We start from the raw sequence: 121,912 nt of genomic DNA, 5'->3' as shown, positions 1-121,912 counted from the left end.
TAACATCTGGAAGCCATTCAAAAAAGATTAAACAAGAAACCTGCCAGGCACTATTAATAAAAAGGTGGGTTGGAGCAATAAATGTCAGCCGTGAAATGCCTAACAAAAATAGGCTTTCAGTCTGAAGATGATAATCTGTTGATCTATGCAAAAGATATTTCTACCTAAATGCATTTGTATGGCTCTTTTCAAGGTATTTCTCATGTGCCAGCAATTAGAAGCAAAGGCAATACATAGGGTTGGCCCAGTGTCTGGTATTCTACCGGATAGTCCGGTATTTGTGCGCTTTGTCCGGTAAAAAAAATCAGAGAATACCGGACATGTGCAATGTCCGGTAGTCTCTGATTTTTCTGGCTGCGCACCGAACAGAAGCTTGGCGTGGGCGGGTGGAGTGGCTGGAAGGCGGGACCACGATCGGCACTAGGAGCCTGTGATTGTGCAGAAGCCTGGCGGGGGCGGAGGGAGTGGCTGGGAGTCCCAGCCACTCCCTCCACCCCCGCCAGGCTTCTGCGCAATCACAGGCTCCCAGAACCATTGCGGCCCCGCCTCCCAGCCTGGGAGTCCCAGCCACTCGCCCCCGCCCTGGCTAGGTTTCTGAAATGCCCAGAGCAGCGATCGCGGCCCCGCCTCCCAGCTGGGACTCACAGGCTGGGAGACAGGGCTGCCATTGGTGCTGGGAGCCTTTGATTGCTCAGAAGCCTGGCGGGGGGAGTGGCTGGGATTCTGCCCCCGCAAGGCTTCTTCACAGTCACAGGCTCCCAGCGCTGATAGTGGCCCTGCCTCCCAGCCTGGGAGTCCCAGCTGGGAGGCGGGGGTGTTGCGATCGCCGCTTATCCCGCATTCCTTTTTTTTCTTTTTTCCTTGACCAAAAGATACCATGTGTCCAGTATTTTTTGGGAGACCATCTGGCAACCCTAAATACAGATGACATTGAAAAGGCCAAATTATTACTGTTTTCCTTAGATACACCTTTCAAATTTTGCTCTAAGTACAGCACACTTGCTTGCTGTGAAATTTGAAGAAAAAGAAAAAAATTGATTTCAAGAAGAAAGCAGAAATTTAAACGTGTATGAGTCTGGTATGCAGCTTACTCATATGATCAGCAGCTGTAGTTCCAACTCAAGTCAGAGGGAGAAACACTTTTAAAGTTATGTCACCTCACCCATTGCCTGCCTCTTGGATTTCTCTTTTGGGGGTTGTTCCTTGTCCTTTGACATGCCAATTTTAAATGACCCAGGAAATGAGGTGTCCAACAGGTCTCTTGGGAAGATTCTTCCATATTTAGTATCTCACTTTCATGATGACATTCCCCCAATTTCAAACTCTTTGTTGCGCCATAAACTATTCCTCTCACTCCTTCATGTTTGCACCCTTTGGTTACATAGTTATCCCCTACCTACAGTTACCTTTTAGCCCTGCTGTGCATACTTAGCTCTTAGTCTTTCTTCATAAATGAGGCCCTCAGATTGTGTAGCTAAAAATAATGGAGTAGGTCTGGCACATTATATCATCCAGCTGCTTTTCTGTATCTGATGTTTATCTAAAGCTGTGGTTTACTGAGCATTCCTTTTCTCTGTCCTGGGTTTTCCTCCTGCTCTCCCCCCTCCTCACCTCAGCTCTCTATAGTGGTCTCAGCTGTGTGAGCACAGGAAAATGAAATTGATTCCTTAGACTGTCTGATGTGCCTGAACAACATTTTTTTAAAAAGTAAAAGGTCAGATTATGTCTAGTCCTGTAAAGATCAGATTACGTCTCAGGGGAAAATGGAGGAGAGTATACAAAGAGTTGGCCTCTTTCTAAATTGCTTCTTGCTTCCATCATCACACAGAAACTGGACAACCACAACACAATCCTTGCTTTCCTTCCGTGGCTGCTTCAGGCTAGTGTGAACAGTGGCATTATTGGACACACAAGAGCAGAGCAGTGGCTCCTCTTCCCTTCATAGCCAGCTTGTGCCTAGCTGCCTGAATAACTCTTTGGTTTGGAAGTTCCTTTACACATGCTGTTGAATGCTGATGCTGATGCGTGAGGCTTAGGAACAACCAGGAATAGGGGGCGAGTGTGCTGAATAACTTTCTACAGTTTGCCTCCTTTTCCAGCATTACAATTTAAATGGAAAGAATAAGTATAACATTGGGCATTTATAAACAAAAAGTGAAGCAAGGCTTAATATTTGACTTGTTCCAGTTAATGGAGCCATCTAGTTACAGCAGGCCAAGCAAGGGATGTAAATAATTAGCAAACACTTAACAAAACATCCCTGTTAATATTGTGAGGGTTTTTTTACATCAGCAGTAACATGTATGATCTCTTGATTATAAAAGCTATGTGTGTGTGAGAGAGAGTGAGATAGATGCTTGGTTGGGAACTCTCCTTACACCAATCTCCACCTCACCCTTTATTATAGTCACAGGACAATATTTTAATATATTATACTAATAAATAAATGGCTAAAGAGTCTGTGGCCTTCTATTGGCTAGTCTACAGATTAGAGCAGTGTTTTTTAAACTTTTTAAGACCGAGGAACACCAAACAATTTTTTTTATGAAGAACACCAAGGATTTTTTTGTTGAGCAAAAAAAAGAAAAGGTCGGGGGGGGGGGGGGGGGAGTTATTGAGCCAAAAAAGGTCACCTGCATCTTTAAGGGTGGCCATTTTGAACTCTGTTCTCCACGGCACACCAGTGTGCCACAGAACACAGTTTAAGAAACACTGGATTAGAGTCTACTCTCACTGTCAGATAAAGGAATTAAGACTAGCTGAAGTGGAAGAGCTGCTTTTACACTTGGTCTTCAAGATTTAGTCTCCATTGTTGACCCCTGCTATTGGTTGTGACACTGAACAGACCCAGACATAGCAATAAATTCATGTTGTACTTTCTAACTGTTGATACTGCTATTCTCATCCTCCCCTCCCACTTCCTTGCTCATCATCACATGAGGATTATGGACTTCAATTATAAACGCCTAAAAGCAGAAATCTGTTAGCATGCTGTCTGTTAAATGCCACCCAGGCACCTGTGGTGCTACATATACGCTAATAATACACCATGTGATGCCATCCCTTTACTTTCTGTAGGTGGAATTTCAGCTGGCATCTCAAATGAAGGTTTCTCTGCTCTGACTTCTGGAGGGAGCTTTGCAGGCTGTCATCAAGTGGTTACAAACAATGATAAGTAATTGCAAAACTAGACATGTTTCTCATGTGTTCAAGAAAACCAGCCACGATCTAAGATGGGTTAAAGCCATGGAGTGATTGAGACCACAGTCTCCAAGTGATATAACTGTAATTATTGTTCTGCAGAGGAACTGCTGAGTCCCTGGGAAGTGATATGAACATTAATCAGATCTTCCACCTGCTTTTCAATGTCTTCAGCTCAGCTGCCTGTGCTTGAGGAAGGAGTGAGACGTGGAGCCCAGCCATTTCTTTTAATGTTCCTGGCTGGGCTCACTCCTTCTATGTGGTGGTGACAGGCCATGTCCAGGGGTCTCCAGGAAGCTTTCACACCATCAACCTTAACATGTAACCTCATACAATAACTGGATCCAGTGTGGTTAGGTCTTTGCATCTCTTAGCTTCAGTGAGACTCTGCATGAATACAGGAGTTCACCTTTAGGAGCAGGGCCCTAAAATGCTTTAAAGGGAAAGTGTGCAATTGGCTAGAAACTCTTCCACTTACCTTAGGCAATGTGTCTGGATCCCTGGGCCTATCTCACAGCATGTTATACCTAGTTGCACACATACATAGGAACAAGTCTATAGGAGATCTGGCTAAGTAAAAACTTCAAGATTTGGTTGGAAGAGCCTTTAGAATCAATCATGCATGGTATGATGCATGGACTGCAGATTGTAAGCAACAATTTTGAAACTTTTGGTTTCACTCAACTTTATTGGATGAGTTTTGCAACTATTCACAGCAGAACTCCATTGTACTTAGAGCTGGACAACTGTTTGATAACATGCTTGGCAATAATCTGATGATAAATAACAAAGAATCAGTAACAGTCCTTAATGTTTTCCCTAAACCATAGGAGGCAGCCTTTTCTCCCCTTGCAACATAAACTTCATCAACCTCATCTCCTGTTACAACCCATTCCACTACAACAAATGGTAAATGAATATAGAAACAAGCAACTTTTAAATAAAAGCCGGGGAGAAAAGGTACACAAATTGTCTGATGGACCTTTGTGTCTCCCTGAGTATTTTTCTTGCTACTATTTTCTGGTCTGTGAATGTGAAAGAAATACACTTGTTTGATCTTAAATGTCCATAAAGGAATACATTTTGCCTCCAAGTTTTAAAAGGAACCGGGGGGCAGAGATGTAAGGGAACCAGGCTGCATCCTTGGTGCTGCCACTTACAGTCCAGCCTTGGGCATCATTTAATCTCGCCCTACCTCCATTTCCCCACCTGTGGAGGCGATAGATTCCCTGCTGGAGGGGAGCAGATTGAGGGGCTCGATCAAAGGCGCCACTAAGCCTTATCACAGAAACAGCCCCCAAAGCCACCGCAAGAATTTCCTCCCAGCGCCTCTCTTGGTGGAGCAGCCGCGCCCTGCCGCCCAGCCTCCCTTGGCACGCTGCGGGGCCAGCGGGAACAAGGAGGAACCAAAGGGGACGGGCCAGCAGGCAGCGGCCTCCGCGTGACCCATCACACACACACACACGGGCTTGTGCTTTGCTCCGACAGGGCACCACTGCGCGCTCTGCGGGCAGAGCGGAGCCCGGCCCCGCGTAGCGCCTGCGGGCCGGAGCCATGGGCGGCAGGCAGGGCGCGCTGCGCACCGGGCTGGGCTGCACCCTGCTGCTGGCTCTCTTCCTGCTGGGCTTCCTGGGCGGTGAGTACGCAGCGCCCCGCGCGGCTGGGCAGGAACCCTCCGCCCGCAGGGCCGGCAGCTCCGGCTGGGGAGCAGGAGACAGACACCCGGTGGGGCCCCCAGTGCTCAGGCAGGCGTGGGACCGGGGAGTGACAGACCGTTTGCGCTGAGCCCCGTCGTCCCTCCACACGCACAGCGCCCCCTGCACACCGCTCCTCCACCAGCCCACACCCCCTGTGTGTGTGTGTGTGGGGGGGGAGCTTTTCACAAGAAACTTTTTTATACCCTACTCTATGGACTACTATTATTGAAAGATGCACAGTTTTCCATTGTGCACTTGACATCACTGTTGTGGATTGTCAGTTTAATTGCAGTCATTTCCCCGTCGTTGTGAGTTTTTTTGCTACACAGGAGCAACACCACAAACATTTACAAGAAGTAACTGTTTGACAGTGCATTACTTGAAAATACTTTTAACTTTCCTCCTTTCCCTCCTCCTCCTCTGAACACCCAATAACTATTGTGGGGCTGGCAAGAGATGATGGAATCCTAGGCTCTCATCCTGAACATGTGTATGCTTCACATTAATTACATGGGCAGTTTCTCTAGGTAGGGGTTAGTCTCTCTCACTACAGGTCTAAAATTACTAACAGAAGAATGTTGTTAAGTGATATTCTATATTGACCAGTGCGTGCTCTTATCAATACAGGAGAGACTTACCACTTCATCATGATAAAGTAACAATAAATACTTTACTTTCTAGATGCTTTTATATGTTTTAGGCCACAGTCCAGCAAACACTTAGGCATCTGTTAAAATGTAAGCATTTGAATAGTTCCACTGACTGTAATGGGATTACTTGTGTTTAAAGTTAAGCATATTCACAAGTACTTGAGCATTATAGGGCTTAGTAAATATCAGCCTTTAATGATATTTTTCAGGCTGGTTAATGAAACCCACTAAAAAAACAACTAGTTCAACAGATGCCTATCGAAATGTGAGACAGAAACTTGTGACTGAAATGAAAGCAGAAAACATCAAGCAGTTTCTTCGGTAAACTTTGCACTTTTTGGTTTTCAAATAATTATATCAACCACAAAAGCCATAAATTGTAACAGTAGCCCTAGAGCATTAGTTGGCTGTGTTATTACATCTTTTATGTTTTGGGATTACTTGGTTTGTGCACAGTATTGAAAAAAGAAACAGAACACATGATCTCATTACAATGTTTTTTCAAAGTTGATGTTTTAGAAATTATTATACACCGAAGTGTCCTTTCCTCAAATTAGATGGATGAAGCTTGTGAAGTAGAGAATATGATTTTATATATAAAAATCTCCATTTACACACGTAAAAGGTTTTTTTGTGATATACTTGCTAAATAAATGTATATTTTAAAGATATACATATATTTGAATGACTGCAAAGACAAAACTTATATACACCCAGAGTATTGAAAAATCTCTGGTTTGAACAATACCATTTTCTCATTAAAAATTCATGCTGTTAGTTATGTTGCTTTTATTAAGATCATCTATGCATTTCTGTAAGTTCTCTATTTTTTATACGAAAGCTTTTCCATTACTGGAACTCCAGCCAGTATAACATTTCCCTCTGCACCTTACATTACTTAAGTCCTACCATCAATAAAGAACACTGCTTTAGTCTCAGTCATATGCCCTGGAAAAAGAAAATGTTTTATGTGTTGCAGATGGATAGCTATTACTTGATAAATAATATAGCTAGTGATTCATTAATCTCTGTGTTTCGACATCCAGTGATTCAATTAGGACAAAGTAGAAAGCAATTCATCAGATAGGAATATATTAACCATGGAAAAATGAAATTTAACTTTCTATACAAGTACTCTGTATATAGGGGCTGGATGGTATCCCTTTAAATGGTGGGTGAGCCCTTTAGTGGCCTTCCATGTAGGGTTGCCAGATGGGTCAACAAAAATACAGGACACACTTGACATTACATCACAATCTACATTACGTCTTATTTAGAAAATACCGAACATTTATATTTTCTCAATTTGTTTCCAGAACAGAAAGCTCAAATACTGGACTGTCCGGTTCAAAATTGGACATCTGTCAGCCCTACTTCCATGTCTTTCGTGTTTCAAAAGCCAACAGGACACAGTACCCTTGTTGGAGCATATGTAACTAGGTCTTGCATATTGTGCATCATTAGTAAGCTGGATTATTTGGATCCCATGGTGCTGTGTGCTTCCTTCATGCTAAGTTTGTTATGTGAAGAGCAAAAGACACATCAGTAGCCTTTACATCTGTCAGGAATGTCACTGGAAATGAATACAATGGCTCTTGCACATATTTACTTTCAGATAATGTAATCGAACATATCCCAAAGGCCAATGTAAATCAACTTTGGTTAGTAACATATGTTAAGACTGTGAGGATGTAGCTCATGACAACTCATGACTATTTTGATTTCTAAACATGTATTTATTTTATACCTAAGTGCTTTTCCTTCTTACATGAATTAGAGCCCATTAAATACATAATTTAGACCTTGTCTTGTTGTTGCTCACAGTAAACTTGAAAGTTCAATTTCTAAGTGAGAAAGAAAGAAGGAGGAAGGGAGAGCATACAAAAGTCTTAGAAGTATACACCCAAAAAACAGTGTGGAATTTCTCTGTAATTATGCTGAAGTCTTTTGGGCACAGAGGATGATCAGTATCTAGTCTGCTTACTTTCATCATGCCAGAAAACCTTCTATACATTTTTGCTAAATCAAACTAAAAAGCAGGAATTGCATAAATGTTTATGTTAATTCACTATCCAAAGACTGTTTTAACTGTGTTGTAAATTAAATACAAAATTAAGGCTTCCACATTACACCCTCATTCCCTGAAGCTATTCAGTCAGCCTGCATCGGGTGGGAAAAGCAAAACTTCAGCATCAGAAAACCAGGAAATATGGAGGTAAAAGTAATAACTCCTATATCATATAACCTAAAAGATGCACGCATTTGATCACTGCTCTGGGGAGAGTGACACCACAAAAAAAAAAAAAACATGAAGTGAACTCTAATATACCTTTAAAAATCATTTTAATATATGACCAAAAGCATTAATATTATCTTCATCATTGTGTTCCCATTATGCCTCTGGTGTTTAAGCCAACTGCTTTTCTGGGTCCCTGGACTAGGTAGGGGGAGCCAGCTCCATGCTCCTGGAAAGGGTGTGGCCTTGGGTGTAAAGGCAAGGTTGGGGCAGCTAGCCCTCAGTGCTGCTCGAACCACAGCGCACCCCCTTCCAGCCCTCAGGGCTGCTGGGAATGCTCCATGCAGTTCAATTGAAGGACCCAGGGCTCTGGATGCCGCCACTTCCGCAGTAGCAGCAGCTGGGAGCCCTGGGCCCTTTTGAGTCGCTGCATCCTAGGGCAGTTGCTCTCTTTGCCTTGCCCTGTTGGCAGCCCTGTGTTTAGGACAGCAGCGAAGCTCCTCCACTCCAGTTTGTTTCTGGCAAATCTTTCAGTGGTTCCCACATGTGCTCCAGTTTATTCAGCTCAGTTTCCACAGCTGTTTGCCATGTTTTTTTGTCCAGCTTCATTTTTGCCTGCCTTCAGGTGTCCATCTTATTGCTACTTTGGTGGTGGAATCAGTTTCTGTCTGAAGCACTTGGCCAGTCCATCTCCAGGGTGCTCATATCCTCTTGGCTGCACAGTGTCAATCGATATTGGTTTGAGATTGTTCTGGGTCAAAAAGATAACAGAGGATTTTTCTGAGGCACGCTGTATGGGATGGAGATAGTTTGGGTATGTCATATTTTCTCATTTCCCAGCATTAACATAGAGCAACCATAATTGTATGGATATTGCATGGAGCCTTTGGGTGCTTATGTAGGTGCATTTCTATACCTTAACATATGGATTTCTTTTAACTTTGAAGTTTCTGGCATTATTTTGGGGGGGGAGGGGACAACCCTACATTACTGATATGTAACTTAATTTAATATATTTTGTTTAGAATATCGGTATCCCATATCCGTAAAGGTATATAAGCATCTAAACCCCTTGGATTTGAACAGGTGAGTACTAACAGGGAGTTTTGAGAGGGAGTTCTCCAGGTGAAGGAGAAGCAGATACAGAACTCTTGAGGGAAGTGTGTTTTGTTATTGGGGCTTTCTAACTGTGAGCAGAGCTTGTGTTTGTTTGGTGTGTGGTGGTGTGGTTTTTTTTTTCCCCTGTTTGAGTGAGGCTTCAGAGAGGGAGTTCTCCAGGTAGAGGAGAAGCAGATACAGGAGTCTTGAGGGAAGTGGGTGTTGTGTTTGGGGTTTTCTTGCTGTGTGCTGAGCTTGTGTTTGTGAGTGAGGGTCGGTGTGTGTTCTTTTTTGTTTTTTGTTTATTTATTTATTTATTTATTTTCCCCTGTGTTTGAGAGTGAGGCTTTTTTTTTCTTTTCCCCACCTCCCCTCTGCCCTCCTCCTCCCCTTGATGGAGTTTGTGCTATGATTGGCAGGTGGAAACTATTGGCTTCTAATTAAAGTTTGAATTCTAGAAGCCTCTGCTGATTGGCTGAGCCTTGGTAGGGGGAGGGGCTTTACAAGGCAGTGGGCAAGCGACCAATGAGCTTGCAAACAGGTAAGTGCTAACAGGGAGTTTTGAGAGGGAGTTTGGAAGGGGAGAGGGAAGGGGGCGAGGGTCTCTTGCCTTTCTTTTTAAATCCCTTTTCCAGGACAGCAGCGATGGTTGGTGATGGGTCTGCTGTTGTTACCTGCACAGCGTGTGCCATGTTTGTCTTCCTCCCGGAAGAAAGAACGGATTTCATCTGCACCAAGTGCAAGCTGGTTGACATTTTGGAAGAAAAAATTAGAGGAGGCCCAAGTGTCGACCCTACGCTTGATCAGAGAGGATGAAGACTTCCTCGATAGAAGGCAGCATTTAATCCTTCAAGCACGGCAGGCAGAAGAACCAGAGAGGGCAGTACGTGACCAAGAAGAGAACTGGCAGCATGTAACTTCTAGAAGGAGAGAAAGGCCAGCACGGGAATCCCCCGATGCTATAGAGGTAAGCAATCGCTTTCAAGCTTTCTCCGCAGGCTCTGTAGTGCTGAAAGCTCTGGAAGGGACCTCACAAGGAAGAAACCAGAAGGGAACACCATCTACTGGAAGGCATGGGATGCGTAGTCCTACAGATGGGGGTTCCACGGCCACCACCCCCAAAAGGAAACGACGGGTGGTGGTGGTCGGGGACTCCCTCCTAAGAGGGACTGAGCCATCCCTCTGCCGTCTGGACCTGGAATCTCGAGAGGTGTGCTGCTTACCAGGAGCTCGCATTCAGGATGTCACTGAGAGGCTTACCAAGCTGATCAAACCTTCGGATCGCTACCCCTTTCTGCTTCTCCATGTGGGAACTAATGATACGGCCAAGAATGATCTTGAGCGTGTTACTGCGGATTATGTAGCACTAGGAAGAAGGATCCAAGAATTTGGAGCGCAAGTTGTATTCTCCTCCATCCTCCCTGTTGAAGGGAAAGGACTGGGCAGGGATCGTCGAATTGAGGATGTAAATGTGTGGTTGCGCAGATGGTGTCGCAGAGAGGGCTTTGGTTTCTTCGACAATGGGACTCTGTTCCGGGCGCAAGGATTGCTAGGAAGAGATGGGATCCACCTAACGAAGAGAGGAAGGATCATCTTTGTGGGCAGGCTTGCAAACCTAGTGAGGAGGGCTTTAAACTAGGTTTCTCAGGAGACAGTGACCAAAACCCTGAGGGGAGTGGGAAAGTCGGATACCGGGAAGAAATGCAGAGAGGAAGGGGCAAGAAAGAAGGACCCATGTTTCGAATGGAGAAGATAGGACGATCAACTGGTTACCTGAAGTGTTTGTACACTAATGCGAGAAGCCTGGGCAACAAACAGGAAGAACTGGAGGCCCTGGCCCAGACCAAGAAATATGATTTAATTGGGATAACAGAGACTTGGTGGGATGACTCGCATGACTGGAGTGCTGTCATGGAAGGGTATAGACTGTTCAGGAACAACAGGCAGGAGAGAAAAGGAGGAGGAGTTGCACTGTATGTAAGCAAGCACTATGATTGCTCTGAACTCCAGTATAAAGGGGGAGAAAAACCTGTTGAGAGTCTATGGGTTAAGTTGAAAGGAGCAAACAACAGCATTGATATTGTGGATGGTGTTTGCTACAGGCCACCGAATCAGGTGGATGAGGTAGATGAGGCTTTCTTCGGACAACTGAGCGAAGCTTCCAGATCGCAGGCCCTGGTTCTCGTGGGGGACTTTAATCACCCTGCCATCTGCTGGGAAACCTATACGGCAGTACACAGGCAATCCAGGAAGTTTTTGGAGAATGTTGGGGATAACTTCTTGACACAGGTGCTGAAGAATCCGACCAGGGACCGTGCGCAGCTTGACCTTCTGCTCACAAACAGGGAGGAACTAATAGGGGAAGTGGAGGTGGGTGGCAACCAGGGAAGCAGTGATCATGAGATGGTAGATTTCAGGATCCTGACCAAAGGAAGAAAAGAGAGTAGTAAAATATACACCTTGGACTTCAAAAAAGCAGATTTTGACTCCCTCCGAGATCTGATGGGCAGAATCCCCTGGGATGCTAACATGAAGGGGAAAGGAGTCCAGGACAGCTGGCAGTATTTTAAAGAAGCCTTATTGAAGGCACAGTAAGAAACCATCCTGACGCGTAGCAAGAGAGGCAAACATGGTAGGAGACCGGACTGGCTTACAGGGGAAATCCTTGGTGAACTTAAGCACAAAAAGGAAGCTTACAAAGAGTGGAATCTTGGACAAATGACCAGGGAGGAGTTTAAAGGTATAGCTCGAGAATCCCGGAGGGTTATCAGGAAGGCGAAAGCGCAAATGGAATTGCGACTGGCTAAGTATGTGAAGGATAACAAGAAAGGTTTCTACAGGCATGTTAACAAGAAGGTGATCAGAGAGGGTGTGCAGCCCCTACTGGATGAAGGAGGTAACCTAGTGACAGATGATGTGGGGAAAGCTGAAGTACTCAATGCTTTATTTGCCTCTGTATTCACGGACAAGTTCGGCTCCTGGACTTCTGCGCCAAGTGACGCAAGATGGGATGAAAATGAACAGCCCGTGGTGGGTAAAGAACAGGTTAGGAACTATTTAGAAAAGCTAAACGTACACAAATCCATGGGTCCGGACTTAGTGCATCTGAGGGTACTGAGGGAGTTGGCAAATGTCATTGTGGAGCCTTTGGCCATTATCTTTGAAAAGTCGTTGAGATCGGGAGAAATCCCGGATGACTGGAAAAAGGCAAATGTAGTGCCCATCTTCAAAAAAGGGAAGAAGGATGATCCAGGGAACTATAGGCAGGTCAGTCTTACCTTGGTTCCTGGAAAAATCATGGAAGGGATCCTTAAGAAATCCATACTGAGGCACTTGGATGAGAGGAAAGTGATTAGGAATAGTCAGCATGGATTCACAAAGGGCAAGTCGTGCCTGACCAATCTGATTAGCTTCTATGATGAGGTAACTGGCTCTGTGGACATAGGGAAGTCAGTGGATGTTATATACCTTGACTTTAGCAAGGCTTTTGATACGGTCTCCCACAATATTCTTGCCAGCAAGTTAAGGGATTGTGGATTGGATAAATGGACAGTAAGATGGATAGAAAGATGGTTAGAAGGCCGGGCCCAGCGGGTAGTGATCAATGGCTCGATGTCAGGATGGCAGTCGGTTTCTAGCGGAATGCCCCAAGGTTAGGTTCTAGAACCGGTTTTGTTCAATATCTTTATTAATGATCTGGATGAGGGGATGGATTGCACCCTCAGCAAGTTTGCGGATGACACTAAGCTGGGGGGAGAGATAGATACGCTTAAGGGCAGAGATAGGGTACAGAATGACTTAGACAAATTGGAGGATTGGGCCACAAGAAATCTGATGAGGTTCAACAAGGACAAGTGTAGAGTCCTGCACTTGGGACGGAAGAATCCCAAGCATAGTTACAAGCTGGGGACCAACCGGTTAAGTAGTAGTTCTGCAGAAAAGGACCTGGGGGTTACAGTGGATGAGAAGCTAGATATGAGTCAACAGTGTGCCCTTGTAGCCAAGAAGGCTAATGGCATATTAGGTTGCATTAAGAGGAGCATTGCCAGCAGATCCAGAGATGTCATCATTCCCCTTTATTCAGCTTTGGTGAGGCTGCATCTGGAGTATTGTGTCCAGTTCTGGGCCCCCCACTACAAAAAGGATGTGGACGCATTGGAGAGGATCCAGCGGAGGGCAACCAAAATGATTAGGGGCTGGAGCATATGACTTATGAGGAGAGGCTGAGGGAGTTGGGTCTGTTTAGTCTGCAGAAGCGAAGAGTGAGGGGGGATTTGATAGCACCCTTCAACTTCCTGAAGGGAGGTTCCAAAGAGGATGGAGAGAGGCTGTTCTCAGTAGTGACAGATGGCAGAACAAGGAGCAATGATCTCAAGTTGTGGTGGGAGAGGTCCAGGTTGGATATTAGGAAAAACTATTTCACTAGGAGGGTGGTGAAGCACTGGAATGGGTTACCTAGGGAAGTAGTGGAGTCTCCATCCCTAGAGGTGTTTAAGTCTCAGCTTGACAAAGCCCTGGCCGGGTTTATTTAGTTGGAATTGGTCCTTCCTACAGCAGGGGGCTGGACTTGATGACCTTCTGAGTCTCTTCCAGTTCTATGATTCTATGATTTAGGTGCCTCAACTTCAGTTTTGTCTCCACAGTGATCCACAAAACTGCTCCCTAAACTTGTAGGCATCTAAATTTACTCTGTGCCTAAGTTTCTGCCTCTCAGCAAGCATGTTGCTCCTCCCTCCAGGCATTGAGCCAACTGGCTCCCACCTATGCCTTATAGCAGTTCAGAACACATGCATTCATCCACTTAAGTTGGAAGCAGAGCTCAATATAGTACATATGATTAATGTCTGCCTCCTAAATGAGACCTCATTCAAAATTTGGAAGGTGGCAGTGCAACCAATCTCATAATATTTATCACAATGGTTAGAGCACTCACCCAGAATATGGGAGACCCTGGTTAAAATCCCCCGTCTTTGTCAGAAGGGCAGAAAGGATTTCAGCAGGCAGTCTCCTCCTTAGGAAAGTGGCATAACACTTGTGGAAGTTACTCAGAAAGAAAAACTGAGCTGATTAATCTTAGGAAAGATTTCTGCACTTTACCCTACCTCAGGTTCTGATAACTGTCTTGTGCTGCTCAGTGTTTCATTTAAGAGACTTAACCATAGCAATTTACTCCTTGCATGTGTTGTGAAGATTATTGACTCTTCTGTCAATTGCTTTTCTGAACTCTGCTTACCCATGACTTTGTTTTGTTTTAGTTTATTCACAAAGCTCCCTCACCTGGCAGGAACAGAACAGAACCTTCACCTAGCTAAGCAAATTCAAGCCCAGTGGAAAGAATTTGGATTGGATTCAGCAGAGCTGGTTCATTATGATGTCCTCCTTTCTTACCCAAATGAAACTCAGCCCAACTATGTCTCAATTATTGATGATCAAGGGCATGAGGTGATCTTATTTTAATAACTATATGTTGAATAGCTGTTTAAAGAAACAGGGTCAGATAGTACCCACATATATACCTGTACATCTTTATTGTGTTTTATAATCTGAAGAAAACTCTCAACCTTAAAAAGGAAAGTCCGCTATTGGCCAGATCTCTTGGACTAATGACTAGAAATGATTTCTGCCAGGACAAATCAGTGGAGATTGCTTACATCCTGCAAACACATGAAAGTTGTCCACTGGCTTATTGCACCCTTTTTGTGTTGCTGTGCAACAAACCAAGCACAAGGCTGGTTTTGTGTGTGGTAAAGCCAACCCTACCCTAAGATCCAATGCCAATATTTCACTGCTTTTCACATACAATTTTGACACCTCCATATGATTAGGGTTTTTTTCTGGCTTCCCCTCTTAAAAGTGTCTAGTGCACCGAAGTAGATGTAATAACATATGAATGCATTACATGCCTGCCTTCTCTGCAGAATACAATAATATCATGGAGGAGCTACAATAATCTTGCAGAATTAAGAGTTTGGAAAATAATATGAAATATCAAATAACCATTCAAATGAAAGTGAAATCTTTGTTTATTCCATTTATATGTTAGAGAAGGGGAAGTAGCACTGCCATAATTAAGGTTGTCTAACACTTTCCATTCTAGGATCCTCTTTTCAGTCACTTAGGCCATTGCCACACTATAAACATTTAGACTGAAATTTTCCATGCTGGGTGTCTGCCTCATGCTGAATATTTTTTTAAAAATTTCTGCTGAACAAGTATATTGTTTTGCCCATGTTAAATTCTAGTGACCTTTTTTCTAAGAAGCTCTGAAACCCCTACATTTGGAAGAGGGGCTTTGGCAGAGATTGCTTTGTGTCAGGGATGTGCCTTTTGTTATCCCTGTGAAAAATATATCTAGATTTGCTCAAGTTATAAGCCTTTGAGGAATTGAGGTTTACACATGATCAGTAACTACTTGGTATATCTTCACAGTTAAAGTCCATGAAGACTTTGTATCCATGGAGCATGCTCCAGCCTAGGGCTGAGCAGGAGTTTACTGGACTTTGGGATGCTGCACGCTGGGCTTTGAGACTGAAAGTAGGGCAGCTGCCTCCCCTGTGCTCACAGAGCCCCCTCTGTTGACTTCCAAACTGGGGAAAAAAGAAAGCCACATGGATGGCATGGAGAGAGGACACGAGCCAGACCAGGGTGAGGACAGGGAGAGGAGATTGGGACAAGGAGCCTGTGGGGGTAGGGAAAACAGATCCTGGGAACTAAGGTTGGGGGCAGTTGAGGTGAATTGAGGAGTTGGAGGTAAGGAAGACTGGGACTGGCAGCAAGTGAAGTGGAAGGGAAGACAATTCAAACAAAGAACCATGCTGTGAGGGAAGCATTGGGCATGACCCTGGCATAATTAGTGATGGGAAAGGAACACTGGAGCGTAGGGACAGTGGGATAGAAACTCCAAGTGAGAAGATTAGAAGTGGCTGGCACAGGAATGGGGATTGAAATGAGAATCATGTGGAGTAGAAACTGGGACTGGCTAGATGAGGAAAATGGGACAGGGATAAGGAGCCTGGGTGAGGAAGAGGCAGGACTAAGACAGGTATAGGCTGGAGGGTGAAGGGGAGTAAGGGTGAAATTTGGAGTAAATGGTTAGGACAGTTTGTGGCCACTAGAGCACTATCCCCTCCAGTCTATGAAATTACACACACACAAGTTAGGATAAAAGAACATTATTAAGGTTTTAGAGTCAAGCACTGAAAAGACAGGAAATGCCAGAATTAAGATTGCCTGCGTATTGTTAATTCAGCCCCATTGTGCTCATGCTTTAATTGTATGTTCACATATTCTCTGGCATTTCCTACCTTTCGGGTACTTGACTTTTCAACCTTAGTGTGTGCACATGAAAATCCCACTATTCTGCTAAGTGGACAACCAGTCTCAAAGTAACATACCCTGAAAAATTCATGGACTAATTTTGTTTAAATACACAAATAAATAAATAAATAAACAGATGAATACATAAAATATTTACATAATAATGATCAGATCCAAATTAAACGCCTCATCCTTCCACGCTTATTAACACTGAGTAGTGCTTCAGTGTATGAATGAGAGTAGAATGGGCTTTAGATATATGGGAGTATTCTGAATAGTAACAAAAGTTCTTAACCTAATCAGAGAATAGATTAACTACTGAAATAATAGGAGGGAGCAATAATATAAGTGGAAGCCACCAGTAAATTACAAAAAGTCTCTATAAAAACAGACACAAACTAATTGTCATTCATTTTCAGCAATCTTTAGTTATTCCTCTGTTTGGATTCAGAGGAGTCATAAAACCTTATATTCACACCAATATCTATCTATCTATTTACTCTCATTCAGTTATGAAGTTCTAACTATGTATACCTTTATCACTTCATTACACATGATTTATTTTTTGCTATTTTCATCTAAAATGGTGTTCTGTTTTAATAACTAAATTTAGCGCACAAAATTTTGCCAAGACTTCACTGAACTTGCCCAGAGAGAGAATTTCCCATATAATTTTTATTAAAGTAACTGTTTATTCTTCTTGGCTCTTTTGGTAGATTTTCAATACATCATTGTTTGAGCCGCCTCCTCAGGGATATGAAAACATTACTGGTGTGCTGCCACCATATAATGCTTTTTCTGCACAAGGAGTACCAGAGGTAGGAAAATAATTCTTATGAATCCTGAGGGTTGAAACCATATTTTGGGAAAGAGTCACTGTCGATCTGTTGTTCTGACTTCTTAGCATATTTTTGCAGAGAGCTCAGTTAGGTAAGGTGAATACTGAAGTTCATTATGCTATAGCTTAACGAACAGCTACAGTTTGTGCTGAATACAATACAGTCTAGAAGTTACCCATTTAACAAAAAATGTTCTAAAATTATTCAAATCAGATATTACAATTTCTATTTAGAAAGATACTTCATTGTCTAGGTAAGGCTCATATTGTTCCTTCTACTGGGGAAACCTAGGACATAGGGTGGCAGGAAGTACTCTGAAATTTATCTGCTTTATTCATTAAGAATTCTCGTTTGTTTTAAATCTGAAGCACACGCATGCTATGAAAGGCCATACTTCCTAAAGTTAATGTGATTGATTCTTCTGTGGGGAATAATACCAGAAAACATTCAACACACATGTTGCCTCTCATGAGTGGACTAAAATAAGTAAAATAGGAAGTCTGTCTATTGAGTAGCAGCGTATTAGGAATAGCAATTTTTTCTGCACTCATGCCATAAACAGCTTGCGCGTGCTTTGCCAGAAGAACAATCGAGTACTGTAGTATTCAACATCAGATAATGAGGATGCTTCTAACCATGGGTTTATGTAAAGAATTGAAACAAGCCTTTCTATCAAATAATTTGGGAGAATTTTGCCATTCATTTTAGTGGGCACTGGATCAAGTGTGTAGAACTGTATATACTGTGTGTACTGTATAAGAGATGTTCAATAAATAAAGTTGTGTGATTTTAAAAACAGATAGTTTATAAGGCTAAAACAGAATAATTTCTAATTTCTGGCCTTCTTTTTTCCCCGGACAGGGAGATTTGATGTATGTGAACTATGGCCGTACCGAAGACTTTTTCAAGCTAGAGCGAGAGATGGGAATTAACTGTACTGGAAAGATTGTTATTGCCAGATATGGGAAAATCTTCAGAGGAAACAAAGTAAGTTGTAGGGTTGGGGTAGGATGGTAGGGTTCATTTCTCTTTCTTTCTTTCTCTCTCAAATCATAATTAGATCAGCAAATTAAAGGTCTGAGGCCACTTACATTGAACATTAAGCCCTCGCTACAGAAGCCCAAGAATGTCATAGCCAAATGCAAAAAATTTGACATTTCTCAAAAGCAAATAATTTTGCAGGTTAAAAATGCCATATTAGCTGGAGCCAATGGGATTATACTGTATTCAGACCCTGTTGACTACCCTGTTGTTCCTTCCAAAGAGAGATTTTTATTCCTTTATACCATGAAGTAAATGTTTTACTGTAAACTAGAACATGTGAGCCAATTCTGATCCAAGAATCAGGCCTGCAGTGTATGCTCATAATGTGTATTAACAATGACTTGAAAAACAGGAAAGTGAGACGGCTGGTTTGGAGTACTGAAATTGTGACTTGAGATGAATTCACTCTCAGAAGGTGCTTGCAAAAGATTAGTTTAAGAGGATTTATTAGCCCATACAACCAGTAAACATTACTGCCTCTTTCCATCCATAGATCTCAAAACATTTTCAAGGAGTAGGTATTGTCCCATTTTGACACCTGGAAAAACTGAGTCATGGAGGTTAAATGACTTGTCTAAGGTCATACAGCAAATTTAGCTGTGTTGACAATAGTACCTTGTTCTCCTGCCTCAGACTTATGCTCCATGCTTGAGATCATGCTGCATTTTGACATATGTTTCCCTTGAGTTAATAATTCCACATAAAAATTCTGAAGTGTCTCCTGATTGGTGATGTGTTGCAAAGCCCTAGAATATCATAGCCAAATACACACATTTTGACATTTCTTAAAAACAAATAATTTTGCAGGTTAAAAATGCCATATTAGCTGGTGCCAAAGGGATTATACTGTATTCAGACCCTGCTGACTACTGTGCCCCTGGAGTAGATCCTTATCCATCTGGCTGGAATCTTCCTGGAGGTGGAGCCCAGCGTGGAAATGTTTTAAATCTGAATGGGGCAGGGGATCCTCTCACACCAGGTTATCCAGCAAAAGGTGAGTGACAGATTTGTAGCTCTAAACATCGGACACTTTCTGAACTGGTGTTGAAAAGGATCTTGTCACTAGTGATTAAACTGTTGTTCATACTCATCAAAAAAGTCCTGCTGTTTAAGAGGATTTCCAACAAGAGTTTATTTTCCTAGGGTGGAACACGTTTTCATTCCAACTGGCCTTCCTCAAGTAAAAACATTTTCTGGCAAATATCTCTCTGCATATTATCCAGCATTTACAGTACTTATAAAACAGAATGTGCATAGACCACGCAGTAAAAATGAGTTTGGATTTACTGAGATTTGCAAGGAACTATGTTTCTCAAGAGGACCAACTGAAACTGGATTATACCGTACCATCAAAGAGGAGAAATAATCTTGCTTGGATGTATATTTCTTTGCGGATCATAAATGCCAAGCAGAAAAACATCAGTTTATGTTTATATGGATTGAAATTTCTACTTTAAAACTAGCAGTTGCTACTGGAGTCAGTAGAACTAATCCCTGATGTGTGATAAAATGGTAGGTGACTAGAGGTTATATATCAGGGATCAGTGTACGTTGATCCTAGATGTGACTGTTGGACTCTTTTTTTACAAAAACCATTTCAATTAAAAGACAAACTGATGAGGACAGGAAACCTGATATTCCAATATATTCTTGGTTTTTCAGAATATACCTTCAGGTCCAATATTGACGAAGGAGTAGGAATTCCCAAAATCCCAGTTCACCCCATTGGATATCATGATGCAGAAATACTATTACAGTAGGTAGAGATCAATCCTTTGTACTTGGGTTCAGTATTCATGTTCACACTGCAAAAAGTCTTTTCTGCATTGAAAGTTAGTAAATTGATGCCCTTTTTATTGCTTCTGCCTGTTACACACATACACACTCGAGTATACATATAAAAACATAAGAACATAAGAATGGCCATACTGGGTCAGAACAAAGGTCCATCTAGCTCAGTAGCCTGTCTGCCGACAGTGGCCAGCACCAGGTGCCACAGAGGGGGTGGACTGAAGATAATGATCAAGTGATTTGTCTCCTGCCATCCTTCTCCAGCCTCTGATAAACAGAGGCCGGGGACACCATTTCTATCCTCTGGCTAATAGCCTTTTATGGACCTAACCTCCATGAAATTATCTAGCTTCTCTTTAAACTCTGTTATAGTCCTAGCCTTCACAGCCTCCTCTGGCAAGGAGTTCCACAGGTAGACTACGTGCTGTGTGAAGAAGAATGTTCTTTTATTAGTTTTAAACGTGCTACCCATTAACTTCATTTGGTGTCTTCTAGTTCTTCTATTATGGGAACTAATAAATAACTTTTCTTTATTCACTCTCTCCACACCACTCATGATTTTATATACCTCTATCATATCCCCTCTAAGTCTCCTCTTTTCTAAACTAAAAAGCCCCAGTCACTTTAACCTCTCTTTATATGGGACCCGTTCCAAACCCCTAATCATTTTAGTTACCCTTTTCTGAACCCTTTCTAAGGCCAAAATATCTTTTTTGAGGTGACTGTAAACAGTATTCAAGATGTGGGCGTACCATAGTTTTATACAGGGGCAGTGAGATATTCTGTCTTATTTTCTTTCCCTTTCTTAATAATTCCTAACATCCTATTTGCCTTTTTGACCGCCGCTGCACACTGTGTGGAAGTTTTCAGAGAACTATCCACGATAACTCCAAGAGCTCTTTCCTGAATTGTCATAGCCAAATTAGTCCCCATCATACTGTACGTATAGTTGGGGTTATTTTTTCCAACGTGCATTACTTTACACTTATCCACATTAAATATGCTGCAGAAATACAAACAATTGTTCTCTGTAAGTCTTTTACTGAAAGACAAAATGGGGAACAATTTTATTCTGTAGATTTTCCCCAAAAGAGATACAAGACTAGAAGTTTATTTTATTAGTCTTTCTACTTAACTCTATCCTCATTTTAGTGTATGAATATCTCTAAGCATTTTTAAAGAATTTATGCTAATTCACAGGCCCTCTTAGCAAATAGTAAATAATTGCACATACAGTTTGTTCAACACAATCATCTAGAGCTTTGTAATCCTTCCTCATACTCATTTTCAAGTGTGTTACTTCTGTGGAGAGACTTCGACTCTTAGCCCATTGGCTAACTGTTTTTGTCTTGGTTTTATCTTAACAGCTTCCTGGGAGGACCTGCAGCACCAGACAGTAGCTGGAGGGGAAGCATCAATGTGTCTTACAACATTGGTCCTGGATTTGCAGGCAGCTATTCTACAAGGTTTGTTTGAACACTTTTAACTATTTATTGAACATTGCAAAACCAAGTAAAACCTTTCAGGATAGGAGTCTGAGGAATATTTCATCTTGGAGCTTAGCAGAGAAATTAACTTCCCTATGAAACGGCAGTATAGCTGGATGAGAATCTTTAAATCCTATGTCAAAACAATGGGCCTCCTGCATGACAATGAGAAGACTGCTATTGAACAGGCATATATACATAAAAGCCATGTATATCTCCCAACTCTGCTCTTACATTAAGTTTCAGTCAATATTTTCTTGACAGTTTCAAAATTTAACATTGGTCAAGAGTAACTAGCCTTTTTATTAACTTTTCCCCATGTCTAGAGAAAAGCAAATGTTTTAAAACCTTTCTCTTTCTTTTTCTTCAGTTCTTTTTCTAAAGACTAAGGTAGTGTTTTCTAAACTTTTTAAGACCGAGGAACACCAAACAGTATTTTTTTTTTATGAGGAACACCAAGGATTCCTTAAGCCAAGGATTCCAAAAGCCAAGATCCTTAAGATAGCTAGGCTCTTATCTCCCATAGAAATCTGTGGGAGTTAGATACCTAAAATCTTTTGAGGATCTGATCCAAAATGTGTTGAACACACTGGAGAGCAATAAACTGTATAATGAGAGGAAAACAATATTAAAATGGACAGAACATGTATTAGGTTGCTAATTACATTTCTTGATTACTTATTTATTCATAGGATTTTTGACACCCGTGACAGTATCCTTATAAATCAGTTATTGGAGAAGCTCCTATGGCTTCACCACGTTACAGGCTCAGGGCAATGAACCTGCAAGCTTTTGTGCACCAGAGTAAACTTTATGGATGGGAATAGTCCTATTGAGTCCAATGGGATTGTTACATGTTTAACTTTTTGCAGGCTCAAAGCCTTGGGTTTACCATCTCTTCTGGGCAACAGTCCATTAGTTGTGCTGAAGAAGATATTGGTTTTGACAGCTAGAGAGCTTTGCCACTGAGAAAATAACTTCCAATGAGACCTGGTTGGATTTTTGCCCAGGGCAGACAAATGTGTTTTTTGTTTCACAAAGAAAGAGAGGACTGGATATTCTTTGTCTTTTGCTGAGTTCCTAAATAGTGAATGATTTTTTTTTATGCTCTGGCGAAGCTTGATCACTTTGGGTATGTCTCCACAGCAAAGTTATTTCAAAATAACAGCCGTTATTTTGAAATAACTTTACTAGCGTCTACACAGCCAAACCGCTGTTTTGAAATTAATTCGAAATAGCAGAGCGCTTATTTCGAATTTGGTAAACCTCATTCCACGAGGAATAATGCCAAATTCAAAATAGCTAATTCAAAATAAGAGCTGTGTAGATGCTTATTTCGAAATAGGGGCCTTCCCAGGGTGCCCTGCTGGCCACTCTGGGCCAAACCAGGAAAACTCCTCTCCTTCCCCGCAGCCCTGGAGCCCTTAAAGGGGTAGACTCTGGCCATAGTGCCTGTGCCAGCTGCAAGCCTGCCCGCACTGAGCCAGCAGTTGCTGCCCCTGGCCCACCATGAGCCAGCAACTCACTGACACTCAAACCTCCACCCAGGAGCAGCCCGAGGCCAGCTGCGGCAGCTGACGCCCCAGGTGGAACACGCGATTAGCGCCCCTGCCTGCAGGGCCGTCAGTGGACTAATGTCATCATTGGGCGCCCCAGGCAGCGGCACCCTAGGCGGTGGCCGAGTCCGCCTATAGCCACAGGCCGCCCCTGCCTCCACCGCTCCCCAGGAGCAGTCTGCCAGCTCCCAGGGCCTGCCAGGAGCCATAAAAGGCAGGCGTCTTCCTGGTCCAGTGTGGAGATCATGAACCTCATTCAGGTTTGGGGGGAGGTCTCCAATGTCCATGATCTCCGCATTAGATGGAGGAACATGGCCGTCTACACACGGATGGGTAGCAGCCTGGCCACCAAAGGCCACATACGCACCCAGGAGCAGGTGCACATGAAAATTAAGGAGTGATGGCAGGCCCATGCCAGAGCTACAGGGGACAGCTCCCAAACAGGGGCTGACCCAGACCCCTACCCCTATTATGATGCCCTGGACCGCATCCTGGGGCATCAGACAGTCTGTGCCCCCAAGGTGCTCATCGACCCTGGGGCAGAAGGTCCTGACCAGGGCATGGAGGAGGCGGAGGAGGAGGAGGAGGAGGAGGAGGATGGCCGGGAGTTGCAGGAGCCTGGAGGAAGCGTGGCACTCACCCAGGACCCCCGAGGCATCACAGCAGCCATGTCACCGGTGTTGTCCGAGGCTGGAGAGGCCTTGACATGTGAGTACCATCACTGTTCCCTTATGCGGGGCGGGGCGGGGGAGGCGGAGAGGGAGACCAGGGACCACGCGTGTGAGCCTTGCTGACAACGGAGCATGCAGCAACCTGTGCATGTGCCATGCCACTCTGGGCACATGGCCCCGGCTAGCTGCCATACAGGGGCCCTGGCCTGTTACCCACATGTGTGTATGTATGAAGGCACATGACATGCTCCTGACCCCGGGGAGGGACACTGCATGTTGCCCTCTCTCCACAATCCCCCTCCAACGCAGAAGCAGGGCACATCTCCCCTCCCCCACACCCATACCCACACTATATACAGCATAGGGGCAAGGGTGCGGTCCCGGGCCAGCACACACTCCCAGGGATAGCAGGACATGCCAAACATGGCCTGTGTGCAAGCAAATCTGCTTTAATGGTGCGGAGACCTGCCGTCCTTGCCTTGCAGAGGGGGGTTGGGCTTCACCCATTGTGTCCCTAGGGAGAACTGACCACTTCTCTTATTTCTCCACAGCCGCAGCAGCTGCGAGTGCAGGGCGCACCACCCGCAAAGGACATCCTCCTGCACCTGGGCCAGCTGGGTGACCCGGAACCAGAAGGAGTACCATCGGCAGTACCTAGGGATCCTGCAAAGGCAGGTACGCATCCTGGAGCACTGGGTGCATGAAGACCTGCAGCTGTGGTGGGAGAGCTTGCAGGAGCTGCTTTCTCAGGGCCGTGCCATCTACGACCACCTGCAGACCCTGGTGCAGAGATTGCTGCTTCCTGCCACTCCAGCCCCAGATGCAGCCCCAGCTATTGCTCCTCCTTCCCCTCCCGCCTCTTCCTCCCCTCCTTCCCACCCACCTCACCCTCTGTACCCACTCCCCCCGGGGATGCTGAGGCCCCCACACCCACAGTGCTGGGAGAGAGGTGGACCAGCAAGACCCCCAACCCTGAGATTCTCCTCTCCCTTCCTCCCCTTGCCTCCCCCTCCCAGGTTTATCCCTCCCCTCTCCCACCCTCATCCCCCCCCTCCCCCCCCCCCGTTATGTTCAATAAAAAGAGAGTTTGTTTTTGGCAACACACAAGTTTTTATTTTACATCAGGAAGGGGGGTTAGGGAGGGGAAAGTGGAAGGACGTGAGGATGGAATAAGGCACACGGCCCCAGTAGAGCATGCCAGGGAGACTTCACTCCTCCTCTGTCTGGAAGCTCTTCTGCAGGGCCTCCTGGATATTGACAGCCCCCCGATGGGCCTCCTGGCTGGCAGCCATATGGGGCTGCGCCTACAGGCCAGCCAAGTGGCCTCTGCCATCCAGCCTGGCAGGAAAGCCTCCCCCTTCCTTTCACACAAATTGTGTAGCACACAGCATGCTGCCACCATGTGCAGAATATTCCTCTTGGAGAGGTCCAGGCGGGTGAGTGGCATCTAAATCAGGCCTTCAGCCAGCCAAAGGCACCCTCCACCATGATGTGGGCCCTGCTGAACCTGGCATTAAAGACCTGCTGGGAGGGGTTGAGGTGTCCCGTGTAGGGCTTCATGAGCCAGGGTTGTAGTGGGTAGGCCACATCCCTCACCAGGTACACAGGAATGTCCATGTCCCCGACCCTGATGCGGTGGTCGGGGAAGAAAGTCCCGGCATGCAGCCTCTGGCACACGGAGGAATTGCGGTACACCCGCATGTCGTGTGCTTTGCTGGACCAGCCCACGTTAATGTCCCTCTTCAAAGGAAGTGGCCCCGGTGGTTAGACACAGCTTGCAGGATGACTGAGAAGTATCCCTTCCGGTTTATGTACAGGGAGGCCTGGTGGTCTGGAGCACGGATGGGGATGTGCTTCCCATCGATTGCCGCCCTGCAGTTGGGGAAGCCCAGGGCGCCAAAGCCCTCGATGACCACGTCCACTTCAGTGAGGTGGATGACTCTGTGGAGCAGCACTCTACTGATGATCTTGACCACCTGCAGAGGGACACACAAAATCGAAAGTCACTGGGGTGCCATGGTGGCTGAGAGTGCTCCTTCCCCACCACTGCCCCACATCCCTCCCCCCAGGAGCAACCCCTTCTGCAATCCTGGCCACCGCGGGCAATCCATAGTGCGGCTGGGACAGAACAAACCCTCCCGGGGAGGGGACTTGCACCACCTCCCCCCCTTTTCCCTGGGGCAGCCCATCCCTTCCTTGCCCCCCCCCCCCCCCAGCACAGTGGATAGAGACTGCCATACCTGCATGAGTTCTGCTCCGATGATGGATCTCCCCACGCCGAACTAGTTCCCCATGGATCGATAGCTGTCTGGCATGGAGAGCTTCCAGAGGGCGATGGCCACATGCTTCTGGAGGAGAATGGCGGGCCTCATGCGTGTGTCCCATCGCTTCAGAGCAGGGGTGAGCCACTCGCAGAGCTCCAGGAAGGTGTCCTTCTTCATCCTGAAGTTCTGGGTCCATTGTTGGTCTCCCCAGCGCTCAACGACAATGTGGTCCCACCAGTCACTGCTGGTGTCCAGGAGCCAGATGCGGCGGGGCACTCTGACATCCAGGCGCTGCTGCTGCTGCTCCTCATCCCCCAGGAGGGTCCAGAAGAGGGCCTGCAGGTTGGGCTGCAGCAGATGCTGCGAGGCAGATTCCAGCAATTGCTGTCAGGCTTGCTGCGAAATATCCAAAATGAGCACCAGAGTGCCCAGGGGCAGTTCTGGCTCCATGGTGCCAAGTGCTGTGGTGTCCTGAGTCAGGGCAACCAAAGCAGACAGAGAAAAAAATGCTTTGCTCTACCTCAGCGAGGGAGGCAAGCAAGCAGGGAAAGCTGAGAACCGGCTGTCCAGGGGGGTCCCTTTAAGCACAAGCCTCAGATTGCCTCTGGCAGCAGCCACACAAAGTAACTGCTGAACTGATGCCCTGCTGGAACTGGTTTCAGCTGCCCTTAAATGCGATTCAGCATCCAATCACTGTGGACTTGCTATTTCGAAATAGAAAAACGCTATTTCGAAATGCATTTTGTGTATAGACGTATTAAATATTTCTAAATAATATATTCCGAAATAACACTGTAATGTAGACATACCCTCTGATCTGCTGTCTTTATGTTCTTGGAGAATTAAAAACAGTTTATTCCTATGTTTTCACTGTTCAGTTGTTTCATGCAATTTAAATGACCATTTCTCCAATTACCATTTAATCAGACTTACTTATCATTTTTCTATAAAGAAAAGCATCATGTTCTTATGAGATTTTTAAAAACACATTTCCATAATTAAATATTGTCCTATAATTTGGGGTCAATATTTAATATACTTTCATAGAATCATAGAATCATAGAATAATAGGACTGGAAGGGACCTCAAGAGGTCATCGAGTCCAGCCCCCCGCCCTCAAGGCAGGATCAAGCTCCGTCTACACCATCCCTGACAGATGTCTATCTAACCTGTTCTTAAATATCTCCAGAGAGGGAGATTCCACCACCTCCCTTGGCAATTTATTCCAATATTTGACCACCCTGACAGTTAGGAATTTTTTCCTAATGTCCAATCTAAACCTCCCCTGCTGCACTTTAAGCCCATTACTCCTTGTCCTGTCCTCAGAAACCAAGAGGAACTTTCATTTACTATTTTTCTTTTTATTGTGATCTGTGGGTCTGTTGTTAATCTATCCTGTCTTAAAAGTGTTGAAAGGAAATATTATTGGCATGACTCTCTTTGAAAGTATTGTGACAAATTTCATAAATAACTTTGAAAGTCAACGAATTTGTGTGTTTGGTGGAATTTTTCTTTATCATCCTTCAGTTTCAAATAAATATAAGGAAATGACTGCAGCCCAATAAGATGTATAATCATGCTTAGCACATTGGCCATGTAGATGTAATTTCATTCATAGATTGCAAAACAGTTTATTTCAGAAATAAAGTTTCATTATTCCTGTTATATGATGGGGAAGTTGAAATGTCAGATGAGGTCACGTATCAAGCCAGTAGCAGTGCTGGGAATTGGTTGCCCTGTGTTGTTGGATTATAATATTAAAGTAAAATTGTATATATGGATTGTGTTCTCACCTTTTTATTTTAAGTTTCATTCACAGTTTTCTTGATACTTTGACATTGGTAATTAGCAGGGCTCGCCAAGCCGTGGTGAGTCCCGCTCGCCAACCATGCTGTCCGGCGATCTGCGCATGCGCAGATCGTTCTGCGCATGAGCAGATTGCCCGAACCCAGCTCTTCCGGGTTGCAATCTGTTTGCCACGGGCGAGTAGATTTCATAGTTTGTTGAGCCCTGGTAATTAGTCATTTTAATTAACTTTTAAATATTTTGCCATCAAGAGCATTGTTTCACATTTTTTTCTTATGTTGGCCTTATTCATTCCTGTCTGCAAAAACTACATTTATATTGGGGAAGTAAAGAGGGGATTGAAATGCAATTCATCCCCTCTACATGGAGGTAAGCTACAACATCTTAACCCAGGCCTGGGCAAAATATGGCCCGCGAACTGAATGCAGCTTACCAAGCCACCAGATCCGGCCCGCAGATGCTGCAGGGAGCCTCAAGCAGGCTCCCTGCTTGCCTTGCCCCACCCGCATGCCACTCAGAAACGCAGCTGTGGGTTTTTTTTTTAAACTGTGAGTCTGGAGGGAAGGGGAAAGCTTTAGGAACTGCTCCCACCCCCAGCACTATCCCATTGGGCAGTTTCTGGCCAGAGACTGGCCAATGGAACCTGCCTGTTTCAATAACAGGCAGCCATGAAGCACAAGGGGCTCCAGAGCACATGGCTGCTGTCTGTATCGGGGCAGGGCAGGCAGGGAGGCTGATTCAGGAACTTCTGCTGGCTGGTAAGTCTCCTGGCAAAGCCTACCTCTGGCACCTGAGTCCCTTCCTTCCCCAACCCTCTGCCCCCTACTCAACATACCCAAATCCTCTGACCCTCTTCTGCACCCATATCCCCTCCCAGATCCAGCACCCCAATCACCTGCCCCAGAACACAGTCCCCTCCTGTCCTAGCTCACAACCCAAATCCCTGCACTACCCCCTCCTGTACCCCAATTCCCTGCCCTAAGTCACAGGCCAACCCCCTCTACCTCAGTCCAGTGCCCCAGGTCACAACTGCCCCCTTCACCTAAACTGCCTTTCTTACGCCAAGCTCCCTTTTGCACCAAACCTCCATCCCAGATCCCGCACCTCCTCCATTAATATCATGGAAGAGTGAGGCTATCGACCACTTTCCAAATTTTTGGAGTGGCCCCTCATCAAAAATTATTGCCCACCCCTGACTTAATTCTTTGGTGGGTGCTAAGCCAGCCTCATTTTATTATGATATTTAAATAGCTATTATAGCAAGTGCAAGGGCTTCTTCTAATTGTGTTTGTAAAATGTGTTTAAAATTGGTTCATCTAGCACTGCTCCTACCCTAGTAAAAACCTCCTCAAGTCATGGATATCAACTTCATTTCACTTTTGTTTCAGAAAGGTCAGAATGCATGTCCACACAAACAGCAAAATAACACGAATTTACAATGTCATTGGCACTATCCATGGAGCCGTGGAGCCAGGTGATTTTTTTTCATTTGGTGAAGTTGTTCTTAAATAGCATGAGGTTTAATGTTTCTGAGAGAATCAGAACTGGAAAAGGCTTATTAGGTCATTTTGTCCTTGCCATCACAGTGTTCCTCCAAGAGAACTGTAAGTGGTATATAGATGAGAATGCTACAATAAACTCACTGGGACAGCCTTGCGTAGGACATCTCATTTTCTGTAGGACTTCTATCATATCATCTGTACAATCTTACACCAGCATGTTCTAACACACCACAAAGTATAATGGACTAGTGATAAGCTAGACAAAGTTGAGGATGTTGTGGGATTCAGAACTTGGAAATACAGGATCTGAATCAAGGTCTACATCCTCATTTGTCAGTTGCTTGTATCTTTATAGGGGCTTAAATGGAAACCCTGGATACAAACTTTGGGATATTTGGTATTTGACTATGTATCCTGATTTGAATTCTGCACCTAGGTTACATCTCAATAACACAGAATCTAAAATTGCTAAAATTATGATTGATCAGACAGTTAGATGTGGGTAGTTTTATTCTAACCGTATTTCCAAGATAAGGAATGAAAAGATTATTAAAACAAATCTACATAGGAACAAAGGTTATAAACTGGAAAACAAATAAAAAATATTTGTGTCAGATTGTAAACTGCAACACAATCAGTAGGGAATTATAGCATGGGCTTTTAAAAACCATTGTACAGTAAAACTCCGATAGTCCGGCATCCAGCTGTTCGGCACTCCCAATACTCCGGCATCAACATGCCAAGTGCTCCTGACCAGATGATTAAAAAGCCTGCCACTCAGCACACTTGCTGGCTGTAACCAGAGGGAGCAGATGGGGAGTTGGATCTTGTTAAAGTATGGAGAAGAGCGTTTTGCTTCAGTGAAGGGGAAAGGGGAGGGGAGAGGGAGGAGGATCAGGTTACAGCACAGAGGAGACCCGAAGAGGAAAGGGGAGCAGAGAGGGAGGGAGATTGTGTCTTGGCCAGCTGTTAAGCCATGCAGCTGTACCAGACCTCCTGATTCTCTGGCAAATCTGATAATCTGGCACCAATTAGGTCCAAAAGGTGCCAGATTATCGGAAGTCTACTGTGATTAGTTTTCATTATAGTTGGGAAAGTTGGGAATGAAATTAAAGGAAAAGACTGAATTATAGGTACCCCGAGTGTATTCTGAATTAGAGACTGATTCTGTATCTTTGTTCCCAGACAGATATATTATTCTGGGAGGACATAGAGATTCCTGGGTATTTGGTGGGATTGATCCAACCACCGGTACAGCTGTTCTTCAAGAAGTTGCTCGGAGTTTTGGCAAAATGATGATGGAAGGTAACTTATTATTATTATGTAACTGGAGAAAGTGAAACTCAAGGGCTATGAAAAACACTATTTGGAGGAATCAAGTGGACTTTACCAGTAAGCAGATGCATATACCTTATGTTGGCGCTATGCATAGGATTGAATTTCACATAATAGGCCTTGCAACTTGTAACATGTGCATACACATGAATGTGAGTGAGGCACCTAGAGAGCTCCTAAACATGTATATATCTGCAATTAACATGGCAAATAATGTGAACTGCTTGAATTTCTGCCTTCATTGTCTGTGTAAAATAAGTCACTCAGTTGTGACTCTGGGATTTTTCCTTTATAATAAAAATATTGTAGTGGTCTACAGAATTTGGGGGGAAGAATTTCACTGATACATATTATGCATAATTTTCTGTGGTGTACTAAGGGTTTTGTTTTAAGTGACTCAGTCAATGGTGGCAATCTCTATTTGAATTTTTCTCCTTAAATCAAATTTAACTGTGTGATTACAGGTTGGAGACCTAAGAGAACTATTATTTTTGCTAGCTGGGATGCAGAAGAATTTGGACTATTAGGTTCCACAGAGTGGGCCGAGGTAAATAAAGAATAGTACAAAAGCATAACTGATGAACATGTGTGGCTCTGTGTTTCCCTCTATGGGCCTAATTCTGTGTGGACATACCCTGTTTAAATTAATGGCGCTCGAAGCAGATTTAGGGAGGAGATCTGTCTATACTGTTCTCATTGTAGGATTAGGGTACAGTTGTTTGTAGCACAGCAGGGTCCTAACTAGGGCTCCTAAATACTACCATAATATAAATGCTAGCTAATAACAATGGTATGCACACAGTAATTCCTCTAAAGATGTAAAGACTACAGGAATGTCAGCTTTAAATCAAATACACTAAGGAAGAGTATGGTAAATTACTGTCCTGTTTGAAAATACGTTTTTTCAGCAAGCAAAATGGCCTCCAAAAATTTAGCGCCAAATCATGTCATGGTGATCCATAGGCACCCGTTGGGACCTCTCCATGTGGAAATCAACACCATGTGCTCTATTTCAAAATAAGTGCTGTGTAGACGCAACCTATTTCAAAATCTGTCCAGTAAAAAAACCCAGAAAATACCGGATATATAAAGCAAATGTATTCTTTAAGTGTAAGTGAGTATTTTCTGTCTTTCTCAGACGGAAGGCCAGCTGGGACTGTGGGAATTTAAAGGCACAGCGTCTCCCTTTTTGGGGGGTGAGGGGCGGAGTGGTCAACCAATTTTTTTCCCTGCCATGTTCAGGATTTTTTGTGAAAGTATCTGGCAACCCTAAATGGCAGAGTCATACTGAATCTCTGGACTATAACAACCTCTCAGACTTTAGCCCTAGTGTCTCTATATCATTATCTTTTAGCTTCATTTTGGTGCCATACATCCCTCCTTCTGAATCCTGGATTAGACTGACTTTAGTCAATGCTCAGTTAAAGGTTCTCTGCAGCAATTTACCTGATTAATTTTTCATCCACTAAATCTTGAGGAAAATTAACCCTTTGCTCATTAGGTCAGGGATGTAACCACAATCTCTGAAAATGTATCAGCACTTCATACTTCTGGAAACATTTGTTCATAGTTGAAGTGATTAATTCAAATCAAGTGGCTAGTGAACTGCCTATGTATAGCTACATGTATCTATAGATAGATAGATATTTTCAAGTTTTACATTAAATTAAATATATCACACACACTCAGGCCTCTTCTCTCTCTTTTTTCCATGGACACTGTCTCTTCCTTTCCTCACCCCCACTCTCACACACATACACACATGTGATTCATATTTGATTTACATTTGATTCTTCAATCATTTTTATAATACAGGCAGTCCCAGACTTACGCGGATCCGACTTATGTCGGATCCGCACTTATGAACGGGGCTTTTCTCGCCCCGGAGCTCACGGGCGGTGGGTTGCCGCCTGTGTCCTCCGAGGTGAGAAAAGCTTCTCCCGGTCTCCCTGGTCTGCTGGGGGGGGTCCAGCAAAGCCGTTGGACCCCCTCAGCAGACCAGGGACACCCGAGCAAAGCCGCCCAGGCAGCGGGACTCCCACCGCCTCGGCGGCTTTGCTCCTGTCTCCCTGGTCTGCTGGGGAGGTCCAGTGGCTTTGCTGGGTGTCCCTGGTCTGCTGGGGGGGTCCAGTGGCTTTGCTGGACCCCCCCAGCAGATCAGGGAGACAGGAGCAAAGCTGCACAGGTGGCATCCCGCCGCCTGTGCGGCTTTGCTCGGGGGCAAAGGAGCAAAGCCACACGGGCGGCAGGGTCCCTCCGCCTGTGCGGCTTTGCTCAGGTCTCCCTGGTCTGCTGGAGGGGGAGGGAGCGCAGCTAGTGCGCTCCGCCCCCAGCAGACCAGGCTTTTGTTGCGGGACGCCTCGGGTAGAGCAGCTGGGGTGCTGCCGGGTTGGTCCTGTGGGAACCTACCGGGCAGCGCCCCAGCTGTTCTGTCCCAGGCTCCAGATTCAGCCGCTGTTGAAACTGATCAGGCTGATTCCAGGAAGCTGGGGGCAGAGCAACTCTGCCTCCGGCTTCCTGTAGTCAACCCCTGGTCAGTTTCAGTGGCAGCAGCTGAATCTGGAGCCAGTTCCGACTTACATACAAAATCAACTTAAGAACAAATCTATAGTCCCTATCTTGTATGTAACCCGGGGACTGCCTGTATACTAATTTACAATAGAAAATTACCAAGTATCATGATTACAAAAGACAAGTTAGACTATCAATTGACCAGTACCGATTATCAAACCAATTAGAATTCGAAGTACTAAACTACTAGCAGATTGGTACAATCAGAATACCAATTTTAAAATCAATTTCCAGTTTGTAAAGTAAAAGTAATTACATTTAAATAGTCCAGACCAGAATTAAATGTTTTGTTTATTTGAAACAAACTTTCTTGGAAATTTTATTTCTTGTGAAACGCCAACATTTTGACTTTTCATTCCAATTCAGATTTTTTTTAAATGTTAGCATTTCCTGTGGCATAGAAATTCCAAATTTCAAAAGCTCTCGTTAAAATAGCATTAAGGCTGAGAGTCCATATCTATAATTCAGGGTAAGATACAGGACAGGGATATTGTAATTATTCCAAAACCAAGTGTTGCGAAGCCCAAAATTCAGATTTAATATTGACCTTGAAAGTAATCCAGACATATCAAGCCATGGAAATGCACAATTAAGGCACTCATACAGCCTTAACTCAAGTCTGTAACAACACTATGCATATAATATTACCACCAATAGCCTCAGCACACCGTGTGTCTTCTCATGCACTTGCAACTTGCCCCATAATACTTTATGAATGGCTTGAAGATCAACATTAAAAAAACGCAACGAACACGGCTCAATTTCATGCCAGATCACTGGTCCATCTTATTCATTAACATAGTTAGGTATTTAATAGTCTCTCTCACTTTGACTGGTCCAGAACCCCTTTTTTATTTATAGTAATCATGTTGCAATATCACATAATCACATATTATCAGTAAAGCAGATGTGTTTCCCTTTTCACAACTACAGGAGAATGCTAAAGTTCTTCAGGAGCGGGCTGTTGCTTACATCAACACAGATTCTTCTATAGAAGGTGTGTTTAATAATATTTTAAACTCTATTGGCTTCTTAGATGTAGGTAAACATTACTGCATCAAGGACTTGTGATGAAAGGTACCTAACAGGATACAGGCAGTCCCCGAGTTACGCGGATCCGACTTATGTCGGATCCGCAGTTACGAACGGGGCTTTTCTCGCCCCGGAGGACAGGACCGGCGGGACGCCCAGATGCGCCACGGTCCCGCCGCCCGCGTCCTCCGGGGCGAGAAAAGCTGCTCCGCGTCTCCCTGGTCTGCTGGGGGGGGGAGGGGGGCGCAGCTAGTGCCCCCCCCCCCAGCAGACCAGGCTTTTCTCCCGACGCCTGTGGTAGAGCACCTGGGGCGCTGCCGGTTGGTCCCGCAGCGCCGCTCTGGGCGCTACTGGACCAACCCGGCAGCACCCCAGCTGCTCTGCCCCAGGCGTCCTCATTCAGCCGCTGCTGGTCAGTTTCAGCAGCAGCTGAATCATGACTTCTGGGGCAGAGCAGCACCCCAGCTGCTCTGCCCCAGGCGGCCCCAAGTCAGCCGCTGCTGAAACTGACCAGCGGCTGACTACAGGAAGCCCGAGGCAGAGCTGCTCTGCCCCGGGCTTTCTGGAATCAGCCGCTGATCAGTTTCAGCAGCAGCTGACTTGGGGACGCCTAGGGTCTTAAGTTGAATCTGTATGTAAGTCGGAACTGGCGTCCAGATTCAGCCTGTTGAAACTGATCAGCGGCTGATTCCAGGAAGCCCGGGGCAGAGCAACTCTGCCTCGGGCTTCCTGTAGTCAGCCGCTGGTCAGTTTCAGCAGCAGCTGAATCTGGACGCCAGTTCCGACTTACATAGGGTATGTCTACACTACCCTCCTAGTTCGAACTAGGAGGGTAATGTATACATACCGCACTTGCTAATGAAGCCCGGGATTTGAATTTCCCGGGCTTCATTAGCATAAGCGGGGAGCCGCCATTTTTAAATCCCCGCTGCTTCGAACCCCGTGCAGCGCGGCTACACGGGGCTCGAACTAGGTAGTTCGGACTAGGGTGCCTATTCCGAACTACCGGTACACCTCGTTTCACGAGGAGTAACGGTAGTTCGGAATAGGAACCTAGTCCGAACTACCTAGTTCGAGCCCCGTGTAGCCGCGCTGCACGGGGTTCGAAGCAGCGGGGATTTAAAAATGGCGGCTCCCCGCTTATGCTAATGAAGCCCGGGAAATTCAAATCCCGGGCTTCATTAGCAAGTGCGGTATGCATACATTACCCCGCTAGTTCGAACTAGCGGGGTAGTGTAGACATACCCACACAGATTCAACTTAAGAACAAACCTACAGTCCCTATCTTGTACGTAACCCGGGGACTGCCTGTATTGAGAATACATGGGGCAGAGGCAAATGTCGAGGACAGTGGAGAGAGAATCCAACTCAGATTTCATATTATTTTCCTACAACAAATAGCACCATAATGAGCTATGTAGTAGGGTAGAGACCTTTAGACCAAAGATAAGTGATAATATAAATATGCTTAAAATATGCTAATGAGTTCAACAGTTTAACTTGGATTTTAATCTATTTCAGAACTACATTTGCTTTGATATACAGTTTGCTTTGCTATATAGTTTATGGAAGACAATGTTCACTGTACTAGATTGACTCTTTTTACAATGTCTCAGGATTAGACTGTATTATAGATCGATATGGACATATTATGTAATGAATTAAGGCAGCACATGACAACTCATATTATCAATTTAATGTCACTGGGGATGTAGTTCACCCTGCTGCCACAGACTACTGCAATGAGCTATGCTCAGTGTTTTGTCTGTGCAGAGATGTGCAAGTGGAGCAGTTGCATAGGCACCCTCTGCTCTGTATGTGCTGGGGTGGGATCCCTATGTCAGCAACAAGGGAGGGTTTTGAGAGTGGCCCAGAGAGAGAGTGATGCACATCTGCATGGTTCAGAAGACCATACCACACCACTCAGGTGCTGTGAAGGGTGTATTAAGGTTGTGACACACTGGAATGCTGATGCTAAACTTTATGTGCAGGCCCCTAGCCATGTGATTTCAGTCAGGGTTATAAATCATAGAATCATAGAGCTGGAAGAAACCTCAGGAGGTCATCAAGTCCAGCCCCTTGCCCAAGGCAGGACCAATCTCAACTAAATCAACCCAGCTAGGGTTTCGTCAAGCCGAGAATTAAAAACGTCTAGGGATGGAGATTGCACCACCTCCCTAGGTAACCCATTCCAGTGCTTTACTACCCTCTTAGGCTGTGTCTAGACTGCAGGGTTTTTTCGAAAAAAGTAGCCTTTTTTCGAAAAAAACTTCACCTGCGTCTAGACTACAGCCGTGTTCTTTCGAAATTAAATTGAAAGAACGCGGCTTTTCTTTCAATGGCTGTACTCCTCATTTCACGAGGAATAACGCCTTTTTTCGAAAGTGCTCTTTTGAAAAAAGGCACTATGTAACGCAAACTGTGCTTTTTCGAAAGAGAGCATCCAGACTGCCTGGGTGCTTTCTTTCGGAAAAGCAGCTTGCTTTTTTGAAAGTACTGATTGTAGTCTAGATGCTCTTTTTCAAAAGAAGCTTTTTCGAAAGTATCTTCCGAAAAAGCCTCTTTCGAAAGAGGCTTGCAGTCTAGATGTAGCCTAAGTGAAATAGTTTTTCCTAATATCCAACCTACACCTCTTCCACTGTAACCTGAGACCATTGTTCCTTCTGCCATCCATCACTACTGAGAACAGCCTCTCCATCCTCTTTGGAACCTCCCTTCAGGAAGTTGAAGGCTTCTATCAAATCTCCCCTCACTCTTCTCTTCTGCAGACTAAACAAACCTAAATCCCTCAGTCTCTCCTCATAGGTCATGCGCTCCAGCCCTCTAATCATTTTGGTCTCCCTTCAAAATATGGATCCTCTCGAATGCGTCCACATCCTTTCTATAGTGGGGGGCCCAGAAATGGACACAATACTCCAGATATGGCTGCACCAGAGCCGAGTAAAGAGGAATAATCTCTTCTCTAGATCTCCTGGTAATGCTCCTAATGCACCCTAATATGCCATTAGCCTTCTTGGCTACAAGGGCACACTGTTGACTCATATCCAGCTTCTCATCCACTGTAATCTCCAGATCCTTTTCTACAGAACTGCTACTTAGGCAGTCAGTCCCCAGCCTGTAACAATGCTTGGGATTCTTCCATCCCAAGTTCAGGACTCTACACTTGTCCTTGTTGAACTTCATCAGATTTCTTTTGGCCCAATCCTCTAATCTGTCCAGGTCACTCTGGATCCTATCCCTGCCCTCCAGCTCATCTATCTCTCCCCCTAACTTAGTGTCATCTGAGAACTTGCTGAGGGTGCAATCCATCCCCTCATCCAGGTCATTAATAAAGATGTTGAACAAAACCAGCCCTAGAACAATCCTTGGGGCACTACACTAGAAACTGACCGCCAATCTGACATCGAGCTGTTGATCACTACCCGTTGGGCCTGACAGTCTAGCCAGCTTTCTATCCATCTTACAGTCCATTTATCCAATCCACATTCCCGTAACTTGCTGGCAAGAATATTGTGGGAGACTATATCAAAAGCTTTGTTAAAGTCAAGGTATGTCACAGCCACTGACCTTCCCATATCAACAGAGCCAGTTACCTCATCATAGAAGCTGTGACGGCACAGTTGGGGTTCCCCTCAATCCAGCAGCCCCGTAGCAGCAAGAGCAGACTCCACCAGCCAGCAGAATAGAAGGGGTTTATTGCTTCTCCAGGATACAGCACAGCATAGATGTGATGTGTCTACAGGAGTCTGGGCCAGGATGCCTCAGCCCCTTTGAGATGGGGTCCCTGGGCCCCTAGATTCCAGCCCCCTCCTTAGTCTGTTTCCTTCATGGTTCCAGCCCAAGACTACCTCTTCCCCCAACACTCACTTCTTTTGTTCCATCCCTTCCCTTAACTGGTAGAACCAGTTCGGTCACTGTCATGGGGGCCCTCAAGAAGCCCCCCGCTGGGCAGTGCTTACAGACAGAAGCCAGTAGTGGTCATCGACAGCCCAAACCCAAGCACAGCAACCAGCAAGGTACTAACACTTCATCACAGAAGCTAATCAGATTGTTGAAGCACGACTTGCCCTTCGTGAATCCATGTTGACTATTCCTGATCACTTTCCCCTCTTCCAAGTGCTTCAAAATGGATTCCTTGAGAATCCCCTCCATGATTTTTCTGGGGATTAAGGTAAGGCTGACTGATCTGTAGTTCCCTGGATTGTCCTTCTTCCATTTTTTAAATATGGGCACTACATTTGCCTTTTCCCAATCATCCGCTCTCCCAATATCCACAAGTTTTCAAAGATAATGGACAAAGGCTCCACAATGACATTTGCCAACTCCCTCAGTACTCTCGGATGCATTAAATCTGGGCCAATGGATTTGTGTGTGTTTAGCTTTTCTAAATAGTTCCTAACTTTTTCTTTCCCCACCAAGGGCTGTCCACCTCCTTCCCATACTGCATTGCCTAGTGCATTTGTCTGGGAGCTGACCTTGTCCATGAAGACAGAGGCAAAGAAAGCTCTGAGTACTTCAGCTTTTCCCACATCATCTGTCACTAGGTTACCTCCCTGGTCCAGTAAGGACCCCACACACTCTCTAATGGCCCTCTAATTGCTAACATGCCCATAGAAACCTTTCTTGTTATCCTTTACATCTCTTGCTAGCTGCAATTCCAGTTGCGCTTTCGCCTTCCTGATAACTCCCCTGCATTCTCGAGCAATATGTTTATACTCCTCCCTAGTCATCAGTCCAAGTTTCCACTTCTTGTAAGCTTCCCTTTTGTGTTAAAGCTCACCAGGTATGTCCCCAGTAAGCCAATCTGGTTGCCTACCATATTTGCTTGTCGTGCTGCGCATTGGGATGGTTTCTTCCTGTGCCTTTAATACGGCTTCTTTAAAATACTGCCAGCTCTCCTGGACTCCTTTCCTCTTCATGTAAGCAGCCCAGGGAATCCTGCCCATCAGTTCTCTGAGAGAGTCAAAGTCTGTTTTTCTGAAGTGTAAGGTGTATACTTTGCTACTCTCCTTTCTTCCTTTGGTCAGGATCCTGAAATCTACCATCTTATGATCACTGCTTCTCAGGTTGTCTCCCACCTCTACTTCCCCTATTAGTTCCTCCCTGTTTGTGAGCAGTAGGTCAAGCTGCTCATGGCCCCTGGTTGGTTCCTTCAGCACTTGTACCAAGAAGTTATCCTCAACATTCTCCAAAAAGTACCTGGATTGTCTCTGTACTGCTGTATTGGTCTCCCAACAGATGTCAGGGGGATTAATGTCCCCCATGAGAACCAGGGCCTGTGATCTGCAGGCTTCTCTCAGTTGTCCGAAGAAAGCCTCGTCTACCTCATCCACCTGATCCGGTGGTCTATAGCAGACACCAATCACAAAATCATTCCTGTTGCTTCCACCTCTAAACTTAAACCATAGACTCTCAACAGTCTTTTCTCCCTCTAAATACTGGTGCTCTGAGCAATCATACTGCTCTCTTACATACAATACAACTGCTCCTCCTTTTCTCTCCCACCTGTTCTTCCTGAACAGTTTATACCCTTCCATGACAATGCTCCAATCATGCAAGTCATCCCATCAAGTCTCCGTTATTCCAATCAAATCATAGTTCTTTGACTGGGCCAGGGCTTCTAATTCTTCTTTTTGTTTCCCAGGCTTCTTGCATTTGTGTACAAACACCTTAGATAACCAGTTGATTGCCCTACCTTCTCCAGCTAAATCAGGAGTCCTCCTTTGTTGCTCGTTCCTCCTTGTGTTTCTTCCCGGTATCCAACTTCCTCACTTACTTCTGGGCTTTGGTCACCGTCCCCCAACGAACCTAATTGAAAGCCCTCCTCACTAGGTTTGCAAGCCTGCCCGCGAAGATGCTCTTTCCTTTCTTGGTTAGGGGGATCCCATCTCTTCCTAACAATCCTTGTGCCCGGAACAGAGTCCCATGGTCGAAGAAACTAAAGCCCTCTCTCCGACACTACCTGCAGAACCACGCATTTATTTTCTCAATTTGACAGTCCCTATCTGGACCTTTTCCTTCAACCAGAAGGATGGACGAGAACACCACTTGAGCTTCAAATTCCTGCTATGATAATCTGCTACATAATCTGCTATGACCCACTCAAGGTCATTCTTGTTCGTATCGTTAGTTCCTAAATGGAGAAGCAGGAAGGGGTAGTGATCCAAAGGTTTAATCACTTTCGGAAGACTCTAAATCACATCCTGAATGCGAGCTCCTGGTAAGCAGCACACGTCTCAAGATTGCAGGTCTGGATGGCAATTGATGACGCAGTCCCTCTTAGGAGGGAGTCAAAACCCAAGCACATCCCAGAGATCAGTGTCACCTTTCTATACCTGGGGTAGCAGCCAGTGGGGAGTGGGTGCTCTGCTGCACCATAGCCTCAGTTTGTTAGAGGATTCCTTCCTGGTTCTATTTGCACTTTGTCTATGTAAACCCAATTACTCTGGATTCTTTGCATGAGTGAAGTAGCTTTCACCATAAATATTTAATAGTTTAGTTTTGTTTTTGTCAACTGAGAATTCTCTTTGTCCCATAATAATTGGAAACCAAAACCCAACCCTGCTTTCTGAATGCTCTGTAGAATTGGGGACCGGGGCAGAAATCAGAGCTTTTGCTTCAGTTACAGAGCCTGCATGCTGTGTAAAAAATAGAGCAGGCTTTTAGCCTACATTTCACGCCTACAGATGATCTTGCTGCTGAAATAACAGCTTTATCTGTACTTCATATTCGCAGTGTGTATTGGAACAAATTTATTGGAGACGAATTGGAGCCAAAATGCTCATTCAATGCCAATTTGCTTCCAAAACTGGATTATGCAGTGATGCCTTTGTCTGCGTATCAAAGTGAAATATGAAAGTAAAGCATTGTGAAACATATCATAAGCAAAACTGGTGCCACGCTTCACTGCTCTGTTTTAAGTATATTAGCTTTCTTCCTCCTGACATCAGGCATATAAATCCCCAATGGTGTGATAGCATCTATATTCCTTGGAGGAATCAGTTAGTACATCAAAGTACATTCTGCACTGTGCCTTGTATAGCATAGCATATTTATTTTCTCCATTGTCCTTTAGCACAGAAAAGGGTTGGTGTCCTTTGTGAACATTGTCTTGCATCTGATTTCCAGTTGCTAAATAGACAAATACCTTGGCTGCTTTAGCTAATGTAACCAACCAAGTGTTCTTTTCCATTATAGCTTTAATGTAGTTGAATGTCATATGTCTCTTCAGCCAGAAACAACACAGTATCTAAAATAGTATCAAAATCTGCTAATAGTTCTAACAAAACATAAACTATCAGATACAGCAGAGTCCTTATATATCCCTGTGTACCTACCATTTGTTGTTAGAATTTACAGTCTGTGGGTATTATTGGCTTCTCAGCTGATGTTAACATTTTCTAAGAAAGCCATTATGTACTTTTTTTCTGATTAGAAGATCATTTCTGATTTATTTTTCCTCTGGACCTTGCTGTCATAATCTATATCTCTGCCACCCAGATACTGGCTTGCTGTAGTGTGGTCTGTCTTGACTTAAATTAACTTGCAGACTGACAGTAGGGTAGAATGTAGGAGCAGGGGCGGACTGGCAATCAAAATAGGCCCGGGAAATGGGTTGAGAATGGCCCATTGTTTCACATTAAAGAATTTTTTTTAAATTTACTCTTTGACCTCCATTAGCCACACATCTGACCCCTGTTAACCACGCCCCTGACCCCCATTAGCCACACCCACTGACTCTCATTATCCAGGCCTCTGGAAGTAACACTCTTGGGGCAAGATGGACACATGACCAGAAGTAAAAGGTGTCATGTGACCCCTCTCTAAGGACTTTTCCCACCGTCCTCCTACCAATAGGGATTAGTTTGGCCCCCACCAAACCCACCTCATTCAACTATCCTGCAATTGCATTAACCCTATATGTGTGACATTAACTCAGGGGTGGAGGGGGTGGAGAGGCTGGGGGAAGTGTTCCCTCTAAGCAGAATGAATTGTGTTCCCTCCCATAAGCAGAATGAATTTTGTGTTGTGCACCAGTACTGAGTTCATGTGGCTTGTTTGGATGCGCCACCCAAGTTATTAATAAATATCTTATAAACCTTGACCTTTTTCCTCTGCTGCCATGTCTCCTACTACAGCTGTGGCCCCAGCTGCTTCTGGGGCTCCAGACCACTTGCCAGGCCTGGAACTGGGTCGCACGGTGCAACTCTGGGCTAGGCAGTTTTAAAGTCCCAGGCCATGCTACCCAGGTGTCTCCCCTCTCAGCTGTTGCGCGGCATTTGAGCACGCTGCACATGCACTCCCTCGGCCCCACCGTGCCCTGTACATGGCCGGCACTGGGAAATTTAAAGTGCAGGGCTGCGGTGTCCCGTCATAATCCCCCTCCTCCTCCAGCAGCCGCCAGCTGGCCCTTCGGCCGGCCCTTCGGAGGACAGCCTACTGGGAAATTCCCAGTATCCTGCCGGGCCAGTCCACCCCTGCAGTCACCTTCTTGTTAGGAAGTGAATTTTGTGGAAAGAACACAACAGACAGCCAGCGCAGATCACAGAGCACTGCTGTTTTCTGGGTGAAGATTAGCATCTTAATTTTTACATATAAAATTCTACGTTGTCCAGGGATCACTTATTAGAGTGATGGTCTATCTCATAGTGTCTCACTGTTACAGTTGTAGTCAACGAAGTCTCATTATATGACAAACACTAAATCCCTCACTATAGGAGAAAGCAGCTGCTGGCAGGATTTCTTTTGTGAGGGAACTTTCACATTAGAACTCATTTTCCCTCCTCCCTCTCCAAAACAGCACAGATTTGCTCATTTTTCAGGACATATTGCAGTGTGCATCTGTTCGCACAGACAGGCTTTAGGGAAAGAACCAAACAAGAATATGTGTGGTAAGAGTGTGTATATTTTAGGGGTGTTGAGCCTGAAGACCAATGGCAGATCTCATTTTTATGATTGTGTTTGGAATCTGTCATAAAGATGAGTTTAGGAGAAGTGCTGTATGTATTTCAAATCTAACTCGACAATCTGTGTTTGTAAGTGCTTTGTGCAAACTCCTGCCGTCTTGCCTAGACAAAATTCCTCTTGGAGTCAAGGAGAGCTTTGTCCAGGTAAGGACATCAGGGTTTGCTCCATTAGCAGGGAGTCAAAGACACTTTAAAAAGATTTCCCTGTCTGTGTTTGGTTTTCAGGCAACTACACTCTAAGAGTTGACTGCAGCCCCCTTCTCTACAAATTGGTGTATAATCGGACAGAAGAGGTACAAAAGTGGAATGTTTACAATACATGTCTTTCTGATAATTGAAGTCTCAGACTTATTGCAGATAGTTTGTAGTCTACAGAGACATTGATCGTACTCCTGAGAACATCAACAGCAAACTTGCATTCATTAGAACATGATTGAGGCCCACAGTTGCTCTTCTGTGGTCAGTGAAAGATGAAGAGTATTACTAAAGCAAATAAAACTGTATTACAGCGTATATTTAAAACAATACTGAGAAGACCCATTAAAAGCTAGATTATTGGAAAAGTGGTATATAGACTCCAGGAAGGTGGAAAACAAATAAAAATGGTATTTGAGAAGAAATCCTGAGAATGTAAAAGATCTAAGTTCAACAAATTGGCATGGTATCCTCTTTTCTTTTCAGCTTATCTCCCTAAATCTTTTCTCACCTCCCAAATGCCTTATTATTTATCTAAGGATTAAATTATTTCTTCCAATGGGTCAGATGCACCCATTTTATAAAATTGGTGTTCCTGCTATCTACCCTTTTCTCTTTCAGTATTTATAATGCTCATTTAACTCTTCTGTTATTGTAGGTGGCAGGCACATTAAAGGATGCTTTTGCCTGAACACACATAAAATGTGGCTTTTTGGGAGAATGCATTCTACTCTCTATTCTTAAGAATGAGAATAAATAGTTTTCAGTTAACTAGAGCAAGATTTATCTTGCCATACAAGTGTCTTTTGTATGAATTCTGGGCTGGCGAATAGTGAAATTTAGTCAACAAAGTGCCTTATCCTGAGCCACCTCCACAGGCAGAAGGTTTAATTCATTTTCCATCTCCAGTCTTTGACATTTCTGAGGGACTTCTGAAATGGACTGAGACCACCACTCACTGGTCCCTCCAGTGGTTGTCAACTGTTGGCACAGACATAAAAATTAGACCCCACTGAAATATCCAGCATTCCATGCTATGAAAGACTCTTCACATTCTGGGTTGTTTTTAAGCATATGTCACACTTCTTTGTGGACACAGTAATGCACAAGGATTCCAAGATGTGTGCTTCTTTGTCCTCAACACTTTCAACTTTGTGTTTCCTTGTGCGTTCTTTTCCTATTTCTCTCTCTTTCTCTCTCTCTCTCTGGGAGGAAAGGGAAGTGTTTGTGAGGCCATCAGCATAGCAGTGACACTTCACACAATGAAGAAAAGTCTGTTTCACTTGCAAACAATCCAACTGCCCAAAGAACCAGATTAGGATTACTTTCTTTCCTCTTTCACCCAAGGAGCCATCTGCAAAGAGAAGTGGTTAAAAATGCTTTGGTTGAAAAACTTAGTGCATCCACCATTACACACCACACCTAAGTTAGGTGTTTGCATTTAGTCAGCTTTGGCTTTGGGTAGATAACTTCCATCTAAATATCATCAAATGCTTGTGGGACACGAGCATGTCTTCTTTTGGAAAAAGCCCCCATGCTCTTGTTAACAGCTTGAATAATACATACGTGTAGCATAGAAAAACAGAGGGTCTCAGAAGCACTAAGTAATTGAATGCTCTCAGTATCAGGGAATTCCCTGTACTACATTATATTCATTCACATTCTCCAATACTTCATTTATCTTGGGGATGTGCTTATAATAATTGGAAAACTTTGTGTATTCTCAGAGCTGTTTGAAATCGATCTTGAAATGATCTGGGTTTATTTTTAAATTAGTTTGTAGATGAAGACACAGCATTATTCTGATTCTGTTCCTTTCTCTTTTTTTCTTCAAAGAGCAGCAAAGAGCAGTTTCTCCAGGGTTTTTTTTCCTGCTATTTTGACCTGAGATGGTTCATTTTCTATTTCTTTCACTTTCTTCTTGCTTTGTTTAAGCATATCCTCATCATTCTTGAGGGAACAGAAGATTCTGATCTCTGATGTGTTTATTCCTCCAGTGCAGCTAAAGCTAATAGAACCCTAATTAGAGCAGTTGTCTTTTTGGGTGCATCTATACAGCACAGTTATTTCAAAATAATGGCCATTATTTCAAAATAACAGTGCGAGCGTCTACATAGCAATTCCGTTATTTTGAAATAAGTTTGAAATAATGGATGGCTTATTTCAAAAACTGTAAACCCCTTTCCACAAGGAATAACACTTATTCCAAAATAGCTATTCCGTAATAGCAGTAGTGTGGACGCTCCACTGCTGCTATTTTGGAATAGCTTCTCCCCAGAGTCATTCAAAGTAATTACTCCCCAATGTCTCCTGGGGCTCTAAATTGAGGTAACACATCCACATTAGGGAAGCCTGCCTCAGACTAATTTTGAGGCTTCCCTGTAGTGTAGACATGCTATTTTGAAATAAGCTATTTCAGAGTATTTCTTCTGGAATAGCTTATTTCAAAATAAGCATGCAGTGTAGACATACCCTTTATGTCCTTGAGCTGATTGTTTACCTTCATAAATTCCTCAGGAAGGAACTGGCAAAACCTTGTGTGGCTTGTGGAGGAACACATTTTCATTTCTTCATCCTCCTCAGGGCAGGGCTGGTGAAAATCAGCACAGGAAAGGGGCTTGAGTCCATTACAACCAGAGAGGTCAAAGAGCCACAGACAGTCCTAAATCAAACCTAGACAGATGCACAAAGGCACTTTCCTCTACATGCTCCTTTAGGATGCCTTCTCTTCCAAAGGTAGTCTAAGATCTTCTTTTAAAGTGGAAAAAGTTCACCAAGTAACCAGGAGTAGAATAATGTGTGAATAATGGATTTTTCAGTTCACCGGCAATTTTAAGAAAATAAAAAGTCTGTTTAAATCTAACAGCGGGTTTCATTGGAACTGAAAATAACCATTTAGACTGATAAAATTAAAATAAATTTAGAAACAAAGATGCTTTAAACTGAAAAATCAAAACATTTTGGTATGAATTCATTCGTTCGTTTGTTTGTTGGTTTATATTTTAATCAATGGTTATTAGGCAGGATGGGTAGGAATAATATGTGTCCTTAGCCTGTTTGTCAGAGGCTGGGAATGGACGACTGGAGAGGAATCACTTGATGATTCCCTGTTCTATTCATTCCCTCTGGGGCATTTGACATGGGCCCCAGTAGAAAGATAGGATACTGGGATAGATGGATCTTTAGTCTGACCTAATATGGGTGTTCTCATATTCTTATGTTCTGTCTCTCTGATAACAGTGCATGTTGTACTTTGAGTTGTAAAGGAATCACTTGGGTAGTGGTTGGAAAATGGAAGTCAATGGAAGCTTTCCTCAAAGGTATAGATAATTGGGATGCAGAACGAGTAGATTTGTCAGTATTGAAATTTTAATTGAAATATCATTCTTTTGGGGAAAATAATTGAGAACCAAGAAAATGTACCACAAGGTCTTGATGCAACAAGTCCGCCAATTATGCTGAGTTAAAATGAGTCTAAGGCCCCTTTACCCCTGTCCCTTACACCCAAGAGAGCAGGCTGTAAGGAAGGGTATCATGCAGGAGTGGAAGTTTTGGAAGAGGGATAGGCTTAAGCATGATCCTCAGTATGCAAGTGAGATCCTTATTTACTCACTCCTCTCTCTGCCCTGGTCTACACTAGAGAGTTATTTTGAAATAATTCCCCTTATTTTGAATAACAAGTGGAGCATCCACACTACCAAGCCCATTATTTCGAAATAAAGGCCTGGTTATTTTGAAATAATAACTCCTGCTTTCTACGAGGAATAACTTTTATTTTAAAATAGTAGTAGTGTGGATACTCCATTGCTGCTATTTCAAAATAACTACTCCCCAAAATAACTTTTACATCCGTAAAAGGGATGCAAATTAGACACATCGCAATTGCAAATGAAGCGGGGATTTAAATCCCCCCGCTTCATTTGCATAAAAATGGCTGCCGCTTTTTTCCGGCTCGGAGCTTTGCCGGAAAAAAGCGCCAGTCTAGACGCGGATCTTTCGGAAAATAAAGCCTTTTCCGAAAGATCCCTTATCCCTCATTTTAAGGAAATGATAGCAACCAGGCAATTATTTCACAAGTGTGTTGTTTTTCTGTAAACTGCAGGCACAATCTCAGAGCTCAGAACCCTAAAGAGTCTCAGTTTGGAGTGTGTGTGCGTACACGCTTACACATACAGTTCGGAGATATATACTGTATATTCAATGCAGAAAGTGAGCCCCTTGAGTATTCTGAAACAGTTCACTCCCAGCCTCATAATGCTTGGGTTTGTGAAATCTCCAGCTTTCTAGGTAAATGTGTTTAATCTGCTTTTGCATACTTTGCTTGTCAGTCACCTTGGTTTTAGGAATTTAAATATACAGGAATTTAAATATACAGGATTCCATCTACCTCTCACTCTTGAAGAACGTTCTTGTGATTGGGAACCTGGGTTCAGTTATCAGCTCTGCCACAGACACCCCATTTGACCTCTAGCAAGTCATTTAATTTCTCTGTTCCCCCTCTGTATAATGAGGATAATAATACTGACTTTGTCTGTCCGGTCAATTTAGATTGCAAATATTTTAAAGACTCTTACTATGTTTATATACAATGTTGTATATAATGGAGCCTCAATCTCAATCAAAACTTCAAGGCATTACCCTTATGGTTATTATTATGGTCCAGATCCTGCCTTACTGTGCATTTGCTTTTCACTCCTCCAATAACACAAAGCAGCCATAATGCAGGCTCAGCCAGTATGTGTGCAGGAGGAAAATCACTCCTGGCTGGGGAAAACTTGAGTCATCTGTCTCCTCCTAGCAAAGGGGTCATTCTCAAGGGGAAGGGAGTGTGGTGAGGCATCCCAGCCTGCCACTCAGAGCATCCGTAAGGGCAACAGTCCTATGGGCAAAAGTCAGAGCTACCCTCAGCATTGTTTTAATTTACACCAGTGATTGGACTATGCCCTGATCAGTACCAGCATTGGACTGGGGTCAAGGAGCCCCACCCCTTTGAGTTGTTCCAAGTACATGATGTTTGTGACTCAGGATTGTGACCCATAGATAGTAAATGACACATGTAAAGCCACGTATGTTAACATTTGAAATCAAGAATAATGCAGATTATCAGTATGTGTCTCCTTGTGTGCTTTGCTTACCCAGATTGCAAGCCCTGACGAGGGTTATGAAGGCAAGACTCTCTATGAGAGCTGGCTTGAAAAGGACCCTTCGACAGAACGTAAAAGTCAACCCAGGCAAGATCATTAATGTTTGTGAGGATTTTGTTCCTTCTCCCTAGGCAGTGTTTCAAATGCATCACTATGTGTTATTTTTAAAATCATCATTACCATTGATCGTGATGATACAAAATTGTCTGGTAGCAGGTGAGTAGCTAGCAGTATCTATGACTTTAGGAAAAGTTTTTTACAAATCCACATGGGGGATAACCTCTGCCAATTGCTAGACAAAAAATTAAATGCCCTGTGAACACTTTGGAAAATAATCTAGTGTTAGATTCTTGTTAGGATGAACAAATATTTCATTAAAAGAAACAGCAACAGTAATTAAGAGGGAGGGTTGCTCTTGCACTAATCATGCTTTTTTGATTATGTTGACTCTTAAATGTAATGACAAATGCATATACGTGTATACTTAAATTCCTTTAAATACACAGTACATTTTGCTATCTAAACTAAAACATTTCTGTGGAAATTATACAGTTGTTTGCATGCTTCTGCCTGTCAAAATTCCTTCTCGCAAGATGGGACTAATCACGTCAGCAAAGTAAATGGAATTTGGCCCCTAATGTTACTTGAGTCATCTGTCCTAAATCTGTTGTCTTGCAGCCCCTGCTCTCCACTGATGAGCAGCTCCTCCACCGATAACATATAGTTTTATTGACTTAAGCAATTTGAAGAGCTGGCCTGTATTAGATTTAATTTCCTAGAAGCATGTACACTTGCAAATACATAAGCATGACACAGACTGTCATGCTTTCTCCCTTCTCTATATACTTGTTTATGTATGCTATTCCTTTCCTCTGTGTTGCTGTTTCGGCCCAGCAGATGGCAATATTCACTTGAAATTAATGCCAGCAAACAGCTACTTCTGCAATGGAAACTATTTGCAAGACTGATTATACAGTGGTCTGTTACATATAAACACATCTTAATATAGAGTCTCCCAAATGATTTCAGTCAACAGTAGATTATTAATGTTTGAGATCATCAAGATGCCCCAGGTGCCATTCTTCAGCTCTCTCACATCAGGCTCCATGTGTCACCTTTTCCAGTAGAGTCTACATCTTAATAGCCTTACCTCACAGTTATGACCTTAGGGTATGTCTACACTACAAAGTTAATTCGAACTAATGTCCGTTAGTTCAAATTAACATTGATAGGCGCTACACTAGCGCTCCGCTAGTTCGAACTTAATTCGAACTAGCGCAGCGCTTAGTTCGAACTAGGTAAACCTCATTGTACGAGGACTAAGCCTAGTTCAAACTTACTAGTGTGTAGCCCCTTAATTCGAACTAGTGGGAGGCTAGCCCTCCCCAGCTTTCCCTGGTGGCCACTCTGGCCAACACCAGGGAAACTCTATTGCCCCCCTCCCGGTCCCGGACCCCTTAAAGGGGCACGGGCTGGCTACGGTGCCCATGCCAGGTACAAGCCTGCCAGCACCCAGCCAGGAGACCCTGCACCTGGCACAGCTCGAGCCAGCCACCCGATGCCCCCCAGCCCTCCCCCTCTTCCCGGGACCAGGCTGGCGGCTCCCGGGAGCTTGCCCAGGACCGCAAGAGGCGGGCACCCGCCTGGTCCAGTGCAGACATCGTGGACCTCGTCCATGACCTCCACACTAGGCACAGGAAAGCAGCCGTCTAGGGCAGGAGAGCTGCCAGCCTGGCCACCCAGGAGCAGGTTTGCATGAAAATCAAGGTGGTCCACTGAGATTCCCGACCCTGAGCCCTGAGCTTAGAATGGCCGTACTGGGTCAGACCAAAGGTCCATCTAGCCCAGTAGCCTGTCTGCCGACAGCGGCCAACCCTAGGGACCCTGGAGGGGATGGACCAAAGACAGTGACCAAGCCATTTGTCTTGTGCCATCCCTCTCCAGCCTTCCACAAACTTCGGGCAGGGACACCACTCCTACCCCCTGGCTAATACCACTCCATGGACCCAACCTCCATGACTTGATCTCACTTCCCTTTAAACTCTGTTCCAGTTGTAGCCTTCACAGCCTCCTGCAGCAAGGAGTTCCACAGGTTGACTATTTGCTTTGTGAAGAACAACTTTCTGTTATTTGTTTGAAGCCTGCTACCCATTCCTTTCCTTTGGTGTCCTCTAGTCCTTCTACTATGGGAACTAATGAAGAACTTTTCTGTATGCATCCTCTCCACCCCACTCGTGCTTTTATAGACCTCTATCATATCCCCCTCCATCTCCTCTTTTCTAAGCTGAAAAGTCCCAGTCTCTTTAGCCTGTCTTCATATGGGACCTGTTCCCAACCCCTGATCATTTTAGTTGCTCTCCCCTCTCCCAGCCTCTCTCTTCCCCTCTCCCACCTCCTTTTCCCAGTCTCCCCCAGTTTTGTTCAATAAAGAGAGATTCTAGTTTTGAACACAATTGTCCTTTATTTTGTACATCAGGAAGGGGGACTAGGGAGGGGTTAGTGGAAGGAGGTGAGGGAGGAATGGGGTACGAGCCCCCGATGGGGAGGACTGGGCTGGCTCTGCGGGTTTCTGGGGGTGGAACCTCTCCTGCAGCCCCCCAGTTGCTCCCTCTCCTCAGATGTCAGCCTGCGGCAAGTGCAGCCGGGCTGATGGCCGAGTGCTGTGATGTGCCCAGTGTGGGTACTCCGGGCAATCCAAGCCAGGACTGCTTTGCAAGCGGGGCACCCCTGAGAACTGTCTGTCCGGGGTGGTGGTCGGGTCCCTTTAAGCAGAGCCCTCGGCTAGCCTGAGACAGCATCTCCACGCCCTAAGTCCTCATCTGATGCCCTGCCGGCACTGCTTCCGGCCATCCTTAACCCTGGTTCAGGGTCCACTCTGTGTGGACACGCTAGTTCGAATTAGCAAAATGCTAATTCGAACTAGTTTTTTAGTCTGGATGTGATAGTTCGAATTAGCTTAGTTCGAATTAACTAATTCGAACTAAGTTAGTTCGAATTAGCGCTGTAGTGTAGACATACCCTTACTTATCAAAAGTCTTGCTCACAAAACTTTGGAAACACTGCTAGCAACTCCTTATGTAAGCATTCATACCGGGTCTAACTGTAGCCTCATTTTGATATTTTTTTCTTTCCTGCTTGTAGAATAAACAAACTGGGATCAGGCAGTGATTTTGAAGCTTATTTTCAGCGGCTGGGAATCACATCAGCCAGAGTCCGTTATACCAAGAATAGGGTAAGCCATCCAGTGTTCCTGAAAGCAGTTGATACCAAGGTCTGACTTTATTTGAGAACAGTTACTCTACAGCTGGCATGTTCAACAGTAATTTTACAAAGTGTTATTCCTGTGTGCACAGAAATGCAATTTTGGAATTTGTGAAACAACAAAACCTGAAGGAATACATCACGCATGCTGGTGATGTGTGTATTCTAAAACCTATATTTACACAAAGAGGGACCTCAATGAAGTGTAGGTAGAATCAGCTTCTGGATAAGAATAGACAATGGGAAGATTATAGTCTGTGGCAAGATGAGGAGGAAATGAGGGAAGAGGTGTAGGAGGTGGCTGTATAGCACAAGATCCAGTGGGACTCGTGTGCTGCATGCGTGCTACCAGATTGTTTAACTTTTTTGGCAATGAGTCAGTGGTATTGGAGCTCAGGATGGGGCCTCTTTCTGGCCGCTACAGACAGAATGTAAAAATTGCTATGCAACTTTTGTTCCTCCATAGTACGTCACAAAATCTGATTGCTTTTTGCCTGATAGGAGAATTCGTCTGTGTCTGGAAAAGAGCTGTCATGATGTGAAAGTTGTAGCAATCTATGTTGGCCATTGTCTGACCAATTTCATTCCTCAAATTGGCTTTATTTAGAACAATTGTTTATTCTCTTTCAGAGAGCAGACAAGTTCAGCAGTTACCCAGTTTACCATACCACATATGAGACCTTTGAGTTAGTAGAACGATTTTATGACCCCACGTTCATGAAACAGCTTGCTGTTGCCCAGTTACGAGGAGGACTTGTGTATGAACTTGCTGATTCCCAGGTGATTCCTTTCAACTGCCAAGATTATGGAGAAGCCTTAAGGACATATACAAATAGAATCTATAATTTGGCTAAGAAATATGAAGAACAGATAGAGACTTATGGAGTGTCATTTGGTGAGTAATGACCGTGCAGCCATTAAACATTTTCATATCCTGAGTGCATCAATTAGAAAAACACAGAGGGGAAAATATTCATTCTTGTGTTACCCAGGGTTTTCAGAACCCCCAGCAGAGGCAACTTAATTATTTCATTACAGGTGGTGTAAAGAATAATTCAATGGGAACACAGCAATTCCATCTGATCAGAGATTAAATGCAAGTAAGCGTGGTTTTGTTTAACAGTGCAATTTATTAGATTTAAGTACACACAGAGATAAACTGTAAGTTTAGAATATCCCAGATGTTTACTTAAATTCTGGAACAGTATTGAGTAATTAACAGCAAATTCTCAGTGGCCAGCTGCTCACCTAACAAAGAGAAAAGATGTCAGGAAAAACATTGTGCAAGATGGCTTCAGAAGATTGCTCCAAAGTACACTCTATTAGCTAATCTTTTATAACTAACTTCTTTTTTTCTTTCTGTGTTTTTGAGTGAGGCTTTAGAGTGGGAGTCCTCCAGGTAGAGGAGAAGCAGATACAGCACTCTTGAGGGAAGCGTGTATTGTGTTTGGGGCATTCTTGCTGTATGCTGAGCTTGTGGTTGTGAGTGAGGGTTGGTGTATGTTCTTTTTTTGTTTTGTTTGTTTTTTCCCCTGTGTTTGAGAGTGAGGCTTATTTTTTCCTCCTTACTTCCCCTTTGCCCTCCCCCTCCCCTTCATTGGCAGGTGAAAGCTGTTGGCTTCTAATTAAAGTTTGAATTCTAGAAGCCTCTGCTGATTGGCTGAGCCTTAGTAGGGGGAGGGACTTTCAGGCACTCCAGGGCCTTATAAGGCAGTGGGTAAGCGACCAATGAGCTTCCAAACAGGTGAGTGCTAACAGAGAGTTTAGAGAGGGAGTTTGGAAGGGGAGAGGGAAGGGGGCGAGGGTCTCGTGCTTTTCTTTTAAAATCCCTTCTCCAGGACAGCAGCTATGGATGGTGATAGGTCTGCTGTTGTTACCTGCGCAGCATGTGCCATGTTTGTCTTCCTCCCAGAAGAAAGAACGGATTTCATCTGCACAAAGTGCAAGCTGGTCGACATTTTGGAAGAATAAATTAGAAGACTGGAGGCCCAAGTATCGACCCTACACTCGATTAGAGAGGATGAAGACTTCCTCGATAGAAGGCAGCGTTTAATCCTTCAAGCACGGCAGACGGAGGAGCCAGTGACCAGGCAGATAACTGGCAGCATGTAACTTCTAGAAGGGGGGGAAGGCCAGCATGGGAATCCCCCGATGCTATAGAGGTAAGTAGGCTCTACAGTGCTGAATGCTTTGGAAGGGACCTCACAAGGAAGAAACCGGAAGGGAACACCATCTACTGCAAGGCATGGGATGCATAGTCCTAGGGATGGGGGTTCCATGGAAACCACCCCCAAAAGAAAACGACAGGTGGTGCTGGTTGGGGACTCCCTCCTAAGAGGGACTGAGCCATCCATCTGCCTTCCGGACCTGGAATCTCGAGAGGTGTGCTGCGTACCGGGAGCTCGCGTTCAGGATGTCACTGAGAGGCTTACCAAACTGATCAAACCTTTGGATAGCTACCCCTTCCTGCTTCTCCACGTGGGAACTAACGATATGGCCAACAATGACCTTGAGCCGGTTACTGCGGATTACGTAGCGCTGGGAAGAAGGATCCAAGAATTTGGAGTGCAAGTGGTATTCTCGTCCATCCTCCCTGTTGAAGGGAAAGGACTGGGCAGGGATCATCGAATTGAGGACGTAAATGCGTGGTTGCGCAGGTGGTGTCGCAGAGAGGACTTTGGTTTCTTCGATGTGGGACTCTGTTCTGGGCACAAGGATTGTTAGGAAGAGATGGGATCCACCTAACGAAGAGAGGAAGGAGCATCTTCGCGGGCAGGCTTGCAAACCTAGTGAGGAGGGCTTTAAACTAGATTCATTGGGGGATGATGACCAAAACTCTGAGAGGAGTGGGAAAGTCGGACACCGGGAAGAAATGCAGAGAGGAATGAGCAAGAAAGAAGGACAACTGATTCAAATGAAGAAGATAGGGCGATGAACTGGTTACCTGAGGTGTTTGTACACTAATGCGAGAAGCCTGGGCAACAAACAGGAAGAACTGGAGGCCCTGGCTCAGACCAGGAAATATGATTTAATTGGGATAACAGAGACTTCGTGGGATGACTCGTATGACTGGAGCGCTGTCATGGAAAGATATAGACTGTTAAGGAAGAACAGGCAGGAGAGAAAAGGAGGAGGAGTTGCACTGTATGTAAGCAAGCACTATGATTGCTCTGAACTCCAATATAAAGAGGGAGAAAAACCTGTTGAGAGTCTATGGGTTAAGTTTAAAGGAGCAAACAACAGCAGTGGTGTTGTGGTTGGTGTCTGCTACAGGCCACCGAATCAAATGGATGAGGTAGATGAGGCTTTCTTTGGACAACTGAGTGAAGCTTCCAGATCGCAGGCCCTGGTTCTTGTGGGGGACTTTAATCACCCTTACATCTGTTGGGAAACCAATACAGCAGTACACAGGAAATACAGGAAGCTTTTGGAGAATGTTGGGGATAACTTCTTGACACAAGTGCTGAAGGATATGACCAGGGGCCTTGCGCAGCTTGACCTTCAGCTCACAAACAGGGAAGAACTAATAGGGGAAGTAGAGGGATGACAACTTGGGAAGCAGTGATCATGAGATGGTAGATTTCAGGATCCTGACCAAAGGAAGAAAAGAGAGTAGTAAAATACACATCTTGGACTTCAAAAAAGCAGATTTTGACTCCCTCAGAGACCTGATGGGCAGACTCCCCTGGGATGCTAACATGAAGGGGAAAGGAGTCCAGGACAGCTGGCAGTATTTTAAAGAAGTCTTATTGAAGGCACAGAAGGAAACCATCCCAACACGAAGCAAGAGAGGCAAATATGATAGGAGTCCGGATTGGCTTACAGGGGAAATACTTGGTGAACTTAAGCACAAAAAGGAAGCTTACAAAAAGTGGAAACTTGGACAAATGACCAGAGAGGGGTTTAAATGTATAACTAGAGAATGTCGGGGGGTTATCAGAAAGGCGAAAGCGCAAATGGAATTGCGACTGGCTAAGGATGTGAAGCATAACAAGAAAGGTTTCTACAGGCATGTTAACAAGAAGGTGATCAGAGAGGGTGTGCAGCCCCTATTGAATGAAGGAGGTAACCTAGTGACAGATGATGTGGGGAAAGCTGAAGTACTCAATGCTTTCTTTGTCTCTGTATTCACGGACAAGGTGGGCTCCCGGACTATTGCACTAAGTGACGCAAGATGGGATGAAGGTGGACAGCCCTTGGTGGGTAAAGAACAGGTTAGGAACTATTTAGAAAAGCTAAACGTACACAAATCCATGGGTCCGGACTTAATGCATCTGAGAGTACTGAGGGAATTGGCAAATGTCATTGAGGAGCCTTTGGCCATTATCTTTGAAAAGTCATGGAGATCGGGAGAAATCCTGGATGATTGGAAAAAGGCAAATGTAGAGCCCATCTTTAAAAAAGGGAAGAAGGATGATCCAGGGAACTATAGGCCGGTCAGTCTTACCTCGTTTCCTGGGAAAATCATGGAAGGAATGCTTAAAGAATCCATTTTGAGGCACTTGGAAGAGAGGAAAGTGATTAGGAATAGTCAGCATGGATTCACAAAGGGCAAGTCGTGCCTGACCAATCTGATTAGTTTCTATGATGAGGTAACTAGCTTTGTGGACGTGGGAAAGTCAGTGAATGTGCTATACCTTGACTTTAGCAAGGCTTTTGAAATGGTCTCCCACAATATTTTTGCCAGCGAGTTAAGGGAATGTGGATTGGATGAATGAACGGTAAGATGGATAGAAAGATGGCTAGAAGGCCAGGCCCAGGGGGTAGCGATCAACGGCTCGATGTCAGGATGGCAGTCGGTTTCTAGCGGAGTGCCCCAAGGTTCGGTTCTAGGACCAGGTTTTTTCAATATCTTCATTAATGACCTGGATGAGGGGATGGATTGCACCCTCAGCAAGTTTATGGATGACACTAAGCTAGGGAAAGAGAGGTACATACGCTTGAGGGCAGAGATAGGGCCTAGAATGACTTAGACAAATTGGAGGATTGGGCCACGACAAATCTGATGAGGTTCAACAAGGACAAGTGCGGAGTCCTGCACTTGGGACGGAAGAATCCCAAGCATTGTTACAAGTTTGGGACCAACCAGTTAAGTAGTAGTTCTGCAGAAAATTACCTGGAGGTTACAGTGGATGAGAAGCTGGATATGAGTCAACAGTGTGCCCTTGTAGCCAATAAGGCTAATGGCATATTAGGTTACATTAAGAGGAGCATTGCCAGCAGATCCAGAGATGTCATTATTCCCCTTTGTTCAACTTTGGTGAGGCCATATCTGGAGTATTGTGTCCAGTTCTGGGCCCCCCACTACAAAAAGGATGTGGACGCATTGGAGAGGGTCCAGTGGAGGGCAACCAAAATGATTAGGGGCTGGAGCATATGACTTATGAGGAAAGGCTGAGGGAGTTGGGTCTGTTTAGACTGCAGAAGCGAAGAGTGAGGGGGGATTTGATAGCAGCCTTCAACTTCCTGAAGGGAGGTTCCAAAGAGGATGGAGAGAAGCTGTTCTCAGTAGTGACAGATGGCAGAACAAGGAGCAATGGTCTCAAGTTGCGGTGGGAGAGGTCCAGGTTGGCTATTAGGAAAAACTATTTCACTAGAAGAGTGGTAAAGCACTGGAATGGGTTACCGTGGGAAGTAGTGGAGTCTCCATCCCTAGAAGTGTTTAAGTCTCGGCTTGACAAAGCCCTGGCCAGGTTGATTTAGTTGTGATTGGTCTTGCTTAGAGCAGGGGGCTAGACTTGATGACCTCCTGAGGTCTCTTCAGCTCTATGGTTCTATTATTCTATAAAACACATAGGCCTTAGTGACCCCTACTAAATCATCACTTTTTCTAAGTTTTAATAAACTTGTAATTCTTTATAAACTTGAAGTCTTAAGGTCTTCCTTCCACCAACTTTTTCTGTCTCAGATGTTCACTTTATTTCTCCTCCTCCTATCTGATAAGCAGAGACTGTACTTAGTTGCTTCTGAAACTTGTTTCTGAAAATCTGACTCCAAATTAACCTTTAAACTTCAAATTAACCAAAATAACTCAAAATTAACTATGTGGTGTTCTATTCTATTAATTTATGGTGGTTGAATGCACATAATTTTGTTGCATTTGGCTTGATCAAATTATGCTGTACACCTACCCCTAAAATCCAGGGTAATACTTATATTTATAAAACTGAACTTTGAGTTGATTTGTAGCAGAATAAAACAACTCATTTTAAAATCTCTCTAAGAAGTTTCTTAATATGACAAAGTGTTGTTAGGTCAGAATCATACTTTCGTCAGTAGACAAAGAATGGTCTAGTGGTTGTGATGAGAGCCTAGAAATGAAAAGATACAGCTTTACATCCTTGCTATACTACAGACTCAGCTGTGTTCGCCCTTGGACTAGTCACTTAGGACATGTCTCACTAGAAAACTATTTCAAAATAAGTAAAATCAAAATAATAACTCCTGAAATAACAAAATCGAAATAGTGTGTCCCCACTACGGTGGAGCATTGAAATTAGTCAGAATTGTTTTGAAATAGCATGTCCACACTGATTGGAGCCTGCCTGGGACTTAGAGCCCCTGGAAGCACTCAAGGGAGGACACCAGGAAGGCAGAGATTTCCTGAGGCTGCTCAGGCAAGCTGTGGTGTGTGCTTTCAGGGGCTCCTGTCTATGGCCACACCTCACATTCCACTCCTCCACTGCCTCCCCCCTCATGGGACACCAAATGGATGCAGTGTACTCTGGTGGCCTTAGTGGATGCCACAGCTCTCACACCATGGAGCCAAAGCTGCTGCAAAGCAGTGCCAGGCTCAAGAGGCTCGTGCTGCACTTCACGGCGCAGTATTTCCACACTGCCCACATACTGCTCCAGTAGGATGGGGAACAGCCCAGACCGCAGGCCCTTATCACCTAGGTCCTGGCGCTCTGCTGCTATTCATGCCCCTCAATCCTCTGGACACGGTGGAACACCACCTCTGGTGGCACGAGACCAGTTCGGACTGGTGGGACCTGATCATCCTGCAACTATGGGATGACCAGCAGTGGCTCCAGAACTTCTGCATGCGGAAGGCCACCTTCCTGGAGCTCTGCGAGTGGCTCTCCTCTGGCCTCAGGCAACAGGACACCTGACTGAGACCCCTCACCCCCATGCCAAAACACATGGCCATCCCCCTCTGGAAGCTCACCACGCTGCACAGCTACCATTCCGTGGGGAACCAGTTTGGCATGGGGAAATGCCCAGACAGGGCTGTGCTCATACAAATAGCGAAGGCAAGCAACCACGTGCTGCTATAGAGGGTTGTCACTCTGGGCAACATGGACACCATTGTGGATGGCTTTGCTGCCGTGGGCTTCCCCAACTACAGGTGGGCCATAGACAGCACCATATCCCCATCCTGGCCTCTGACCACCATGCCTCAGCACCATGTCCCATGATTCCAAAAAGTGGATCTTAAAGAAACAAATATTGTAAATATGATTTTTTTTTAAAGAACTAGAGTTAGCCGCACTGGATTTGTTTGTGATAAATATACGTGTATATTTTCAGGAGACCTTTTTCCTCTTTGGCCATCTCCTGTTTGTGAAACATGATCTGTTGCTAAATGGTGGCTATAATGTCACTGATGGCTAAACTCTGTCCTTGCCATTCATTCCTTGCCATACATAACTCCCATTCATTGCACAGAGGCAGCCAAGCATAGAGACTTGACCTTAGAGAGGTGATTCAAGTTAGAGAGGAGATGGCCTTATAGGGAGGGACCAACTCTGGATTAGCCAGGGTTTTCTGAAACACACGGTTAAACACGAAGTACTCTAGATGCTTCCTATTTGCCTAGAGAAATTGTATTTTTTGCAAGGTTCTGAAGTTTACCCTTTTTGCAAATTGGCCCCTATTACTCAATGACCCAGAACCATTCATTTTGTCAAGGTTTAAGAAAATTAGCTGTAGAAATGAAATAGACACTGTTATCAAAGGCCTGTCCATGCTGGCTGCCGTAGAACCAGTACAGTTCTGCAGCTGCATAGGGAGAGCCTGCCCAAGGGCGTGGCTACCCTGTATGCCACAAAGCTCTGTTCCTCTGGGATTTTTGCTGCAGCTGCTAAGAGGGTTTGGATGTGTTGCTGAGGGACAAGTGAGGAGGAGTTTGGGGATGTGTATGTGTTCTGCAACTACAATTATCCAATGGGCCTAGACTCCCACATAATGGGAGGCAATCCAGGTGTTGAGTAGCATCTGTAGAATGACTTTACCATCATTCTACGCCTTGGCAGGGCAAGTTTTCCCCCTTGGAATTTCACTAGAATCATAGGATTGGGAGAGACCTCAGGAGGTCGAGTCCAACCGCCTGCCCACAACAGGACCAACCCTAACTAAATCATCCGAGCCAAGACTTTGTGAAGCTGAGACTTAAAACCTCTAAGGATGGAGATTCCACCACCTCCCTACGTGGACCAGGTGAGGGTGTGGGGGCACCCATTTTTCGGACCCCTCTCCCAGTGCTTCTCCACCCTTCTAATAAAATTAAGAAGGTGATGAAGCACCCTCCTAGTAAAAAAACTTTTTATCCTCCTCGTAAAAAAAACTAAGCCAGGCTTGTCTTAGTGTGGATGGAGAAAATGATCACATAAAACAAGTAAAGGGTGGGGAGAATCACCTAAGGTGAAAACCATGCACTCATTCCACAGGTAGGCAGAAGGGCAGGAAATTTGATACATGTCACACTTCGTCATATAATCTCTGCAGTAAAATTAAAAATGCAGATACAGGGTTTTCCTCCCCTCCATCCACCCCAATCTCAGAACTTCCCCTTTGCAGAAGGTTCCCCAAGAAATGGTTTCAGCATTTTTACATTAAATACTCGTTTCATTCCTTTGCTGTAGAAATGTTACTAGACACTTTTCCTCAGCACTGCTGGCATGGATAAAATAGGTTTTCCATGTCATGAGAGGGCACTACAGCCCTTTAAAAGTCAGATCCAGAAGAAATGGGAAAGCCAAGGATTTCTCATTGGCAAATAAAAAGAAAAATACATGTTTTTCCTCAGTAAGTGAAATGTGTTTTGTTCAAAGCTCTTGGTGTGAAGCTGAAGTAAAAAAGGTCTTTCTATTTCTAGGTCCCCTATTTTCTGCTGTGATGAATTTCACAGAAACTGCTGCAGATTTTCACAGAAGACTCAAAGAGCTTGATGTGAATAAGTAAGTTATAAAAAAAAAGTTGTGACAAATTCACTTCCATGTTGCTCAACTTTGTTTGATGAGGACAAAGTCCTGCAATCCTGAATGAAGCCTCGACCAGAAAAAATTCTCGTAGAAATCTGTGAGGGTACGTCTACAAGGCTGGGCTAAACTCAAAATAAGCTACGCAACTTGAGCTACGCTACTTGCATAGCTTAAGTTGAAATAGCTTACTTTGAATTTGGGCATGTCTGCAGAGTACTTATTTTGAAATAGAGCACACTTCCTCTGACCTCACGAGGATTACAGGAGTCAGAGTAAGAAGGCTGGACATTATTTCAAAATTATGTTGAAATAATTGCTTGTGTGTAGACACGCACTTTGTTATTTCGAAATAACATCAATTATTCCAAAATAATGGTGCTGTATAAATTTACCCTAGGAGTTTTCCTGAGCGAGAGCTGCAGGATTTGAGCCTCAGCACATTCTGTTTCTTGGGCACACTGACTAAAGAACATATGAACTTTATGATCATTTTAATGACTATCTTACATAATACAATGAACACATTTTTCACGTAAAAGAGCGGAGACCAATGGAAAGCTAGTGTCTTCTTTCTTTGATGGGCTCTTTCTAGTACTGTTTAATAAAACACAGGTATCCATTGATCTTAAAAGGGTGGCCTCTCGATTTGTTGTTTATATAATGGAAAGTTCCCCCCAGTCTAATATGCAGTTTTTATTCTTCTAGTTTGTGTGAAGAGTAATCAGTCTGAAGCAGTGTCTTCTGGATTCAGCTGTCCTTGTTTGAAACACCATGGCTATGTCTAGACTACATCCCTTTTTCGTAAAAGGGATGTAAATTAGACGTATCGCAATTGCTAAGGAAGCGGGGATTTAAATCTCTCCCACTTCATTAGCATAAAAATGGCTGCCGCTTTTTTTCCGCATGGAGCTTTGCTGGAGAAAAGCACCAGTCTAGACACTGATCTTGTGGAAAATAAAGCCTTTTCCGAAAGATCCCTTTTCCCTTATTTCAAGAGCATCTAGACTGACGCTTTTTTCCGACAAAGCTCCGTGCAGAAAAAAAGCGGCAGCCATTTTTATGCTAATGAGGCAGGGGAGATTTAAATCCCCGCTTCATTAGCAATTGCGATACGTCTAATTTACATCCCTTTTACGAAAAAGGGATGTAGTCTAGACGTAGCCCATGTGTTTAGTAGAGCACATAGTGATGATCCAAGAATTCTTGAATTCTAATAACAGTTTAGAACCGATCTTTTTCCTTAGCACCGGGCAACTGGGCAACACATACAATGCCTGGGTGTCATTTTCCTCTTTTACATCATAATACTTGTTTGCCCAGTCAAGTGCATGGGGAAGGTTAACTAGTTATTATTTGATTAGTGCTTTGTAAACTAGAATAGGGCTGGCACTGGTTTGTCTATCCCAGAAATATTTTTCAGAGTTTAGAAATGTTTATTGTTCTGCATCAGGATGAAACTGAGACCTTTTGAAGTTTTTCAATGAAAAACCAATAGTGTCATAGTCAGGACACTCAACTGGGAGGCAAGAGAACTTGTTCAAGACCCTGCTCTGCTTAATTTGGCACAGAAATTTGAACCCAGGACTCCCACATCCCAGGTGAGTGTCCGTACCACAAGGATGTTGCCTATTCTGAAGTTTGGAGGTGTCTCCCTCTCTGGTTTTGACAAAAACTTCACCTGAAAAACATTTGTCACCTAATGAGCATTTTCTGCTTACAAAAACAACACTGAAAAATTCCCAGCCAGCTGTATTAGGAAACCATATGGTTCATGCATTTTTGTGCATTGTTGTCACGTGCAATGGTTCTTTCTTTATCTCCTGTAGTCCACTTGCTGTGCGCATCATGAATGATCAGCTGATGTTTGTGGAAAGAGCTTTCATCGATCCTCTTGGTTTACCAGGCAGGAAATTTTACAGGTAAAACAAGTTATTCAGACTGCTCTTGAACATTTTCATATTGTGAACAAGCTTCCTAAAATAGAGCTCTTTTTGTGAACACCTCCTACACCTTCACTGTGTCACTGAGAGTGCTTGGTTACAAGAAACAGTAACTAGGGCAGTTTTAAAGCAGTCAGATGAAAATAACTGTGCTGGTTACAGAAGTGAGGACATGGTTCTGCTGATTCCATCCCACCTGGTGATGGAGCAGATTTGGGAGACTAAGAGGGTGCCAAAAAACACTGAGGTTGCAATTCTTTATGTAGCTCAACAGCACATTTGGGCTATTGAGTTTCCATTGTTGGATGTAGGACTGCGTTTTTAGTAGTATTAAGTGTGTCTGAATTTTGTTCTTAGATTTCAAAGCACTTCATAGTCTTTAACACATTTATCCTCACAACCTCTCTATGAGTAGGGAAAGACTGTTATTGCCCCATTTTTACAAAAAGGAAACTGAGACACAGAGAGGCTAAGTGACATGTCCAGTGTCTCACAGGACCTGTGGTGAAACAGCAAATGAACCCATCTCTTCTCCATGCCGGTGCTATTGCACTAACCACTGGCCCATCCTTCTTATCACATGGTAAGGATTGATTATACCCTTGAAGGATTTTACACTTGAGTGCAGTAATGCTATTCTGTCTCACAAGAAGGGTACATTGTACTTATAACATTTATGGCCATGTACCTATAGTGATGGAGCAGTTTGCCTCTTTGGTGTAAAGCGTATGGCTGTACCTCATTTTGCCTCAGTGCTTCAGTTTCATTGAAGTACCCAGTTACTTCAGAAAAAGGATGCCAGTGATATGACCCCTGGTCAAATCAAATGTATTTCAATCCCAGGGCGCACAGAAATCCAAAGCCAGTCTGTAATTCTTTGTGAGCTAAATGGGCATTCATGCCTCCTCAGGTGCACTAGCCTCCAAGGAAGCAACCATTCACCCTCCCAATACTAAATCCTTCCCCATGCTTGCAAGGATTTCAGCTAGAGCTGGTCACATTACCATCCCCCCCTTCCTCCCACATTGTGTGGCTGTTTGGACAACTCAGGTTTTTGCATCATTTCAAAGTGTACTGCTATTTCATCTAAGCAGAAAAATTAAACTTGAGGCAAACATTTTTCATCTCCCAATGAAAGGGGGAGCCAAAAGTTTTTAATTTTGGCCTAAAACTGAAATAAAAATGTATGGAAACGCCAAATGATATTAAATACACTGAAAATTACCTTTTTTTAGTCTCATTCCAGCACAATTTTTGCTCTCTCAGGGATTCCCCTCAGACATGTTTCAGTAGCTCCCCTTGTTCTCCCTGTCCCTCCTTCTTGCCTAAGGCTTTTTTTCTCTTTCTCCACAGACACATTGTTTTTGCTCCGAGCAGCCACAATAAGTACGCTGGAGAGTCATTCCCAGGGATCTATGATGCCATGTTTGATATTGAAAACAAAGCAGATCAGCGCAAAGCCTGGGAAGAAGTAAAGAGGCAGATCTCCATTGCAGCCTTCACTGTGCAGGCTGCAGCTGGGACTCTGAAGGACGTTGCATAGGAATAAGACACCAGCAGACATGGCCACATGGCTAACTCTTAAAAAATGGAAGTGAACACACTAGAGTGATGCCATTTCTGCTTTGTGCAGAGTATTTACCAGGGTTGCAATCTAACCAATTTTGTGCATACAGAAATCCCATGGGAGTTAGTGAGAGCTGTGGTTATGGGACTGATAGTTAAATAACTCCCTGTCTCTTGGTTCTCTGAGACTGGCATAACTGCTGTGTTAACAACAGTGAAAAAGACTCTAGAAGGAAAAAAAGAAATCAATTTTGCCTTTTTGGAGAATAATGTCAGTTATATAATATATAATAACATGGCTTATATAGTCCAAAGGATTCACTAATTTTGGGAACCTCCATTTTTTGGGTTTCCAGTACTTCTAAAAATTCATGGTCTTAAAGTGCATGTGTACTAGAGAAACTAGAACCTGCCATTGATGCAGTTTTGTGAGTGGTAGAAACTATAATACGGACAGGGTTCTGGGGTTTAACACCATCAGACTTAAGGGTGTTCTGAGCAGGACTAAACAACATGGTAAGAACTTCTGAACTCTGCACTGGGGCTTCTACCCCTGAGGTATCTTGTGCATTAGGTTCCTCTATCACTTAATTTTGCTAGGCCTGGTCTATACTAGACCAGGAATGTTGGCTTAATGTATACATATCCAGCTATGCAAAATGTATAGCTGGAATCAGCTTACCTTACGCTGAGCCTTGGTGGCGTCCACACAACGGAAGCCCAACCAGAGAAAACACTCCTGTCAGCTTCCCTTACTCCTCGCAAAAGGAGGAGTATCAGTGTTTGATTTATGGGTCTACACTAGACCCGCTAAATCGAATGCTAGATTGACCTGTGGAGCATCAATCTTGCGCTAAGTATAAATGTTCCTCTAGTGTGTACAGTGATTTAGGGCATAAGAATCACAGTACTGGATCAGACCCATGGTTCATTTCTGACAGTGATCAGCACCACATGCTTCAGAGAAAGGTACAACACACTCACAGTTGTCTCCTCATAGAGACTGATTTACCTATACTCTTTGATTGTGGTTATGTCTATAAGAGATGGTGAGCACCACAGTCCCAACTTACTTCCATGGTATTGGATGCACTCCTTCTCTGAAAAGTCCAGCGCTAGGACTCCCATGCTGCTCACCCATCATCAGTGAACATTAGACATTGTAGGTCCAGATGCTTTTATGCTATTTTTAATAATCAAATGAAATACTAAAAAAAAAAAAAAAGATTTTTATGTGCAGGAGTTTGAAAGCCCTCAGGCCGAGATTTTCAAAGGGAACGGAGAGTTAAGCACCAAAGTCCCTTTTAAAATTTCCCTTTTCAAAACCCCAATTTATAAAAGATCACTATTCAGTAGTGTTTAGAGGGAAAAGAGCCAGTAGAAAAGCACTATCTATAGGCAGTGCCGTCAGGAGAGAGCGCTGTGTGGTGAGGCCCTGATCCATAGATAGAAATGGATAGAAATATCTACCCGCGGAAGACAGGCACAACAGGACTCTGGGCAGACATTTCTATCTATATAGGTTTCTGCTGACAGTGGGCACCGAACGCCCACTATTTTTTTCCTGTGGGTGCTACAGCTGCGAGCACCCACAGAGTTAGCGCTTATGTCACTGTCCCTTCTGTGATGAGCTACCTGCTCCATTTGTAACAGCTGCCCTCTTTAATTGGGGAAGATATTTTATATCATGCCGTCACCCACCAGCTGATGTCTGGTGACAGAGGTGAAAAATGTTTTCCCAGAATGATATTAATTACTGTTCTGAGTAGAAGGGATGGAATGCTCAGCATTTCTCCTTCAACTTCTAGAGGACTAAAGTAGACGCAATTTTTATCTTCTAATGTTACCTGCAAAAACTCAAGTTTCAGCCACCTTAGAAGTTAATTTAAATTCAAGGATGAAGGAAGAAAGTAAAATGACCACATGAAAAGCGAATTGAAGTGCTTCTCAGAAACCAGATGCTGCATATTAAAAATGGACCAAATGTTGCTTGGAGTAGGGATTTTCCTCCGTGACTTGACCAACATTTTTTCTTTTCCACTGAGTGTGCAATATAGCACATTATTGTTACCTTCGGTCCCAGAGGTGGCTATATTTCTGTGACTCTGACTGCAGATAAGAATTTTGGGATTTATCAGTCTGTCAATATGAATGGATAATATTAAATATCATATACACTGCCCTTCACAACTCCACTTATCCAGTGCCTACACTTTGATCCATTTATTCAACCAATCTGAAGCAATTTGTGAGACATGTAGCCTTAAAGTTTGTGACTCTCAGCATTTAAAGCTTAGAAGGGGACAATAAAGCAGTTTGAAAAAATTAAACTTGGATGAAACTTGTGTTTGGTCTGCTAGATGTCTCAGAAAAATAACTTCGGGGAACATTGCCAGATAGGGTACATCTGCCCTTTTAATACATTTTCAGTGGAAACAAGATAGGAGGAGCCTTACTCTAAGCTACGTCTAGACTACACCTCTCTGTCCAAAGAGAGATGTAGATTAGGCATGTTGAAATTGCTAATGAAGCAGGGATTTAAATATCCCACGCTTCATTAGCATAAACATGGCCACTGCTTTTTTTCGAAATGGCGCTTTTTTGGAAAAAAACCCCAGCAGTCTAGACACGGAGCTGTCGAAAATAAACCCTTTTTTGAAAGATCCTGTATTCCTCAAAAAATGAGGTTTACAGGATCTTTTGAAAAATGGTTTATTTTCGATAGATCTGCGTCTAGACTGCCATTTTTTTTAAAAAAAGCTCTGTTTCGAAAAAAAGTAGCAGCCATGTTTATGCTAATGAAGCACGAGATATTAGGCACGTCATTAGTAATGTTGACATGCCTAATCTACAGCTTTCTGTCGACAGAGAGGTGTAGTCTAGACACAGCCTTAATGGGGTCGATGCGGATTGTAAAACAGTAGGTTCAAATCTAGTCCAGGTTGACAGTGATCAACCACCTAGGGTGTGTCTTCACTGCAGGCCTTACCGCGAAATAAGCCACACAAATTGAGCTACGTCAATTGTGTCGCATATTTCGAAATAGGGAGTGCCTACACAGCATTTATTTCGAAATAGAACACTCTTCCTCCGACTTCCCTTATTCCTTGTACAATGAGGGTTACAGGAGTCAGAGTAAGAAGTCTCCCATCTTGACAGTATTTTGACATTATTTCAAAATAACTTCCTGCTGTGCAGACAGAGTTATTTTGGAATAGAGCTAGTTATTTTGAAATAGTGTCGCAGTGTAGACTATGGGACAAGAATCAACATAAAAAGAAGTAGCAAAACAACCATTTAATTGCCATCTCTATTATTTAGCCTTACAAGAGGCCCTAGCTTGAACTAAGTTAGAGACTCACCCCTTTAGCTATGAGACATAATATTTAAAGTAGGAGCATTTCATTTGTAATGTTGTTGCTGCTGGTATTGTTGCATCTTTTGAGTGACTTCTGTCTCCCATGGCACATCAGCTGGTAAATGGTAATGCATACGAACATGGGGCAATAATTTATTCTTAGTTCAACTTCATAGAAGCCTCTACAAATTTCACCAGTGATTAAATTAGTCCACTGTGTCGTAAGCCTAAAACCATTCCCGTCTCACACAGATAAGAATCAAAAGTAGCTCGATTACAGTAATGGAGTGGTGAGGAGTCCTGTGGCACCTTATAGACTAAACAATGCATCTGACGAAGTGGGTCTTTGCCCATGAAAGCTTATGCTCCAACGCTTCGGTTAGTCTATAAGGTGCCACAGGACTCCTCACCGCTTTTGCAGATTCAGACTAACACAGCTACCCCTCTGATACTTGACAGTAATGGAGTGACACAACAGTAAATCTAGTAAGAGCTCAGAACCAGGCCTGATGCCACACAGAGGCAATGTGAGTTACAACAGTAAATTTAAGCGATGGAACTTACATGCCCTAAATGGGTTTGGACCTGCATACCTCAAAGTGTCTGTACCTGATATGGCCAGTGCTGAGCCATGGAGGCAGGTTGCTGACCTACTGATGCGCTGGTTTCAAGGTGGGTGGGGAGCTGTTGGCAAGGGATTTTCCTCAGGATGAATTCTGTACATTGAAGTGTTTCCTGTAGGCTGTGAGAGGCTAGCTTTATTGGCCACCAGGACACACGCTAAAGCAGGGGTGGGCAATAAGTTTCACAGTGGGGGGAGAAGAGGGCACTCCAAGAATTTTGGTAAGTGGTCAAGGGCTGCATTTTTCTATTATATTTAATGGAGGATGTGGGGTCTGGGAGGGAGATTGGGTTTAGAAGGCTGTAGGAGGGGGGCAAGGTCTGGGAGGGAGCTTGGGTGCAAGACAGGGTTGTGACCTGGAGCAGGGGATTTGGAGTGCAGGAGGGGGTGCTAGGTGCAGGTTCTGGCCAGGAGAGGTTTACCAGCACAGGTGGCTCCTGGCAGGCAGCAGAGCGGGGCACTCAATAAGGTAGGCTGCCTGCATCCTACACCATTCAAAGCTGTTGGCTGCTGCTGGCAAGCATGTCTCTGTGCACCTCTTGAGGGAAGGAGCCAGCAGGTTTCCTCAGGCTGTCCACACCCTCAAACACCACTCTCACAGCTTCCATTTTCAGGCAATGGAAGCTGTGAGGCTGGTGCTGGGAACATGAGCAGAGAGTGGAGACCTGCTGCTCCCTTCCCCCCCCCCCCCCCCAGGGGCACACAGAGTCACGCTTGCCACCAGCCTCTTGGCCGTAGCTCTTCCAGGAGCATCATTGGCTGTGGCCACAGCAAGCAGGAAGATTGCCTGAGTGCCCCTGGACTGCAGGACATCTTACTCCAGCTGCGGCACGGAGGCTCATGGTGGGCTGGAGGAAAATGTTTGGTGGGCTGGATCTAGCCTACGGGCTGTATTTTGCCCACTCCTGCTCTAAGGCGCACCTATTTTCTTTGAAAACTTTCCCATGCAGGGGGGTGAAAAAATCACACACACACCCCTCCCAAGCCGAGCAAATTTCAACACTGTAAAGCACCAATGTAGAGAGGAGCCCAGTGCTGTGAGCCATGCGTCCGGTGCTGTTAGCTACACCTCTCGTGGGGGTAATTTTATTAAAGTGCTAGGAGAACTTTCTCCCAGCGCTAGCATGCAACCAGACTATCGCATTAAAGCTCTGCTGTGGCAGTGCCTTAATCTGGTAAATGGAAACAAAGTCACTGACATGTTATTTATGTTGCCATTTTCATCATCTCTAAACATGGCCATATTTTCAAGTGAAACCTGAGCCACAGCTAAATACTGATACAGTACAACTTCCCGTAACCCATAGGGCATCTGGGTAGCAAAGAATTGCTACCAGCTGTTACTGCCCCAAGGAAAAAAGTCTGACATTAAAGCCTATGTGTTATCTGAGAGCAGTTGACAGTCAAAAACTAATATATTTCTAACTCAGTGATGTATGGAGGTCAGTCAACAATTGTGAGCAGCTTTGGGAGAAATAATAATAGATCAAACTGGCATACTTTCATTGACTTTAGTGGATTACAACACTGATGAATTGTCCCATTCCTTTTTGATGTTAAAACCCACTCTAATTAACTTGGTTTACTAATATTTAAATCAGAATGCTCTTCACTGAGTGGAGAGAAAGAAGGGAGAGAATCTTCTTATAAACGAGACACTGGGCATAGATTCAGACCCATGCTTTCCACTTTTAGGCCCATAAAAATCCATTTCATATGTGCTTCCTTATACAGTACTGTCTTATTGATTACATAATAAGACTCTTTCATTGCTCCCCTTCCTCAAGTTCTGCCCACTTATTTGTCCATCCTTAGATTGTGAGTTCATTGTGGTAGGAACATTCCTTCTTGTACATCTGAAGAGCACAGTAGTATAGTGGTAAAACAAAAGTGAATAAACTAACCTAAACTCAACTTCATATTCCCCTATGGGTACGTCTAGACTACCGCGTTTTTGTTGACAGATACTGTCGACAAAACTTCCGTCGACAAAGAGCGTCCAGACACATTGAGTTCTGTCGACAAAGCAAGCTGCTTTGTCGACAGAACCCCGTAGTCTGGACGCAACCCTACAGGCAATAACACCGTCTGTCGACAGAACTCTGTCGACAGAAGGTGTTATGCCTCGTAAAATGAGGTATACCAGCGTCGACAAAACTGCTGAGTTCTGTCGACGTTATGTCGACAGAACTCAGCGGTAGTGTAGACGCTGGTATAGTTTTGTCGACAAAAGTCCACTTTTGTCAACAAAACTCGGTAGTCTAGACACACTATATGAAAAGCAGATGAATCTCCACTGACCCACATTTACTGTCAATTATATGCATGGGAATGTGTCTAGTACATCCTGGGCTCTACAACAAATATAACAAATAATAATGGTGCAGCAAATTGAGGGGGAAGTTTTAGGTTTCCCGCATTGCTTTATGCGTGTTTCTCAGTTTGTGGCTATTAGCACTCTACTTTCCAAAGACTGGGACTACAGTGATGGATGCGCTGGTAGTTGTCCCAAACAGAAGCAGAGACATATTCACCACAGATAAAACCATCAGTTCCATTTCACTTGTATACAGTTCAACTCTCTCATAGGTGTAGTGCTCAACACAATTTGTACATCAGTTTTCCGCCAATTACAAGATCCAGAGTCATCAGTCCTGCTGACAAATATAATTCTAGTGGGAAACTTTCAAATAATGCTGAAGATTAACATAAGGGCCATCTCTGTGTGGCAAGAGCTCATGTTCAGATCTCAGGCTCCTCAGGCTAGTGTAGGAGAGGCTATCGGAGGACCCAAAGTTACCCTTTAGCAATACTCCATTTGCCAATGGATGGTGCAGCAGTGACACACACCAAAGAGAAATGCCTATCCCTCCCAACCATGCAATCTGTTACAACTTTGAGAAGACCCACAAGTGAGGACATTCAAATGACTCACTCATCCAGTCAATATACTTGCAACTTCGATTGCCTGCTTCTCTGACAAATGCTTTTTCCTATAATACCGCTTATAAAGGGGGAAAAACTCCAGGACAGAATCTGTAAAGCCACCAACCTTGCCTCCCAAGTTGCTCCCCACATCTCTGCTCTTCCAGAATGTGTCCAATAAACTACATCCTGGCTAAGCAAACGGAGACCTACGATACTTACGGCTTCGATAAAAATTATGCACATTATTTTTATAATCGCTATTTTATTTATTTGTTGCCAAGTCTTCCTTTTCTCATCTGTAACCTAAGTCTGCTTGTTTGGCTCATCTGTTTGATCTTGCAGACTGTCAGCTCTTAGGAAACGTCTACATTGCAAAACTATTCCAAAATAACTTAGTCTGTATCTACACAGCAGGCAGTTATTTCGAAATAGTGTCAAAATACTGTCAAGCTGGAGAACTTCTTTCTCTGACTCCTGTAACCCTCATTGTAGGAGGAATAAGGGAAGTCAGAAGAAGAGTGCTCTATTTTGAAATAAGTGCTGTGTAGCTGCTCCCTATTTCAAAATAAGCTTTTTCAAACTAAGAGACATAATTGACATAGCTCAATTTTCATAGCTTATTTTGAGTTAAGCCGTGCCGTGTTAGACGCACCCTTAGAAGCAGGAATTGTCATTAATTATTGGGTCATACCACTGTAGTTAAGGTTGAAATTTAACAGTTGTTTTTAATTGTTTCAAAATTCACATGCATTGTTTTGGATATTGCTGTTCCTCACAGAGGGCTGGGTAGGGGGAGTAATCTAAAATCTGAGGTTGTGTAAGCAAAGGTTCTAGATATACAGAGCCCATCAAATTGATCTCAGTATTTTGGGGGGATTTATATTAATGAACACATTAGTCATGATCATGACCCTCAACTTGAACTCCAGCTTCTTTGGGGATGTCTACACTGCAAATAGAAGGTGTGAGTGTAGCATGTGCAGACATTCTTTGCTAGCTTTACTCTAGCTGGCATAGCTAACCATCGCAGTAAAGACATGAGCTAGCAACCTATGTGCATACCCAAGCTTCTTGGCAGCACTACTCAGGTGGCTATTCTGTGCTGCCACATCTTCACTGTTGTCACACATACCCATTACATTAAAGCAGGGCTAATCAACACGCGGCCCATGGGCCATGTGCGGACCGCAACATGTATGTTTGCAGCCTGCGGTGCGGTTTGGGTTTATGTGGGGCTCAACACGTGGCCCGCAGATGGGATCCTCTGAACATGGCTTCCACTGGGAACATGCTACACAACGGCGAGGCATCTCCCAGGTGGGGTGAGCATAGAAAGATGCAAGCGGATGGGCTGGCTAGAACAGATGGGTACAGGGTGTCAGCATTTCTAGCCCCCCACGGAGGAGGTGCCGGGAACACCAGGGATTGTGGGAAGTGCTTTGTATTCATGTCTGCCAGTGTGAAAGAAGCTATTTGCATATATATTTGCATGTATATGCAACCGCACTTAAGTTGCCGCCATTGGCATGTGTTGTGAGTATTATTGTGGACTCCGGGGCTTCCAAATTTGAGTAGCCCTGCATTACAGCTAGCACTGGTCACCTACCCAGGCCACAATATCATCATTTGCAAGGTAGGCAAGCACTTTGAGTCACTCCCCAGCCCATTCCATCATCACAAAGCTCTGCCATTCCAGAGGATAAGTGCACTGCCGTGTCTCAGTAGATGGGGAACTGTAAGAGAAACTGGCAGATTTTGTGCTCATTAATTCAGAAGTTGTCCTCAGAGCAGGCTTAGTGAACAGTCGTTGGTTCGTACTCAACCACTTGAGCTACTTTACACAAACCACATTAGGTTTAGTCTTTGCTACCATCTCATGTTGGTATCACTATGTTGCTCAGGGGGATAGAAATTCCACTCCTCAGGGGGACACAGCTATAAATGACATAACCTCAAGTGTAGATAGTACTCGGGAAGGCGTACCTATGCTGACGTCACTTAGCACTGCAGCAATACAGCTGCACTGGGTTAGTGCTACAGCGGCACAGCTATAAGTGTAGACAAGTCCTCTGTGTTGCCAGATGTTATCACTCTTTAACCCTTGTCCCAAAGATTCCCCCTGAATTGGCACCTGCACATCTATCTCACAGGGCACTGTCACTTATGTTACCAGAATGCTATAAAGTCCCCTGTCAAGAATAGATTGTTTGCTCCTCAGTGGGTAGAACTCAACACAGAAAGGAGGGGTACATGCCTATCTCAGCATGTGAGCTGTGGACAGCCTTCTCCCAATGATTCCTTGCACCATTTAATACACCTGCTGCTAGCATATGGAGTGCCTGCAAATGAATGAGAGAATAGGGTTCTGTGGGACAACATGCCACACAAAATGGCAGACTGTGTGTACTTCAGCGTTCCTCATGTCTGCTTAATATAGCACAGTCTGGATGCATGATAATTTAGTACACTTCAGCTATGTCTACATTGCACTTTTTTGTGCAAGAACATATGCAAATGAAGCACAGTGATGAGTATCGCTGCGCTTCATTTGCATACTTAATGAGCCACCACTTTTGCACAAGGGGCTTTTGCACAAGAGCCATTCTGCCTGAAAAATAAGTGACAGAACAGCTCTTGTGCAAGGGGGGCAGGGTTTGTGCAAGAAGGAGCAGTATAAACTGCTCCTTCTTGCGCAAAAGCCCCTTGAGCAAAAATGGTGGCTCATTAAGTATGCAAATGAGGCGCAATATGTTCTTGCACAAGAAAGCACAATGTAGAAGTAGCCTTCCAGTGGCTCTTGCCAACTCCAGGTGGCAAAGTAAAGGTTGCTCCAATATACCTCTATTCTATGTTTTCCAAGGTTTAAGAACAACACACTTTGGCTACATCTAAACTACGAGCCTCTTCTGCAAGAGGAAATGCAAATGGAGCACTCTCATTTGCATTTCCTCTTCCTTTGCTCAAAGAGGTTTTTGCGCAAAAAAGCGCAGTGCAGGCGGCACCTTTTTGCGCAAAAAAACCCTTTTGCGCAAGAGCCGTTCTTCCTCATTTTTTGAGGTATGAGGTGCTGACTACAACCTTAACTTTGTGTTCAGTGAAATGTACATTTGTACTCTAACTAGCATAATGGGCCCAACATGGTTAAGGCCTTCCTCTCTCTCAGTATAAATGTTGAGTAATAAAATACACCATTAAGTATGCATTAAACTTAAAATACACATATAGCTGAATTCCCTGACCAAAGAGCTCACATGCTAAAAATAATAACAAGACTAAAGGAGAAGGAAATGATAAAGGAGAGGACACTCATTCTGTGGTCACTTTAGCTCACTGCCTAAATTTACGATTACAAAAAAATTGACCTTTTTTTGTTGTTTTTACTGTCTGGAGATGGAGCAGGCTTACATTTGGACACAATTTCTTGCTTTTTGAGAGACGCAGACTCCTTAGCCCATCCCCACTTCAGTGTTCCAATGGTCATACATCCAAAAAAATGTAGCATCATTATATTAAAAAGTGCATATGCAATGCATATACATGTGGCAGTGCTGTGCAGCTATATCAACCAACACAGAGAAGAGTTTTAGTTTTATGAATGGTTTTGTATGACCTGACCTATCACTGAAGTATTGCTGTTCCTTAACTTCAGATTTTTTTCCCTTCTGGAACATTTGAATTCTATTGCATTAACCTTGAACATTGGCACACTCTCTGGGTACGTCTACACTACATGCCTCTGTCAGCAGAGGCATGTAGATTTGTTTATTCAGCAAAGGTAAATGAAGCCGCGATTTAAATGATCGCGGCTTCATTTACATTTACATGGCTGCCGTGCTGAGCCGACAAACAGCTGATCAGCTGTTTGTCGGCTCGCCGCTAGTCTGGACGTTCCCCCTGTCGACATCAAAGCCCTTTGTCGGCAGCCCCGGTAAACCTCATTCCACGAGGAATAACGGGGCTGCTGACAAAGGGCTTTGATGTCGACAGGGGGAACGTCCAGACTAGCGGCGAGCCGACAAACAGCTGATTAGCTGTTTGTCGGCTCAGCGCGGCAGCCATGTAAATGTAAATGAAGCCGCGATCATTTAAATCGTGGCTTCATTTACCTTTGCCTACAACCCTAATCTACATGCCTCTGCCGACAGAGGCATGTAGTCTAGACACAGCCTCTCAGGCTCCATTGTATGCTTGAAAATCCTTGTCCTTAAAGTTTGAAAATAGGTTAATGGATTCCAAGACCAAAAGGGACCACTGTGTAGAGCTATTAGAAACCAATTCTATTTTGATTTAAAAATTGTCACTAATGGCGAATCCACCACAACTCTTGGTAAATTATTCTAATTGTATATCTATTTTGTGTATGTGGTATTTTGGGGTATGTATACACATACCCAAAAAAGTTAATACTGCAGCTATCAGGCTGGAATAAGTGTTTCGTTACAATGTGTAAACCTTGGAAGCCAGCAATTCAAAATGGAAGTGCTGACATCCTCTTAATTTGTGCCATTATCATTAAAGAATAATTCTGAACCAAGTAAAATTACCTTTTACTCTAGGTAATTTTCATTAGTGGGTGTCCTTAATATGAATTACTTTCACAAAAATGGGCATAAAGGAAATGTAATGAAAGACACACAGAGTTCTGGTTAAAATGTTTTCTCCATGAAGCACAATATAATTTGATTAAAAACCATTCAATTTATTTAAAAAGCATTAGATGCTATAAAAAGTCTCTACTTAGGAAACTCCTGAAAGCAGAAAGCCTTATTTTGTTTTTGAACACAAACATCACTATAGTTTCTCTAGAAAAAATTATATAGATTATATTTGGTTGTTAGGTTTTGGAACATTTTATACTAAGTTGATATTTGCAGCAAAATCACTATAATTTTCTAACTTTACTATGTGTTTATCTAAGCCCAAACTCTCCTAAAATAAACACCTTTGTGCTAAAAAATACTTGAAATAAGTAAAAGGTATGGTTATGCTGAGATTCAGCTTTGAATAACAAGGTCTGCAATTCTGATATTTAACCATACGATCATTTTTCAAATATAGATTTTAAGTAGTTTGCAGGGAGGACACAATGCCTTTACTTGCAGCATATGGCTAGTTCAGCCACTTCTTCCTTTTCTTGGCCAGCTCCCGACAATTCCCCTGTGAACTGGCAGTATGTCTCCTGCCATCTTCCTGCTTTCACTGGTGTCTCCGCATTCTCATAGTGGAGAGAATCATTGTGCAGAAGAGGAGGTTATTCACCTGTGCACTAACTGACATTCTTTGAGATGGGTGTCCCTGTGGGTGTTCCACTCAGGTCAATGTATGTCCCAGCACTTATGATTTTGACAGCAGTACCCCTCCAGGTGGCGCATATGCTGTGATTGCCCCATGATATCTCTCTGTTCGTGCATGGCCAAGACTCTTCAATTTCTTTACAACAGGTGAGTCTAAGATCCGAAGTGGAGGGGAGGAAGGTGGGGAGTGGTGCACCCACATGGACACCCATCTCAAAGCACACCAGTTACTGCATAGTGAGTAACTTCCTCTTCTTCGAGAGATGTCCCTGTTACTCAGGTAACTATAAGCAGTATTCCCTAGAAAGGTAGAGGCTTCAAATCAGGCAGGATGGCTGCAGACAGAATGGCTCTGCTCTTTCTGGTGTCAGATCCATTCTGGTATTAGATACAGTGTCCTGTAGCAGGACGTAATGTTGAGTAAACATTAATGCCTATGTGGCTGCCCTGCATAAGTCAACGAGCGGGACATTACATAGGAAGGCAGCAGATGTAAAGAAAGAGCATGTAGAATGTGTCCTGATAGAGTCAGGAGGCTTGACTTGTTTCAGGTGGTAGCAAAAACATGCAGTCGCTGACCCATTTAGAGAGTGTCTGCTTATAGATGTTTTTTTTCCTGGGATTGTGGAGCAGTGGACATGAAGAGCTTAGATTAAGTGCATCAAAAGGGTTTTGTTCTCTTGAAATAAAAGGCTAAAACATGTTTCACATCCAGAGTGTAGAGAGCTCATTCTTTATTACTGTGAGGTTTAAGGGAAAAAATGGAAAGTTTACATGAAATTGAGACACCACCGTAGGCAAAAACGCTGGATATGGGCACAGTTTCACCTTGTCCTTAAATAAAACTGTGTATGGAGCCTCTGAGGTTTGCAAGCAGTGCTGTATAGTTATCTATGTATAGCTGGAGGGTTGATGAAGAGTACACTTTTCTCCCAAACACATCCAGGCATTTGTGGTCCTTGTCCTGTGTATGTATTTTGTGTTGTGGGTTCTTGGACCTTTGATTGGCAGTACCAACCACTAAGGAGTTTGGCTGAGGGTGTAGGTAGAGAAAGTCCATGCCTTTAGATGGCACAAAATACTTCCTATCGGCCCTTTTGTTAGTTGGAGGGGTCATGGCAGGTATTTGCCAAACTTCATCGGCTGCCTCGAGGATTGTTTCATGTAGAGGCAGTGCGATTTTGGATTTCGGGGAGGGCTGTAGATTCTTTAGGAGTCTGTGCTGTTTCTCCTGGACCTCTGATAAAACTACCTCCTAACTGGTAGCCACCCTTTTAAATAGGTCTTGGAATTACTTGATATCATCAGTGGGTATTGGGTCGTTTGGAATAACCACTTCATTAGGAGGAGAAGGATGAATTATCATTTGTGCTATATCAGAACGGTGGACGGTTGGGTCATCCTCGATTTGTCCTTCCTCTAGATCCAAGCCCTCAGATGGGGAATGTGATGTATCTGAGTGCATAGAGGGCAGACACCATTGTGCAAGCGTACAAGGTGCAGTGAAGGTGTGTCATGGTGCCCAGTAACAATAGGAGGACCATCAGCTGCAATGAGTATCATAGTAATGCCAATCAGTGTGCCACGGGGGATATTGATAACATGGTGGTCTGTATACCCTATAACGTGCGTTTTCCCTATCAAGGAAGGAGTGTTGTGAGGAGAACATGCTCCCTGTAGCCGTGTGGTAGGCACTAAATTTTGATAAGGACGGTGACCATGGCGAGCCCCTTCTTTGTAGTGGGGATCGTGAACCATGTCATGGTGAAGGCTCAGGACAGGGTCCCAGTACCCCGTCATGTCCTGGTGGCACTTGTGTTTTGTGACCCAAGGAACAGCAGTGGGATGCAGGCTTGTGACCCATTGCCACGCTGGTTGGTGCTTGTGGTGGTGGCATGTGTATAGCAGTGAACCCAGGGGACCTAGAATTAGTGTGAAGTGCTGTGGGAGGCTGGAGCTAGCCTGGTCATTTTTCTGTGCCACAGGTGAATGTTGTGCTGTAGGTTGGCAATGTGCTGGGGCTCTTGAGTGTGTGCCTGTGGCAAGCCAGGTGCCATTAATGCTGGTGGTGCCTGTCACCACAGGGCCCTTGTTATGGGCCCTTTTTGTGGTAGCTGATTTTGAGGGCTGTTTCGAGCACAGCTTTGAGCCCATTATTGAGGAGGCTCAAGACTTTGCTGTGCCTGAAGTGCCTGGCTCATCTCCTTTGCTAATTCTTGAGGGGAGAGAGCAGGCTGGTGAAGGTCTAGTTTCTGAGCATGCTTTTTGAGGTGAAGGGCTTGGAGGTTTGCTCTGAGGAGAAATTGCACGCAAGTCCTTATTGCCCCCTTGATAATTATAGGGGTCCAAGGCTCTATCCATAGACTATGTGCATGCTGTGTGCTCCCTCCCTTTTTTTGTGAGCTCTTGTGTTAGGCCAGTGGTCCCCAATGCGGTGCCTGCGGGCACCATGGCGCCTGCTGGGGCATTTGTGCGTGCCTGCCAACAACCTGGGCTGGCCCAGCGTGCGGCGCATGGGAGACGCCCACCCCAGGCGGCCCTAGCCCCGGGGCATATGCGGGCATGCAGTGCTGGTGCCGGCCCCAGGCACGCAGCTTGGGCGGGGGCGGCGGTGCCGGCCCCGAGCCCACAGCCCAAGGTGCTCGGGCAGCCCTAGCCCCAGGGCACATGGCGGCACCGGGTGCAAGGGCATCCCCGTTCCCTGGTGTGCCCCCGGACACGCGGCCCCGCTCCCAGGCACCCGGCACATGAGTGGCACCACCCTCCGGGAGCCTCTAAAGATTGAGGACCACTGTGTTAGGTTATAGCAATGGACACATTTCTGAGATGTGTCCTCCCAAACAGCATATACATTCGCTGTGGACATCACAGCATTTGCCACATCTTTTCTCCTTAAGAAAGTCTGGCATGTCTTCCAGAAGGTAGCTGTAATTGTACAAGCAGTGCTGACTCTTCATGGGGTGCTGGTTCCTGTTTCTTTTCTTTGGCTTGCTGCAGCTTGCCACTGTATGGCAGTAAAGGCTGGCAGCAGCTTTTTTCTGTTTGTTTTCTGTGTAAAGAGAAGGGTGTCCTGAGCGCCTCAGGACTAACTATGCTGATAAAGTGGTTCTGCTTTGTCTTGCAGAGCGCATGGAGGAGGAGAGAATTGAGCTCTGTCTGTGGCCAAGGGCGGTGAAGATGGAACTGAGGAGAAGCGGGCTGTGTGCGCTCCTTCAAAGGTGGGAGCACCGCTCTCCGCTCGCGCATACACAGCCCGCCCAATCACTGCTCTCACAGTCTCGGATCTGTGGTGCCGGGCCAAGTCCGACACCAACTGCGGAGCACGCAGGGGGACAGCACTTGAAGAACTACTTGCAACTGCAAAGCTCACCACTTCTACAAAACTCCATCTCAGAACTGTATTCATGACTGCTGTGATACTGATCTTTTAACCAAAAAAAAAAAAAAAAAAAATTAGTTATAAACAAGGTAGCGTGTGGGAAGAGTGTAACATCCCTTACTCCAGTGTTTCTCAACCAATGGTACGAGTAACCTTGGGGCATTCAACAGAAATCTGAGATGTATGTCAACAACTGAAAATTGGAAAACTAAAAAATTCAGTTTTCCAGCACTTTATTATTTTTGTACTTTTTACACCCAAAAATTTCATTGCTTGCCCAGCTACAATTAAGCTGTTTAAATAAATGTGTTGCAATGGGAGAAAAAAAAGTTGTGTGTCTGAAAACTGTAGGTACTGGGGATTTTTTTTTTAAATAAATTACTCCCTTTAAAAAAAAAAAAAAGTAAGGTTGAGAAACACTGCCTTATACCACACTATGGGAGGTGGCACTCAAGGGGGCACCAGATCTGCTCCCCTACCGGTACCAGAGAGAAAAACTTCTGGCAACAGTGCTTGTGGCAAGCACAAACACTTCATGTGGAATGGACATGAGGAAAATCACTTGAACTTCTGAATACCTAAAAAAAAAAATACTTCACTGGGATACTCTTACAGCAGAGTCAAAAGAAAATTCTCCCTCTGTACAGGAGTAACCAGAAACATAAGTATAACCCCGCCAGTAGTAAGAATTTATTGAAAACTAGAGCATGAAGACATGAGAATATCAAGAAAAGTTTACATAACCAGAATTTACATGAATAAGAAATGAGACACCCCTGCAGAAGAAAACAGACAAAACAGTAATATTTTGCCATTACAAAAAGCATGTATTTACCATCATAACTGTGTTCCAGACACCTTGAAAACTTCATTAATGTAAAGGATCATTTTTCTGAATATGGATAAGTACAATTTGTAGTAGTAAAATAGAAAATAAACAATGAATTTAACAGATAACATTTATCAATCCTCATGCCATATTTAAGAACACAAAGAACTGCATCATTACACAGAATACATGAATGCCTTTTAAAGGCAAAAAGTTTCTAGCAAAACAGTACTAAACTAAAACAGTGACTTGGTAAGTATTAAAACAAACTCTCATTGGCTACTTTTCGTAAAATTATACTAACATGCCGTAGAATTAAACGTTATGTTAACTGAATGGTCCAGAGCTCAACCAGATGTTGAGAATATTCTGAAACTCAATAGACAACAGAAATCATATGTAATATTGGGCAGGCAAAATAGTTGTGAAAAATTTAAATCACACTTGAGAAATTATAAGAATACTATAGTGGTGGTGTCATTTTTTAAGCGAATAGCTTTACAAGCAACTGGATAGCCAAGTCTGTGACAAATATACAATAAATACAGTATAGTTTGGTAAGAATTCTGTGTATTATAAAAATAAACTAATTTCTGCAAGTTGCAAGAGGCAATTGAACCTATTAAAAGTAGCACAATGAAGCTATGAGACATGGAAAGTTTGACTGCCAGAAATCTTTCAAACCAAGCTGATTTTGGTTTATTTTATGCAGATATTTACAAGTTCAATATATTTAAAAATTTATTGTTAAATAATTCCTCTTCAACCTTTTACAAACTTTGTTTTTTCTCCCTCTAAATGTAGCGTTCTGAGGTGTAATCTAATAGTTGTAGTACTTGTAGCCTCAATTCATCTGCCCTCAATTGCTGACAGTTCAGTGTCAAATTAAAAATGAATTTCACTAATAAAAACAAGCAATAGATCAAAATATTTTTATTTCTCTAAAACAAACTGCTGGGTGATCGTGCAGAAGAGTAGGGGAGAAAAAAAAGCAGAATTTTCAGATGATGTAAGTTAGTGTAACTTCAGAGAAACTAATGAACTTATGCCAATTTATGCCAACAGAGTTTGGCCCTTTTATTCTTAAATATTACATCATGGCCAGATGAAAGCTATGTTTATATATAAAACAATGTTATTGTTTTTAATTGTAAGAGAAGAAACTAAGTTTGAACTTCTTTAAACAATTTTTTTTTTAAATAACTGATTCCTATATTATTGGGAAAGCTTTGATTTTTATTAAGCAGCTCTAAAGTATCTATAATTTCCTATTAAATCTTGGAATACAAGAAACTACTAACTTTCCTCTTAGCATTTCCCTCAAGCCATTAATATTCCACCTCTGCTTCCGTTTTGCACTCAGCCTGATAATAAGACTCTGAAACATAACTATCACCAACTTATTTTATGTATTACCAGAACATAAATCATAAACATGGTTGGGGTAAAGATGATAATTGCTTAGACACACATTACAGTGGGAGATTGATTGATGTTTGCCTTGTAATTAGCTGACAAGTCCCTAAAATGGATTTGACATGATGCATCAACTAGTGATACTGAAATGAAATGCAAAGATTTAAAAATGATCTCAGGTGTTCAAGATTTAGAAAATTAACCAGAATGTGCATAAGAATATTAGATAGATGCCCAGTGACATACCCTTCAAAACCAGAATTTTATTTTAGTATTTATACTGTGCTTGCCCTTGTATCCAAGTTCAGAATTCTGCCTGTCCTGCAGAAACAGATATTCGTAATACACAAAGCAACAAAGATGGTAGAGTTGCAAAGGAATGGCTACACTCTTGAGCAGTGGCTCCCATCTTTTTGAAGATTTGGACCCCTTTACACTATTAAAATGTTATGTGTCCCCTCCCTCCCCAAACCATATAGTTGTGACTGCAGCCTGCATATCCCTCAGCTTATGCTGCTTCCTAAATGGCGTCCCCCAGATAGCTGGGGAAGCAGCGTGGGCTGAGGGACTTGCTCACTGCCGACATGAAGCCTCTGAGGACCCATGTCAGCAACCAGCAAGTCCCTCAGCCCATGCTGCTTCCCCAGCTGTCTGGGGGACGCCATTCAGGAAGCACCGTAACTGGAGGGATGTGCAGGCTGCAGGCACAGCTATATTGTTTGGGGTCGGGGGGAGAGGAGGCGCATAACATTTTAATAGATTGAAAAGGGGTCCAAATCCTCAAAAAGATGGAAGCCACTGCTCAAGAGTATACAAGTTATACTAGCCATAAGGGCATTTTAAATAGTATTATAAAATTTCTTTTATCTGCACCTTGTTTTAAACTACACAGTTTTGTGAAGCACCTAGAGCTGGAGCTTTCAAAGGAGCCTAAAGGAGTCCGTTACATTCCCATTAAGTCAATGGGAGTTAAGTGACTTTAAATTCCCAGACAAACACTAAGCCAGTGTTTCTGTATATATGTATTATTTTATTTTTTTATCCATGTCAGCTTTAGTTATGTCTAAATATTGCTGTAAATGGAACCCTGAACTCGAGTCTACAAAGATAAATTAAGCCCAGCTGCAAAACTCTAAAGGTTAAATTACTTTTAGTCTTTATGTTCTGAAGTTGTTTCTCTTATTATATACAAACCCATGATACATGCCCATCTTCCCAACTGTGAACGTTCTTTTGGCTTCCTTCTGAGGACAGGAAAATGACTAAGGATCAAGAAACTGTGATATAACTCAAACTACGTCTGTCTCTGCATGAAAGAGAATATGTCTATCCTGGAGATGGAAGGTTTAGATTTTTGCTTGAACTGACATACACACATGAAATATAGCTGTGGCTGAGGAGAGCTAGCCACACCAACTACAGTCTTCTCAGACCTCTGGTACATTATACCTTCCAGCTCCAATGTACAGCCTGGGTCTGTAAAATGAATTGGGACTTTAAAGTTTTCTATGGTAAATTTTAATTAGGTAGAAATTGGCCTACACAGGGGGATGTGAATAGTGCTCTACATATCTTTAGACTTTTTTGGGAGTGTTTTTCAGCTGCAGCCCCAAACTTACTTTTAGAGATGTGAGGGCGAGAAGCATTACTGCATCAGCTATGGCCTAGAACTCAGTCACATATTTTCACAATACCCTAGTTTTTGGCAGCAAGGTCTCTACCTTGAACTGAAAATAAAAAACAGGTTGATTTTTTTTGTTTTTTGATACAGATGAAAATTAAGTTAAAATAAAAACACATTTAAATAACCTTATTTAAAAAGGTTTGAAATAAAAAAATATTGTATGGAAACATTAATCATCTTCTCACAGCCCAGCTGACACAAACACAACCTACATTATCCTCTCCTGCTTCAATATTTACCCTCTTTGAGGAAGATTAAGAATTGTGAGCATTTGAGGGAGGGATAGTTATATATTAGGTATCTTGCAAAATTTTCATATTAACTGGCTTAGTGGTTTTGAGACTGTTTGTTTTTTCCCCCACAGCTGGGAGGCTAAGCTTTTGTAGCTTCACTTTATCCAATTCCTTTTGTTTTAGGATTATTTAAAATTCAGAAACCAAAATGAGAAGGATAGAGCAGGGACATTTTAATAACCTCTTCCCTTCTGGGTTACTTTGGAAATTTTTGGCAAGTCTTCTGCTGTTGCACTTTTACTGGTAATAGAACAAGTGTTGATAGTGGATGAGTACTGTTACCACATGCATTCAAACTGTTCAGAGCAGATCCAGACAACTAGATGGTGAAAAAGCCAGTATTACCTAAGTTCTTCACAAACTAGTGACCCATTGTACAAGTAAAATATACAGCCATTACTGTCACAAGTAAAAGGAAAGAAACTGCATAGCGCCTAGTTTCGCTCTGGATTTATTACTGATTTCTGAAGATCAAATTTGTGTATTCTAAATCACTGAAATCATGTTTATCATTCCACATACTCATATCGTGTACCCTTACAGGAAACAAGATGAAAAAAAGGTATAGTCCAACATCGATTACTCTGGTAGCTCCAGTCTAAATAGGATGCTTGAAAAATATTAGTGTACAGTATGGACTGAGCTTCAATAAATTTACAATAAATCTTGCACTCTTGATTAGATCAAGCATGAGGTTTTCACACAATGGATTGTTTGCCCTGATCTGGAATGCAAGAATTATTGTAAAAAGTGATCTTATAGAAAATAAAAGTCTTAAAAAGAAATGCATTACAGTAGCAAGTCACCACTTCATGATAAGGAAACAGTCTATATATCTTTAGGATTTCATTCTTGATCTGTAATATCTTCATTTTGTTTTTGCTGTATCTTAGGCATTGGTAGTTCAAGGCTTGCCCATAACATGGGCTCTGCTTTCCTCATAGTGAGCTCAATCTTTGTAGCTGTCATGTTTACATAACTCCTCTTCACATCAATTACCTGGAACAGAGTAAGTATGTTTCACTTAAATTTAGAAGGAAGAATGTTGGACATGCGTAAACAATTACAATATGCTCAACATGCTTTAGGAGAGTTTGGCAATCTCCAAACATTTGAGTTTGACAAAAGTATAGAATGGAGTTTACCCCATTCACAAATATTTGCAACAATATTGGTATAGAAGGGTACAGTTTGCTCAGTAGGAATAGACAGGGGGAAAAAGGGAGGAGAGATTGCCTTATATATTATAAATGTGTACACCTGGACTGATGTTCAGATAGACATGGGAGACAGACTTGTTGAGAGTCTCTGGGGAAGGACAAAGGGCGATCTCATAGTGGCTACGTCTAGACTGCAAGCCTCTTTCGAAAGAGGCTTTTTCGAAAGCATCTTTCGAAAAAGCCTCTTTCAAAAAAGAGCATCCAGACTGCAACCAGTACTTTAGAAAAAGCAAGCCACTTTTTCGAAAGAAAGCACCCAGGCAGTCTGGATGCTCTCTTTCAAAAACACCCTGTTTGCATTCAGGAACGCCTTTTTTCAAAAGAGCACTTTCAAAAAAAGGCGTTCTTCCTCGTGAAATTAGGTTTACCGCTATCGAAAGAAAAGCTGCGTTCTTTCGATTTAATTTCGAAAGAACGCAGCTGTAGTCTAGACGCAAGTGAAGTTTTTTCGAAAAAACCCTTGAGTCTGGACACAGCCAGTAGGGGGATGTACTACAGACAATCTAAGCAGGAAGAAGAGGTGGATGAAGCTTTTTTTGGCAACTAATAAAATCATCCAACGCACTGGGGGACTTCAACTATCTAGACTTCAACTGTTGGGAAATAACACAGCAGGACACAGACTATCCAACAAGTTCTTGGAATGTACTGGAGACAATTTTTTATTTTAGAAGGTAGAGAAAGTTACGGAGTAGGAGGCTACTCTAGATTTGATTTTTAACTAATAGGGCAGAACTGGTTGAGAATTTAAAGGTGGAAGTCAGCTTGAGTGAAAGTGATCATGAAATTATAGAGTTCATGATTCTAAGGAATGGTATGAGGAAGAACAGAAAAATAAAGACAATGGATTTCAAGAAGGAAGATTTTAGCTAACTTGGACAGTTCATAGGTAAGGTCCCATAGGAAGCAAGTCTAAGAGGAAAAACAACCAAATACATTTGACAGTTTTCCAAAGAGACATCAGGGGTGCAAGAGCAAACTATTCCACTGCATAGGAAAGAGAGGAAGTATGGCAATAGACCACCCTGGATTAGCCAGGGGATTCTGAATGATCCAAACATCAATTTCTACAAAACGTGGAAACTAGGTCAAATTATACAGGATGAATACAAACAACAAAATTATATAAAGGGAAAAATTAGAAAGGTGAAGGCACAAAAGCTCAAATTAGAGCGATATAAATTCTAACAAGAAAACATTCTTCAAATATATCAGAAGCAAGAGAAAGATGAAGGACAGGATAGGACCATTAATCAAGAGGGAAGAACAGCAACAGAAAATGTACAAATGTCAGAGGTGCTTAATGACTTCCTTATTTTCACCAAGGTTGGTGGTGACAGTATGCCTAGAATAGTGAATGCTGATGAAAATGAGGTATGTTCAAAAGTTAAAATAGTTAAAAGTTAAAAATTACTTAGAAAAGTTAGATACCCGCAAGTGACCCAGGACAGATGAAATGCATTACAGAATACTCCAGGAGTTGATTGAGGGGATATCTGAGTCAACAGCTATTTACTTTGAAAAGTAAAAGAAGACTGGAAAAGGGCAAATGTAGTGCCCATCTATAAAGAAGGAAATGAGAACTGACCAGGAAACTACAGACTAGTCAGCTTAACTTCTGTACCAGGGAAGATAATGGAGGAAATGATTAAGGAACCCATTTGAAAACACCTAGAAGATAATAATGTGATAAGTAACAATCAGCATGGATTCGTAAAGAACAAATCATGTCAGGTTATCCTGATATTTTTGATTGATAGGATATCACAAGCCTCACAGATAAGGAGGAAGCAGCAGATGTAGTATATCTAGACTTTAATAAAGCATTTGATAAAATCTCACAGCCTTCTTATAAATAAACTAGGGAAATACTACCTAGATGGGGTCATTATAAGGTGGGTACATAATTGGTTAGATAACCACTCCCAGAAAGTAGCTATCAATGGTTCACAGTCATGCTAGAAGGGCATAACAAGTGTGGTTGCACTGGGATTAATTTTGGGACAAATTCTGTTCAATATCTTCAATTATTTAGATAATGGCATGGAGTAAACTTAAAATTTGCGTGTTATGACACATGGTCTTATGCCAGGGTAGAAAATGTTGATATAATTGAGAAACTGATTTGTGATGGGTTAGTCTAGGAGTGAGGTGTTATTAATCCTGTGATGGAAAGTGGTAATTAACACTAGATGTATCCTCAGAGAACTACCGGTAATGGAAAGTGGTAATTACCGCAAGATGTATCCTCAGAGAACTACCGGTAATGGAAAGACCCAATTGTTTGAGTACCAAGAGGTAACCCAGGATAAGCGGGAAGGGGGCCTGCGCCACTTCCATTTGTGAGTACAGGTAGAGTGAGTGGAGAGTTCTCTGCTCTGGAGTAAGATATGTTGCACCTGTTCTGAGCAGTCTTGTTCTCCTTGAGTTGAAGTCATAGTAGACCAGGGTGTTTTAGTTGCCCCATTCATTGAGTTAGGAGGTCCCATTGTAGGGGAAGAGGGATTCGGGTAAGGATGTTAAGAGGCAGGTAACTGGCTAATTGTGTAGTCAATACAATTTATATCAACTACATGACTGGTCAATAAGGGAAGGTGCTCTGACCCAGCTTATGCCAGGACCAGGAGCTACCCCTGCTGCAGCTCTTCAGTTTAAATGTAGTAGAAGCCAGGCACACAGACAGCCCAGGTCATACTACATTTAAAATGCAGAGCTGCAGCAGAGGTAGGTCCCGGACCTGGCACAAGCCAGGACTAAGCCGGGCTTGTTCTGTCCCAGCTTGTGCCAGGTCCAACAGCCCCTGTGCACAGGGAGGTCCCAGTGGTGAGCTGGAAAACACTCCCCACCCCCTGGGAATGGAACCGCTACTGGAGCAGTCTGTGTTCAGGCCAGCCTTGGCTGCTGGGGACGGGCTGCTTTGCATGTGCAGGTGTGTGTTACATAATGAAAGGGAACACCGCTATGCATCCCAAGTATTATATTCATTTGTGGGAAGTTGCATACTGAGGCAATTAAAAGTTGTATATAGCCAAACCTGCGTGAGAAGAATGCTCGAGTCATTGTGGAGTTGAAATATGCTTCAACAAACTGTAGCTGTGTAGGTCCTATCATTGATTTCACTGTATTTTTTGTAGGCCTATCTTGTGGAAGCAGTGGATTGTTTGTGAGAGTGACCATCTGACTGGTATGATATCTGGGCAAGTGACCATCTGAAATTTTTGTTTCTTTAAAAAAATTTTAGTCATCTGATACAGAAGATGGGACTCTAGCCTCCACTTTTCTTGTGGGGTTAATAAAATAGCAGCAATAAAACTCCTTGCCTCTGTGCTGTTTGGGAACAGATTCCACCACTCCTAATTGGAGATAGTGTTCTGTCTCGGACATAAAAGTGCAGTTTGTGAGAAGGGTCCCAGAAAATAGTGTGGAGGAGGGAGAAGAAAGAGCTAGTATATACCAAGAGAATAAAATCTAGCACCCATGTGTTGGTTATAGCTGCTCAGTTGTTATAAAAAGGGTGCAAACAACCTCCTAAGAGTTGGATGTTGGTATCTAGCATTGGATCTGGTGGAGATCTTGGAGATCCTTGACTAAGGTTTCAAATTTGATTGTTAGAAGCTGGAATATTGCTGTTGGTGACTGGTGTCAGTGCTGTTTTTGCCTTTGCCATTGCAGTTGCCATTCATGTGGCCTCCATTGACGATAGGAGGGGCTCCAAGGGAGTTGGTATGGCTGGTACCTATACTGCCTATTCCTAATTGCTGGGGTATGTCATAAGATGATTGAGACCTGTTTTGTATTGTTATTAAATGAGTTCTAGGGGGGGGGGGGGAGTGAGAGGAAAGAACCTCCTTAGCTCTGTTGTGCTCATTGCTGGAAAACTGCGAGTGGTGTAGAAAATGTTGGTACAGTACCAGAGAAACCTGGTTTTGAAGAGAGGAGATTATGGTGTAGACATGACCAGATCACTGTGTAACACAGGGGCTGGCAATTTTTAAAAGGGGGCCACTTCATACATTTCTGAAGTGGCCGTGGGCCGCCACAGAAGGGACAGGGCCTCAGGTAGAAGGGATGAGGCCAGGAGACTTCCCATGCTTTCCTGCCCACAGACCCTGATTGGCCTGGAGGTGGCAGAGTACGTGAAGTCTTGCCCCCCCCTGTTCCCAGAGAGAATTGCCAGCTGTTTTAAAACAGCTGGCCGTTCCCTTTAGGCACTGCAGCAGGAGGAAGTCTTCTCACACTCCCCCTGCCCACAGTCCAATCAGGGTCTGGGGGCGGGGGAGTGTGCCAAGTCACTCGCCCCCCTGCCCGGGGCAAGGGGTGGCTAGAAAGAACTGCCAGCTGTTTTAAAACAGCTGGCAATTCGAGGAAAGGGGGCAAGACTCTCTCTGCGCTCTCCCTGCTCCCAGGCCAATCAGAATACAGTGAGTTCTGGTAATGCAGAAGGCATCCTTGTAGTTTCCAAAAGCACCAAAGAGTATCATGAGAAGATCATGGAAAAGTTTCATGTATTTTAAGCAGGGTTACATCAGATGCAGCATTCTGTAGTGCTCTAACTATGGCTTAGCCACAAATGAAAAGATGAGTAAGTGAAGAGTTAATTACTTATCAGGCTAAAGCCCTAATTCTGCTGTGAGTGGCTGTACTTATTTGACCTGTTGTTCATCTATTAAGCACTCCTCCTCTAAGCCATGAAGAGAAAAACTGGTGTGCATATACATGTACAATACGCATGTTACTGTATGAATGAACAAGTCTGGTGTATGCAATTCTAGGCCAGATCTTTTCTAATGGCATATAAATTTTTTACAGTATTCAGATTACAATTATGATAAAACTAGTAAATCCTGCACAAATTAACTTCTCTTGATAATCCAGACTTGTAGAAATGTGGTAGTTTTAGGGGGAAAAAACCCCCTAATTCTATTCTGAAAAAGCTATGGCTGAGGGTAAAGTGAACTAAAAGTCTTAACAAAACATTCAGGAGGTTATACTTACTCCCCACAATTTCACACTGCGATCAAATTCTTTATCTCCTTCAAATATAATATGGATATTTAACTAAATGAGAAAAAATACAGAAGAGATTTATTATTGTCAAGTGACTTACTTTTAATTTAAACTATGACATTAGTACACTAATCCTACATCATTAAAGTTACCAGGACTTCACACAAACACACAAATCTACAAATGGATCCTAGGAGATGGAGGATCTCAATTAAATGTGAACATTTTTTACCTGTGATAACAGTACTAGGCTATTCAATTTTGCAAAATGTGTATTTACAGAATCAGAAATTAGAATATTTCATTTTAAAAATCTCTGTAATAGCACAGTATCTCTGCAAAGTTACATATGGTGAGAGAGCCTGCTTACTTTTAAAAACCGAACAATAATATTTTGGTAATGTAATTATATAAAGTTCTTTTAAAAAAGTTCTGTAAAGGTTTAAACGTAAAAAGTTTGTCTAAATGAACAAAAAAGGAAAAAAAATGCCTGCAGATCTACCAAAACTGAACCAATTAAGAATTATGTCTCACAAAGACAGCTATCTTGTTTTACTTTGTGTTTTTTCTTAATAAAGCAAAAAGATCGTATTTTAATATTTACACACAAAAGTGACTTATTTTGCTATATTTAAGCATCAAGTTTAGCCACAAAATGAAATATTTATCTATTTAAAATAAAAAAGCCACAGATACTCACCATAGTACTATTTGCTTCTACATGGCTAAGTTCAGGAAGTGAATTTTTTGCATATATTGAAATAGTCACTTCACCTCCAGTTTGATGCCAATCATGCCTGCATGGAACTACTTTTTTCCCCTAAAAAACAAAGGTGTCGTCTTGAAAAATCCTACAGTCACGATACAGGTTTAAAAAAACCTGCTCTGAAAATTGTCATGTAGGACAACATTGTAATGATAAATGTAATTAGTACAAGACTACATTCTGCATTTAGACATGTGCACAGAAATCCTACTAATGTTAAGATAAAATTACATAATGGCATGTGCTTGAAGGCCCTCTCCTCTCCTACAGGATAAGATTCCATACACAAAAGATGACAGATCAACCTTCTAGGCAAAAGTAAAAAAATCTCAATGGAGAAATCTCTCTTCAGCAAGGGGCCACTTAACTCAGTCACCTGACAAGCAAACTAAAAATGTAACATTAGCAATATAAAGATGTATACACAAAAGCAAGGATTATAGATTAGAGGAGACAGGTATTACAAGTGAAGAAAAACTATGTATACAGTTTTGCTTTGTCAAATATCTCCATCCTATTTTATTAAGGAGACATCCCATTCAGCAAAATAGAAGTGGCTGAAATTAAAACTAAGGGTATGTTTACACTACCACCCTAGTTCGAACTAGGGTCGTAATGTAGTCAACCGGAGTTGCAAATGAAGCCCGGGATTTGAATTTCCCAGGCTTCATTTGCATGTTGCCGGGCGCCGCCATTTTTAAACGTCTGCTAGTTCGGACTCCGTGCCCCACGGCTACATGCGGCACAAACTAGGTAGTTCGGACTAGGCTTCCTATTCTGAACTACCGTTACTCTTCGTGCAAATGAAGCCTGGGAAATTCAAATCCCAGGCTTCATTTGCAACTCCGATTAACTACATTACCACCCTAGTTCGAACTAAGGTGGTAGTGGAGACATACCCAAATAGACTATCACCCCTATCCCTTTCATAGTCCATCCTCTAGAACAGAGGTTCTGAAACTTCACTGCAGCATACCACCTTCTGAAAACAAATATTATACAGAGCCGCAGGCAGGGTGTGGGGGAGGAAGGGGAAGCCTGAGCCAGACCTGAAAATGCCATTAAAATGAGGTCCTGGCCCAATTTGAGAACAGATGTGCAAGAAGTTTAGAGCCACAAAGTCACAGAAAGGAGGTACAAGAGCCATTCCAATGAGCACTACTAGAACGTTCCACCAGTTCAAGGTATATTGACATATCTCCTACACTGTGAATATGCAGAGGATACCAGATGAGATATTTTTTTATATCATCTATGAACTAGCCATAGTGCAAAATCAGACAGACACTCAGGTTCATACCCTCTCTAATGCTTGAAGTATTAGTGGGAATGAGAAAAATCTCACAGTAGGAAATCAAAAGTAACTGCCTGTTGTCTAAACTTGAACAAGGCAACAAAAGAGCACCCGAGAGTGCTTCATGTTACTGCCGCTACAAATATTCCACAAAAGACTGCACAGCAGCCTCTGCTGGGAAGAGTACAGAGAACAGGACAAAGGAAGGTAGGAAGTGTCCAGGAATGAAGAAAGATTAAATCCATTCAATGGCAATACAAAAAACAAACAGAAGTCTGGGCTCTCTGAACCTCGTACTTTCAGTTCTAGACAGTGGGATAGGAAACCAGATGTCCAATTCCTTTCCTAAAGAAAAAACCAGAGTTACTCAGGGAGAGATGGAATGATGTGGCAAGAGATATCAGGTGAAAAACAAAATCAAGATGTTTCCCTGGGTCATCTGTCTTGTTTTGTGAGAGCGTGAAGTTAAAGAACAAACAGAGGATGCTAGATTCCCAGGGCAAAGGTACATAAACTTTGCTGGAAGAAAGAGAAAAGAAGTTTGAACACAGCACTGCAGACCAGTAGATCTCAACACAATTCACATAGCCACCTTGTAAAGCAACTGATATAACGTGGTTGACTCAGTGAGGCAGTTGCTTGGCTATATGAAAACTTTAGTGACGCAGCATTTCAGCCAGTTAGGTATTTTAGTTAAGTTGCTACAACTAAAATTAAAAAAAATAAAACCCTTTTAAAGGGATTTCTCCACCCCCCTGCATGCACATTCTAGTAGCTTTTACTCTAATTTTTCTACTTCAAGAAAAAATTCAGTTACAATCATGAAGTGGTATAGAACTGACAAGGATTTTGTATTTCCAAAGAACTATGCAAGGTTGGGGAAAAATGATACAAGGAAAAGATAGCACGAATTTACACTTCTTTTCTTTCTTTTAACAATCTACATGTGCTGTATGGATATTACTCTATAGGTCAGGGACACAAATTTCGACAACAGAGTTGTCAATACACATCTAAAGGCAGAATGTGATCAGACAGTATCTTTAAAATTGAAAATGCTCAGATACATTGTTTCAGTATAATGAAACAAAAGACAGAACTATGTAGCACTTTAGAGACTAACAAGATGGTTTATTAGGTGATGAGCTTTCGTGGGCCAGACCCACTTCCTCAGATCAATATGTGGAAGAAAATCGGCACAACTATATATACCAAAGTGATACAATAAAAAAAGTGAACGCACGTGAAATTGACAAATCAAATTTTAGAACAGAGTGGGAGTGGGGAGGGGAGTTTCTGTGAGGTTGTGACATATGGGTGATAATTGGGGAAGCGATCTTTGTAATGAGTGAGACAATTAGAGTCTTTGTTTAAACCCATAAATAAAGAGTCAAATTTAAGCATGAATGACAGTTCTGAAGCTTCTCGTTGAAGTCTGGAGTTAAAGTCTCTTGGCTATAGACGATAGATTGTATTGTATGTTCTCCAGCTCCCATCCAGAACACACCATATGATCCATCGTCTATAGCCAAGCCCTTAGATATAATCACATCTGCTCTAATCCCACTGACAGAGACCAGAAACTTCAGGATCTCTACCAAGCATTTATAAACCTCAATTACCCACCCAGAGAAATAAAAAAAATTGAAAGAGCCAAATGAATACCCAGAAACCATCTACTTAAAGACAGACCCAGGAAAACCAACAATAGAACACCACTTATCACCTATAGCCCCCAACTTAAACCCGTTCAACGCATTATCAATAAACTACAACCTAAACTGGAACAGGATACTACCCTCCAAGAGACAGACCCATAGTCTCCTAGGTATGTCTACACTACCCCGCTAGTTCGAACTAGCGGGGTAATGTAGGCATACTGCAATTGCAAATGAAGCCCGGGATTTGAATTTCCCGGGCTTCATTTGCATAAGCGGGGCTCCGCCATTTTTAAATCCCCGCTCGTTCGAACCCTGTGCCGCGCGGCTACACGCGGCACGAACTAGATAGGCTTCCTAGTTCGAACTACTGTTACTCCTCGCGGAATGAGGAGTAACGGTAGTTTGAACTAGGCTTCCTACTTCGAACTACCTAGTTCGTGCCGCGTGTAGCCGCGCGGCACAGGGTTCGAACAAGCGGGGATTTAAAAATGGCGGAGCCCCGCTTATGCAAATGAAGCCCGGGAAATTCAAATCCCGGGCTTCATTTGCAAGTGCGGTATGTCTACATTACCCTCCTAGTTCGAACTAGGAGGGTAGTGTAGACATACCCCTATAGACAACCACCTAACCTCAAGATGATTCTTACCAACAACCACAGGACATACCACACTAATACCAACCCTGGTACCTTCCCTTGCAACAAACCCTGTTGCCAGCTTTGTCCACATATTCATTCTGCTGATACCATTATTGGACCTAACCAAGTGAGTTATAAGATCAAGAACACATATTCCTGCGCATCCAGAAATATAATTTATGCCATATGTGCCTGCTATGTACATTGGACAAACGTCTCAGACACTTCGCCAAAGAATCAATGCACACTAAACAGATATAAGACTCTCTCAGAAAGAAAGCTGTTGCCTGCCATTTCAGCCAGACTGATCATTCCCTTAATGACCTTAAAATATGCATATTGTTTCAAAGAGACTAACTCCAGACTTCAACAAGAAGCTTCAGAATTGTCATTCATGCTTAAATTCGACACTTTATGTATGGATTTAAACAAAGACTCTAATTATCTCACCCATTACAAAGATAGCTTCCCCAATTATCACCCCTATGTCACTACCTCACAGAAACTTACCTTCCCCTCTCACCCCCACTCTGTCCTAAAATTTGATTTGTCAATTTCACATGCGTTCACTTTTTTTTTTTTTAATTCTATCACTTTGGTATATATGGTTGTGCCAATTTTCTTCCACATATTGATCTGAGGAAGTGGGTCTGGCCCACGAAAGCTCATCACCTATTAAACCATCTTGTTAGTCTTTAAAGTGCTACATAGTTCTGTCTTTTGTTTCAGCTACACCAGACTAACACGGCTGCATCTCTATCACTGTTTTAGTATAATGTCACTCTAGTTTTGTAGCATCCTCAGAGAGCCTCTTCACATTTTATTGTAAGTATTTTCCTGTGTTTTACAAGTTCATACTAACCAGTCTAGTTTATTCATTGCTTTGCTATGGAACAGCTATAAGCAAAACGCACATTGTGTCCTAATATACAAATAATGAAACTACACAACACAATCTGCTTTAGTTCAAAGAAAATCTCACTTGAAGAATGGTGTAGTGAGAAAAGCAGTACAGGCAGTCCCCAAGTTACGCAGATCCGACTTATGCAGCAGCACCCCAGCTGCTCTGCCCCAGGAGACCCCAAGTCAGCCGCTGCTGAAACTGACCAGCGGCTGACTACAGGAAGCCCCTGCCCCGGGCTTCCTGGAATCAGCCGCTGATCAGTTTCAGCAGCAGCTGACTTGGGGATGTAAGTCAGAACTGGCGTCCAGATTCAGCCGCTGTTGAAACTGATCAGTTTCAGCAATGGCTGAATCTGGACACCAGTTCCGACTTACATACAGATTCAACTTAAGAACAAACCTACAGTCCCTATCTTGTACGTAACCTGGGGACTGCCTGTATTCCCATCAGTCCTACCTCAAGAACACTCACTATTTCTGGGTTATCTAGTATGAATGACATTTTGTCAAGCAAGATTGTTTTAGACTATCTAAATGTATTCCTTTCCTAGTTTTAGGAAGATGTTTCTCTGTGAAATCTTTTGAACTCTGTTAGCATATGTATAACATTTCTAAGTACTGATGTCTATCCCCCAATAAGCCTTACAAATTTATTGGATGTGTACAGATTTTATTATATTATTTCATAATACATGCCTCAAAAAATGTGACTGTGTACAGAGAAGTACAGTATTTCACTCAGATTATCTTAGGCTCCATTACATTAGAGAATTTATATTCTTCAGGAAATAGGAGAATTATTTGTCTGTAACTAAAATTGAATTCAGCCCAGTTTCATACTCTCTCAATGACTGGGAAGTTTAAGACAATCAATAGCCAATGGCGAAGTTAAAAATTGTATTAAAGCCACCCTTAAAAACGTTACATAATACACAAGTTTGTAAATACTCCTTTTTTTTTTAAAATATGAGAATAGTGCTTAGATTTTCCACAAACACCAAGTTTGTTTTAAAAGTCAAAGCTACATGAAGGTACATAATCAATAAAACTACTTACAGCATCCTTTTTAGTCCATGCATGTGTTCCTGTCGTGCAGCCTTCTTGAGACAAAAATGTATTAAAATCAGAAGTTTTTCTCTTACAGCAACTCCAGTACTTCATCCTTTGAAGGAAATTTGAAAAGAAAATAATTTAAAAAGCCATAAGTGAGGCTAAAATTGCATCATGGAAGTTGTGGAATATATAACTTCCAGAGACTTCCTTGAGATCTCATTTTCCACTGCAGCTCCCAGCTGCCACAGGGAAACCCTGGAACTTGTCGGTGGAGGCCCCTGGAGCATACAGGCAGATCCAGGAACTCCCCCATTTGTTCAGTTTGTGTGTGTGTGTGTGGGGGGGGGGGGGGTTTCCTTAAGTAGAAGTAAGGAAAAGGTCACAGGCTTCCATGAATTTGTTTATTGCCCATGACCAATCCCTGTCTTTTACTCGAAATAATCACGACAATCTTAACCTTAGCCATAATACACACACAATTCAAACACTTGGAATAATTTATCATTTCCAACAGTTTTAACAGTATAAACATTTTTCCCTTTAAAAATAACCAAACAAACAAGTACTTAAAAAGAATGATTTACAGAACTCATGGAATGAAATATTAATTGCATAATACTAACCCTTCGTGGAATATAGGTACACCAGAATGGTATATACATATTTCTTCAGTGCTCTGTGGTCCTTCAAATGTCTGGTGAAATAGAATAATTTCTTAAAGTGTTGTTTTAAAAAAAATAAAAATAAGCTACTATCACAGAAAATTATCAAAACAGATTGAGAACACTGACCAATACATATTAATGATTTTGAAACAAATCAAAAATGGTCTTTCTTCCCCTATGCTGCAAAATAAGCTCAGAGATATTAAATCTTCATTCCTAAAAAGAGCCACCTCCAACACCCTTAAAAGAATCCCTTATAGTGAATCAGTGAGATATCTGGATACTATCACTATCAGTACTTAAAGGCAAGTTTGACTTCTTACAGAGAAAGCCAAAACTATTCAACTCTGTGTTCACATTTCTCACAATGAAATTAAGTGTGCATGTGTGTGTGTAATTAATTAATATATATATATAAACACCCCCACACACGCACGCACCCCCACACGTAGGCGATAAGTAATATATTTGATGTACAATTAAAAGACTGCAAGGTTAAAATGAGGTCATTCACAAAAGTCATCAAAAGGAAGCAGCCCAATACAGTATTAAGTGTTTAGCTTTATAAGGATCTATTATCACTTAATTGTAATATCAGTCCCTCTTAATCTAACAGGACTAATGCAATCCACTTAAGAGGGTCTCAAAAACTCATGTGCAAACACAATCTTCACCAGTGGAGCCTCAATGACAAAAGAACAAAATCCATCAGACCTGCTGGGTGCTAAAGATTTTTAGTGTACATCCCTCCTATTCAGTAGAAGGCTATCATGGGAGAAAGTGGGAGTATGTCTACACTTCAATTAAAGACTCCTGTGTGTGGCCCACACCAGCTGAATCTGATTTACAGGACTCAGGCTAAACGGCTGTTTAATTGCTGTGTAGACATTCTCTCTTGAGGTGCATCTTGACCTTTGGGGCCTTCCCACCTCACAGAATCCTAGAGGTGGGTTCCAGCCCAAGCCCAGCAATTTAACAGCCCCTAAGCCTGAGCCCAAGTCAGCTGGCAAAGGCTAGCTGAAGATTTTTAACTGCAGTGAATGTGTTCTGAGATATTGTTGGCGATAGTGGAAGAATGGTCTCATGGTTGAAAATGTAAGATGTGGGTGCTCCCTTTTTCAGTGTTACTCAGTAAGTAGCACAGATTGTTTGATGATTAGTACATACTTCAGACTGCCGTAATACACCACTAATTGCCAGAAGCAATTTGAAGTATTTAACAATAAAGTCCTTCATAGTTTGGTACCATCTCATTCCACCTAATTTTTTAACTACTGACATATCAGAGATGCTCAAACTTTTTTTTTTTTATTTGCGCACCAGAAACCTCAGGAATGGGCCTCAATATAAGGTTACTAACTCATTGGTCCAAAAAACCCTACATGTTGACCTTTTGAATTCACTGAAATGTGTAACTATTTATTCAGACTTGTTGACCTACAAACTTGGAATTACATGCGTTTTAAAATAGCGACTTGTTCATATTCTTAGAGTTCTATAGGTGCAATATAAACAGAAGGAATAAAACAGCTATTTACCTTTGAACAGCCTCCATTTTTACATGAGGTCCCAATTTTGATCTCATCATTATCCTCTTCTGTAAAATGAAGCCATACAGATGTTTTTCATAAATATCAAATGTTTAGCTTAAAGTTAAGAGTCTAACAGTTGTTTTAAACTCTTCCATATGTTTATAGGAGGGAAGTGTACAAGGAGCATCCCTCATTTTTTTGCACTCTACACAAAAGCCTGTCAAATGCAGAGAAACTACTTCCTTTATGTGCCCTAATGTGAGCAGAGATAACACAGGACCATGATTCCAATACACTTCAGCCTCAAGCACACTGAGCTGGTATGCTGAGGGAAATGTGCACCATATAAGGGAGCACAGCAGAGGGTGCACTCGCCTTGCATGCTGGAAAGTTCATGCAGTTCTGAAAAAGTTACTGGGAGCTGCTGATGCTCAGCATTTTTAGGAGGAAAAAAATGGTCATATGCCTTAATATGAACTCCTTTTTCTGAAAATTAATTATGTTGTACAGCATGATACCTCATTAGAAATATAACTACTTGATACAGGACGATCCGGGAATTTAAAACTCTCCAGTATATAAATGAATACTTTTTGCTGATGTAAAGAAGAAAGTTCTCTATTCTATTATATAATGCATAAGTCCAATTTGGAGTGATCAATTAACTTGTTTTTATATATTCAATGATTTAATTGCGATAGATTGAGAACTAGAACTTCGATGAATATATGTTTTTTTAAAAGCCAAGGCCATTTCCCTTGGAAAGAGGACTTTAGTTCTGTAGTAAACAGTATGGGACATCAAAGAGATCATAGAATCATAGAATACTAGGACTAGAAGGGACCTCGAGAGGTCATCGAGTCCAGTCTCCTGCCCTCATGGCAGGACCAAATACTGTCTAGATCATCCCTGATAGACATTTATCTAACCTACTCTTAAATATCTCCACAGATGGAGATTCCACAACCTCCCTGGGCAATTTTTTCCAGTGTTTGACCAACCTGACAGCTAGGAACTTTTTCCTAATGTCCAACCTAAACCTCCTTTGCTGCAGTTTAAGCCCATTGCTTCTTGTTCTATCCTCAGAGGCCAAGATGAACACATTTTCTCCCTCCTCCTTATGACACTATTTTAGATATCTGAAAACTGCCATCATGTGTCCCCCCCCCCCCCACCCTCCCGATCTTCTCTTTTCTAAACTAAACAACACACTTCTATTCCCTACAACAAAGAAAAGACAATAAATTTTCTAACCTGCTCCATACCACTGGTTGCAACAGCAACTACCTCAACCCACCAGATAATATTGTTAACCTCTCCAGCTACAAACTCAATCCAGCAGAAGAGTCTGTCTTGTCCCGGGGTCTTTCTTTCTGCCCCACGTCCCGCACAAACTGGATACAATTTTGTGGTGACCTTGAGGCTTTTTTTCACTGCCTCTGCAAATATTTCCAAACCACCAATGAACATCAATCTGACCTACCAGATCCCCCCTATCAACACCAAAGGAAAAATAATTCTATATGGACTCCCCCTGACGGTCGGAATTACAATATGGATTTCTATATACAAAGCTTCCGCAACAACGCACAGACTGACATTATTCGCAAACGACAACAAGCGACACACAATCTTAGCCACGCTGAACACCATGCCATCCAGAGTCTCAAAAACAACCTGGACATTATAATCAAACCAGCTGATAAAGGGGGTGCTGTGGTCATTATGAATAAGACCGACTATAACCAGGAGGCAACCAGACAACTCTCGAATACCACATTTTACAAACCTCTCCCCCTGATCCCACCTTGGAATACCAAAAGAAACTACACTGTCTCCTTAAAAGCCTCCCCACAGCTACTCGGGAACAAATCCACACAGAAACACCTTCTGACCCCCGACCAGGATTGTTCTATCTGCTTCCCAAGATCCATAAACCTGGGCACCCCGGACGTCCCATCATCTCTGGTATTGGCACGCTCACTACTGGTCTATCCAGCTATGTAGCCTCTCTTCTCAAACCCTTTGCAACCAACACCCCCAGCTATCTCCGAGACACTACTGACTTCCTAAGGAAACTACAAAACGTGGATAACCTCCCCAATAACACCATCCTTGCCACCATGGATGTAGAAGCTCTATATACCAACATCCTACATGAAGACGGATTACAAGCAATTAGAAACACTATCCCAGAGGACACCACTGCCAACCTGATAGCAGACCTATGCAACTTTGTTCTCACCCACAATTATTTCCAGTTTGAGAACAACTTATACCTCCAGATCAGCAGCACAGCCATGGGTACCCGCATGGCCCCACAGTATGCTAACATCTTTATGGCTGACCTAGAACAACGTTTCCTCAACTCCCATCCTCTTCTACCCCTTCTCTACCTACGGTACATCGATGACATCTTTATGATCTGGACGCATGGCCAAGAAACACTGGAGATATTCCACAGAGATTTCAACAACCTATACCCCACCATCAACCTCAGCCTGGACCATTCTACACGAGATATCCACTTCCTGGACACCACAGTACAAATCAACAATGGAAAATTAGACACCACTCTCTACAGAAAACCCATCGACTCATACAGTTACCTACATGCTTCCAGCTCCCACCCAGAACACACCATATGATCCATCGTCTATAGCCAAGCCCTTCGATACAACCGCATCTGCTCTAATCCCACTGACAGAGACCAGAAGCTTCAGGATCTCTACCAAACATTTATAAACCTCAACTACCCACCCGGAGAAATAAAAAAGCAAATTGAAAGAGCCAGAAAAATACCTAGAAACCATCTACTTCAAGACAGACCCAAGAAAACCAACAATAGAACACCACTTGTCATCACCTACAACCCCCAACTTAAACCTGTCCAACACATTATCAATAAACTACAGCCTATACTGGAACAGGATACCATACTCCAAGAGGCTCTGGGAGACAGACCCATAGTCTCCTATAGACAACCACCTAACCTCAAGATGATTCTTACCAACAACCACAGCTTTCTATCCATCTTACAGTCCATTTATCCAATCCATATTCCCTTAGCTTGCTGGCAAGAATATTGTGGGTGACCATATCAAAAGCTTTGCTAAAGCTGGCACTGGGGGCTTTGGGAGGACCAGAAACAACCTGTTTGCATATTCATCATTAACGAATATGTAAATGAATGTTACCAGTCCTCCAAAAGCTCGTGAATGGATTTACTGGTCCCCGTGTCAAAGAGTTTAGGAACTCCTGGCTTAAGGAAATGTCTCTCTCCATGTGTCAGTTTCAATTTAATTGCTAGTTTCCTTCTGTGGAAGGAAATTTTTACTAGAATATCTGGTTCTTGAATATTTTTGCATAGTTATTAATTCTCAAACACTGAAATGTTTGAGACATTCTATCATTTATCTAAAGATGTGGCAACAAGCGTGTCTTAGGTATCTCAATTTGTGTCATTACAGGTTCTTACCTTTTTTTTCTTCTTCATTCTCTGATGATAGTTTCAGTTTATCTAGTGCTTGTTTCAGAGAAGCTGATACTTTCAGCTGTAAACTGGTCATTGGCTCATCTGGGCTAAAATATTTAAATACATGAATGTTATCTTGGTCAAAATAAATGATATAATATGACAAAGGATACCTCTCAGGCCTCTTCTGCCACTATAAAATACCTTACCTGCAAAATAATTTCAAGGAAGAGATTGAAGTTTCATTATGAAATTGTACAACTGGCTGGGGATTAATTCAAGCCAGACCAAAAATTGACAAAGGAGAGCCTGCCAGTCGTCCAGCCCATGATCATTGCCACCAGTGCCTCTTGCCACCTCTCCTCAGGCTGCAGGTAAGCGTTCGTATGTGGGGTTTTTTGTAAATTGGATGTTTGTAACTCAGGTGAGCTTGTAATTTAAATACTGTCAATACCAGACTTGAAAAAAGAATACACTTGACTTCTATCTTAAGGTTTAAGGCAGCTGTTCATCACCATAGTATCTTCAACATAAAATCAACAGTAAGCAAAAAAAAAAAAAAATCGAAGTTAATCATTAGAAACACATTTGATTCAGCATTCTGTACCTTGGTCTATTAATCGTTTCCACTGGTTTTGGTGCTTGAATTATATGCTCCTGAAATTTAGGTTTCAGATCAGCTAACTCCTTCCGCTCAGAGGTAGTTTTCACTTCAGGTTTCACAGGCTCTGGGGGTTTCTCACTATTATGGAGACCCTTTGTACAGCCCTATTGTAGAGAACAAACAAAAACATACATGAAAAAAACAAAACACTTCATATATGAAGTCCAAAAACAAACCACATATTATCCAAGTTTAATGAATTAATGCAATTTGATTTCTTCACCTTTCCCTTTCTCCCTTTGCTGAGTTCTAGTGACACATGCTGTAAGGTTGAAAAATTATTCAAATATATAAACAAACTGTCTGGAACACTTAAATTAAGTGTTCAGTGCTTGTTATGAGGGGTTTTTAAGTTTGAGGAAGACCTCTTTAATTATTTATGATTTAGACGAATGAGTGTAAAAACACCATCTTCTTCCATGAGTCTCATATTAACAATATAACACATTTTGAAAAAGCCAATTAATAAAATGCTACGTAGTCCACAAGGAGTGTCTTTACGATGTTTGATTCAAAATGGTTTTGGTTTAACAAGACATATTTAAAATATGCTTAATACATGGCAGTAGTATAACTTAATATCTAATTATCAGGGATCAACAAATAATACAATCTACTTGCCCATGGCGAGTAGATTGTAACCCAGAGGAGCCGGGTTCGGGCGATTTGCACATGTGCAGATCGCCAGACAACACAGCTGGCGAGCAGGGCTCACCGCAGTTTGGCGAGCCCTGTTAATTATGATTTTTTGTGCAAGATTTTTAAAGCATAATAGACGATATACAGAATTGTATTAATTAAAAAAAAAAAACATACCGCAATGCTCAAGAAGTCAGAAAAGTCTGTTGTCCTTCTCTTACAGCATGACCAGCCCTATAAAATTTGGAAAAGAATAATGAGACAGATGCAAACACTCTGTTCAATAAAGTTCATGAGAAACAAAAGCTTAATGAAAATTCTTTCGAGCATATGCTTCTTTATGGTCTTAACACTCTCCTCTCTCTGGATGTTGCTGATCTCTGTATTTTGAAAAATATAAAAACATCTACAGCTGCCATCACTACTGCACATTTGCTGACTTCATCATAAAGCACCTTCATAGCTTGCCGAAACAATACTCTCGTGCTATTCGAGGTGCTGATTCAATATGAAAAAAGGCAAACTAACACAGCTGATAAAATAATGTAACTAAAATAGATATCTCTGAAGTGGAGTTAATCTGCTAATCCTATGGACACAGTCCTTATTTTCAAGAGCAATATAGCACAGAATTTTTTTTAATCTTTGGAAAGTCACAGACTTATTTGAGATCAGCCTCCTTCATTTTCCCTTGTCCGGTGTCGTTTGCTTTAGACAGTAATTGCTTAAATAAGGTCAACTCAAACCCAATATTTATTCTATCAGATGATATAGATGTTTCTCTAGCATCAGGACTCTTACCTCACCACACAAAACAATTTACCTGGAAACCTCAAAGAGCCAGACTTTAATTTGGTATTACAAAAGACATTGACAAACAATGTATTTCTGCAGCAAACTAAAAGATATGATGAGACATTCTCTCTTTAGACTACTGCAACATAATGCTTCTTGTTTCCTCTAAATGTTCATTCTTTACATAGCCAATATATTGTAAACAAGATCATTTATAATTTAGCTTATGTAGGACACATATTAGAAGGAAAATTACACCCAAACGGGCTCACTATAACTTTCAAAGAGACCAGGAAATGAGGGGACAAAAAAATTAAGATGGAATGTGTTGTTCTGTAATAAAAGCACATTTAATTTCTTAAAGATAATTTTAACATTATCTTATACACAGGTTAAAGAAGGAGTATCTATACATTTGGGTATAAAGCTTAAATTATCCTGAAGTACAAAGTTGGGTTTAAAGTCATAAAAATATATATAATATGTAATCTGCAATACCCCAAATTAAAGCTAAGAAATTTAATAATACATTAAAAATATTAGCATTCAAATACTTGGGTACATCACCTGTAAAAAGAAACACTAAGAGTAGTTTGTGAAAAGCAAATGCAGCAATGAGAGTGTAGATTTTCCCCTCAGTAATTGAGAATTTAGGACAAGTTGTCCCTTAGTAAATACTCTGAATATTATTTCTGTCTGATATTTGGGTGTTCAGTTTCAGACAACCAATTTTTCAAGAGCTATTCGTAGCCAACTAAGAAGCTGTGCTGCTCATTCCTATCATTATCAATAAGTAGTTCTCCCTTATCAATCATGGCCGTTTCTGATGGTGTGTCAGCACAAGACTGGGAAGAAGGAAAGTTTTGAGGAAATGCCACTCGTCCTAGGAAGAGAAGCCAGAAGGTGGACTAACAAATCCACTTACTTCTGATCTCTACACTTACATCAAGCTGATGCCAGGCAGTTTCTTTTCAAGTCCCCTCACATACTGAATAATCACTCACAAATTCATGTACTTTGCATGTTTGAGATACTCATCATATGTAATATTCCTTATTTTTTGCAGTCAATATTTTAAAGTTACTATTTTGCCACTTCCAAACTTCACATTAGCCTCATTTAGAGTCAGATAGGAATAATTCCTGAAGACTTTGATCTGTACATATGCCAAGAATTTTCAGATTTTTCCACACCATATCTCCATGGTAACTACAGCAATAGCTTACCTGGTCAAACTGAAGTATTTAATATATTTTCTCTGTCTTAATTAAACTTAGTATAGAAAATTGAGAATCAACACCACGGGATCAGCCTGGTCCCTGAATCAGAGGGGGAGCCATGTTAGTGTGAATCTGCAAAAGCGGCGAGGAGTCCCGTGGCACCTTATAGACTAACCGAAGTGTTGCAGTATAAGCTTTTGTGGGCAAAGACCCATGCATCTGACGAAGTGGGTCTTTGCCCACGAAAGCTTATGCTCCAACACTTCGGTTAGTCTATAAGGTGCCACAGGACTCCTCGCTGCTGGTCCCTGAAGGTCATCAACAAATACTTAATAGACCATCAATGATCCAGATAGCATAGTTTAAGAGCTGCTGGTGTAAGAATACTATGAAAAAAGTCTAACCTTTCCAAAGTATATTAGTCAATTCTTGAAACTGAGTTTCCTTTAAAAATGCAAAAAGACAACAAAGATTGTGTACTGAAATTCTAAAATGTCTATAACTGAAAACAGTTCTACACTCAATGCTTTTTATATGGCTATGGCAAGGCACTATATTTTCCACAAAGCGATAGAGGATATGTAATGCTTAAAACAACATGCTCGGTTTGAGATTACCAATAGAAAAATAATCATTGCTGCAGTAAGTGGTCATATAACATACCTGATACTTATTGCTTGAGTCTAGCCAATATTCATTCAGTTTCTTTCAACTTTACATAAATGCCATTTCCAGGAGTCATTTGGTTGCATTTCAGAGAGAAGACATTTGCTACATCATTAACAAAGGTGGACCACTACTGAATGATTTAAAGAACCTTTCACTAGCTATATCCTGGCATACTCACCTTTAGAGCATCATGAAAAACTGGTACACCTGGATGATATGTGCATGAATCTGAAAGCAAAGAAAAATGCTGTACTAAATGAGAATGTAATTAAATGAACCAAAAAACCCTACCTTGCAACTATTAATCTAAACACAATTACAGTCACAACAGCACACATGTAAATCTCACATTAAACATAAGATTGACTTTCCACCCTTTTCCCATCACTCTTTTAAATCAAAGAAAACTCCACAGGAGAGCACATTCAGACTTGACAGAATAAGCATTCAGAGAATATATATGAAGCAGCATAGACCCTATTTTGACTAAGTTCTTTAAAGCACAGCCTATTTTTTCTCCATATACACAACTGAGTGCATATAAGCCCATAAATAAAATTACCCTTATTAAATTTATCACGGGATCTTTTGGGAGGCCATGATCAGCACTCACATATAGCTAACCTTAACTGGTCTCCTTTCACTGGATACAAGTGTCACCTGGTCCGTTTGAAGGACAATCTGATAGCCAACTCAATTTTGCAGCACTCCACTCAATTGTTTGCAGTTTGAGAGATGTGTTCAAGCCTCCTGGCCAAAGGCACCAAAGGTTCCAAACTGTCTTAAACTTTATCTGGTGTTCATAAACTTGATTACAGGATTGCAAAGCATACCTTAGACCCAGAGACTCAAACTCCATATGTTTTGCTCCACAAAGAGAAAGTTCAGAAGTGGCTTGATCACAATCAATAAGATAGAGAAGAAATGTAGAGGACTTGTTAATAGGAATGTTAAAAATTGTGTAATAGAGTAACCGTGTAACTACTAAAAATCTTAGTGGTTACATGTGTTGCGAGCTTAGCTTTATACTACAGAGTAAGGATGTTGAAATGCATTTAATCAGCTAATGGGGAAACTGCAGAGCCGCAGCAGTGTTCGTTCCCAACCCCAGAAGCTAACTACGCTGCGGCTCTTCCTTTTAAATACTGTATGTTAAGAGCCGCCGGATTTTGATTGTAACTTCCCTGCCCTTTATAATGCAGAGCAGCAGAAGGGGGAGTTATGCTGAGGAATGAGACCCCCACAGGACAAGGGAGTGCCTCAGCAACTTTGCACGCCGACTTCCCTGTTCTTTATAATGCACAGCAGCAGCAGGGAAGGTTATGCTGGGACCTAGACTGTCTGCTGGAACTGCCTACTCTTCTCAACTAATTGAGTAGCCAATAAAAAAAATTCTATTGGCTACTCGATTACGAATGTAACCCCATTTTAACATACCTACTAAGTTTATCAATTTACTCCAAAACGTCCTCTAATGACAACTTAATCTCGGACAATTCCTCAGATTTGTCACCTAAAAAGAATGGCTCAGGTCTGAGAATCTCCCCAACATCTTCAGCCGTGAAGACCGAAGCAAATAATTCATTAGTTTCTCCGCAGTGACCTTATTGGCTTTCAGTGCTCCTTTAGCATCTTGATCGTCTAGTGGCCCCACTGGTTGTTTAGCAAGCTTCCTGCTTCTGATGTACTTACACACTTTGATATTACTTCTTGAGTTTTTGGCCATCTGATCTTCAAACACCTTTTTGGCTTTTCTTATTATATTTTTACACTTAATTTGACAGAGTTTATGCTTCTTTCTATTTTCCTCACTAGGATTTAACTTACACTTTTAAAATGATGCCTTTTTATCTCTCCTTGTTTCTTTTCCTTGGTTGTTAAGCCATGGTGGCAAATTTTTGGTTCTCTTCCTTTGTTTTTTAATTTGGGGTATACTTTTAAGTTGGGCCTCTATTAACATGTCTTTGAAAAGTTTCCATGCAGCTTACTTTTGGCACTATACCTTTTAATTTCTGTTTAATCTCACTTTTGTGTAGTTCCCCCTTTTTTAAATTAAATGCCATTAGGGGGCAGCAAGCAGGGCATCTGCGTGGGTTCCCATGTCAGAAGGGCCCCCCATGGATCTAAGTTACAGGCTTCAGCCTCAAGACTGTGGCTCACACTTCAGACAAGGCTCACAGGTGAAACACACACTCAAGTGTACTTACACGAGTGTTATAATATTTATATTTCAATTGATTTATTTATATGGCAAAATGAGAAAGTGTGCAATTTTTCATCAATTTTTCTGACACTTTTGTATTTTTATATCAAATTTGGTATGTAAGTATTTTTTTAAATGAAGTGAAACTTGGGGTATGCAAGACAAATCACACTCTTGAAAAGGCTGCAGTAGTCTGGAAGGAACCACTGTCCTTCAGTACTGCTGGCAGGATGCTAGCAGCCCCTTTACTCTTCACTAGTATTTTGTAATAAAGGTCATGGATTCCATCACTTCAAAAGACCTTCAAATTCAGATATGTGCTGAGTGCTACAACTTGTTTCAGATGCTGAAGAGAAAACCATTTGATCTGAGGAAGTGGCCTGACACGTGAAAGCTCATCACCTAATAAACCATCTTGTTAGTCTTTAAAGTGCTGCATAGTTGTGTCTTGTTATAGCACACGATGTTCTACAGTGGCGCAGGTGAATTGGTGCAGCTGTACCAATGTAGTGCTGTCATGTACACTTGTCTTTACATAATGGCAGAGAAAATATATTTGTAAAATCAGCCACAGGTGGCTAGACACCCCCTTCCCCCACCTCAGCAGTCAATCTCTCCCTTCCACTCATGCCATTTTTAGTAAGTCACAGATCATAGCTTCAATGACATTTTGTTTGTTGTCTGTGACTCTCCTTGACATTTCCTAAAAATAACTGAGACAAAACCGTAACCATCATAGCATAAAGCATCAGTTTCCCAGCTGCACAAACTTCTGTATCAGAGGCAGCAAGGGGGGGGGGGGGGGGGAAGAGGTGGGAGCTGGCGTCCATGAGCACCAGATCCCGTGGAGTCGCCTGCCCCTCCAATCCCAAGCTGCTGCCTGTGATACAGAGGCAGCAGTGTGGAGGGCTAAGAGGACAGGCAGGAGCCAGTACATGCAGGAAGCCTGCTTTCAAGCAGGCTGCCCACATGCATTGTCTCCTGTGCAGCTGCTTGCCCCCCCCCCCCCCCCCCCATACTGCTGCCTCTCTATTGGAAGCACCAGCATAGACTGGGGGAGGGAGAGGGGGGAGCCGATACATGTTGTTAACCAGCTTTTAACACATGCTCTTGGCACATGCTGGCTCTGCAGAGCTGCATGGCTCCCTCTCCTTGCTGCCTCCCATAAGGAATCCCGACCCTGGGATGCCGATGTAGTCCATGGCAAGCCCATGCTGTTGTGGACAGAGGCTGCTCTGTGGGATCCTGGTGCAGTCTCTGTCTGCAGGGAGCCCGGCCCCCCCATGAAGAGGGGCTACTGCCACCCTTGTATCCGAGGTAGCAGCACGGGGCCGCAGGCAGCCTCCTGTCTCAGACTGGCTCCCACATGGCATCCCATGCTGCGGCCTCTGATACAAAGGCAGCAGCGCAGGGTGGCAGGCAGCTCCCCAGGAAGGGGGCCAGAAGTATACTGGCTGCCAGCCCCGTCTCCAGGAACTATCGAATCGTCGTGATAATTTACCACTTATTACCTCTGGGTAGATCTCTGTAATTATTCACTGTTATTTTAGCCATGTGGTCTCATTATATGAGAGAAACAAGATGGGTGAGCTGCCTTATGATCATAGGACTGGAAGGGACCTCAAGAGGTCATCTAGTCCAGTCCCTTTCACTCATGGCAGGACTAAGTACTGTCTGCACCAGGGCTACTCAACTTTAGAAGACTCAGGGGCCACAATGATACTCACATGTGCCAAGGGCCCCAACTTAAGTGTGGTTGCCTATACATGCAAATATATATGCAAATAGATTCTTTCACACTGACGGGTATGAATACAAAGATTAAGGCAAGACTACACAACATGCAGGCCCCATTTAAGTCAGTTCTGTTGATATTAGTAAAATGTAATATTTACCTGATTTCCACCCATATGACAGCACTTTTAAAGACCAATTGCAGTCCAGGAATTTAACTACTAACCTTCCTTTAAGGAACGTATCTTTGTTTTTCTTAAATTGCTGTCAGGTGGATACAAGTCTTTGAACTCAGCATGACAAGATTCATGGTGCCGTTGCAGATTTGTTTTCTTTAAAAGAAGACACATTGGTTTTCCATTTATCTCTACAAACGTGAATTCCCTCTCCCAAACAGAGTTGAAAACCCAGAGTTCATCCAATAAGCCTCTCTTCTTTGTTGCTATTTTTAATGCTTCTTATTAAAAAGAAAATTGTATACCAGTGTTTTGGATGTTTAGCTTGAAGCTTCAGGTTGTGCATTTCTTGGAGTGATTTTACTGTAAAAAGAAAAGTTTCCAAGCCAGAGAACTCCAACCTGCAGCATGCGGGGAGCTGAGCAAGTCAGGCCGGACATTAGAGGCAAAAAAGGGCAGGTACCTGGGAGCTCCATCCTGGATTCCAAACAGGGCTGACATCCCCATACGGGAGTCCGTCGCTCCGTGCAGGACAGAGGCAGGGCTGCCCGGCCGTAGCGCCAGACCCAATGCGGCCAGTTTGAGCCAGCCACCTCTCATGCTCTGCCCACAAGGCTAAGCAGTCAGCACTTCCCACAACGCCCCAATGCTCCTGGCATCTCTTTCCTGGAGGCTAGAAATGCCAACACCCTGTACCTGTCTTTTCTAGCCAGCCTGTCTGCTTGCACCTCTCAATGCTCACCCCGCCTTGGAGTTGCCTCGCCGTTGTGGAGCGTGTTCCCAGTGGAAGCCATGTTCAAAAGATCCCACCCATGGGCACCATATTGAGCCCTGTGTAAACCCAAACTGCACCGTGGGCCACAAACAAGCGGGCTGCATGTTGAGTAACCCTGATCTACACCATGCAAGACAGGTGTTTGTCTAACTACTTTAAAAATCTCTACTGATGGAGATTCCACAACCTCTCTAGGCCATTTAATCCAGTGCACATAGTAGCAGTTATCAAGTCTTTTCCTACTTAGGGATGTTAGATATCATGTAATTGAATATTCATGTAACCACATGGAATCTTAGCAGTTACATGAGTATTTGATAGTCCCTGGGGTAGGGCCAGCTGTCAGTGTGCTCCTGGCCCCACTCCTGGGGAGCACCCTGCCACCCTATGCGGCTGTCTCTATATCAGAGGGAGCAGTATGGGGTGGCAGGCAGGAGCTGGCCCATCAGGAGAGACCATTTAAAAGCCAGCTTCCTGCACAGATTGTCTGCCTGCCACCCCACGCTGTTGCCTCTGATACAGAGGCAGCAGCCCCTGTCCACAGGAGTCTGAGCTCCCCGCAAACAAAATGCTGGTCCACTGCAACAGCCCATGTCTGTTGGAAGCATGGACACCCCACGGACAGGGGCTACTGCTGTGGACCAGGCTTGCCACAGACAGAGGTTGCTCCGCGGGGAACTCAGGCCACCATGGACAGAGGCTGCTTCATGGCAGCCTCCACTGTCCTCCACCGCCACTGCTGCTTTAGAGACAGCAGCACCCGGTGGGAGGCGGGGGGGGGGGGGGGGGGGGGGGGACGGGGACACAATACCACAAAGCTAGCGTCGGGGGGGAAGTGGCTCCCTGTGGTGTTTCAAAGCAGTAGTGCCACGTGGAGCATGGGGGTTCCAGGGGACTCCCATGCTGACCTTGGGCTCTAAGCGGTGCTGCCACTTTGAAATGCCGTGTAGAGCCTGATGCTGGGCTCCCTGCAGTGTTTCAAAGTGGCAGCATCACATGCAGCCCAGGGTCAGCAAGGACCCCAGGCTCCATGTGGCACTGCTGCTTTGAAATGCTGTGGGGAGCACAGCGCCAGCGCTTTTGCCTTTGAAGGGTAGCAACAGCCCTAGGGCTGCTACTACCCTTCAAAGGCAGAGGCACCCTTACTGACTAATTGAATAGTCGATGCAAACTGCATTGACTATTCGATTAGCCCATTAATCTAAATTTAACATCCCTAGTCTACCCCACAGTGCTACAGCACTATAGTTGTACCAATGCACCTTCACTGCTGTAGAACATTTGGTGAAGTTGTGCTATACTTTTCTCTTCAGCATTTGACAAAGTGAGTTGTAGCTCAGAAAAGTTCATGCCCTAACAACTTAATAAATTTGTTACTTTTTAAAGCAAGGGTGGGAAACCCCAGCATTAGGGAGCCTGTGCTGACGCTCCAGCCCCCTGCTACCCACCCGCAGGACGGGAGCATACAAAATCTACTAGTATGGGCCCTCCTAGGCTCTGGTGGTCAAGGGGAATGTAGGGAGTGTCTGTCTTTCTTCACAGTCAGGGGCTTCTCGCTTTACTTCTCACTTATGTGCAACTCCTGACTGATTTTTCTGTGGGTCAGCGGCCCCCGGACCCAAAAAAGGTTCCCCACCCCTGCTTTAAAGTGCCACCAGATTCATAGTCTGTTACCCTATTTGTCTCTAGCCAATTTCATCTTGTTCTGTGCCTTGATCTAATTTTGCCCTTATACACTTGTGTTAGTTTCCCCCAATATCAGCACAGCCACCCCATCATATCAGTGCAACTCCCCCTTCCTGACATCAGCACAGTCCCCCACTTCACAGGCTCCTCCCCACCAGCACAGTCCCTCCTCACTCTGGCCAGATCCCACTCAGGAGCAAGCCCTCCTGCCAGGCAACGGCCCCTCTAACTTTTTCCATCCATGTACAGAATAAATTGTGTTACCTGCACGGAGACATGTGCAGAGGGGCACCATCCATACAGCCACATGTTGCTGGCCGAGGGTGCTCTGCCAACTAACTGGGTGGCATTTAACCTCTTTTGGGTGGCCAAAAAACTCCGTTTACGGCGAACGCTGCTGTCAGGTATCCGGACCTGCACCCCCCCCCCCCCCACTCCCAAACAAGGGCTGTCCCTCCAGAGCCCAGCTTCCCCCCAAGTCAGCGCAATCCCTCCGCCGCCGCACCCCCCGCCAGGCTCCCCTCGCCCCTCCGCCTCCTGCCGGGGCCCCCAGGCAGCGCAAACGCTGCTGCCCCAGAGCAGGCCCCTCCTCACATCGAGGCAGCCCTGCCCCCTCCCCCAATCAGCACGCCCCCCCCCCCCCCCCGAGCGCAGCCCTTGCACACACCCCGCAGCCAGCGCAGCCCGGGCCAGCCCACCGCCCGGCAATGCGCGGCACGAGCCAACCGCCGCCACAGCCCCTCCGGCAGGGGGGCGCCTCGGAGCCGCCGCAAGCCCCTGCCCCCGGCGCCTACCTTCCGTGTTGGAGGCGGGGTCGAAGCGCTGGCCGCAGCCCCGGTTGTAGCAGAGCTGGGACATGACGGGAGCCGGGAACAGCAACGCGCCGGGAGACAGGAAGCGGCCGGGAGCGCTGAAGCCTCGCTCTCGAGTCTCCCCGGAAAAAGCCGAGCGGAGCCTGCGGGAAGCTTCGCGAAACTTCGGGACAAACCGACAGGCCCCGAGGCCGGGCGCAGGCGTACGAGCGCGGGGCGGGGCGAAGGTGCGCACGCGTAGCTGGCCTATTTGCATAGCCCAGAGGCGCGGGCGTGGGGCTGAGAAGCGGGAGGAGGCGTTTGCCCACGAGGACAAGTGCGCATGTGCTGTGTGGCACCCGCAGGCGTAGAAAGGGCGGGATCCAAACGAAGGAGGAGGAGCTTCTGAAGGTTGGGGGGAGGGGATTTTAAAGGGCGGGGCTAGAACTTGATGGCTACCTCTACTCTGCAGGCTTTTTGCATAAGAACAGCTGTTCTTGTGCAAGAACTTGCTGGGTGTCTACACTGCCGGTGCGTTCTTGTGCAGGTAAATTTACAGTGCAGCTTCAGAAAACAGGGCTTCTTCTGGAAGAGTTAGTTCTCTTCCCATGAGGATTAAGCCCTCTTGTGCAAGAGCTCTTCCACAAGAAGGCAGTGTAGACAGGCAACATGAATTTCATGGGCAAGAAACCCCCATGGCTAAAATGGCCCTCAGAGCCTTCTTGTACAAGAGAGCATCCACACTGCCATGGACCGTCTTCCGCGAAAGCACATCTCTTACACAAAAGGACATGGCAGTGTGGATGTTCTCTTGTGCAAGAACTTTTGCACAAGCACTCTTGCACAAAACAGTTCTTGCACAAGAATCTGCAGTGTAGATGTCGCCAAAGAGAAAGGAGAGTTTGCCATTCCAAGGAGGACAAAGAGTGCATGCCCAGTGAGAAACACTGGCTAGAGGAATGGAGTAATTATGTTAAATATTGGTTAATTGACTAGTCAATGGAATTTCCCACAGGGGCTTTTGTATAGGGGTAGATGAGAGTTTTCTGGGGCCCCGGGCAGCACAATTTTGCGCGCCCCCCCCCTTCGGAGAAAAAAAATAGAAAAATAGAAAAAAGGCATCAAATAACTGAAGGCTATTTTCATATTACATGTGAATTGGGTAAATTTAATAGAAACTTAATTTAGTTATATTTTATTTTAATTATATTGTAATTAATTCTTAAACAAAATTCTGCATTAATAATTAAACATTTTCATTTGTATTTAAGTCTACTATAGCGGTCTAGCTCTTTTGGCAGCACATTCTTCAATTATGTCATGAAAGTCCATTTCTTTACACAGGTCGTTTTCAATCAATATAATCGAAAGACCTACAAAACGGTCCTGGCTCACAGTAGATCTTAAGTAATTCTTTATTAGATTCAATTTAGAGTGCCCACTCCTCCAATAGCACCACTCTGATTATGTGAGCTACCCCTCCTCATCCCCTCTCCTAACACCTCCCTCTACATACCTGCCCTGCCTCTCTCCTCTGGTTCTAGTATCTGCCCTTCTGCTTCACCCCCAGAATCTCCTGGCACTTGCACCTTCCCTTACCCCTGCACTCTCCTGGTGCCTCCCCATTTCCTCACTGCCCCTTCCCCCTTTGTCCTCTTTTTCCCTGATGCCCACCCCCTCACCACCCTCTGCCCTGTTCCTCTCATGCCACTCTGAGCCCTCACACATGACTTGCTCCATCCCTACCTTCCTCATGCCATCCCTTCTTTCAAGCCTTATCCCAGCACCTCCCCCTCCAGCCTCCAATGCCCTTCCCCTCTCCTCTCCCAGCATCACCCTGTCCCCCCTCCCACTGACACTTCCCCTCCTGCCCTTTTCCTCATTGTCTCCACTTAGCCCCCTAGCATTTGTCTCTCCTCCACGTGGTCCCTTGGTGCCCCCTAAGCCCAAGCCCACCTTCTGCCTTCCAGTTTGCGGACCCACATGCCAGACTGCGTGGTGCAATGCTGGGCCTCATGGTTTTAAAGTCCTGGGCCATGATATCACACCACGCCCAGGCATCTCCCCTCCCAGTTGTTGCACGGTGTTTCAGCACGCCGCACATGCGCTCCCTTGGCCCTACAGTGCCCCATAATGGCCGGCGCCAGGGAATTTAAAGTGTGGGGCTGGGGTTCCCTGTCACAAATCCCCCTCCTCCTCCAGCAGCCGCCAGCCGGCCCTTCAGCGGACAGCCCACCGGGAAATTCCCGGAATCCCGCCAGGCCAGTCTGCCCATGTAAAAAACACCGGTGCTGGCCCGGGACCTATTGAAGCGCAGGGCCCGAGGCAGCCGCCCCGCTCGCCCTGTCCTATATCCACCGCTGCTCTTGTACATTTCAAAGGAGGAATGCGGAACACTGCATGCATCTTGGGGCCAGTGGGATGTCCCGCTGACTCTGGGCTGCACATGGCATGCCAGCTTTAAAATGTACAAGAGTCCCCAGTGGGGGGCTCTTATGCATTTCAAATCGGCAGCACAGCACGGCAGCTGACCCTGGGATCTATGTTGTGCTGCCGATTTGAAATGCCACGTAGAGCTCAGGGTCAACTGGAGACTCCCAACTGATCCCGGGCTCCACATGGCATTTCCCCAGAACCCTGGGTCAGCTGGGGACTCCCTAGTTGATCCTGGGTTCCGCGGAAATGCTGTGGGGAGCCCAGGAGTCCCCAGCTGACACCGGGCTCCATGTGGCGCTGCTGCTTTGCAAAGGGGCAGCACTGCACAGCTGATCCCATGCTCAGCTGTGCAGCGCTGCCACTTTAATGTACTCCCTCTCTCCCCCCTTTGTGGGGGGAAGGGGGAGTTATCGACTAGTCAACTGACTATCTGATAATCATTTGCTTATCAGATAGTTGACTAGTCTTAACATCCTTAAAATGGAGTGTTCTGAAGGGTCTTGGAAGATGTCTAGGAGACATCTACCTGGCTTGGGACAGCTACCTGCCTACCTGGCCCCGTGTAGCCAGACACGAACCCCATCTTTTACCCCCCCTCCCCCCCAGAGAGCAAGAGAAAGGCAGTCAGCCTTTGATGCCCTGGGAACGCAGTTGTGCTGCCTGTCCCTGATTCTACCATAAACAGAAACCAGACAGTAAATGGGCTATCTGACGACCCGGGGCCTCCCGTCGCCCTGATGGCTAGTACCAGTAATTGACACGCCTGCACTGTCCCAGGAGAGGAATCTTCGCCCATCACATACCAGAGGTGCCCATTGTCTGCATTTTCCCAGGTGTGAATTATGCTTTGCACCCTTCGTGGGAAACTTGGCATTCAAAGCCATTTTTCCTAATTGGCCACTTGAGACCAGGAAGAAGCCTACGTGACCCAAGGGGTATAAAGAGGGGTTTAGTAGCCCACCCCATTTGAGCTCCAATCATCTATACCTGCTGGCAGATATTGATTGTCTCCCAAGGTCTGTGGGACGCCCAACCTCGTCTTACTTCTTCCCGAGGGATTGAGAGAAAGACGCTGGCCACGCCAAGTCTGGAACGCAGGGGTGAGAATATATACCTACTATGTGTCTATTTGCATGCATTTAATAAGAGCTCAGAGAACCAAAGGGGTTTCATGGTACCTATAAGTGACTTATTAGTGTAATTTCTGTCCTGTCCTTTGTAGTGGCTATGTTATCTGTAACACAGTAGTAGCATTTAACAACTAAGTTTACCCTGTAACAATAAAATAGTAACTGTTTAAGCTTTAACCTGACTCCTTCAATTGCTGTAACAGAACCAAGCACAATTTTAAAAGAACTTCAGCCAGTCATAAGGGACTGATATAGGGAGAGCTTGGGCATTTTGGATCGTGTCGCTTCCAGGGGACAGATCCGTTGGGGCACCTCTCAGCCTCCCCAGGCTGCCCACTGCGAAGGGATTTCTGTATCCTAGCAGCTAAAATCTGAGGTGTTATAAGCTCGCCCTGTAAACTTATTGGGGCTCCCATCAACCTCCTCCAGGTTGCCCGCTGCAAGGGACCCCGGTCTCAGCAGTTGAAGTCTCGGGTGTATAACACACACACCACTCACTGCCCTGACCGTCGGTTGGCAGAATTGGGGCACCCGTCAACCTCCTCCAGGTTGCCCGCTGCAAGGGACCCCGGACTCAGCAGTTGAAGTCTCGGGTGTATAACACACACGCACACACTGCCCTGACCGTCGGCTGACACCCCGCCCCACGTTCAGCAGGCTCCCCTGGCAGGGCATGGAGGAACAAAAGGGAAAAGCAGGGTGGGAGAAGGAAGCACAGTAGGAAATAGCTGAGTCAGAGTCTGAAAACAGTCACGCAGCCATGGGCTGTGAGCAAGACCTGAGTAGGAGATGCTGGCTCATATTGGATACCGTGGTGACTATACAGGACCAGATTCTGTAATAAAGTACAGCTCCATCCCCTCTCCTCATACCTTATCTTTTTCTCTAGGCTTTTACAGATCCTGTAACTGTTGCAACCTGTTGCTTGCCAAAACGTAAATAATATATTGACCAACTAGGAGAATAAGAAGTCACAGCAGTTCTAGGTCACAGAATGTAAGCCTGTCCCCACAGTTATGTTACAACCTACTGATTAGCTGCTTTTGGCAATAAGCATGATAACTGATACTGTGATTATCTGCAGTCAGCCAGGCATTTTGTTACCACCATCACTCTCATACTGGATGCACCAGAGCTACAATTCAACAAAAACTAAAGTCTGTCACTGAGACCAAGCAAATGATTTTGATGGATTCCACAAACTTAGCACACCAGATTAGAATAGACAAGTTTCAACTTTACCCCTTTGAGAGTGGGGTGGCAAATCCAACATATTCCCTTTCTAAGTGTAGAAGTAGCCACTAACTTATCTGTTGGGGGACTTATAGTGCCAAATTTTGTACCAAGTTCAGCATGTCATTAGACTGGAAAAGAAAATGACAACTATTAGGAACACTTAAGTTATTGCAGTGGGCGTTAGGGTCAAAGATTCTTGTGGCAGTGGGCGACCATTCTAATAACACTTCTCACCAGTGGTGTGTGAGGTGCTGGCCAGTTTTTGCAAATAAACTCTTGTTTAATATTTTTGATGTTATGATGCGCAGTAACTATGACTCTGCACCATTCCTGTTTGGCATGTGCACCTGATTCTGCAAACAGGACAGGTAATCCATTACAAGGGGTACAGGTGTTTTAGCAGGGTACCAAGAATTTGTCACTTTTAACTGATTATATTTAAGTTAAGGCACTTGAAGTTCAGTTCATTCCTGAGTTGCTACTATCAGGGACTCAAGCCCAGACGGCTCGGTTCGTTGTCTGACCGCAAAGAGACAGGCAACACCAGCAAAGTCCAATCACAAGCTCTTTATTGAAGAGTGCACACAATAATAGAAAGCAGCCTGTCTCCAAAGAGAACCAGCCCTGATTTTAGTAACCGGTAGGCTTATAAAGACAGTTCCGTTGCGTCATAAGCTCTTCACCCAAGCCACTTACCCCCCTTTCTAGAAACTATTAACATCTATGCATATCTTAGCCAACCATACATTGTGGCCAGAAGCGCTTCATAACGCATCAGCAACTTTCTTATCAATCACAAAAGGCAGGTACCAGGAACAAGGAGAAAAAAGAGTCGAGTACAAACAAAGGGCAAAAAATAGGGAGGTAAGATTAGCGAAGGGGAACAAAAACAGGGAGTTTCTGACCAGTTCCCAAAGCAAGCCGCAGTAGGTACAAATATGTAATTTATCACTTATCTTACTTTTATAACCTAAGCCAGAATGGATGGTACGCCTCTCTCTGAACCACTTTCCTGGTTCTGGTCAAGAATACTCAGAGGCCTATGAAATTAGCCTTTGTTAACTTTCCTTAGCAGAATGTTGACCAGGCCTTGTTTTTCTGGGCCCAACACTACCACAGTACAAAAATGTATTCCCAAGATAATCATGAGCTACTTTATGCATGTATTTCATAAGAAGCATAGGTCATCAGCTTCTAAGACAGATGTAGTGACTGACTATACACAGAAGCATAGAGTCATTATTTGCAAATAGGGTAACAGTATAATGGCATTTTCCCTTTGTTGTTTCCAAACACACATCCTGTGGCTGGAGGACATTTTAGTTGCATTCATATCCAATTCCAGGTTCCTCTAAACAATTATAATTCCACTGTATTCCATTACTGGGTCTCTTTTACTACCCACATTCTTATGATTTATGGGCTCCATCACAGTCTGATTAATATTGAAATCTAAAGCTGTAAGGGGAGACCCATGTTATTTCTGCTTCTGACATTAGGAAAGCGAAGACTGTAATTTTTTTCTGATTCCTTGTTATAGGAAAATGTACTGTTTTCCACCAGGACTGTAACTACCTTTCAGTTTGTGTAGAATTTTCCCAACTACTGCTTTTGATTTCTGTTGGGAGTACCCCACTCATGCCATTACAGATCACATGTTTTGCCACATCAGTTATCCACACTTGTATTTGAATACATACAATAGCCAAAGAAACGTTAGCCTGAAGGGCAGAGAAAGTTGGCAAAAGGCAACATTTTTTTTCTTGAGATGGCTCCCACTATTGTAGGATGCATGCCACCTGGTATTATAGAGAGCTTAATTGGCCAAATGATATGTTGATAGGTGTAGTAGCTAAATCTTTTATATAAGATCCAATTGCATTCATGTTCTTTATCAGCACCATCAATATTGTTAAGGAGTGTTCCTCCCATTCCAGCTGCTCCCCTGTTTCCCTCCTTCATTGCCTACCAGAGATTTTCAGTTTGGAAACATATAAATTCCAACCAGTTTTCCTAACTTTGCATTTACACTGCCTAAAATCTTGGCCATAAGATCTTTCTTTACCCTGGGGTACTGGCTTGTTACCGATGACTCATGTGTCCCAACCCATGTTGGATGATGTTAGGAAGAGCCCACATTCAGGTTAAATGTCCACTGCCCTAAGTTGCATGATTATTACCACCTTTTAAAGCACATATTAGGGGTTTATAATAAGTAAGTGCTTAAAGTCCTTCTTGATTACTAGTGAACCTATTTTGTTGGTGTAAGGATTGGGAAAGATGGTAACCTTTTGTCTTAGCGGTGCACCAAACATCCCAGTCACATATCAAGTCCCAGAATTATTTACAGTGGCGTTGGAGATCCTTTTTCCTACCAGGGGCAACTGACCCCCAGAAAAAAAACAGTTATGGGTTTTCTGGGGGCACTATTGAGTGTCAATTCAGAGCAAAATGCTTACGGAGAAGGCTACTTACAGCCCAAACCTGAAGGTCTTCCCCCACAAAGCACTTCTCTTCACCACACTAACAAGAAGCCATACAAGAAATTTTCTCAGACACTCCAGTTCTCCTGTGCCACCATAAATCCTACTCCTTATGTGGATGAGAGATTATGAAAACAAGGGATGTTAAATTGCGAGTAATTAACTAATCGAATAGTCAATGCATTTTGCATCGATTATTCAATTAGTCGATAGGGCACCTCCACCTTTGAAGTGTAGCAACAGCCCTTGGGCTATTGCTACACTTCAAAGGCGAAAGTGCCTGTGGAGCCCGGGGTCAATTGGTGACTCCCTCACTGACCCCGGGTTTCATGTGATGCTGCCGCTTTGAAATGCCATCAGGCTCATCATGGGATTTCAAAGCAGCAGCACCACGTGGAGCTTGGGATCAGCGGGGGGAACTCCCCCGCTAACCCCAGTCTCCATGTGGTGCTGCTGCTTTAAAATGCTGCAGGGGGAGCCCAGGTCTGGCTCCTCACGGCATTTGAAAGTGGCAGCACTGCGGGGAGCTTGGGATCAGCTGGGGATTTACACACTGCCCCCAGGCTCTGTGTGGTGCTGTCCCTTTGAAACATAGCTGATCCCGAGCTCCATGCAGCACTGCTACTTTGAAATGCAACATGCACCCTGGGGACACGCCAGCTGGCCCCGGGCTGCACATGCTGTTGCAAAGTGGCAGCGCCACGTGGAGTCTGGAGTCTAGCCTCAGGCTCCATGCAGTGCTGCCGCTTTGAAGTAGCCCCTCCTCTCCCCGCCCTTGCTACCTCTTTCTGAGGCTATGTCTACACTATGGCTTTTGCCGGAAGAGGCAATGCAAATGAAGTGCTGATTAGCATATTGTTGCACTTCATTTGCATAATCTATTCTGA

The 121,912-nt window shown here is 43.6% G+C and overlaps 2 protein-coding genes across 8 annotated transcripts; one reads left to right on the top strand and one right to left on the bottom strand.

The window, feature by feature from the left end:
• Window positions 1–725: 725 nt before the first annotated feature.
• On the top strand, window positions 726–66,702 carry LOC102456275 (N-acetylated-alpha-linked acidic dipeptidase 2). 7 transcript variants are annotated; one of them, XM_075919382.1, is made up of 19 exons: window positions 726–4,837; window positions 8,810–8,870; window positions 14,138–14,324; window positions 16,916–17,017; window positions 17,900–18,025; window positions 18,890–19,076; window positions 19,745–19,838; window positions 21,241–21,339; window positions 29,046–29,131; window positions 30,345–30,464; window positions 30,959–31,041; window positions 33,999–34,062; window positions 43,289–43,356; window positions 48,398–48,489; window positions 51,544–51,634; window positions 52,294–52,558; window positions 60,761–60,842; window positions 62,693–62,785; window positions 64,160–66,702. In XM_075919382.1, exons 1-19 carry the CDS (start codon window positions 4,756–4,758, stop codon window positions 64,347–64,349), a joined length of 2,172 nt encoding a protein of 723 aa, XP_075775497.1. In that variant the 5' UTR covers window positions 726–4,755; the 3' UTR covers window positions 64,350–66,702. The 7 variants fall into 7 exon arrangements, 5 of the variants coding, with proteins under 5 accessions (XP_075775497.1, XP_025038045.2, XP_075775498.1 ...); XR_012900760.1 differs by lacking the exons at window positions 8,810–8,870; window positions 64,160–66,702 and adding exons at window positions 5,758–5,869; window positions 62,317–62,464 and having other exon boundaries at window positions 729–4,837; XR_012900761.1 differs by lacking the exons at window positions 8,810–8,870; window positions 64,160–66,702 and adding exons at window positions 5,758–5,869; window positions 52,702–52,763 and having other exon boundaries at window positions 729–4,837; window positions 62,693–62,723.
• A 16,524-nt stretch (window positions 66,703–83,226) lies between these two features.
• CHORDC1 (cysteine and histidine rich domain containing 1) lies at window positions 83,227–114,083 on the bottom strand. Its single transcript, XM_075919381.1, has 11 exons — window positions 113,744–114,083; window positions 106,554–106,603; window positions 103,869–103,925; window positions 102,996–103,156; window positions 102,392–102,495; window positions 98,920–98,978; window positions 97,340–97,410; window positions 96,720–96,825; window positions 91,103–91,222; window positions 90,391–90,453; window positions 83,227–85,174 (listed from the first exon to the last, which is right to left on the bottom strand). Exons 1-11 carry the CDS (start codon window positions 114,015–114,017, stop codon window positions 85,022–85,024), a joined length of 1,218 nt encoding a protein of 405 aa, XP_075775496.1. The 5' UTR covers window positions 114,018–114,083; the 3' UTR covers window positions 83,227–85,021.
• Window positions 114,084–121,912: the final 7,829 nt, after the last annotated feature.

This window comes from Pelodiscus sinensis, chromosome 1 (genome assembly GCF_049634645.1).
Source record: "Pelodiscus sinensis isolate JC-2024 chromosome 1, ASM4963464v1, whole genome shotgun sequence".
In the NCBI taxonomy this organism is placed as follows: Eukaryota; Metazoa; Chordata; order Testudines; family Trionychidae; genus Pelodiscus; species Pelodiscus sinensis.
The sequence above is the reverse complement of the archived record's forward strand: the minus strand, read 5'-3'. Positions and strand labels throughout refer to the sequence as shown.

Excerpts from the sequence above, each read along its gene's own strand:
- CHORDC1 (XM_075919381.1), bottom strand. The coding sequence starts at position 114,017 with ATGCAAATAGGCCAGCTACGCGTGCGCACCTTCGCCCCGCCCCGCGCT. Across the intron at positions 91,223-96,719 it reads CATGGACTAAAAAGGATGCT|GGGAAAAAAGTAGTTCCATG; the intron begins GTAAGTAGTTTT and ends TTTGTTTTTTAG. Across the intron at positions 90,454-91,102 it reads TAGAAGCAAATAGTACTATG|TTAAATATCCATATTATATT; the intron begins GTGAGTATCTGT and ends TTTCTCATTTAG.
- LOC102456275 (XM_006118383.4), top strand. The coding sequence starts at position 4,756 with ATGGGCGGCAGGCAGGGCGCGCTGCGCACCGGGCTGGGCTGCACCCTG. Across the intron at positions 14,325-16,915 it reads TTGATGATCAAGGGCATGAG|ATTTTCAATACATCATTGTT; the intron begins GTGATCTTATTT and ends CTCTTTTGGTAG. Across the intron at positions 29,132-30,344 it reads CCATGGAGCCGTGGAGCCAG|ACAGATATATTATTCTGGGA; the intron begins GTGATTTTTTTT and ends CTTTGTTCCCAG.